Source organism: Megascapheus bottae, chromosome 27 (genome assembly GCF_031878675.1).
Source record: "Megascapheus bottae isolate mThoBot1 chromosome 27, mThoBot2.hap1, whole genome shotgun sequence".
In the NCBI taxonomy this organism is placed as follows: Eukaryota; Metazoa; Chordata; class Mammalia; order Rodentia; family Geomyidae; genus Megascapheus; species Megascapheus bottae.
This window is the reverse complement of record NC_143535.1, coordinates 18,632-133,258: the sequence shown is the minus strand read 5'-3', so window position 1 is coordinate 133,258 and position 114,627 is coordinate 18,632. Positions and strand designations below refer to the sequence as shown.

Here is a 114,627-nt window from a genome sequence, read left to right as displayed (position 1 = left end):
GGACGGCCGGGCTCGCCGGGGGCAGGCACTGGGCACTGGGGTGGGTGGGTCACCGCGGCGGGAGATTAAGATATATGATAATGTATTATACATTATGTATATATGAACGAAGGATCGGCCGTGGGGCTGGGCACCGGCCCCGAGCTCAAGGCGAGCATCTAGCACTTGCACCACAGCACCACTTCTGGGATTTTTGAGCGGTTAATTTGGAGACAAGCTGGCTTCAGACTGTGATCCTCAGATCTCGGCCTCCCGAGTGAACTACCAGCACCTGGCTTAAGTTAGGAGATGTTCAAGTGCAAGTTCCCCAGTGCTGTCCAAAGTATGAACCAATGGGGGTAAAATTAAATTCTTCCTGTCTCATCTCCAGATCTCAGAATGCGTAATGGGAGCCTCCACACAGGTCGACTCACACAGGTCGACTCCAGCATGCTGGCATTTCCCACAGGCCCACTGGGGTCCTGGCTGTGTTGCTGTTGGCTTCCAGAAGCATGGGACACACCAGAACTTAACCCACTAGAAGCAGAGGATGATGCATCTGATAAAGGTTGAAAACAACATGTATAGAGGCACAGATATACAACGATAGGTTACAAAAAATCCAAGTGCTGAAAGAAATATATTTCTAGCAAAGCTATAGACCCACAAAAAGAAGCATACACTGCCACGTATACACAGTGTGCTTTCTTTAAAGGAAAAGGGGGAGGCGTATAATACATTTTACAGTCAATATTTTTTCTTTTACTGTTTTCATACTCATAAAATGGTGGCACCCAAACCTGATTTGGTAAGCCCTTGTTTATGCCCTCATGGATGATAAGTCCTCCTTTATCTGTATTTTCTCTTTCTGGGTGGCAGTTAACTCAGTCAGCTGCAGTCCAGAAATACTGAATGGAACATTCTAAGACAAAAAAAAAAAAAAAATCCCTAAGCTTTGCAGGCTTTTGTGAACAGTGTGACAGGCTCTGGCCTGTTTGCACGCCTTTGTCCAGGGTGTGTGTTCATAACAGACTACCCACCCATTCGTGTGATCAGTACAGAATATCCCAAGACAGAGCTGTGTGCCTACTTCACTTCTACCACAGTATCTTGTGATCATTATTTTATTTATCATTTTTATTGGCTTTGTTCTACTGAAGAGACTTTATTATATTCCCACACTATATCCCCACACACGTACACCATATTCCAACCAATTTCACTCACTCTGTCACACTCTTTGTTATCCTTCTCCTAAAAAGTAGCACTCCCAACAGGTTTCCTTGTTCTGTTTCCATTGTTTACTCAATTCACAGTGCCTATTTTGTAAGTTCAACTTTGCCATATGTATGTATTGGAAAGAAGATAGTACCTGTTTGGCAATGAAGTTCAGGCCATGTTGGGACATATCCATCCTACATAAAGTAGCACCACTGTATTATCATCAGGCAAAAATATTTTTCCCAAGCTTTTCTTTCAATATTCTGTTTTACAAAGACAATAGTTGTTCAGCCCTCTGTACTCCCCAGCTTGCTTCCAAAGATAAAATCATGTTCTTGAATAGGGTTTTTCACGTAGTGCATGCCTCCTCTGGAGATTCTGACATATTCCCTGTGCTCACTGTGCCAGCAGTTGACAGGGACATAATTCAGGGGGCATTAAGAGTGCCCTTGGTGCTGGGTGTGCATCAGCGCTGTGAAAAGAGGGGTGAACCCTTGCCAGAACCAGTGGACGAAGAACGGAACAGTTTTTTTGTTTTTTTTGTTTTTTTTTTTTGCCAGTCCTGGGCTTGAGCTCAGGGCCTGAGCACTGTCCTTGGACTTTCTCAAGGCTAGAGCTCTACCACTTGAGCCTCAGCACCACTTCCAGCTTTTTTCTATGTATGTGGTACCGAGGAATCGAACCCGGGTCTTCATGCATGCTAGGCAAGCACTTTAACCACTAGGCCAAACTCCCAGTCCCCGGAACAGTTTTTTTTTTTTGTTTTTTTTTTTTAAGGCAAGATATCCTGTAGTTCTGGAAATAGCAGGTGCCTATGGATAAAAAACAGCCCCTAAGAAGAAATAAATGTTACATACATAATTAAATGGATCATTAGAAACTTCTCCAAGGATTCTGCTTCAATTATGAAGAAAATCCCAGTAATTATTGAGCATCCCAATTGGGAACCTAGTTCATTTGCTAGGTTTTGGATCTGAAGCCTGTTTTTCTGGTTATTTCCCGTTTCACACCCAGTGACACACCAGTCTCTTCTTGTCTCATTGCTTTCTCCTGAGTTTTATTACCTAATAGGAACTAAACATATCATTTGATCTATGTTTGATAAAAAAAGGGGGTTAGACATTGGTGGCTCACACCTGTTATCCTAGCTACTCAGGAGGCTAAGATCTGAGGATTTGGGTTTGTAGCCAAACTAGGCAGGAAATGTCCCTAAGACTCTTATCTCCAATTAATCACCAAAAGCCAAAAATCGAGCTATGGCTCAAAGGGCTAGGACACTAGCACTAGCTAAACATGAGACAAAAGAGCTATGAATATGAAACACCTGGCATGTGCTAACTTCAAAAGATCATCTTTCTGATTACTTCAGAAAGATACTGAAAAGTTAGTTAATTCAGAATTTTATTTTTATTTATTTTGCCAGGATTTCAGGGCTTGAGCACTATCTCTGAACTTCTTTTTGCTCAAGGCTAGTGGTCTACCAAATGAGCCACAATACCACTTCCAGCTTTTTTTGTTTATGTGGTGCTGAGAAATCAAACCCAGGGTTTTATGCGTGCTAGGCAAGCACTACCACTAAGATACATTCCCAGCTCAATTCAGAGTTTCTTGATCTTGGGCACAAACTGACACTGTGGCTGAGAATGTTTTGTTGCAATTGCTCTGTGCATTCTAGGATAGCCTCTACCCATTAGATACTAGTAGCAACCACTCCCTTTACCCTCACTTATAAAAGCAAAACTTATCTCTAGACATTGCCAAATCTTTAGTCCCTTAATTTGAAAACAACTGAATTGGCTTCAAGAAAAGACACTCCCAAACTCCTAACTATATTGACCATTCCACTGAGCTGTTGTTGACTGATTCCATTTGTTTACTGACAGAAAATAATCTGTATCAGTGAGTCCCAGTCTTCTATCCATATATCATCAACATGTCCAGGATGGCAGTTGGTGCTGTATTATCCAAAGAATGAACCCTACTTTATTTCCAGCATTGACACAGACTTTTTTTTTAATTTTAAAACTAGAAACAAACTTGAGTTACTAAAACCACATCAATGTAAAAGCCTCTATTAAAAACAAGGTGTGAGTTTGGCCTAGTGGTAGAGTGCTTGCCTAGCATGCACAAAGACCCAAGTTCGATTCTTCAGTACCACATACATAGAAAAAGCTGGAAGTGGTTCAAGTGGTAGAACTGTAGCCTTGAGAAAGCCCAAGAACAGTGTTCAGGCCCTGAGTTTAAGCCCCCCGGGACTGGCAAAAACAAAACAACAAAAAGCAACCAAGGGGGCCGGGAGTTTGGCCTAGTGGTAGAGTGCTGGGTTCAATTCCTTGGTACCACATACATAGCAAAAAGCCAGAAGTGGTGCTGAGGCTCAAGTGGTAGAGCTCTAGCCTTGAGAAAAGTCCAAGGACAGTGCTCAGGCCCTGAACTCAGGCCTCACGAATGGCAAAAAAAAAAAAAAAAAAAAGCAACCAAGGCCTTTGTAGTGTATGCCTATGACCTCAGGACAGGAAGGTTTAACCACAGGAGGAGGAAGGAAGGAACTGAGCTGTAGCCAAAGCAAAGTTTCCCATGAATGTGAGGGTCTCCAAGGAAGCAAAGGGAGTTTGGTCCCTGCAAAGACCCTGTACTGGGCAACTAAGGATCCAGGAAGAGGGAATAAAATAGCCTGGACTTGTGGGAAGGAAGCCATACTTAACTGTGATGAGGGAAGTAGGAAAAAGCAAGCAAGAGGAAAGCAGCAGAAGGGGAATAATACACAGAAGGAGAGTGTTAGTCTAAGAGCAGTAATCATGAGCATTTGTTTGTGGTTGATGGCCATAGACAGCAAACCTTTGGAGATGGAAGCAAAGAAGCTCTGGCAGGCTAATAAGTGAACATCAGTTTGTTTTTCCTTCCCACAATCCTAGGCGTTCCTGAAGCATTATTCCAGACCAGGCTCTACTCGTACAGTTCCCTTCTCTATCCTTGAGAATGTGAAGTTTCCACAGAAGATTTACTGTTACAAAGTGATCTGAAAGCGGCTACCAGGCCTACTCTTCCTAGTAGCCCTTTTGTATGTGTGGGATGGGGTGTGTGTGGGAGAGGTAATGTGGTTTGATTGTACTTTTCATAGCTCTGAAAAGACTGAGAATAATACTGCTAACCAGATAGTCAATAATATTACCAAAGCTAGACTTGAGGGGACAAGGAAGAGAGAATTAGAGAAAAATAAACATACAGACAAATTTAAAATTAAAATAACCATGTGTGCTAGGGTGACAAAGCAATGTGTTTCAGCAGGGAGCAAGTAGTAAGAGACAGCAAAAACATCTCTGAACATCTGTTTCCCCCATTGTGCCAGGAACATTTTTTTTTTAAATCCTTCTTTATAACATGGCCTGTTCTGTTCTGACAAAAGACCTTGGGAAAGTAAGCACAGTTATGTTTGTCTCTTTATATTCTAATATCTGGTAGAAAGAGGAAGGTTAGAGAGCAAGAGGAGGAAGGAGGGGGAGAGTGAGCTAAGGAAACAGAGACAAATGGGGAAGGAGAGAGACAAGGGGAGAGAAAGGGGACACGGGCATGAGTGAAAGACCAAACAGACAAAAATCAACTTCATGTGCCCACTGTAGGTTCCCTGGAAACAATGAGTCCATCTTCCAGAGTCACATCCAGCAAGAATGTGACCCAGAAACCATACTGGAAATGGGATCATGGAAATGACCAAGATTCCTGGTACTTAACAGTTAGTAAAATATCACTATTGCTGTAGAATCATACTTATGGATAGTGATTAAGAATGAGTAGCCACTATCTTTGGCAGGAAAAAAAACGCCTCTGTGTGTGTGTGTGTGTGTGTGTGTGTGTGTGTGTTTATTTTATCTCAGAATTCCATGTCCTCTCTGCTCTATTTTCTGTTGTTTCAACCAAAATAGATAACCATAAATTTATTGTCCTTATCCTCTTTCTTACTCCATTCTTTTTCCCACCTAGGAAACTTCACCTTTTGGGCAAGGCCTAACAGCCCTGTAGCAAATCTGAGGACATCATGGTGATCCATTGTACATGCTAATCAGAGTCCCAGTTGCTTTCCATCATACTTCCAGATTATGTCAGATTTCTATCACTCTACTCCAACATATGCTCTGCTAAAATTTGGTTTCCTACAAAAGTGGTTCAGGAGCCAGGAGTGATGGCTGGCACTTGTAATCCTAGCACTTAGGAGGTAGGAGTAGGAAGACCACAAATTCTAGGCCAGCCAGGTCTACAACCTATCAGGAATCAAGGTCAAAAAGAAAAAAAAAGGGTCAGCACACACCATCAGGAACCATGAGAAATGTCATGTTCTGTCTAAGCCTTGCTGCTATACAGAGCAGCAATCCAGTGAAGTAAGCTAAGAAGTGTTTGTGTGAACGCTGCTATGGACTCCATTGTGGACCTTTGAAGCATACTGAATACTAGAATAAAATAAAATCCACACAGATCTGAAAACAACTACCCATTAATTAATTAACAGACATGTCCTAAACAGCCCCTTATTCAAAGTTCTCTGCTACATACTATCAATCCCCTAAATCCATAGAGAACTGGCTGTACAACCACTTCTAGGGTTACCAAAATCCATACATTTCCTGCATTCTTATTTGCATATAACCTATGCACAAACCTCCCAAACTTTATGTCTTGATTACTTAAACCTAATGCAATGCAAATGGCATGTTACTATTATATAGTTACACAGCATTATTTAGGGAATAATGACTAAAGTATGTACATTTTCAATGCAAGCAGTTCTTTAAAAAAAGATTGAATCAGCAGATGTAGAAACCATAGGTACAGGTACATTGTATTTTGCAAATATTATTTTATTCTTCCCACAACAGAAGAGTAACTTGTGTTTTCCTCCCTGCAGGAAGCAGATTGACTGTAGAGATATGTTCATTCTGAATTTCTAAGTAACTGTGTGACACTGGGAAAATAATTTAATTGCTCTGAGCTTCTTTTTTCTCCCTCATAAAATGAAAATCACTTCGTCTACTTCACAGAGTTGTTCAGAAGATGAAATGGATTGATATACTCTGAAAGATCAGTCGTTGGAGAGGCCTCGATGCCCACATGTGGGCAACTGCAACAAGGCTGAAATCTTCTGTGATTGTTTTGTTGGAGCCTGGAGGCTGAACCACACCCTGTGGTAGGGTGAGGTTTCCTGTGAGGGGAATAGAATTTTCCACCCCAGTCATCCAGAGAAAAAGTGAAAATGGATTGAGAACTCTCTCCCTTTCAGCTCTGTCTGGGGCCCGCAGAAAGATGACAGGGCAGCTAGGCTTCCAAAGGTGAGCTGGGAGGTGGACTATCAGTGGAGGGCAGGCCAGTTCAGAGCTAGGCAGACGGCCCAGCGGGTCCTGTGCTCCTGGGTGAGTCTCTGTGCTCCTGGGTGAATCAGTGCAGTGAGCTGTCAGAAGATAGCTGCCCTCATTTCTTCAGTTAGCAGAGGACAGGACACCCAGGAAACAGGCTCTTGGCCTGTCAGCACCAAGCTTCCAGGTTATAGTGTGAGCAGAGAGAGCAGCAACAATGGTTAATGTCACGCATGCAGCACTGTATTCTGCATGGTGTTCACTGGCTCACTAAGCCACACTTGCTAGGAAGCCAGAACAGCCAAGACTGACTGTGCGCAGATGGGCATGCCAAGGGTCAGACATGAAGTGGCCAATAGCCTGAAAAAAGCCTTCACCTCTTAGTAACACGGGCAAGTGAGTACTTTGTAATTATTATATTTAGAAATAGTAATGGGGTAATAGGACTTAAATCCCAAACTGGTTAGCTAGCATGCCGTTTACTGTCTAAAGTGATATGCATTTGATCCACCAGGTTTGCTCACAGTGTCTAAATCTTGACACAGTGAGTATCACAGAGAGTCATGAGAGGACGTGAGGAACAATATTATTTGACACATATAATATGTGTGTAATTATACATATATATGTATATGTATGTTTATATATATATAGAGAGAGAGAGAGAGAGAGAGAAAGAGAGAGAAAGAGAGAGCACCATGCTGAGGGTGTCAGAGTATCTGCCTAGAGATAGGAAGCTATTTAATCGTAGTTACTATATTCAATAATTTTTCAACACCAGGGTCTAACTAACGTCAGTGTCTCCTTTGTATCAGCACTATCAGGAAATGGACAGTCTGTTCAAAGAGAGTAACTGATCAGCGTCATGAAGTGTGATGGGTATAGTTGAGGGGAAACAAGAACAACAAATAGTACCACTACATCCCTGTCATGGCAGGGTGGAAACATGACTAGATTTAGAAATGACCCAGAAAATTGGCAAGTGAATGCATTGTGTAAAAGTCCCCCAATGTCTTGGGGGCACTTGCTGGAACAAAAAAGGTAGAGGTAGGGAAAATTCTTGCTGTCTTACGGGGCTAAAGCCTTTGCGTTTCAAAATGCCAGATTCAGATCCACGTCCAGACTGAAGGTTACAGCACTAACATCTTGCCAGGTATAGTGAAACATAGCCATAATCCCAGCTATACAGAGGAAGAAGAGGAGGAACTGTAATCCAAGGCTGGCCCAGGCAAAACTGAAACCCTACCTGAAAAATAAGTAAAACAGGCTGGAAGTGTATCCCAGCTGATAGAACAGTTGTCTAGCAAAGATATGACCTAAATGGAAATCACAGTATCACCCATGAAGAATGATTTAGGGATGGTTTTTAGGGTGCCAAGTCATCCTCTCCTTCAGTTATTCTGATAACAGATTTCTTTCTAACCCCAACCAATTTCTAGCTTGTTTGGAGCAAAGTATGGCTGTCAGGCTAAACCCCACAGCAATGAAATATAAACGAAAGACTGGAAATGTGGCTTAGTGGTAAAGTGCTTACCTTGCATGCATAAAGCCCTGTGTTGGATTCCTTGGTACCAGAAACAGAAAAACTGGAAGTTGTTCTGTGGCTCAAGAGGTAGAGCACTAGCCTTGAGCAATAGAAGCTCAGGGACAGTGCCCAGGCCCTGAGATTAAGTCCAAGGACAGGTATATATGAGAAATAGAATATAAGCTTTAGGTTGTGATTATTTTCTTCCTATAAATTGGAATATGAATATAACAGTATATCAAAAAAGCTGCTTAAGACCACTGCGTTGACACTACACCAAAAACATCCCCCTCTCAACTTTGGACACAGGGCTGGGGAATTGAACCCAGGACTTGTGAATGCTAGGCAAGCACTCTACCACTAGTTCATACTCCCAGCCTGACAATTCCATTCTTTAAGCAAGAGAACTAAGTCTTTCAAATGAGTAACAACCATTAAATAGAATTCCAACTCCATTTTTAGGATTTCTGCAATGTGATACAATAAGAAACATATCGTTGGGCCAGGAGTTTAGCCTAGCTTAGTTTTGAGTGCTTGCCTAGAATGCAGGAAGACCTGGGTTTGATTCCTCGTTACCACATACATAGAAAAAAGTCATAAATGGTGCTGTTGCTCAAGTGGTAGAGCTCTAGCCTTGAGAAAGCCCAAGGACAGTGCCTTTCTGAGTGATAGAAATGATGGCAGCAATTTTTGTTAGGAGTTTCTGGAGCCAAGCTAACTACTATGATACTAGGAAGCTGAGATCTGAGGATCGGGGTTGAAGCCAGCCTGGGCAGCAAAGTCAGTGAGACTGTTGTCTCCAATGAATCATTAGAAAACTAAAAGTGGAACTGTGGCTCAAAGTGGTAGAGTACTAGTCTTGAGTAGAAAAGCTCAGGGACAATGCCCAGGCTCTGAGTTCAAACTCCATGACCAACAAAAACAAAATAAGAGTATTTGAGTTGTTGCTGACTTTGGCATAGAGCTGCTAAAACCTTTGGAATTTCCTGAGTAAGGAAGGTGACAGGAGTGCTTTTTTAAAAAAATTCATAGCCATTTCTTTCCCCATATCTGAATTTATGCTAATGAGAAGACTAGTGGCTGAAGGACCCTGTTTAGATTCAGAATTGGGGCTGGTTTCCAGCAGAACCAGCATGAGCCTTTGGAAACTTCAGCTCATGCAACTCTATTTTTTTCATATTTTTTTATTGTAATTGATAGAAGGGTTACATGATATTTGCCAGATAGAAGGTACATTAATTCACATACATTGATACCCTTTCACATGTCTTGGTCCCCATTTCCCTCCCCCCACCCTCACCCCTCATCTTGTTTTCCCCCCTTCCCTATCCAATTTCAAATAACCAAATACAAATATATCCAATATATCAGGTAACAAAGTGAGATACTGTAACAATATGAGATAACCAAGGGACAGCAAAAGAGATGAGAGATAACATAGTACCTTAAGGACAACAATCACTCATTATATGGCTTTTGTTTCTATACCCTAGAGGTCCTTTCATTTAGTATCATACTATATGGCCTTATGTATCAAGGTTTTGCTCTATTGCAAAACTCTGCTAGGAGGGCCCAAGGTTTCTACTGATTATGACAAATGAGGGAAACCATTGAGCCTAAGTTCCTTTGAGTCTGGCTTACTTCACTTAATATGTTTTTTTCTAAGTCTTTCCATTTCCTAACAAATGGGGCAATGTCATTCTTTCTGGCAGCAGCATAGAATTCCATTGTGTACAAATACCACATCTTGTTGATCCATTAATCAACTGAGGGACATCTAGGTTGGTTCCATATCTTTGCTATGGTAAATAGTGCTGCAATGAGCATTGTTGTGCTAGTGGATTTAGTATGTCCTTGTTTCTGGATGATTGGGTAAATGACAAGTAGTGGAATTGCTGGGTCATAGGGGAGCTCTATGTTTAGTCTTTTGAAGAACTGCCACACTGCTTTCCATAGTGGTTGAACAAGTTTGCACTCCCACCAACAGTGTAGTAATGATCCCTCCTGACCACAAACCCTCCAGCATCTGTTGTTATTAGTTTTCTTGATCCTGGCCATTCTAACTGGAGTGAGGTGGAATCTTAGAGTTGTTTTGATTTGCATTTCTTTTAAGGAAATTAAAACAGAACTGAGGAAATGGAAAAACCTCCCATGCTCCTGGATTGGAAGAATCAACATTGTGAAAATGGCAATCTTGCCAAGGGCTATCTGCAAATTCAACGCAATACCCATCAACATCCCAATGTCATTCTTTAAAGAAATAGAAGAGGCAATCCAAAATTTCCTATGGAATAATAAAAGACCCCGTATAGCAAAAACACTTCTTAGCAGAAAGAACAGCGCAGGAGAAATTTCAATACCAAACTTTAGACTCTATTACAGAGCTGTAATTATCATGCAACTCTTTAGATAAGAGTCTCAGGCATTTTTCTGCCCAGAATGGTTTGAAACCGTGATCTTTAGATCTCAGCCGCCCAAGTAGCCAGAAGTACAGATGTGAGCCTGTGATTTCATTTATTTTATTTTTTAAAGTTGTGTACAAGACAGCTCAACATGTCGACTCACGAGCACAGTGCACCTTGACCATGTTGTCACTTCCACCATTCTCTCCCACTATCCGTCCCAATCACACCCCTCCCCTCACAACTGTGCTCCATTTTCACATGTGTACAAGAGTATTACGGCTGCACTCATGCCGTCCCTCTCTCCATGACCAGCCCTGTCCATCCTCTTAAACACTAACCTCTCAGACAAGATGAGTTTTATTCTGTTCTAGGAAATACTTTGTCTCACAAGAAAAATATTTTGTTTCACACCAAAAAAAGATAAAAGAGAGCAGAGAGAGAGGAAAAGAAAGAGGGAGGGAGAGAGGGAGGGAAGGAGGGAGGGATTAGAGTGCATTTTGCTCTCACTTTCTCCATTATGTGAGGACAGGTAGCAGGTTATCATCCACAACCCAGGGAAAGGTTCCTTAATAGAATCAGTTGGCACTGGACATAAGATTTCCCACTCTCCTGGATTGTGAGCAGTGACTGTGGGTTAAGTCATACACTTCACAGTATTTTGTTATACTATTTTGAGCTTGTGAAAAATGTGGTATTAGAGAATTTGAAGGAGTATATGTGGCTCATATCTTTCTAATGAATTACACTGTGTTGGATGGTAACCTGACATTTCTCCTACCCAGATACAGCTGCAAGATGTATGTATGACCAACAGCCCTGGTGGTGCACTCATCAACACCCTATTCTTAGTTGGTAACCAGAGCTGTGGCCATTTGTCTCCCAGGCTTCAGTGGATCACCTCTCTCAGATAGCAGCACTTAATCCTTGCCTGTAGTTTCCTTGCACCCTTGCCAGCGTGGGATGTCAGAGGTGCCGTCTCAACAAGCACTTTCAGAATTTCCCTCTGCCTCTTCATGTCTGTTGCCCTTTCCTGGCTTTTATCCCCCTCCCCAGCTCAAGAGCTGGCACACAGCCATGGACTCCTGAATGCATGGTACTCTCACCCATTCTTTCCTTTATCTTCTTCTAGAGATGCCTATGCTGGCTAACATCTCTTCTTCCCAAAGTCTCCCTGCTGTTCATTCCAATTGCCCAAGTCACTTTCTGAAGCATAGCTGCTAGAAATTTTAGTAATAGTAATAGTAAAAACACTCCTAACCATTAAGCACCTATTGCTATTTCCTGAGTTTTTTTTTTTATACTGGCTCGGATTTCTCTGGGTTCATTACAGATGGCTCATCTAACTCTTCCTGCTATAACCTGACAGAGCATTACCAAAAGTCCTTATTGCACATGGAACATCAGTCTCGGCATGTTCCATGTCTTGTCCACAGCCCACCGCTGGGACGTGGTGGATGCGGGGTAAAGACCAGCCCCAGCCTTCACCACAATGTTCATAGTGGCGATGTTCCATGTCTTGTCCACAGCCCACCGCTGGGATGTGGTGGATGCGGGGTAAAGACCAGCCCCAGCCTTCACCACAATGTTCACAGTACCTCCCACACACCACTTCACCTCTCACGCAGGGCAACCAAGGAAAGTTCAGTTCTCAACAGCAGTCCCTGTTGTAAGCAAATGTGCTGAAACACTAGCACACTAGCTTTCTTGTATTGTTTTGATGATTATCTAGACCTGTGTGGTTTTTCACAAGACTATGTGAGAGAAGGAAGGGCTAACTCTACCATCCCTATTTCATATAGTAGAGAAACTGCCCTTCAGAGAGAGAAAGGACTGGATGCAAGCCCAGGACCCTTAAAAACTTTTCCTTTTCTTTACTCATTAATGCGTACATGGGCATTGAGCTGACTGGATGGATATACTGCTATGGTTCCCAGCTTACCTCTGCCTTGTACCTTAGCTGAAGGTATGCCAAGGATGTTAGGCTAGAAGGGTGGATAAGATGTGACTTTGTCCTGTGGAAACAACGTTCTGACAGGACAGACAATCATCTGGAATCCACTGGAAAAGTACTGTCTGATGGATCTTGAGCGTTCTGGGTGCTGGTGGCTCACACCTGTCATCCTAGAATCTCAATTTGAAGATAGTCTTATCTCTAGTTAACTACTAAAAAACGGCAAGCTCACAAGACAATATGTTGGAAATGAACTTTACCAATTGGGAGGGGCTGGGGGAGGGAAAGTGGAAAAAAACTTGGGAAGGGGTAACAATATTCGAGAAAAAATGTACTTACCACCTTATGAATATATCTGTAAGCCCTCTCTACACCACCCTGACAATTAAAAAAAAAAAAAAACCAAACTGGAAGTGGACCTGTGGTTCAAAATGGTAGAGTGTTAACCCTGAGCAAAAATTGTTCATCAAGAGTGACCAGGCCCTGAGTTCAAGCTCCATGACCGACCCCCATTCCCCCCCCCCCACAAAGAAAAAGAGTTGTGAGAAACGCAACGGGAGGAGGAAAAGTCTGCCTGGGAACGTGTCATAGAGGGGGAGGGAGATTTTAATGGGCACACTTAGAGATGAAAAGCCTGGGTTACTAAGAGTTCTGCCAAAGACCTCATAATTTTTAAAATTTTCATTAGGTTTCATAAGAATAAGCTTGTTGTCACAGCTCCTCAGAGTGGTGACATGTGCTGTTTATTGAGGTACTGAATACATTCATACCAATGAAGCCCACATCCGCATCATAAATATCCTGTCCAGTTGGATACGCCAGTTTGCGAGTTACTGAAACTTTTCATTCTACAAAAGTGGTAAGAATTTCTTGGAAAATAAGAATACCTGGATAATCACTGCAACTCTCAAACATCAGCCATTCCAGATAGAGGAGGTCTTTTTCTGTCTAGCATTGCATACCTTTCGACTGATGAAAAGGGGCATTTTTTCCTCAGTGCATACTTCGTTTTCTTTTTCAAACAGGTATAACATTCTTGTAAATGCGTCTGAATTTGATGTCTTGAATTGAGACAGCCATTCTATTTTGTATTTGGATTATTTTGAACTCTAATGTTGAAACAAATAGGAACAAAGATTAACAAGACTGCATCTAGATAAAAAGGGTTTGCAAGGGTTCCCAAGGAGGCTTCACGTGGTGAAGCCAGCCACCATTGCTGCTTTTTTATCTACAGATCCGTGATGTTTCCCTTGGCCAATAGTTCTCTAAGCCATGTCCAAGTTTGAAGCATTCAGCAAACAATGGGAAGGCAGAGCCATCAGAAAAGGGCACCTGATTTCAATGACAAATATGGCAATGTTATATTAGCTGGTAGAGTCACTTTCTGTCACGCTGCACGGACTTAGAGAGCAACATAGGTTGGAATGGAGCCTGTCCCCTGTTGGCCGAGTCATGCCAAAGGAATGGAGAGGTCACTAATCCTGACAGCTGGTGTAATACTGAGTATTCCAAAACCAACTCACAAGTGATGCTAGAAAAAAAAGCCCTAGGTACTTAATTAAAATGTGACATATTGAAGGAATAAAATATATTTGAAACCTTCAAGAAAGATAATGGGTTTTACGTAACAAAGACATAGTCATGAGGCTCAAAAGACAGTCTACAGAATGAGAGGAAACTCTTTGCCAGTCATACATCTAAAGAGGACATAACCAGAATATAAAGATAGCTCAAAAACTAAACTCCAAGAGAATTAGTAAACCAATTATAAATGGACAAATGAACTGTGATGACACTTCTCAAAAAGAGTACAAATGGCCAAAATAATATATGAAGAGATGCTCAATGTCTCTAGCTATAAAGAAATACAAATCAGAATGGCCATCACTAAGAATAAGAACAACAAATTCTGGATAGTGTGATGATAAGGAGAAAAAGGAACCATTAGGACACTGCTGGTGGGAATGTAAACCGGTGAAGCTACTATGGGAATCAGTATGAGTTTCCTCAGAAGAACAAACCAAAAAACCTTTGGATAAAACTGTCCACAGCACTCTTGGACATTTATCTGAAGGGTGGTATGCCAGGATACAGTAGAGGCAGCTGCACACCTGCATTCATTACAGCACTTTTTACAATAGCCAAGCCCAGACGCCCTACAATTCAATGCATCAAAACCCACCACCAAACTTAGAAATTAAGAATATTGCTGTTTCGTGGGCTGACTAGTCTAAGTCGAGCAGCTCTCATTAAGATTCTTTCCTGGAGACATTTTTTTTTCTTTCCCTCCCTCGCTCCCTCCCTGCCTCTCTTCCTCCTTCCCTTCCTCCTCTCTCTCTCTTCCCCCATTTCATGCTCATTTTCTTTCATTTCATGCTTGTATACACAAGCACTTCTTCCGAACACACAGCAACACAGCCCTTGTTTACAGGATATCCCTGCATGTCAGGACAAGGCTCCTGGGCCCCTTTGTGTCTTGTTACTTGTTACATGCCTAAGAAAGAAGGAAAGCATTCAAGTCAGGTAAAACCAAACCAAGGCTATCCAGAGAGCTTCTGATTTTCTGCACACCAGCTGTTATATCAAGACTCTATAAGGTCGATCCAAACCCCAAACCAGTCATTATGGGGCCAGGGGTTATATAGATGGTGGTAGCTTGAAGAAGACCACTGCCAACTGACTCACCAACAAGTTCGTTCACACAACTACTAGAACAGGAACCCAAACCAAGCCTAGATTCCATTTCCATGGCCAGTTTTGAAGCTCACAGATGAGTTCACCCAGCCAGAGTCTGTCACCTCAGCAGGTAGAGCAGCTCTCGAGCTACCAACCATTCTTCTCATTGGACCCTACATCTTTGATCTCTCTCCAGATATACTCAGGGTTCTCTCTAGTGCCCCCTAAATTAAACACCCCTGCATGGGCATCCATTAAGTAAAAGCTTACTTACCCGAGAGAAAATCCTGAGGACCAGCGGAAAAAGACACTAAGTGCTCACAGAAATGACAGGCAAATTCGCCTGTTTCAAAACAAGAAAGGTGACCTCATCCCGGGGGCCACGGAGTTTAAAAAGAGCACCAAGTGCTCTTTGGCGCAGCCAACTCTGCTTTGTCAATGATGCCTCCATCCAAATCATGCAGCTGTTGCCCAGACATGCTCAGCCTTAAGAAGGTGAATCGCTGGAATCTGACTCCCTTGGTTGTTTCCAGAGCTCACCAGGTCCTAAAGCACTAATCACCTGAACTGGCAGCAAGGAGATGAGAACCTCACTCCTATTTCCTTGAGTTGTATCATCCCCAAGACTCAAACTCTGAAAATATCCCTCTAGGGAAAGAACAAGGTATTTAGAGTTCTGAGAAGCAAAAATATTTCAGAAGGGAGCAAAGAGGGAGACGCAGCAAAGCTGTTCCATTTGGGAGGAAGAGCTGCCAGAAGCTGGGAACCCTCAGAACTAGTGGATTTTTAAGTGCACAGAAGTAACAAATGGGTGACAGTCTGCATTTTGCAAAGGGAAAACTGTTCATTTAAGAACGAGTGAATCGTTTGAGAAAAGAAAGCATGACATGCTTTCCAACAAAGGAGATTGATTTTTAAAAATTATTTATTGATTGATGGATTTTTGTCAGTCGTGGGGCTTGAACTCAGGGCCTGAGCACTGTCCCTGAGCTTCTTTTGCTCAAGCTTCTTTTGTAAAATGGTTCCTGACCTTTTTGCGCTCAAAGCTAGTGCTCTACCACTCTAATTCACAGCATCATTTCTGGTTTTCTGGTCTTTAATCGGAGATAAATCTTAGATTTTCTTGCCTGGGCTGGCTTCAAACTGTGACCCACAAATCTGAGCCTCCTGATTAGCTAGGATTACAGCTGATTTTTGTTTTCTTTTTACTGATAAAGTATTACTTACTCAATTTGGGATCATTGATGATTCTAATATATCAGCTCAAAAATGTGTCTACTTTTTTTTTTTTTGTCAGTCCTGGGCCTGAGCATTGTCCCTGAGCACTGTCCCTGAGCTTCTTTTGCTCAAGGTGATTACTCTACTTTTTTTTTTTTTTTTTTTGCCTGGGCTTGAGCTCAGGGCCTGAGCACTGACCTTGGACTTTCTCAACACCAGAGCTCTACCACTTGAGCCTCAGCACCACTTGCTGGTTTTTTCTATGTATGTGGTACTGAGGAATTGAACCCGGGTCTTTGTGCATGCAAGGCAAGCACTCTACCACTAGGCCAACCTCCTGGCCCGAGTGCTCTACTTTTTGAGCTACAACAACACTTCCTGCTTTTTTGAGTAATTTTTTAGAGATAAGAGTCTTACAGAGTTTCCTGCCCAGGCTGGCTTACAACTGAGATCCTCTGATCTCAGCTTCCTGAGTAGCTAGGATTAAAAGTGTGAACCACTGGTGCCCAGAAAAATATTTCCATTAAAAAATTTTTTTTGCCAGTCCTGGGATTGAACTCAGGACTTGGACACTGCCCTTAAGCTTCTTTTTGGGCTAGCACTCAACTACTTGAGCCACAATGCCACTTCTGGCTTTTCCTGTGTATGTGGTACTGATGAATTGAGCCCAGGGCTTCATGCATGCTAGGCAAGCACTCTACCACTAAGCCACATTCCCAGCTCAAATGTGTCTACTTTTGACCAGTAAAGTTTTAGAGAAGAGGTCTCCAAGGGCTTTTTCCCCCCTGTACGTTAAAGGTTGAGAAATCCATTTGGATTTCTTACACGAGAGATTCAATGCCATGGCAAACTACTCAGTGGGCCAGATTCCTCCTCCACATGCCAAGTCTTTAGACTGAACTTAGAGAAAAAATTTTAGGGTGGCCTTGAGTAAAACAAAAACACAGCAAAATAAAACGCAGTGGAAGTGCCCAGGCTCTGGGTTCAGGCCCTGAGGATGGGAACACACATGATCTGGCTGGGCACCACATAAAGAAATGTCAGCAAGGTGACCTGTCTTGGGAGGTGGATCACAGGGCTCAGTCTTGTAGCCAGCTGACCTTTCTCCCAGAGTTCTGCTTCAAGAGTACGCAGGTGACTTTAGGTCACTGGACATGTATTAAATTTCTTGCTGAGCTATTTTGAGGCCCTGAGATCTTCTTGTGTCAAGATTTATTCCAAAAACAGGTTGACAATAAGGTATCTGTCTCTGTTCAGAAAATACATTAGAAAGGATGTTTAGAACTTGGGTATTTAGGAATGTCGAAGTGGCTAACAGAAAGAAATTGGTAAGACTTCTGTTGGGAGTGTAAATGGTGATCAAAATAGTAGAGGGGAGAATGTCATCAAATGTAAGGTCTTGGATGGCAGAAGTTCCCTTTGTACAGCTCACCGTGGCGTTCTCTACAAGGAGGGAGGGGAGAGCCCATGGGCAGAGTGCAAGCATGGCAGACAATCCCTTTCCATCTCACTTCAAGAATAGATATGCTGAAAATGTGTGAAGTCACCATCTTGTAGCCCCCCTCTTTGTGGGAATGCTGCTTTAATTCTGTCCTTGGTTTGAGAATTGTAAGACCCCACCTTTAATGGTCGTAGCTTTTGTGGAAATGCACCGTTGCTGACCAGATGTTTTTCCTGTCTGGTGTAGAACCATGGTGAACTGGGGCATAGTCTTCTATGGCCACCATACCTCTGCTTGCCCAGGGGAACTGTCCAGCTCTAAGCATGCAGCATGGTTCTTGAGTAAGCTACGTAATAACTCCCCAGGAAGACTGTGAAATATCTATTCTTATGGCCCTCTCCAGACAATGTACTTAGAGCCTCTTGATGAGAAACACTTGAGCAATGGTACTTTATTTTTTAAATAGCTACCCAAATAATCATTAGGGTATGATCCCAGGTGATTTGAGGGGTTAGATTTAAGATCCATTTAATGGGTCTCAAGTAAAATTGAAATTCACCCTTATGCTTCTCCTGGGACAGCCTAGAGGAAAGTGCCAAGAATTTATCTTATATATGCTAAGGTTTGAATCTCTGCTTTTGCTTTATGGCTATGACATTTGGTAGGTTGCTGAACATTTCTGATCTTCCATTTAGTAATCATAAAAGTAGCAAAACTATAGAGGCTACCAATGGCATACCACATGTAAGGGAACAGACATGCAGCAAAACTCCAATAAAAATCAGAGATCCCTTCCCTCTCTGCAATCCCCCTTTGCCACTTCCTTACATTGCAATAATATCCATGGAGAGCTGGCATGGTTCTGACCTGTTTCCCTTGACTGACAGTGTTCACAATATCAGCCTGGATTTGCAGTCCTCACTCCTGGGTCCAGCTTCTGAATTTGATCTGGCTCTTCTTTCTGGACCTACTTTCCATCCCCTGTTTCTGTTTCTCAGCACTATGTTCCAAGGAGATCATTTTCTAAAAGTAGCTGGCTCCCGTGCTGTTGCTGCTCCAACTGCGTTTCAGCATGGGGAGCGAGTATTGCTAAGTTTAGATTTGTCCAGGATTCAAGGCAAGGCCAGGCAAATCCAACTTACCTCCCCAGTCTCTTGGAGCTGGAATCTGCAGAAGATTGGGAGTTGTTGATTCAGAGATGTGTGTCTACATCATCATGTCAGCCTCCTTACATGGAAATTTATAGTTATAATCATGTTATTATTTCCAGTCCTGGAATCAAACTCTGGGCCTGTGTGATGTTTCCGAGCTTCTTTTTTTGCCCAAATCTAGTGCTCTACCACTTGAACCACTTAACAGCTTTTTCCGAGTAGTTTATTGGCAATAAGAGTCTCATAGAATTTCCTGCCCAGGCTGGCTTCTGAGATGTCAGAGCTCAATCTCCTGAGTAGCTAGGATTGCAGGCATGAGCCACTGCCACCCAGCCTTATATGGAAATTTAATGCATAAAATCATTTACTCTGCTGGATGCCAGTGGCTCAGGACTATATCCCTAGCTACCCTGGACACTGAGATCTGAGAATCTCATTTTAGAGCCAGTCCCACAGACAAATCCAAAAGACTTTATCTTCAAGCAAAATGCTGGAAGTGGAGATATGGTTCTAGTGGTATAGCACCAGCTGTGAGAGAAAAGACCAAGTGAGAGATTGAGGCCCTGAGTTCAGAGCCTACAGAAGATGGACTGGGACACCAGAAGGGCATGGACAGTTGGGACCTAGAGAAGGGGGTCAGGGTTTTGGAAGAGGAAGATGGTACTCGCCCAGAGAACAGTGGTCAGGATAGGCTCCTGCGGTAGAGAAGAATGTCTCTGTGATGAGTGCCAAAGATCATGGAACCCTTAGAATACGACCTAGCTGGGAATAGACTGGAGCCCCGAAAAAGAAAATCTTTTAAAACTGGCCTACCGCTGAATCTTTTAGTTGCTGTAATGGAGGCCTACTTCTGGGAAGAAATGAGCAGTCTCACTAAAGCATTCATAATCAATTTTTTGATTAATCAGATTACAATTTATTCTTGAAATCTAATTGTCTGCCCACCCACCTGCTGTCAGTAACCTGTCTTAGTGTTTAGTCAATTGTTTAATAAGAATCATCCTTCCATTTAGCAGCTTCCCTTTTCCTGTGTGACATCCCTAACCAAACGTGGATCTGGGGACTGGCTTATATACACTTTATCATTTGCAAGAAGATTGTAACAAAACATTGAAATGCACTTACCACTGCATTCTCATTTTTTAAAAGTATTATTTTTTATTCTAAAGATGATGTGCAGAGGGGTTACAGTTAGATAAGCTAGGTAACAAGAGCATTTCTTTTTAAATAATACCTCTTCCTTTGTTTTCTCCCAGTTTTTCCTTCTAAGCACCCCCACAAGTTGTCTGGCTCATTTTCAACATAGTGTCTAGTGAGTACCACTGCTGCATTTATTTGTTCACTCTTTGTCTCACCATTTCTGTGCACCACTTTTCCTCCCCCAAACAGATAAACTTACATATCAGAAAAGGTAGAGAAAACAAAAGCAACAAATGAGAAAAACAAAAACAAAATAACGAATAGCCCCATTTCCATTCTAAGAGTTCATTTTGATGAACAGCATTTTATCTGATCCTCTCCAGAAAATATCCTCCTTTGGTCTCACTGCACCACCACATTTTCTGTGCTGCTCCCGATGTCAGTGGCCAGTGGACAAGGGCGCCTTCCTCACATTTTCTGTAAGCATACAGCCTTGGAAATAAAGAAAGGCCAAGATAGGTTGGTATGTTGTGTTGGAGTCCTAATGCTACCACCTCAGAATGTGACCTTATTTGCCAATAGGTTCTCTAGAGAGCTAATCAAGTTAAAATCTGGGTATAAGTGTAGGTAATCAGTAATGTAACTGATGTCCCAATAAGCAGGGGAAGCCTGGAGGCAGATACAGGACTGGCACACAAAAAAAGTGATTAAGTCAGGAGGGTTCTTCCCTCATCAGTGAATTCATGCCATCATTTAAGGAGTGTGTTCATGATGAAAGACTCGCTCCACTGACATGGTGGCACATACCCGTGATCTCAGCTTCCAAGGATGTAGAGATCAGGAGGATTAAAGTTTGAGGTCAATCCTGGACAAAAAATTAGTAAGATTCCCCCATCTCAACGCGCAAGCTAGGTATGTTGGTTCACATCTGTTATCCCAGCTATGAGAGAGGCTTAGGTAGGAGGATCGAGGTCTGAATCTGATCTGAGGCAGGAATGTAAACCTTTATCTAAAAACTAACTAACAGTCACAAGGGCTGGAGGCTCAGATGGTAGAGGTCTTCCCTGGCAAGCACAAGGCTCTGAGTTCTAGGGAGGTACATTCAGCCTCCTCCTCTTCTCCCTCCCTCTCAGTGTGTTTCCTGAACTCATAGAAGCAGTGCAGCCAGAGGCGTTGGGTGCATTCACTGCCCCAGTCTGGTTGCGCTCTGTGTCCTCCAGAGTGGTCCTTCTCATTGTGAACACCAGTGAAAACAGGCCGACGGGATCAACAGGGACACTGTGAGGTGTTAACCAAGATGCTTTTCCCTTACTCTTTTTAGCAAGTAGCTCCAGGCTGACATGAGAGCAGAAGTCACCTTTGCATTTTTGCCCTCTCTCTCATTTGTGAGGTGGCTCACACATTTTCCTAGAAGGGCATGATGCCCTTCTCTAAAAAAAAAAAAAAGTGTTTCTCAGTTTGGGTCTGGTGAAGTAAATTGTGCAGAAATAGTTACATTGACATGGAGATACAAGGCAAAAATGCATAGAATTTGAAATTGTGAGGAAAATCTTTTACAAATGTCAGTTTGGAGACTAGACGATTTTTAAGTGAAGTCCAACACAACAGTTTCCAATTGCACCAAAGTCACAGACAAGCAGCATAGCTGGTGAGGAGACAGATTCACGCCAGCCATATCATGCTTACCTGTAGCCCAGCTTTGTCACAACCAGAAGCAAACTATCTCCCTTCTTCTCTAACTCCCTAGTGTATGCTGTTGAATTTGTTCCATAGTGAATGCTTACCGTGACTCAGGCTTTATTGTTCATGCAATATTTTATCACCTTAAAATCTACTTAGAAATTCTCTTTAGATGAAAACCTTTAAGAGAAATTAAGAAGAAACAATAGACCTGGCACTGGTGGCTCATACTTGTAGTCCTAGCGACTCAGGATCTGAGATCTGAGATTTGAGGTTCTCAGTTCAAAGCCAGAGATGCTAATCTCTAATTAATCATGAGAAAATTAGCAGTGGTACTATGGTTCAAAAGTGGTATTGTAGGCTGGGAGCGTGGCCTAGTGGTGAAGTGTTTGCCTAGCGTGCACAAAGACCTGGGTTCAATTCCTCAGTCCCACATACATAGAAAAAAGCCAGAAGTGGTGCTGAGGCTCAAGTGGTAGAGCTCTAGCTTTGAGAAAGTCCAAGGACAGTGCTCAGGCCCTGAGTTCAAGCACAGGACTGGCAAAAAAAATGGTATTGTACTAGTCTTGAGTGAAAGAGCTCAGAGACAGGGCCCAGGCCCTGAGTTCAAGCCCCATGACCACCACTACCAACCAACCAACCAACCGACAAGCAAAAAATAACAACAGTTCCCCACACTCACTAAAGAAATGAGTACTTATTTTTGATTATTTGGTGATAAGGAAACTGCTCTGAATCTTATAACTAGCAAATGGATAGGTAATGGATAAGTCACAAATGAGTAATCTGAATACAGTGTATACAGTTAAGATTTTTTAGAAAAGTTGCTTTAATTTCAACAGAAAGCCACTTTTTGAATTGGCTTATTCGAGAGTGGTATGGCTCATAAAGATGTTCTCAGAAGCTATGGAATTGATCTGTCCAGATCCCCTACCTCAGTGGTTAAGTGGGCTTTGCTCTAAGGGAAATGGACCATTTCTTAGCTTCTTCCCCTTTGAGCCCCATTCTATGGAGTTGAAAGATGTGCTCTGTGGTCATATAGTGCTTTTGCTGAGCGATCAAACCAATGACTGTCAGCAGGAAGGCAGAGATTCTCTCAGAGGTAAACTAGACTGGGGAGAGGCCGATTTGACTTTTCCATTTGCTGTTATCTGAAGGGGTAAGGAAGTCCTTGAAGTGGAGTTTTCATCCCATCTCCATGCCATCAGGGAGAGGTCCCGGGCATTCCATATTGTATTCTTCCCTCCCAGTCAAGCAACCCACTCCATTCTCTAGCTGAAAGATCAGTCAGAGACATTTTTATCAGCACATGCACTCTACTCTTTTGAATTATTTCCTGAAAACTGCCTTGTTTTATTCCCTGAGTCTCATGGCCCAAACTAGCAAATCAATGTGTTAAGATCGCAAGTCTGGATCACAACAGGGCAGCCAGTGAGAAGGGCAGGGGGAGGGGGAGCGGCCCCTTATTTTACAGAGGGTGAGTCGGGGGTCAGTGGCCATCCCAAGGCCACAGCTGATCTCTCCAGAGCCCATCATTCTGCACAAAAGCAGGTCATGCTGCTGGTGCCTCCAGCCCAGGGACAGACAGTGAGCTGGGAGAGACTCAGGGGGCTTCAGGGAGCTGTATATGTGGGAGGGAGCTTGGGGTGAGAGGCAGTGTGCGTGTGTGCATGTGTGTGTGTGTGGGGGGGGTTATTTGGAAAAGAGAAATTCTGAGTCTCCCTCCTTTAGGTGCCTGGGGCTCATTGTAAGAGGTGTCTAGGGCCCTGGGGTGGATCTGTCGGCACACAATTACTTCAATCTCTTCTGGGAGATAGAAGGACAAGGATCTTTGCCTGTAGCTGTCAGGACAGGTCTAGACACCTCCCTGTTACCCTGAAAGAGGAATGTCAGTTATCTTTCAATACTAGGCTAGCAGACCTCTCTTCAAAAAAGCCTCCATAAAGAGGAACCTCCCTGGAAATGGTTACCTCCTTGTTTTCCTTGCCCTTGAAGTCTTTCATATTGCATTGGAGTAGAATCTAATGCAAGTGAGAAAACGGAAGCAAGTTCTCCTTTTCAGATGATTGAAAAGCCTTTGTGCTTTGAGTATTTTTGTTGTATGTCCTTTTGAGAAATGCCTGGTTCTCTCTTTCAGCTCCATGTCCTGTGCCCCAGAGTCCTTTGCAGGGTCAATGTCACTATCAAAACTGTCATCATTTTGGATTAAGCTAAATACCCTGAAGACTGTATCTTTGTGTTCTTAGCTCTCTAACAAATGAAAAGAAGGTAGGAAAGAAAGGAAGGAGTAAAGGCTCCTTGTCATATATTACCTTGGTCTACAAAGAATAGAAATACAGTTTCAAGTCAGAAAAAGCTGGCATTGAATCCAGTTCTGTGCTCATGAACAAGTATTTCCACATTTTTTAGCTTGGTTTCCAGAGTTGCAGAATAGGGGTGTTACCACCTGTCCTGACTGAGTCATCAAGACATTGCAAAGATTTCAGAAGGCAAAGCAAAGAGCAGTGTCTTAATGTAAGGCAGGGACAGTCTTGTAGCTGGAACTTACTTTGTCAGTCACTCATGTCAGGATGGTTGTACTACCAGACCAGACTTCAACATGGTCATTAGAAATACAGAAATGAAGCAGGGCTGGTGGACTTCAGAAAAACAGGCAGATCTGGGGCTTCAGGAAACCAGAAGACGTTTTGAAATGTGTCTCCCACAGTTTTAGCTGTTCTCAAATTCTTGAGCATTTACACAAAGTGTAGTCCAATTTGGGATTTTGGTGGGTAACAGCATTTCTGGGAAGAGAAACCTTTCATGGCTGGGCTACGAAGAAACTGAGACCCATGCCTGTAAGACCCAGCCTGGACCCAATCTCCATATCAGCTACCCTGGTAGGGGAATTTTGATCCATGGATAGTTGAGTGAAAGGTAAAATTATTTTGGAGAATGGACCATTTCACAGAGGTAAAATGTAGAGGGAGGGGAGCTTTGGGAGGGAAAATTTAGTAGCTACAGGATGAAGTAAGGACCCTAGGTACCAAAACAGAGAGTAGGAGAGACAGAAGAGAAAATCATCTGTGTATTTAATGGTTTATTCTGGTAGTTCTTTCAGGCAAAAAGCTGAACTGATCTTCTCCAGACAGGCTTGTTCACAGGCAGTCCTAGTCTGCCCTCTGGTGGGTTAAGAGGGTAAGGAGACATTCTCTTCAGCAGTATTAATAGGTTTGCATCACCTACTCAAAATGTAGCCTTAGACAAGTGGTCTGATTAGGTAGCCTTGCTCTAACTCACCCTATGCTTTGAAGGAAGAAAACCCCAACAGAAGAACAAACACGTAAGAATATGAGAAAAACTCAGGAGGCTGAGATCTGAGGATCATGGTTTGAAGCCAGCCAGGGCAGTAAAGTATGTCAAATTCTCATCTCTATTGACTAAACCACTCAGAAAAAGCTGGAAGTGGAGCTGTTGGCTCAAGTGGTAGAGTGCAAGCTTTGAGCAAAAGCAGCTTAGCGATAGTTCCCAGGCCCAGAGTTCAAGTCCCAGTACTGGCAAAACACAAAACAAAACCCTAAAAAACAAAGACAACAACAAAGTACCTTTGTGTCAAAGCATGGTGTGCAGTGCTCTACCTTACAGAAGAGCTCTGGGGGAAAATTTTTTAAATTCTTGTAGTGATGTTGATGATGACTATGATGATGACGATTATTACAGCAATGGAATCTTGTGGCTCATCACACAGGTTTTGCTGTCCAACAGGAGAACAAATTCCCACTCTGAACATTGAAAACATCATTACCTTTGAACTGTATGACATCTTTAATTTTTATTTTGACCATCTGTAAAATGGTCATTCTTTTTTTTTTTTTTTTTTTTTTGGTGGGTCATGGGGCTTGAACTTGGCCTGGGCGCTGTCCCTGAGCTCTTCAGCTCAAGGCTACCACCCTACCCTTGAGCCAAGACCCAACTTCTAGAGGTTAATTGGAGATAAGAGTCTCAGGTCCTTTTTGTGTCAGGGCTGGCTTTGAACCTTATCCTCAAATCTCAGCCTCCTGAGTAGCTAGGATTACAGATGTGAGCCACTGTGCCACACCTGTCTAAAACATACATTGTGAATATTAGGTACACATGTAAAGTGCTTGGTACTTTTTTTGTGTGTGTGTGCCAGTCCTGTGCTTGAGCTCAGGCCTGAACCCTCTCCTTGGACTTTCTCAAGGCTAGAGCTCTACCACTTGAGCCTCAGCACCACTTCCGGCTTTTTTTTTTAATATGTATATGGTACCGAGGAATTGAACCTGGGTCTTTGTGCATGCTAGGCAAGCACTCTACCACTAGGCCAAACTCCCGGCCTGTACTTTTTAAACTTGATGTTCATGCTCCATTGAAGGTTATCACAGCTCTTACTAGAAAGGACCCAGATAGGATGCATTTCTACCAGATTTGAACAAAACTCTCCAACAAGCAAAGAACGTTTTCTTCTTTTATTAGTGTAATTACACAGCAGGGATTCTTTGTGATATTTCTATGCACGTGTACAATGTGCTTTGATCATGTTTCAGTGTAATGTGGTATGGCTGCTGCACTAGTGCCTCTGGCAAGTGGCTCTTCCTTTTTTTTTTTTTTTTTTTTTTTGCCAGGCCTGGGCTTGAGCTCAGGGCCTGAGCACTGTCCTTGGACTTTCTCAAGGCTAGAGCTCTACCACTTGAGGCTCAGCACCACTTCCGGCTTTTTTCTATGTATGTGGTACCAAGGAATCGAACCCGGGTCTTCATGCATGCTAGGCAAGCACTTTAACCACTAGGCCAAACTCCTGGCCCTCTTCCTTGTCTTATGAAGAGAATGTGCCACTCTCCCCATGCCTCTTTCATGTTACCTTTCTTCTGAATGCAGAATCTTTTGTCAGTTGTGGGGCTTGAACTCTGGCCTGGGCACTGTCCCTGAGCTCTTCAACTCAAGGCTACCATCCTATCCCTTGAGCCACAGTGCCACTTCTGGTTTTCTGTGGTTAACTGGAAATAAGAGTCTCATGGACTTAAGTGCTCAGGCAGAATTTAGTGCCTGGGCTGGCTTTGAACCATGATCCTCAGATCTCAGCCTCCTGAGTCGCTAGGATTACAGGCATGAGACACCATGCCTGGCTCCTCAAGCAGAATTTGACACTGTAGATTTCCCTTCATGAAAATATCATGCATACAGACATGTTCTCATCCTCAGCAGTACAAGGGTTAAGAAGAAAATATGCTACCAAGGGAGAGGAAGACAGTGACCAAGGTAGGAGACATATTATCCAGAGACGAGGGGAAGCCCGTCTCTGGTGACGGGTCAAAGGCAAACACTGACAGCGGACCACCAAAACAAGAGGCGGTGACTGGTGCTTTGGATCAACATGATCGAAGCCATGTTGATACCATGATATGGTGAAGTTCTAATAGGAACTGGGCACATCGAGTACAGATTATTCTTTTTAGACATGTTTCTATCAATAAGAACAAAGAAATGGAATATTAGCTAGATGTATATGAATGACTTATGTTTTAAAATGGAAGAAGTAAGTATTTATAACAACATCGGTAATGGTTTTGGGGAAATGGTGATGCAGAAAAAAGGAAAAAATTACAACAAGGAATCATGGAAAACACCAAGAATGGTTGCTAGTAACTGAAATAAAGGAACATCATAAGAGCAAGTAGGTTGGGTCTTGCTAAAACTAGACAGTGAGGTGTTCACTTAAATGCCAACTTAAAATTTAAGTAAAATAAATATATGTAGTGGTCTACATTTTCTTCTAGTAATTATTTAAACAATTCCAAAGATGGGCTATGATGTCATTTAAGAAAGCCTCTGGGGCTGGGACTGCAGCTCAAGTTGTAGACCCCTTGCCTAGCAAACAGAAGACCTCAGGTTCAGTCCCCTGTCTGTTTAGGGAGGGAGATAAGACCTCACTCATCTACCAGCACCCATGTACACAACAAACAATATTTAACTGTGGGATTATTTTAGGTGATGGTATGGTTTAATTGCATGATACACTAAGAGTTTACTCAAAGGATAAAACTTTAAAATGTTGTACTGGTGCCAAAAAGTGTGTGTGTGTGTGTGGGTCAGGGGTTGGGCACTGTCCCTGAACTTTCTACGACTTGAGTCATACCATGCCTTCACTTCTGGCTTTTTGGCGGTTAGCGATAAAGAATCTCAAGGGGCTGACTTTGAACTACAATTCTCTGCTCTCAGCCTCCTGAGTAGCCACGCAGACAGGTGTGAGCCCAGGGCTTGTTTATGTCTTCATAACTTTTTCAAGTTAAAGCATTTGTACTTTTCCCCCCTCACAAGTTAAAACTAAGCTTGACCCTTATTCCCATGACAGCCTTGATCTGGAAGATTTGTATGAAGTGTATCAACTATTTCTTGCATTTTCAGGAAGTGATGCTAATGGTGACATCATCAGAGGTAGAAGAGACGATCAGCTAGTTCTAAGCTTGGCTCCTTGTGAATGCTTTGTGCCACCAGAAAGGTCAGCTTGTGTGCATACTGGCAGGGTGCTGGGACACTGACCAGACCCTGAGGAAGGAAAAGTAAGAGGATAATTAAGAAAGAACCTTGTTCTTCCAAGCAGTTGTTTTCTTTCCCAGTTTTTTTTTTTCCCAGCTAGATGGGACTCCTGAGCACAATGGGTAAACAGCCTTATTTACCTGCCAGTTGTAATACAGATGACAGAGCTTGAATGTCAGTCTTTGCATGTGGTCAGGCTTCAAGCCATTGTCATCATAGATGACATTATAGTAGGTGGGGCTGACGGTTCCCCGAGAGGCAGTCTGGCTGATCAGATAAAAGTCGTACCTGAAGTTCATAAAATGAAATTAAAGAGATGAGCCCCAACATAAAGAACGCACAACGAATGTTCCCTAAGATGGGTGTTCCAGCATCTCTTACCATTCAGGACGTGTTGCTTCTGAATCCACAACAGTGCCCAGGGGAGGGTTCTGAAGGGCTTGACTCACTTCTGAAAAGAACCGGGGCATGCACTTCTTTCTGACCACCAGCATGGAGAGCCTGGAGGCAAAACATCAGGAGCAGAACAGTAATTCATGTAGTTTTGTAATCTTAAATAGTCGACAAATAAAATTTACTACACAACACTGCAAAACAATGAGAATAAATTATTTCCTTACCTACAGAAATATACAACTTTCAAAATAGATTGTCCTCATTTGTTGCAAAAAATATTATACCAAATCATTTGGCTAATTTATATTATTTAAAGGGTGGGAACAATGGTGGTTAGGACGATGAACTTCCACTGCAAACGTGCGTGTATGTGTGTGTGTGTGTGCACACACGCACGTTTGTTTGCCAGTCCCACGGCTTAAACTTGGGGGCCCTGTGTGCTCTGGGTTTGTCTGCTCATGGCCAGCTCTCTGACACTGGAATCATTCCTGCAATCTTAGCATTTTGCTTCTGTCTAGCATGGAACCACAGTTCTCTAATCTTGGCCTCATAAATAGCTAGGATTACGACCATGACCCACTGGTGCCTGGACCTAATTTTGCACTTTTAGTATCTTTCCTGCCTTTGCCATGTCACATTCCCACCATGGAAAATTCTGTAGTGAAATGCTGAATGTACGAATGCAGTGAGAGGGCAGGTGCTTTGACTTCAAGATGGTCTGACTTCTATCTGTACTTGGATTTCTTTCATGATTTCCACACCTCCCATCACTTTTCAGCACTGTTGCCAACTCAGCAACAGTTCCTATAATCAATCCCCATGCATGATTTGTGCCTTAAATCTGAAACCACAGGGTTCTTTTCCAGGCATATTAGGTATTTTTTTTTATAATATTAAAATAAGCATCATTATTTGCCGGTAGCCCTGAAGACTTTCTGTGAGTCCGTGTTAGCTGCCTGGAAGAATACCTGTCTGCGGCTCCCCCAGGGCTTCTGTTCTCAGTCGTGTGAGGCCATCTCTATAACCCTCCAACCAAAGGAAACCCATAAAACCACACTGGCACAGCACAGAGGCACACTGCACAGAAAGAAACATTTGTGCACTTCGTAATAGTTGCAGGTGAGTGTGTTACCCTTGGTAGTGTCAGAGAAAGAACCACACCTGGTACTTGAACTGGACTCTCTGATGCTGCTCAGCAGCTGTGGGACTTCATATTCAAGAACTGTTTTCAGCTGGCCATCCCCGATGCCATCACGATACACGATTATCCGTGCTGGGAAATCATGGTTGTGCTTGAACCATTTTTTCAGTGCTCCTGCAATAGTTGGTGTAAGTAAAGAATGATGCCAGCTAAAAATAGCATTCCCACACCATATTTCAGTGTTTTGAAAACACCTTGCTATTTCAGAAATAATCAAAGAAATATCTAATTTGGTTTAATATCTAAGTTGGGTAATTCAAAACAGAGAAATATCTAGTTTGTTTTATAGTGAAATTATATAAAAATAGAAGACTTTAGGAACATCTTTGCATCTGTACTTGAGGATCTCTATGATGTGATACATTCTTAAATTTAGCACATGTCTTTAGTCCAATTTTAATATTATGACACAAATTTAAATTTTAATGTATTCCACATACAAGTACCTAAAGCTGGATTACTACTCATTTACATTTTTCTTCTAGTCTTTAACTTCTCTCTGTAGATATAGACTTTGGCAAGTTAGTGCCATTTTTTTCCCAGTAAGAATAAATATGGAAACATAAGAAAATGACGGGGTTTTTTTGCCAGTTCTGGGGCTTGAACTTAGGGCCTGAAGCACTGTCCTTGAGCTTTCTCGAGGTTAGAGCTCTACCACTTGAGCCACAGCACTACTTACCTGAGTCTTCATGCATGGTAGGCAAGCAATCTACCACTAGGCTAAACTCCTGGCCCCAGAAAATGACTTTCCTACCTACTCTCAGTAGAAACTGCCTAAGAGTAGGAATCATATGTTAACTTCTATACACAGAAAGTTTCAGCAGCAACTGCTAAACAAAGTTTACCAGCTTTTGAAATGAGGGGCAAAGTAATAGAATGCAACAATTCTTTTCATGTACATATTATAAATTTTTCTTTACAAGTGTTTATTGTGAAAAATATAGTTTGATAAAAAGAATCATATATTCAAGATCATTATCAACATGCTCACCAAGTTCATTTGAAAAAATTACAACCCCTCTGCCCTGAGGTTTACAGATTGGAAAATACAGACTGGAAGAAAAGTGATCTACACATATTTGAACAGGGCCCTGTTTCTCCTCTGCCACCATCTTTTTGGTATGCCACGTTTGGCCTGGTAGCATTACTATCCTGGAGCCAAAGACTAGTCTCCTGTGTCCAGACTTAACTTAGCTCTGTCATAAGTCTACTGTCTGGGAGGCAGCTTTCTTTTGGCCTTCAAACTGCTTTCCAGAGGCCACCAGTCATCAAAAACTTTCTCCCCTTTCAGATTTTTGCTTATCACAATATCAAATGAAAATGCCTTTGAGAATCAGCATATAAATTTAGGATCCCCAACTACATGATAGTTGATAGGTTTAGTGAGGCTGCTTCTACCTAGCTAGTCTGTTTATTTTTTTAAATTTTTTTTAAATTTTTTTATTGTAATTAATAAAAGGGTTACATGATATTTGCCAGATAGAAGGTGCATTAATTCACATACATTGATACCCTTTCGCATGTCTTGGTACCCATTACCCTCCCCCCCCCTCACCCTAGCTAGTCTGTTTATAAGCATGTGAAATTTGGGTGTGAAGACACAGTCCTTGGAGCCCACCCAGATTGCTGTAATTTTAGTACCAGTCATGAAGACTTTTAAACAATCCACCATATCAGTTGTTGTTTTCTGAAGGATGCAGCGGGAAAACCACCTAAAGCAAGCGAAAGACAAGAATAAAGTTCAACTTCAATATTCCTACTCTAAAAATGTCATAATATTAAACAAATTGATATGAAAAAAATCAGTGTTAATAATCTGATATATGCTATGTGATCACAATTACACTAAAACATCTCAGCCAAGAATCAATTTATTGTTATTTGAAACCATAGTGTTGGCACTGGGGGACAAGTCCTGGCTACTCACCTGTTATATGTTTTGGCTATGAGAACTTAATTTTAATTTCTCCACTGCACCAAAGAGATTGCCAAGATTGCAAAGTACCTACTACTTCCTAGGCTTGTGATAAATATTAAGCTGAATGATACATACAAAATGCTTAGGACAGTATTTGGAATATAGTGAACACTAATAGAGGCTGTTCTATTATTATTATTATTATTCCTATAATTATTATAGTAGTTTAATAGGAACATCTAAATCTTCAAGGATTTATCATGCATAAGCTTCCATTTCTATAGGTGATTCACTTGATTTTAGCTATTAACCTATCTAAATTTAAGAAGTTCTCATGATAAAGCCTTTAATTAAAAGCACTTAGAAAAAAGAATATGACACAATGTATTCTATGGTTTGGGAATAAAATGTCATCTTAAAAGGTTTGTGTCCTGAAAGACTATTCCTTAGTAGGTAAAGCTATCACAGGTGATTGAATTGTGAAAGTACTCACTCTATCAATGAACTAAAACATTGAATTAATAGATGACTGTTATTAGGAGATAGGGCCTAATTTTTAGGAGTGTCACTAGGGGTCACCTATGCTGTCTCTCCTTCTCTCCCCTCCACCCGTGCTTCATGTGTGCATGCACACACATGTATACACATATTCATACATATAAGCACATATGTACACATATAATACACAGACATATACACATGCACACACACATGTACATACATATACATACATACACATAGATAAAAACCTTTTGAAAGCTACCCGTGGATTAGATTGCCTCCATGGAAGTCTGATGGACAGCTTTCAGTACATTGTTGTAGTAAAAAACAAGGCAATGTATACACACACACACACACACACACACACACACACACACATACACACACACACACACACACACACACACACACAAACGATTAGTGGTTCAAGGCTAGCATTCTACTACTTGGAGCCACGGTGCCACTTTCAGTTTTCTGGTGGTTATCTGAAGATAAGAGTCTGATTCTTGGGACAAGAGTTTGGCCTAGTGGTAGAATGCTTGTCTAGCATGCACTCTGTACCACATACAGAAAAAGGTGGAAGTGGTGCTCAAGTGGCAGAGTGCTAGCTTTGAGCAAATTAGCTCAAGGACAGTGCCTAAATGCTGAGTTTAAAGCCTCTGGACTGGCCAAAAAAAATCTGATTCCCTATCCAAGCTGGCTTTGAACCATGATGCAAGGAAACGTATTACACCAATATTGCAAAAAAAAAAAAATTAATACTGCCAGTCCTGGGGTTTGAACTCAAGGCTTTGGGCACTGTCCTTGAGCTTTTGTGTTCAAGGCTAGCACTCTACCACTGGAGCCACAGCTGAACTACAGGAATTTTTGGTAGTTAATTGTAGATAAGAGTCTCACAGACTTTCCTGTCCAGGCTGGCTTCAAACTGAAATCCTCAGATCTTGGCCTCCTATGTAGCAAGGATTACAAGTGTGAGCCACCAGAGTCTGGCAAAAAGTATTTTTATATGTAAGTATTATTTATAATTGTTGTGTTAATGTTTAAATTATGAGTGATATGAATTATACTTGAATACAATTAAAAGTCTAACTGAAGACAGGCATGATAACACATGCTTGTAATCCAAGTACTTGGAAGGCTAAGGCACAGGGTGACAAGGTCAGGCCAGCCTGGGTGAGTTAGTGAGTTCAAGGACAGCCTGATGTACATAGTGAGATGTTTTTCTCAACAAAGGAAAACAAAAGGATCCTATTTAAGACTATGTTAGAGTAATTTGAAAAGTACCTGGTGATTCTGGGGTTAACACTGGCCACAAATCCAACCACCACCATTTCCTTGCTGAGGGCATCTTTACAGATATCAATACCAACCACCATCAGGGCCTTTAACTGAAAAAGTAATTGTGTCATAACTTAATGAAGTATTTACCCAATGTTTAATATTACTTTATTATGATTAATTTCAATATGAATAATGACTTTATGAAGATTAATGGTTAGTATCATTTTATTTTGTGGCAGTAGTAGGACTTGAACTTAGGGCCTTGTGCTTCTGTTTAGCCTCTCCCCTTAAGAGAGTCTAGCACTTTACCATCTAAACCACATCTCCACGTACGGAATTTTTTTTTTGTGGGTCATTGGGCTTGAACTCTGGGCCTGGGGTGCTGTCCCTGAGCTCTCCAGTTTAAGGCTACCACCCTACCCTTTTGAGCCACAGCCCCACTTCCCATTTTCTAGGGATTCATTGGAGATAAGAGTCTCATAGTTTTTAGTGCCCAGACTGGCTTTGAACTGTGATCCTCAGATCTCAGCCTCCTCAGTAGCTAGGATTACAGGCGTGAGTCACTGTGCCCAGCTTCCACTTATGGATTTTTTCTGGTTAGTTGCAGATAAGAGTCTCACAGATTTTATCTGCCCAGGCTCGCTCTGAATTTCAATTCTCAAATCTCAGCCTAAGGAGCTAGGGTTATAGGCAGGAACCACTGCTGCCAGGCTTAATCTGACATTTAAAAAATTATCTCCAGCTACTAGATTTTTTAAGTTAAGGTATGTGTTATAGAGATTAAGATTCATATTGTTAAGGCAGAACCAGAGAGTTAAAGGTGGAGGAAAGAGTATGATACATGCTTTGCTTAAGGGGCTCACTACACACCACTGTAGCCATCAGCTCCTGGAGGGCTGACCATGGGGACACCAGTGGCCAGAGGGTCAGGAAAGTGGTGAATTCACCCTCCCTTATTTCTGGTCTGAAGAGAAATTCCATTTGTATTTCTTCAGATTGTGAAGGAATGACTCTTCACTTACTGATGCAACCAGCATGTGTATTCATATCTCATGTGAAAGAGGTGGGGTGAGGGGAGACTGAGGTGACTGTATTTGTTCTCATGGTCAGCACTGTCCTTGGGCTTTCTCAAGGGTAGAGCTCTACCACTTGAGCCACAGCACCACTTCTGGCTTTTTCTATATATGTGATACTGAGGAATTGAACCTGAGTCGTCATGTATGCTAGGCAAGCACTCTACCACTAGGCCAAACTCCCAGCCCACTAGATTCTTTTTCATGAAAAAAATATATTTCTTTCTTTTTTTATGTTAGCAGCTGAACTGAAAATTCCATAAAAGAGGGGCCATGCTGCACTTTCTTTTGGGGTATCTCTGAAGTGGCTTGTGTAATACCACAACCCTGGGGGGAGCACAACACTCGGGCCAACAAAATACAGTTGGTCCTCCATGTCCATGAGTTTTGCATTTACATGATCTTAGAATTGGAGGAAATCTAGAGATGATTTAAGTATGCAAGAGAATGAGTATAGGTTATGTCCAATACTATATCTGCAGGTGTTGGTATCCTCAGGGGTCCTGCAGCCAAGTTCTCAAGGATATCAGGGGACCCCGCTTTGATTGAAAAGGGGAAGTGTAATGGAGTCTCACTGGAATCTCGACAGCCCACAGTTCTCCTCCGAGCTTGCAGGTCATCTGCATGGCAATCTTGGTGGCAACACTCATCATCATCCCCTGTCTGTGCAAGGTCTTAGTAAGCACACACTGGCTTGGGACTGGGCAGTCAGAGCTCAAATATTTTTTAATGGAATCATAACAGTTCTTTTGATTAGAAGGCAGAATGCACATCACCTAAAAGCACAAAAAGCAATACAAGATAAAATCAATTTACTTATGCCTAGGATGAGTTTCTGGAAGAAAGTGAATCCTTTAAACATTTTTTTTTGCTCCTAAGTTCCCAAGAAGCAAATATTAACATACTCACAGTTCTCTTAAATGGCCTTTAAAGCACTGATAAGTGAATCAAGGCAGAGCCCTTCTTCAGCCAGTCCTAACTACCTCCCTTTCTCTTCCCTTCCTCTTCAGTTTTCTCTTAAATCGATTCTGCTTGTGTTCTCAAATTCTCTTCCCAAATATCTCTTTCTCCTATGGTCAATTGGTTATCCCATGGCTCTACAAGACAGTAGCCTCTTTTTCAGGAAATGCACACCAATTGCTCAAGAGTAACTGCATGTAACTCACCCTCCAATAATTTAGGAACTGATACTAGCACATATGATAATGATAAAAAAATATGGTTACCTGAGAAAGGTTTATGCAAGTTCTGTGTATATTCTCACAATGTTTCTACAAGATTTATTTCATTTAAGTAAAATATACTCATAGTAAGAATCCTATTCATCTATATAACAACTTATAGAAATTTTTTAGTGTGTATGACTAAAAGAGAACTAGATGGCTATACTGTTTTGCATGAGATATGAACAAGCATGTTGGGAGTTGGGCTCAGTGAACTGGGAAGGCTAAAGAGAAAATAAAACATTCAGGAAAACCAATGTGGTATCTGGGTAGGTAGAGGTCTAGTAAGAAGAGTAGAAAAATCTAAAATGTATAAGAACTTGGAGTACAGGGGTTGGAGGCATGGCTCAGTTGGTAGCAAATAAGCCAATGAGCAAAAGTGTCAGATACAGGGGCTGGGAGTGTGACCTAGTGGTAGAGTGCTTTACCTAACATTCACAAAGCCCCACTTACACAGAAAAAGCCAGAAGTGGTGCTTTGGCTCAAGTGGTAGAGCACTAGCCTTGAGAATGCCCAAGGACAGTGCCCCAGACCCTGAGTTCAAGTCCCAGGGCTGGGCAAAAAAAAGTGTCAGATACAGAGTTCAAGTCACCGTCTTTTTTTTTTTTTTTGTCAGTCATGGGACTTGAACTCTAGGCCTGAGCACTGTGCCTAAGCTTTTCAGCTCAAGGCTAACGCTCTACTACTTTGAGCCATAGCACCACTTTCAGTTTTCTAGTAGTTAACTGAAGACAAGAGTCTCATGGACTTTCATGCCCAGGCTGGCTTTGAGCTGCTATCCCGAGATCTTGGCTTTCTGAGTAGCTAGGATTACAGGTGTGAGCCATCTGTACCTGGATAAGTCCTGGTCTTGAACAGCAAAGTAAACAAAAAACAGAAAGCTGGAGTACGGTATAATCATACATTGGCTCCAGTTTGTTACACATGCATGTAGTTGGTACAAACAAATACATGTTCACACAGACAACTTTGGGAGATGAGGCGCCTGCAAGTGTCCACCATGGTGGTACAGTGCCCGAGGAAATGGCTTTCACAGAAGATGAAGAGGGCAGAATCTCAGAGGAGCCACGGGCACCCTGACGCTTCTGAGAAGGAACATGTCAATGTAAGTAAAAGATGACTCTCAGTAACAACACAGGTTTTACAGAAGACTAACAGTAAATACTGAAAACTGGTGGGGCTAAGAAAATAAAACATTGACTAAGAGCAGTACTTCCTTAAGCATTTTAGGAAATTCATAGTAATTTGCAAACCTACCATAGAACAGAATGTTCAAAAACATTTAAATTGCACATCAAAAATCCAAAATATATCATTTACTTACCAACTGAACATTAGGGTCGACATGTTGCTGAATAGCTCTAAGGAATGCAGCTGGATTTTCTTGTATGTTTATGCTATAATATAAAGTTCTTTCTTAATAGCACATAATCATGGTGTTAGAAATCATGCAAATGAATTAGCCAAAGATTAGTAATTTTAGGGAGAAAGTCACTAAGGAAATAAGAAAAAAAATTTTTTTGGGGGGGGTCACGGGGCTTGAACTTGGCCTGGGCACTGTCCCTGAACTCTTCAGCTCAAGGCTATTACCCTGCCCTTGAGCCAAGCCACACTTCCTGTTTTCTAGAAGTTAATTGGAGATAAGAGTCTCAGGTCCTTTTATGCCCAGGCTGGCTTTAAACCTTGATCTTCAGATCTCAGCTTCCTGAGTAGCTAGGATTATAGACATGAGCCACCGCGCCTGGCTGAAAATCTTTTGAATCTAAAATTGTTCTTCCTACTGAAAGATAGGCAATCAAGATTTAGTAACCATTTTTATAATCATGACATTGTTTTGAGGATAATGACATTTTTTCTACTGAACAGAATGCCTCCAATTAATGTTTGTATTGTTCAAAACTGAGTTGAAAGTGAACTTTTGAAATTTAGAAGCTCAGAGATCAAATTCTAAAGCAGGGTGCACAATAAAGCAGGATTATCATTTCTCTCATACTAACTCTGTAAGACAATTATAAAATGAAAATTTCAGAAATCATAATGTTAATGAAGCCAAGGTATTCAACTGTGTTCCTGCATAATTCAAGAAAAGGGGTGGTTTGTTTTGATTTGATTTTTTAAGCACAGTGGCAACTTGTTTTAGAGCCTGGACTAGGAGACCTTCACCAGTCAACCAGTCAGCAGGAATTTATCAGTCATGTTGGGGTTAAAAGCTACAAAAAGAACTTTCATATTACCACATGTAAAGAACGTGTCACTCTTCCAATTAGGAATTTCATACCTTCACAATAACAAAGAAAAAGAAGTAATCATAATTGTACAAGTCTATGAAGTTCAATATAATGAGCCAATTTTGAGTAAATATGTATTTCCCTTATTAAGTTAAATGTCTTTCTTGGTCTCAGCAGTTGAGAATTTAGAATATAGTAACGACTCAATAGATGTTCAAAAAATAAACAGGTGGCTTTATTAAAAACTATATAATTAACCTTATGTAGCAGAATCAACAAAAGTTATTTGAGGGAGGGAAAGAGGGAAGGGAGAGAGGGAGCAATGGAGGGAGGGAGGAGGAGGGAGGAAGAGGGAGTGGGGGAAAGAGAGAAGGAGTGGGGGAGGAGAAGAGGGAGAGGGAGAAGGAGAGGGAAAGAGCGGGTGTGTGCGAGAGTGTGAGAGCATGTGCATTCTTGTCCTAGGGCTTCAACTCAGAGACTGGGAATTGTCCCTGAGCTTTTTTGCTCAAAGCCTGTGGTCTACCACTTTGAGCTACAGCTCCACTTTCAGTTTTCCGGCGGCTAATTGGAGATCAAAGTCTCATAGACTTTCCTGTCTGAGCTGGCTTTGAACTGTGATTTTGAACTCAGATCTCAGCCTCCTGAGTAGCTACCATTGTCAGCATGAGCCATCAGCACCAGCTTTTACTTCATTTTTGTTTGTTATTATAAAGCTGATGTACAGAGGAGTTACTATTTCACAAATCTAGTTTAGAATTATTTCTAGAATTAAATTTTGAAACATCTTAAGATTGATCAAGTAACTAATAAAATACAACATTTATTTTTTTAGTATCCTGCTTACTGTTGAAATTCATTGATAATTGATAAGGACAAAAATAAAAAATGGTGCGCCAGGAGCATGGCCTAGTGGTAGAGTGCTTGCCTAGCATGCACGAAGCCCTGGGTTCCATTCCTCAATACCACATACACAGAAAAAGGCAGAAGGGGTGCTGTGGCTCAAGGGTAGAGCTCCAGCCTTAAGAAAGTTCAAGGACAGTGGTCAGGCCCTAAGTTCAAGCCCTGGTACTGGCAAAAAAAAGTAAAGGTGGCAAAATATGGGCTTACTAAGAACTTATACCCAACTAAGCTGGGTTCCAGTGGCTCATTCCTATAAGCCTAGCTGCTTAGGAAGCTGAGATCTGAGGATCACTATTTAAAGCCAAACAAGGCAGGAAATAATGATTCCAAGCCAGCTTAGGTAGGCAGATCCATGAGACTCTTATCTCCTTAACAACTCATAAGCCAGAAATGGAGGTGTGACTAAAGTGGGAGAACGCCAGCCTTAAGAGGAAAAAGCAAAAGGATAGATCCTAAACCCTGAGTTCAAGTCCCAGTATTGGCAAAAAAAGAAAGATTTATTATATCCAAACTGATACTGAAAAGATTTTGAGATAATAAGACTTTCCTAAGGAGCACTATCAAAATAAAGGTTTCAAAGAGCAAGATGAACTATAGTCTATCTTTACAAAATAATGTTATCAAATCTGTCTTCTTTATTTTGTCAGTTGTAGGGCTTGAACTCTGGGCCTGAGCTTTGTCCTTGAGCTCTTCAGCCCAAGGCTACCACTCTACCACTTGAGCCATAGTACCACTTCTGGTTTTCTGGTGGTTAACTGGAGATGAGACTCTCATGGTCTTTAGCGCCCGGACTGGCTTTGAACCACGATCCTGAGATCTCAGCCTCCTGAGTCGCTAGGATTATAGGTGCAAGCCACCATGCCCAGCTAAATCTCTGTTCTTGTAATGAATTTCTTGATACTTTGGATTAGAAAATGTTACTAAAATGGGAAGCTTTTGCAGATAATGCCCTTCTAATCAAATCCAATTAATATTGAAAATATTTAGTATATTCTCACATTTTAGGGTAGCCCACATTAAATCCTATGGAACTTCCAACTCTTTTCAAACAGCTCAGAAAACTCTGGATCACATTCTCAGTTCTGTTACTACATAAAATCAACCATTTATTCAAAGACTGTGCACTCAACATCTTGTAGGTTCGTATGTCCTTGGACCAATCAGCAGCAGACACAGGCTGACACTGAGAAAATAAAGATCATAAAAGAATTGGACAGATTTATTCAGATAGCAATTAAATAGAGACAACATGACATGGCTATTACAATAGAATAACCTGAGACAATATTTTTCTTTTAGAAAAAGGTTAATTCTTGGTTTTTACAGCAAACATGAAGACTAATCCCTGATCATGATCCTAATGAGGCCTATATTTTAGTACTTAACAAGCTTTTGGAAATTATTTTTCCCCTCAGCTTTTCCAATAAAGATAATTTGGATAGATTATGAAAAATCTCCACATACCAACATAAAACATCTGACATTCAGTCACATTAAGAGTTGTGTCTGAAGCTGGGCTCAGTGAGCTACTCAGGAGGCTGAGATCTGAGGATCTCAGCTCAAAGCCAGCCTGGATACTAAAGACTGTGAGACGCTTATCTCCAATTATTCACTAGAAAATGGGAAGTGGCGCTGTGGTTCCAGGGGTAGGGCAGAAGCCTTGAGCTGAAGAGCTCAGGGACAGTGGCCAGGCCCATAATTTAAGCCCCATGACCCACACACACACACACAAAAAGAGTTGTGTCCTAAAGACGAGATCTTTTTTTAAGTGAAATGAAATACAACTGGCCTTAAAGGATAAAAGTGAAGAATGTAATTTTTGCATGAAATAGGTTTGTTTTCCAACTGAAACCCAGAAGTGATAACAATTTGTTTCTTCAGCTTAACTATGCCTCTTTTAAGTAGTCTCTGGAGTGAATTTCTTCACTTTATGCCAAATGACTATCATTTTATTTTGAAGGATTAACCGACACAGTAACTGATAACCAACTCTAGTAATAGGAAGCATAATCTATTAAACTTATCCTTCACCAGGAAATAAAATTTTCCCAAGTAGCTGCTGGCTGGTTGGCTGGCTGGCTGCCTGCCTGCCTGCCTGGCTTGCTTGCTTGCTTCCTTCCTTCCTTAAATGGCAGGCAATAATAGATAGGTCTTTTTAAAGATTAGAATGGTTAAATATATCACTTTCTAAGAAACTAAACTGTGTCTAGTAGGTGCTGGTAAATCCAGTCAATTAAGTTTATACCGAAAAGGAAATCATTGGGGACTTTAAGTCTTAGGAAAAAAGGGAGAGCAGGCATATGGCCATGGAGAAACCTAACAAATATTACAAGCCTCCTCTCACTCTGGCTAATAATCAAACTTACATGTATTTTTGAATAAAAATAAAATCACAGCACTTACTATGTGGTCTCGCATTAATATTTTTTCTGAAGGTACAATCCGGCCTGTCAGAGATACTTGGTTTCCAAAATTTAGTCCCCAGGTCTCTAGCTCAATTCGAGCAACTTTGTTTCTGTTGGCAGATTTAAAACCATTATAGCACTTACTTCCTTTAACTTTGTTTTAACCACTAGAGATACATTATTGAATTATTCAGGGGCTAATTTTATGTCTTTAGTAGTACTAGCTCCTATTTCTTGTCATTTATTTTCCAGCTAAAAGGAACTGCAAAACAGTTGTACCTGTTGGAGTTATGCAGGGATGGGAACCGGTCCATTGTAAGCATTGATTGGAAAAAATAGCTTTTGAGCTAGGAAGGCCTAACCTTAATAACATGGGACCTTGAACCACTATTAACATTTCAGAGCCTTGGTTTTCTTATCAGTAAAATGTGAAATGTAATAAAAGTACTAAAATAAATGTAATAAAAGTGACTATTTCATGGACTTGATTTGAAGAGGTCAATACCTAAGAAGCGTGTATCACACTGTCTGACACACGTTGTGAGTATAATAGGTGTGACATAGTATCCCTAGTAAGAAGTTATTACCAGGAAGATACCCCGGAGAGTGTAGATGGAGGATGAGGAAGGAGGGAACATAAGGATTTAAGTTTGAGAAGATTTGCAGGCTTGAGAGTGAAGAATATGATGAAGAGATTAGTACTAGCAACTTTGAATCTGTAACTTAATTAGCTTCATCAGAGTTTAGTGTCGTGGCTTATGACAGCGAGTGATCTCTACTGAGCTATAGCTCCTTGCGAGCAACGGCTACACGGATCCTGTCTCCTGTTCTCTGCACATTCCCCAGCATGCCACAGGCATGCACTCACAGGACACAGACAAGCTCTACACTTCCTTGATATTCTGGTAAAGGTCCATGTCTTCCTTAAGGAGGCTAAACTTCACCACTGTCACTCCACAATTTCCCACCATGTCCACCTACTGACATGATCTCTTAACCCTTTGGACGAATAATGTTCTTCAGGAGTACCTGCCAAGGAGATGATCATCACCAGCCAGGGAATGAGGGGAGATAAACGGCACTAGTGAGATTTGGCAGGTGGATGAATCCGGAGGACTAATCTATAGATTCATGTAGGAAGAACTCACCAGAATCTTCTTTTGGCTAGGCATAACTCAAGGGGATGTCCAAAATAAATGTCAAAAGTGTATCAATAGGGCCAGGAGTTTGGCCTAGTGGTTAAAGTTCTTGCCTAGCATGCATGAAGACCCGGGTTTGATTCCTTGGTACCACATACTTAGAAAAAGCCAGAAGTGGTGCTGAGGCTCAAGTGGTAGAGCTCTAGCCTTGAGAAAAATCTAAGGACAGTGCTCAGGCCCTGAGCTCAAGCCCAGGACTGGCAAAAAAAAAAAGTGTATCAATAGAATGGAACCTCCAAATTCACTAGGATGATGATAATAGAGATGCACATTCATAATATATAAATACTTAAGAAAAACCTTTAAATGAAAAATACGCAAAGCATATGCCATTTTCCCAAAACATTTGCAAATGCATGTCACCTTATACGCATTCTCCACTGAGAGCTGGGTACCACTGTGTGCAATCTGTCATCCTGGCTATGTGGAATGAAAGGCTGGGACTGGGGCAAGATGGAAGCTCCAAGCTAGATCAAGCAGTAAACTCTGCAAGGTTCCTTTCTCAAGGGGAGAAGCTCCTGGGGGTCTCCCTTCTCAGGGGGAGAAGCTGGTGTGTGTGTGTGGGGGTGAACATCGACCACCTCACCAGCAACAGGAAGCCTGGAGTATGTGGAATGCAGACCAGGTGCATGCCCAGATAGGAAGCAAGACTCTATTTCATAAATAACCAGCATACATGCATCTTTCTTTGGGAGGCTAAGTGGGGGCAGAAGTGAAGGGACAAGGGGTGAACAAATGTAGCAGTGGTACTCAATAGACACTACGCTGAAAATAAAATACACAACTTGTGTGTGGGGATGGAGGAAAAAATCAGAAGACAGCAAGGAAAGGGGCAATACTGTTAAAAAAAAGAAATATAATCTTCACCTGACTTATGAAACTGTATCCCCTCTGCACATCACTTTTATAATAATAAGAAATAAAACAAAAAATGACTAACACAGTAAAGGACTGGAGGCATGGCTCAGCAGAGTGTCTTGTCTATCCAACCTGAGACCTTCCATTTAAGCCTTAGTACCACCAAATTAAAAAAACAATTTTTTTTTTGCCAGTCCTGGGGCTTGTATTCAGGGTCTGAGCACTGTCCTTGGGTTTTCTCAAGGCTAGAGCTCTACCGCTTAAGACATAGCACCACTACCAGCTTTTTTCTATATAAGTGGTATAAAGGAATCAAATCTGGGTCTTCATGTATGCTAGGAAAGCACTCTACTACTAGGCCAAACTGCCGGTCCCAGTACCACAAATTTTTTTTAAAAAATTGTTTCTATTACACATTTAAAAAATAACAAGTGAAGCCAGGAGTTTGGCCTAGTGGTAGAGTGCTTGCCTAGCATGCACGAAGACCCGGGTTCAATTCCTTGGTACCACATACATAGAAAAAAGCCGGAAGTGGTGCTGAGGCTGAAGTGATAGAGTTCTAGCCTTGAGAAAATACAAGGACAGAGCTCAGGCCCTGAGCTCAAGCCCAGGACTGGCAAAAAATAAAAAATAAATAAAAATAACAAGTAATATAAGCATGTTATTTGACCTAATATATGTATTAATACCTATTAATACCTAAAATATTGTCAGTTGAAGATGTTATTACATCCCAAGTGTCAAGATCTAATGTACTGAAGAGGAAAACTTAGCTGCCCAGCGGGAGCAGGATTCAAAGCCTACAGCACAAGTTCCTGTTACTGCTCTTCAGCCTGAGACTGCTCAGCATCTGGGCTGACCCTCTAGACTCTACACATCCATGTCAGGAGCCATCAAGAGGAGACATTTTCATCAAGTGACACACGTAAGACGATGAAGTACCTCTGGATGTTGTCAGCAAGCCTGGCCAAGTGCCGCTGCCTGTCCAAAGGACTGAGCCTCGTTTCTGCAGCCACAGCCTTCATCAGGTGAAAATCAGAGGTTGCCTGGGCAGTCAGGCCTGTGAAATACAGCACACAAAAATTAAGGTTCAATCTGTAATAATATATCCAGTGAAAAACAGTAATATATTGCTCTCTATACTCCCACAATTCAAAAAACTGCTGTGTGATGATAGCTTATGCCTGTAAATCCTAGTGATTCAGGAGGCTGAGATTTGAGGATGAAGGTTCAAAGCTAGCTGGGGCAGGAAAAGTCCTCCATGAGACTCTAATGTCCAACTACCCACCAGAAAACTGGATGTGGAGCTATGGTTCTAAGTGGTAGAGCAACAGCCTTGAGCAAGAGAGCTAAGGGACAGCACCTACGCCCTGAGTTCAAGCCCTCCAACCAATAGAAATAAAACTAAATAAAACTGCAAAAAGCAGATTCATTTCAGAAAATTATTTAGAGGCCTATTTTGTACCAAAGTAACAAGTGGGATACATAGGGTAGAGTCAATAGATTTTAAACAGCACTATATCCTTTCACTTATCTTTACTATTGAGCATATTACTTTAAAAGGCCATTCTCCAGGGGCCAGGAGTTGGGCCTAGTGGAAGAGTGCTTGCCTAGCATGCACGAAGACCTGGGTTCCATTCCTTGGTACCACATAAATAGAAAAAAGCTGGAAATGGTGCTATAGCTCAAATGTTAGAGCTCTAGCCTTGTGAAAACCCAAGGACAGTGCGTAGGCCCTGAGTGCAAGCCCCAGGACTGGCAAAAAAAAAAAAAAAAAGTCATTCTCCATGAGTTAATTAGTGCCCTGGCACTCAGCTACCATAAATTTGTGCCTACTGCTAAGGTTCATGAGCCTGTGGTCTAAAACCTATTAAAGTTTTAAAACATAAACATTACCTGTTAGAAAGCAAAGCTCAGGTATCAGGTGGACAATCTGAGGTTCAGTGTTGTCATTTCTCTTGCTTTTTAACAGACTAACAAGCACTGGCTGATTTAGGTCAGATAAAGTAATATCATATTGCTATAAAATGCAAGATTAATGAGGGAAAAGTTAATAAGGAAACACTGCATGAAGAGAATCTTTAGTTATAAGAAAGAAGCAAATCCCAAAGTGTATATGTAAACAAGCCTTTTTTGTGGAAGAAAAAATATCCCTCAGTTTCCTAAACTTTATAACTTTCCTTTAAGGACTCATTCTTTTAAATATAATGGTCAGCTTTATTATTTTAATTATTTTTATAATGTGATACAGTGTGTAAGAAGCCGTTCTCATGCTTCTCCAGCTGATTCAGCTACATGGAGTCCAGTGACTTCCCCTGCAGCTGACTCAATGCCAGTGTCTAGAGCTTTCATGGGAGCGGAAGACCATCAGTAAATGTCTCTGGGATATCTTATATGTGCAAGGAATTGTGCTAACTGTGGGTATCCAGAAATAAAGGGCTTACACTATATTTTAGAGAGATCAGACCACTGGTATCCCACTTAAGATGATCTAATGAGCCCTGGGAAGACAGCCATAGAGCTTCCCTGAGAACTGATTGCTGAGCTAAATAGTGAAGAATATTTAATTTTGTCTGGCTTTAAACAGTAGGGGGAAAGAGGAAGGCATTTTTGTGTGTGAAAATACACAGAAGAGAAACACAGAATTCAAGAGATGAGGCTTAAAGGCACAGGGTGACCAAAAGATAAAGGATTTTGAAAGGCCTTCAAGGAACTGTTAGTTCATGCCTATATCCTAGCTGCTCTGGATCATAGTCTGAAGCCAGCCCAGGCAGAAAAGTCTGTGAGATTCTTCTCTCCAATTTTGTGGCTTACGTGGTAGAACATTAACCTTCAGCAAAAAAACCTCAGGGACAGTGCCCAGACCTTGAGTTCAAGTCCCATTGCAGACAAAAGAAAAAGAAAAAAGGAAAGGTTTGCACAGTTTATATTTGACTACTAAAGCAATAAAAAGTCACGGGCTGTCTTAAGCTTATAAGTGACATATCAGAAGAAAAGTGAGAATACCAGCAAGAAGCAAGAAGCAGGCAGCTGAGTGTGGATCTCAGCTATACCAGGGACAGTGGGGCTGGAGAGGGGACAATATAAAATGTCTTGGAAGGCAGACCCAGTCTGGCAACCTGGGTAACTTTTTGCACTGAAAAGAAATATGGAAAGTTCTCTAAGCTAAGAGGAAAGAAAATAAACACATTTGTACCTGCTTGTAATAATCCACATAAGAGATTTCAGAGCCATCTCGCCTCTGAAAGGTATGCACAGGCTTCACCGACCAGTCGATGTCATCAATGCGGTAGGTTTTGTTATTGTATCTGGTAAATACAGGAAACTTAAAACAAAAAGCTTTCCAAATCTCTCAAACAACTGTTTCACCACTCTTGTAACTCAAAGTTTTAGACAAATTCCAGAATGCCAGAAATTATGAGACAGTAACGTAAGATAGTCACTTTTTATTTTTAGCATGGTCAATTCTTACTAACAAGTTACTAAGAGTATTACTGTTTTGGTATACAAGATCTCATATTTCAACAAGTCCAATGAGAAACTTGGTAGAATACAATACGTATTTCTCATTGATAATCTAATTTCTATCAAATCATGGTTAAGTGTTCAACTGAGGAAGCTTTACTTTAAAATTTCCAGCTGCTCTGATGTCATCCAAATTGTTTTGAAACCAGGAATTCTTTCTGATAAAAAAAAAAAACCAATTAGGATGGGTTGGGAGTTTGGCCTAGTGATAGAATGTTTGCCTAGCATCATGAAGACCCGGGTTCGATTCCTCAGTACCACATACATAGAAAAAGCCAGAAGTAGCTGAGTGTGGTGGCTCATGCCTGTAATCCTAGCTACTCAGGAGGCTGAGATCTGAGGATTACAGTTCAAAGCCAGCCCGGGCACTAAAGTCCATGAGATTCTTATTACCAATTAACCATCAGCTGAAGAGCTCAGGGACAACACCCAAACCCAAAGTTCAAATCCCATGACTGACGAAAGAGAGAGAGAGAGAGAGAGAGAGAGAGAGAGAGAGAGAGAGAGAGAGAGAGAGAGAGAGAGAGAGAGAGAGAGAGAGAGAGAGAGCGCGCCAAAGGTGGCAGTGTGGCTCAAGCGGTAGAGTGCTAGCCTTGAGAAAGTTCCAGAACAATACTTAGGCCCTGAGTTTGAGCCCTGGTACTGGCAAAAATAAAAATACCAAGTAGTCTAACCAACTGCACAATTCTGCCATTTTGTTTAATTAATGTGGGACAGGTTGCCTAAGACCACTCTGGGTATCCTTCCCCACTCAGATCTGTGCAGCCTAGAATAGCCTGACATGTGCCCAGCCAGCAGAAATCGCCAAGGCAAATTTCACCAGCGAGCTAGGTACCCTGAAAGGTGGTTTCTTGAAAGAGTATGGTATGCTACCCATCAAGATCTTGATAGAAGTGCAGAGGGGAGGCCATCCTGGTTCAGGTGGTATGGTATTCAACTAGTCCTACCCCTCTCCTACAGGACCCAGACAATAACCCTAAATGGAAAGACCAGCATGTCCCTTAAAAGATTCCTCCTTGGGTGAGCAAAAGTACATGCTTATATGGGCAGGGATTGGAGGGGGAATGTGGTGGGGGGGGTGGGAAGCAAAGAAAGGAATGACAATGTCCAAAAAAAAGAAATGCACTCATTACCTGACTTATGAAATGGTAGTCATGTACTACACTTTAATAACAATTTTTTACAAAGTAAAAAGTATGCTGATACTCAAGAGGCTGAGATCTGAGGATCATGGTTTGAAAGCAGCCTGGGCAGAAAAGTCTGAGAATCTTATCTCCAATAAACTATCTGGAAAAAGCCAAAAGTGGTGCTGTGGCTCAAGTGATAGAGTGTTCACTTTGAGTGAAAGAGGCTCAGGACAGCACCCAGACCCTGAGTTCAAGCCTCAGAACCAGAAAAAGAGGTATATGCTTAGCTTTTTTTGAATTCAGGAAGTCATTTAACCTACCAATTTTTAATTCAGTTCAATGTGCATGGAGGGAAAATTATATGTAGCTCAGTGTAGAGATTTACCAATAAGTGAAATGTGCTCTTGAGCTAAAAGACCTTAAATAGAAAAGGTGAGTTATGGATCTCCTGTTCAGTACTGCAACATAATAAATGCAATATAATGGCCATCAAAAGTTGGCTAAAAGCAAAGTGCTTATGGGAGCTGGCAGGTGAGAAACAGACTTCATCTGTGGAGGCGAAGTTTTAAAGTACAGAACTTGAGGAAAGGAATCCAGGCAGAAGCACTAAAGTAACAAAGTTCTGGTTGCTGAGGATCACAATAGAAGAGGAGGATCCTAAAAGTAATACTATGGGACCATGTCAGCGTGGGACAGCCTGAACTTCAGGTATCAGAGACAGCCTCATCCGCACAGGCAACCAAACTTACGTTTAGCCAATGCTCCAATGAAATTCCTATTCACAGAGACCTAAAGTAATTCATTCTAAGGAAAACATTTATGTCGCGGGTGTTTACCTTGTAAGGACAATAAGCCCTAGAAGCTGCTTCTCACACATCTGGGTGAAGTCAGATACGCCGGTGTTGTAATAGAGGTTAGTCATAAACTCCAGAACCGTTTCGTTCCGGAGGATTTTATAACTTACATCAGCACTAAACAGAAGCCTGCTTTCAAAATGTGACACAGAAATGGCAAACCCAGGCCAAATGGATAATCTTTAAAAACATAAATTAAAACAAGAAAAAATTCATATTTAAAATGTTATATCAGGAAAACAATAGAGATGCTTTTATATGTATGTGTGTCATGTATGGGGCTTTAACTCAGGGCTTCGGTGCTATTCCTGAACTCTTTTGTTCAAGGCTAGCCATCTGCCACTTAGAGCCACAGCTCCACTTCCAGTTTTCTGGTGTTAAGAAGATAAGAGTCTCATAGACTTTTCCTGTCCAGGCTGTCGTTGAACCGTTGATCCTCCAATCTCAGTCTACTGCTTAGCCAGTGCCTGATAAAACAGAGATTTTTTTTCCTAACAAGACAATTTTATTTTTTTATTGAATAATTTATTAACCTTGATTTTTACATTGTATTTCAAATGACGTATTTAACAAGCAAGGGTTCAAGAAGGGAATCTCTACATACAATCACTGGCACTTAGTTTTTAGAACATAATCAAAATTAGGCTAAGGGTTTGTATATCATAGACACATATTAATTTATGAAATAAAACATTATGTCTATAGAGTCATAGGTTTTTATGACTATGTAGTTCTGTTTATATTTCCAATACCATGTCCATAGTATTGAGTCCTCGCTCTTGTACTGTTTGGATCTAATAGCCACATAAAGCAGAGATTTCTTAAGTGGTGATTTTTCACTCTGTTCTCTACAGATAACTTTTTTCTTTAATGTGATTTCTTCAAGTTGCTGACTAAAATCTATTTTCTGTTGGAGTGTCTGGCATATATTTAGGGCAAAATCTATTTCTGTAAGGCAAGTTTCTCACTTGGTACTACTGACATTTTAGACCAGATAATCTTTGTTAGGAGCTGTTCCTTGCACTTTATGGTAGTGAACAGCACATTTATTCATTCATTCTCCCCCCCCCCCTCTTTGTGGGTCATGGTGCTTGAACTCAGCCTGGGTGTTGTCCCTGAGCTCTTCAGCTCAAAGCTACCTCCCTATCCTTGAGCCAAGCCCCACTTTCTATTTTCTATAGGTTAACTGGAGATAAGAGCCTCAGGTTCTTTTGTGCGGGGCTGCTTGAACCTCTATCCTCAGGTCTCAGCCTCCTGAGTAGCTAGAATTACAGGTGTGAGCCACTGCACCCAGCTAGCATTCCTTGTTTCTACCCACTGGGTTTCAGTGGCATACTCCCTGCAGTGAGAACCAAAAATGTCTCTGTACAGTGCAATTGTTGGGGGGTGAAGAGAGGAGAGCAGCATGCAGAAAGGCAAAGATGCTGTAGGAACGAAGTGTTTGTAAAACCATTGGTCACACATACACACATGTGGTTTGGCAAAGTGCACCCCTTCCAAGCTGAAGGCAATGGGCAGATTTAATCATGAGATTAAGACACACAAGTGAAAGTGATAGTAGTGACTCATGCCTTTAATTGTAGCTACTCAGGAAACTGAGATCTGAGGACTGCTACTCTAAACTAGTCTGGGCAGAAAAGTCTGTGAGATACTCATCACTAAAAGCTCAAACTGGAGATGTGGCTCAGTGGTAGAGTGCTAGCCTGGAGTGAAAAAGCCAAAAGAGGACTTGAGGCCCTGAATAATTTAACTTGCAGATCTATGCTTCCTTTCTATACAGACTGAAAAAATCTTGAATAAGAAGTTACAGCCAGGTGCCAGTAGTTCACACCTGTAATCCTAGCTACTCAGGAAGCTGAGATCTGAGAATCGTGGTTCAAGCCAGCCTGGGAATGAAAGTCCATGAGACTCTTAGCGCCAATCAACCACCAGAAAACGAGAAGTAGCACTGTGGCTGAAAGTGGTACAGCACTAGCTCAGAGTTCAAGCCCCACGACTGACAAAAAATAAAAAGAAAAAAAACAAAAAGAAATTACAGAAATGACATGAACAAATAGACAAATTTTTTTTAAACAAATAATTCTAGTTTGTCCTTTGAGGACTTAGCTTGTTGTGATACTAGGCCAATCTGCAGGGCAAGCATATGCAGCTCAACATCCCATGGATATCCCTATCCACTCTGACTTTCAAACATTTATGCACTTTGATCATGTATCTGCTTTTGGTAGGCTGGGTGCTTATCTTTACCTTGATCACAAAATTCTAGGGACCGCCAAGCACTGGTTGCTCCCACCTACATCCCTAGCTGCTTCAGAGACTGACATGTGAGGATTGTATTTTGAAGCCAATGGAGTAGACAAATCTGAGGGTTATCTCCAATTAATTAGCAAAAAAAACTGGAACTGGTAGTATGGCCTGAGTGGCAGATTACAAGCATAACAGAAAAAAACAAAGTGACAGTAAGGCCTTGAGTTAAAGCCCCAGTGCCAACATATAAATTGACACAAATATACATAAACACATATTTACATTTATTTTATTTATGTGATATATATGAGAATAGAGAATATCCACATCTTTTATACACATAAGATAAAATATATGTGCGTTTGCATGCATATATATGTGCTGTTTTCTTTTTTTTCTAGAGAGCTACATAGCAACCAGTTTAATGCAATGGAGAACAATAGAGAACAACCATATGTTATACATATATAATATATATTAAATATCCATTATATGTGTGTATGTATATATTTTTTTCTAGAGAGCTATGTACCAACCAGTTTAGGGTAACAGAGATTAATAGAGAACAATCATATGTTGTTCACACACACACAATCTATTGAACATACATTTTGTGTGTGTGTGTGTGTGTGTGTGTGTGCCTGTGTGTGTGTTTCTGGAGAGCTATGTACTGAGTTTAAGGCAGGGTCGCCCATTTTCCCTGCAGCATTAACTCCCAGTTTGAGATAAATATTATACAAATAGTCAAAATAATTTTTTCCTTTACTAAGGTAGCTGTTGAATTTCTGTCTGACCTCTATTTACCCAATGATGTCATGTCAACCACTTTGGATGTTCTAACTGCAGTAAGACCACAGAAAACCAGGTATGTGTTACAAAATAGCACAGCTTGTCTTTTTTATTTCATTGTTATATTCAGAAATTCAGTTTCTGAATTCCTTCTAGAATTTATAATGTCCTTGTACAGAACAATATAAAAAAGGGTTCAAATTTCACTCTATAATTCAACAATATAATTTAAAATATTCAACAACTATAACAGTCCATTACATGCTAAATTACAAAGATTCTCACAGGAGGAAAAAATGTTATATTGCATTATAAATTATCCTGTTCACATTTCAACCATTTTAGAGGAACAGAAAAATATAAACTTACTTGTGCTGGGGAATTTCCATTGCCTCTGAAGGGCTGTAGAAGTTCCGTCCAATTTGATACATGGACAACTTTTTTAATATCCTGCAAGGGTATTTTTTGAATCTTTGGTAAATATTAGTCAATAAAGCATATTTTTAAATTTGTACTCAAGTTGAACATAAAATACTTACAGAATTCTCCCACTAGAATGAATATCCATCTATATGTGGATTGTCAGTTCATATTTAAGAATGACATAATGAAGTTATTTTTCTCCAACTGAGCTTAACTTCAATGACAAATGTGTGGTCATTAGAAACTACAACTGTGGTTACTGTAACGTTTTAGTTAGCTGGAAAGGTTGAGGGTGACCCACCTCTTATCTTATTTTGAGAAGACGCAAGCATTTCTGATAAAGCTGCTCGAGCTGCCCAGGGGTCTCACATCAATGTGGTGGCCCCTTCACCACTGGTCCCATTGCCACCAGCACACAGAGGAAATCAGATCACAAAAAGGAGGCAACTGCATGGAGGGAGGGCGGCTATAGGATGTCTTGAGTCCAAGTCAGAACACAAGTATTCTACTTCTGTCATGTCGGCTACCAATATCACAGGTCAAGTCTCATTTTCCTTCCCTTCCTTTCCCTTCCCTTCCCTCCCTCCCTTCCTTCCTTTCTTCCTTCATAGTGTGGCTTGAACTCAGGGCCAGGGCACCCTCCCTGGCACTCTACTTTTTGAGCCACATAACCACCTCCTGCTTTTTGCTGGTTAACTGCAGATAAGACTCTCATGGACTCTTCTGCCTAGGTTGGATTCAAGCTGCAATCCTCTTCTCTCAGCTTTCTGAAGAATTAGGATTACAGGTGTCAGCCACTAGCCTGAATGCCTCCCTATTTATAAAGTGGGATTTATATAACAAGTACCTTCCTCAGAGTTGTCATGCAAGCATGTTCTATGATAAAACAGTTGAAAATGCTTTGCCACTTACAAAGATGCTTTGCCGGGCATCTTACAAATGTCAACTGATTTAAAATAATCCCCCCTTAGAGGGGCAGGTGCCAGGCTTACTTCTCAAAAGATAAATGTCAGATATGATCAAAAGAGATTGAATGCAATTTAGAATTAGAATTAGGAAAAAGTGCACCTGTATGTAGTGTTTCATTATGTGAGTCTACTACTTACTAAGAGCTAACCCTTCCCTGAGTTTGTCCTCTCAGGAGGCTGTACTGGGCAGGTGGGTGATAGGCTACGGTTTCTGAGCAGCTCACAGGGATGGCTCATGCCAGCAGTCTGCAGAACTGCACAGATGCTTTAGAGTCTGCTTCTCACCTGGGAAGCATTCAATTTCCAGGCCCCACTCATAGTATTCTGTCTGTTTGATCTGGCGAGGCGCTACAGAATCTGTCCTTGATCAAATCCTACCCCAAATGATTCTGGAACAAATGATCCTTACATCAGCCTGCATAACAGTGAATAATTTAGTTCCTTCCTTCGACCCCAGGTGTACATGTGACCAAGGGAAGGGGGTGAGGGTGTTGCCAGGACAGAAGGCAGATGGTGATTCCCTTTTATGTTCCAATCATCCAGCTAGGAGAAAAATAAACCCTTCCGTTGATTAAGCCAAACACAGTGAACTTAAGTCTAGGGGTCAGGATGTAATGGCATACTGGAAATGAAGAAAAGTAAAAGGGAACACTCCTTCTACAATGCCATGGCAATAGCCCTTGAATGCTTTGTCTCAGGTCTGATAATACTGCACAAGGATGATATGTGCTGATGAAAAGCTGTGACAGAATTTTTCAAACGATTGTCAAGTACATAAAAGTAGGTAAAAAAAACTTAATGGTGACATTGTTGCTGGATCACAGCCCACAAATTGTGAAGTTAAAAAGGTACATAGTAAGCTGGGTGCCAGTAATCCTAGCTACTCAGGAGGCTGAGATCTGAGGATCATGGTTCAAAGCCAGCCCAGGCAGAAAAGTTCCTGTGGGGCTTTTATCTCTAATTAAATATTCAAAAACTGGAAGTGGATCTGTGGCTCAAAGTGGTAGGGCATTAGCCTTTAGTAAAAATTGCTCAGGGACAGCATTCAGGCCCTGTGTTCAAGCCCCATGTCTGGCCTCCCCGCTCCCTCCCCACAAAAAAGGTACAAAGGTACATAGTAGACAAACAGATGGCACAAGACCAGCACAGGTTTACTCAGGAAAAAAACCCAGACAAGAGGAGGGAGTAAGGCACCAATATTTTTTCTTTCTTTCTTTTTTTCTGTTGGTCATGGGAGTAGAACTCTGGGCCCGGGCCCTGTCTCTGAGCTCTTCAGCACCACTTTCAGTTTTCTGGTGATTAATTGGAGCTAAGAGTCCTGAGGACTTCAGTGTCTGGGCTGCCTTTGAACCGTGATCCTTAGATCTCAGCCTCCAGAGTAGCTAGGGTTACAGGTATCAGCCACCAGTGCCCAGCCAGGCAACAGTATTTCTAACGCAAAGCATGGGATCTGGAGCTCATGATAAGGACCTGGGCATTCAGACTTAACATAGACATCCAAACATTTTAATTCCAGGCTCCATGCTGAGAGGTATCATTAGTCCAAATTAAATTTACATTTAAAGTGCCTTACTTTTTGAAGATGATATTGAAGAACTGGATGCACACAGGAGAGCTTGAGGCCAGTTCACATGTTAGAGTAACAGTCATCTTTACAGTCTCATCTCTGTGAGTTTTACTTGACAGTTCTGTGACCTGGGAAAATAGAAATTTAAAATGCACTTTGCTGGTCATCATCAAACATGTACAATGAAGATATCATAAACCCACCAGTACATGAGTGAAAACAAAACTGCAGATGATTCTACATAATTAATGATTTAATGCTTATATTATGTTGGGAGAGGTTTTATTTTCTTGGTGTCTCACACACCACACACCCCTCCACACACACATAAAATGTATCTCTATTCTCTAACTCAATGAGAGAAAATTAAAGCAAGATTCATAACTAAAAGGTTTGGTACAAAGAAAATTCCAGAACCTGGATTGTAACCATTTTGGTGGGCAAGAAAATGACATATCACAAATTACTTTAAGAGTCTGATAAAGATTAAGGGACACTCTCTCAAGAAAGCTTCACTATCTGACTTTATTACCTGGTATATTGTATATACATTTATTCATTAGAAATAAGGAGGGGAAGGGGGAAAACAAGATGATTGGGAAGTGTTGGGGGAGGGAAATGGGCAAAACATGAGAATGGGTATCAATGTGCAAGAAGTAATGCACCTACTACCTGATGACTGTAATTGTAACCCCTCTATACATTATCCCAAAAATAAAATTAAAAAATAAAGAAAAAAGAAAAAAAGAAAGTTTCACATATGTATATACTGTAAGAGTACACAATGCACCCATTTCCAGGACTGTTTGCATACCCAGAAGTCTCTCAGTGGACTGCACTGTCGATGCCAAGTTTGTGAATTACAAAGGGCATACTTTTAAAAGCTTACTCATAAAACAGAAAAGCAGATAATGGAATAAATTAAAAGCTCTGAAGCCACAATTAAATGGTGTTTTTCAAGGTCTTGCCCATTTATGGAAAGGTTTAAAAAATGATGCCTATTTTTAGGACACTTGTAGCTCTTACTTTTAAAGTGCTAGAATACTGGAAGCTTCATCATATAATCAAGTACTGATTTAAAAAAAAAAAAAAACCTAGGAAGTGTTTGAGCTTTCTAGCCAGGAACAGAAAAAAGTAAAAAGTTAAATAATCTAATTTTCATGAGAAAAAATCCTATCTTTAAATATTTTTTGGTCAGTACTGGGGCTTGAACTCAGGGCCTGGGCACTGTCCCCCAGCGCTTGAACTCAGGGCCTGGGCACTGTCCCCCAGCGCTTGAACTCAGGGCCTGGGCACTGTCCCCCAGCGCTTGAACTCAGGGCCTGGGCACTGTCCCCCAGCGCTTGAACTCAGGGCCTGGGCACTGTCCCCAGCGCTTGAACTCAGGGCCTGGGTACTGTCCCCAGCGCTTGAACTCAGGGCCTGGGTACTCTCCCCAGCGCTTGCATTCAAGGCTAGCACTGCCACTTGGATCTGCACCACTTCCTGTTTTCTTACAGTTTATTGGAGATAAAGAGTCTCACCGACTTTCCTGCCCGGGATGACTTTGAACCGATCCTCAGACCTCAGCCTCCTGACTAGCCAGGATTAGAAGCATGTTCTGTGGGTACCTGGCCTTATCTTTTATATACATATGTCTAAGCATACATCTGCATGCATATACATACACACATATAGAATGAAAATTAACCACAGTCTACCTTTTTTTCTAGCTTTTGTGAGAGAAAAAGGATAACACCATCAAATGCTTTTGCTTTGTTGGCAAGTTCACTGTGATTATAAAGCAAAGCAATCCTCAGTCTTCTAGATTCAATATCTGGACTGTATGTCACATGGTACTGGTATAGCTGCCAGTCTTGGGGTAAATCTAAATTGAAGAGATTTGTAACCAGCTTCACAGGTAATCCACTCAAACCTTAGGAAACAAACAAAAATAACAATACTTTTTCACTAAAAATCTACGCCACGTTAATATTAAGCATATTTAAAATTTTAATTTACATTTATGCAATAGTTGCTTTAAAGCAAGCAGTTTTAGTCAGCAGTGTAAGTTAATGTCTAAAACCTGAAGCCTTGTCATACCATTGTAAATTAAAGTGTTATTATTTGTGAAGTAAGGCAACGGAGAAACAGAGAAGCGGCAGCTAACATTCTTAACTATGGGAGAAGTAATGGACCCAGGCTCCTCCCAAGCCTGCTTCCAGCTCATTGCAGTAACATTCTCATACTCTGCTATAAAATCATGTTGTTCTCAGACTACAAAGAAACAGACAGGTTCTTAATAGCGTAACACCCCAACCTCTGGGAAATCCTCAATAATCAAAAGGTAACCAAATGGGGCCAGGAGTTTGGCTTAGTAGTAGAGTGCTTTCCCAGCACGCATGAAGACTTGGATTCGATTCCTCAGCGCCACATGCATAGAAAAAATCTGGAAGTGGTGCTGTAGCTCAAGTGACAGACCACTAGCCTTGAGAAAAAAAAGTCCAAGGACAGTGCTCAGGCCCTGAGTTCAAGCCCCAGGACTAGCAAAAAAAAAAAAAAAAAAAAAAACTAACCAAACTTCTGAAAGTTCTGAAAGGTTCCCACAGTGATTAGATCATTCTGCAACTAGTTAAGGAGACCCTGAGATATGAAGGGTACTGAGGAAGGATTTGTATCTTTTCTGTGTACAGGTCAATAGGGTCTGGTGCTTCTATTTTCTGTAGGGAGACCATATGAGTATTTAGAAGTTCTTGCCTCCTACAGAAATTTTTATTTACAACTTAAAAGTGCATAGGATAAAATCAGAGATAACCATGGCATAGTAAGTACCCAGGATGACATATGCTCCATTCTATCCCTGGACAAAATCCAGGAGAATAATCATTAAGGAGTTTCTTTTTATCTCGTCTCTCCTCATGAGGACACACACACAGTCTGTATCATAGAATGTATAATTCCTACACTCTGACTTACAGAAAAGAATGACATCAAATAGGCATGACTTTTGTTTTCTCTGGAGGGAGTGGAAGCATGAGACTTCAAAGTGGTGTTGTGTTTACCTCAGTGTTTCCTCTCTGTATATATCTGTTAGGAGCCAGAAGTTCTAGTGCTATTTCAGTTAAAGGAAAGATCTCTTTTGTTCTTTCAGATCCTGAGGAAATGGCAACATAGTAGCTCAGATACATGGACAAAGGGAAGTCAACCTAGAAAATGTCAGAATTGATGAGATCTTTTAAGGTCTTCTCCATCAGTGGGTATAGATAGCCAAGTCCCATCTGTGCCACAGTTAGGAAAAGACAAATACAGCAGAATGGATCAAAATGCCTGGCATATGGTAAGGTAAGGACTATGTCACAAAACATTTTCTTTTCTGTGTGTGCATGTGTGTGTGTGTGTGTGTGTGTGTGTGTGTGTGCATGCAGTAGTTTGCTAGATGATGACTTAACATCTAAAGTGTCTAGATAGTGCTTCACATACAGCAAAACATTCTGTAAGTATATGAACTTACCTATTTTAGATTTAGGAATGGAAATTTCTTAAGCCAGATTGGGTACCATTAAAAAATAAGTATTAGCTGGGCATGGTGGCTCACGCCTGTAATCCTAGCTACTCAGAAGGCTGACCTCTGAGGATCGTGGTTCAAAGCCAGCCCAGGCACTAAAGTCTGTGAGACTCATCTCCAAGTTACCACTGGAAAATGGGGAGTGAGGCTGTGGCTCAAGTGGTAGGATGATAAGCCTTGAGCTCCTTGAGCTGAAGAGTTCAGGGACTGACCCAAGCCCAGAGTTCAAGCCCCATGACTGAAAAAAAAAAGTACTATGAATACCGCATACTGCATACCTGTTTTACAGTCTTTCACATGTGCCAATTTCTCTCTGATACAGATACCCAGATCCATGAAGTCTCGTCTCAGTTTCACACTTTTCTCTGCAACAGTACTTTCAGCACTACTCAAAGGCATACCTTCTTTATCTAAAATAAGGACACAGTAATAACTTACATATCATTCTAATGATATAAGCTATTATTAATCAATAATGAATCTACAAGCTCAGATGCAGATGTTTGTGAATTTTAAAACATTATTGACTATACAACAGGTTTTCACCTAAGAATTAGACTGTGAAGAAAATACAGAATATTTTGGTTAGACATAAAATATGTTCTTGTTTTATTCTTAAAATAGTTTTATTATTTTAAGTAGTTATACAAAAGGATTTCAAATCAAAATGTCAGTTTACAAGTATCATGTATTTTGATCAATGTCACCCTTTCCATCATTTTCCCTATCTGGCCCAATCCCACCCATGCCTATTTCATTATATTTTAAACTTTTACTTTGTGGTCAAGGAGAGAAATCTATCTTCCCATGTCTACATAACTTCCTGTTTTCATTCTTGACAGCAATGCTGGAAATCTGTGCCAATGTCTGCACAGGGTTTTTTTTGTTTGTTTTCCCCAGTGAAAAGAAAAGGAACTACCCAGAATACGTGTAATTAAAATTATTTCTTTCTTCCTTTGTGTGTGTGTGTGTGTGTGTGTGTGTGTGTGTGTGTGTGTGTGTGTGTTGTGGGGTTTGGACTCAGGGCCCAGGTGTTGTCCCTGAGCTTTTGTGCTCAAGGTGAGTACTCTACCACTTGAAGCTACAAACAATTCCATTTCCAGGTTTGTGGTGGTTACTTGGAGATAGAAGACGCCTCTCAGACTTTCCTGCTTATGCTGGCTTTGAAATGCAATCCTCCGACCTCAGCCTCTTGGGTAGCTATGCTTACAGATGTGAGCCACCAGCACCCAGCTTAAAATTTATTTCAAAATGAATGAATGTTGGGGGTGTGTCTTTGACGCTTTGAAGACAATAAAATGACAAAAATCAAAGCATATTACTTCAAAATAATAAGAGCAATGGATATCTGGAATTCTGATGTGGATTGTTTTATAGTATAGATATTATATGCAACTCCCCCAAGTTGTCGCTTGAATCTGCTCTGACCGCTGACCTTATCTTTCTCATTGGAGCCTGTAACAAAATCTAATTTTAAAAAATCTATCAAAATACTACTTTCAATAGAATGCTATCCTACTAATTCTATTCCATTTTCAAATTATATTAACCTCAGTACACTGTCCAATTTCGAAAGATGTTGGTTACTTCCTAAAATTTCAAGTTATTGTGGGATGGTAAATAGTAAGGACTGAGGGAAAAGGACAATTTTTCTTTCTTTCTTTCTTTCTTTCTTTCTTTCTTTCTTTCTTTCTTTCTTTCTTTCTTTTTGCCAGTCTTGGGCTTGAGCTCAGGGCCTGGGCACTGTCCTTAGACTTTCTCAAGGCTAGAGTTTCACCACTTGAGCCTCAGCACCACTTCTGGCTTTTTTCTATGTATGTGGTACCAAGGAATCGAACCCGGGTCTTCGTGTATGCTAGGCAAGCAATCTACCACTAGACTGAATTCCTGGCCCCGAATTTATCATTTAATGTGAATAGATTTTCAGTTGTGCAAAGGATGGATTTAATAGTTAAAATGGTAATTATATGCAAATACATTATACAAACAAACACATTAAACAAATACATTAAACAAACACATTGAATCTATCTTTCAAAAGGATTTTCATCACTTGGTATTCATAAGAACGTACAGCTAACATGGAAAAAACTGTCTAGAAAATGGAATGATGTCAGAATGGTACAGGGTCTCTCTGGTGTACTCCCATTCATTGTGTGAGTCCAGATTACCCAAGGGTGTGCAAGTGGGGCTGAAGAATTTCCTGCCAGGAATAGAAGGGGTGCATAAGTGGGAACTGAGAATCTTCCACAAGGCATAGAAAAGCCAACCATGAGAAAAGTGAGAGCTCCAGACTCTTCGTTTGGGAGGTTCTATGTGACTAGAGTTTTTATATTTATTAGAAATCAAAAGCTTGATTTGGTGTCCAGAACAGGGGAACTAACAGGTTTCACCTGAGGTCATGGGATGAACTATGTCCCCACAACATGCACATGCAGAAATCCTAATCCATGGTACTTCAGAATGCTACTCTTATTTGGAGACAGGGCCTTCAAAAAGTAAGTTAAAGTTACGTTACTACTAATTAGGTGACTAATAATCTGTCTGATGTCATATGAGGAGGAATTAGAACATAGAAATGTTCAGATGAAACATGTGATCCACAGAGACACAAACCAGTTATAAGCCACAGAGAGAGGCCTCAAAAGAAATTAACCCTGCTAACACCTTGATCTCAGATTTAATACTTCCAGAATGATAGAAAATAAATTTCTATTATTTGAGCCACATAGTCTCTGCTATCTTGCAGAAGCCTATAAGGAATGTATTGGACATGCCAACTCTTATTGTGACCATGGTACTTGAAGTGGCATGTTGACAAGAATCCCAACACCTCATCAGGGTTGCAGGGAAGAGAGCTACCATCAAACAGGGTTGTGTGTCCCAAGGGAAGAGGGAAGAGGAAAAAGAAGTCCACAGTGGCATTTTGCCATGCCTCTACCATCCCAGCAGGTGACAACATTGCATTTGGATGTCATAGATTTCTAGTGGTTTTATTTTCTCTCTCAAATTTCTTCACTACATAGAAAGAATCAGAAAACTGGCTTCCTCAAGACAGTGAATTGCCACTCACTAAACATTAGCAGCAGACTCCATGTTAGGGAACTACTGTACATGACTACAGGCATCTCTTACACAAAAAGATGCTTGAGAAGCAAGCCTGCATCTCTAAAGTTGGGTGAAGTCACTCTTGCTCCATTCAAGTTGAACAAAGTCTCAGTAGTGCTTACATTGCTGTGAAGTCCTATCCGTTCCCAGGAAGCTGCTGCTTGAGGCCACTTCATCGTCACTAGGATCAACAGATGTGGTCTATAAAAAGGGAAATCATTTTGTTCAGATATGAGTGACAAATAAAAACATTATCACAAGACCAGATCAATCAGTATCATGTCCTGAGCCATTAGATAACGATGAACTAGGAAAAGAAAATACCAATAGGCAAAACTCTTGAGAGACGAGGAAACCTTGCCCATTATAGACAAAAGGAAGAACTACAGTTATTCCCATTTAGTAAACTGCGTTTAGTACTATCAAGTAAATACAAAGCTAGACCCAAGTGTAGGGATGTGGTCTTTGTATTCAGAAAATCCATCAGACTAAAAGGGCACAAGTGTGCATGGACTTCATGTCTACATGGCCATGAAAATAAACCGAACCCAGACAGGGACTCTGGACACAGGTCTGGAAGATGACTTGCTCTGAATAAAGTGGGCCAATGTGTTTAAAAATGGGTGGTGAGAGAACCATTAATATTTTCTCTCTTCATGGGAAGAGCTTGTCTTTTTTTTTTTTCCAGAAATCACTACAGTTGGGGTCCAGAATGTGACCTAGTGGTAGAGTGTTTGCTTAGCATGTATGAAGCCCTGGGTTCAATTCCTCGGTACCACACACACAGAAAAAGCCGGACATGGTGTTGTGACTTAAGGGGTAGAGCTCCATCCTTGGGAAAGCTCAAGGATACTGCCCAGGCCCTGAGTTCAAATTCCAGGACTGGCCAAAAAATAAAAAAAAAAATACTACAATTTGGCCAGCTGCAAAAATGAGTGAAGTCAAGGGAAGACCACTTCCAAGAAAATAAAAGCACAATGGCCGTAAACTACTCAACTGAGTATACTGCAAAATGTAGTTGAAATGTTACTTGTAGGTCCAGGCAGTCTAGTCGTCTAAGAGCCCGGCACAGTGGTTAATCAAGCATCAGTCGCTGAATCTAAACCACATCGGTTAGAGATTATTCACTTTATGTACCAATTAGGCAAGACTACATTGTATTATTTTACGGGCTATATAATGGTATGCATACGGTCAATTTTCTCCCCCAAAATGTACGGCCAAGTTAAAACTCAAAGTAGAAAGCCATGATGTCCCTTTCCCCGGCAGTCTCCACTGCTGATGGGCCTACACTCCTATCTTACTCAGGTGAGATTCCTTGAAAGAAAAAGGTGAGAAACTTCAGGAGACTCAAAGGTGGGAGAAAGTGCTGTCTCTCTTCCGGGAGGAGATGCACAGAGAACCAGGCAGGAGCGGAGGGGGTGCCACGCAGCACCCTACTTACCGGTGATGAAGCTGGGGGGCGCCCCGCGTTGGTGGGGCTTCGGGGGGAGTCTCGTGCCCTCCAGTCGGCCCTCCCAGCCATGTTCCCAGGAGCCCAGAGATTTGCTGGCGCTGTGAAGTCTCACTCTGGCTGCAGAGGAGCTGGGGCTGAGACTGAGGGGGGCGGGGGCGGTGCTCAGCCTCACCTGGCTGGAAATGGGGGGGCGGTGGGGGGTGGGCAGTGCGGGGGCGGGAGCTGAGGCCCAGAGCACAGGATCAGGGGGCGGGACCCGTGGCTTTCTGTTGTTTTGTGCCCGTTCTGGGACTTGACGCAAAGCCTATGTGCTGTCCCTTTTTCTTCCCCCCTTCAAGATGAATACCCACGCTTGAGTCACAGCTCCTCTCGTTGTGCATAGATACTGTGTTTCAAGCTGCAACAGAAGTTTCTTCTCTCAAGTGGTACGCTTAAAGGATACATTTAAAGCCGTTCCCTCTCTTCCTTGCCCTACATCTTTTGTCCTTTAACTTTCTTCTGCTTTTCTCACCTTCTCTTCTCTTTGTACTTGTTGACCCCAATGACTTTTCCTTTTCATTATTTTTCTTTTTCACTCCCCATCACCATTTGCTACACATTTTATAATGCACTTTTCTCTTAACTCCATTATTTAATCTTTTCTTGCTAGTCCTGTTTTCACCCTTAGCTGGTCATTGTAATTTTCCTAAGTCCATATTTAAATAGATATGTATCTCTCCCTCCCCTCCCTCTCTGTGTTTTAGGAGAGCAGCTAAGAAAAAAAAAAAAGGAATTTTCAGTGTTAATTCCAACTTCACATTTCCCATTTTCAACAATTTCAGCATCCTCTCTCTGTAAAGAAGAAGATTTACCTATTCTGTTTTCTGCCCGTTATCTTGTTCACAACCTTTATCCCATCTTTTTTTTTAAATTGCATTATTTGGACAGGTGTGTGGATCAAATTATGGATTGCCTAACGAGAATTAGGCCTTGAGCTCAAGCCCCAGAACTACAAAAACAAGACCACCACCATAACAAAAAGGAAATTATTTGATTTGGTAGAAACTGGAAACTGTACATAGGAAGTGACTGCAACACTTGTGTTTGAGGAGATGAATCATCAGGTTATTGTGATAAAAGGCCAGACAAAGGAGAGCAAGAGGACAAGCTGAATGGACCTGGCACAAACTCAGAAAAAGCCAAGCTACCACAGTTCAGTTATCGAGAACCAGGAAACTCACAGAAACTGCCCAACCAACAGAGGCAAGCCCTGAGTGAATACATTAACCTAAGGAGGTACATTCTATAATTTCAAGATTGGTCCTACAGAAGTGCCAACCACACCCGAAATGTAAGGATTACTGTACTGCAATGCAGACAAGCATGGGGACCTGCTGTTTCACCTTAAAAACACTTAATTGTAGGCACTAGTGATGTTTCCATTTCACAGGACCCATACATGTAAGAAATGACAAAACAAAAACTGCCACTATTCGATGTCGTGTAATTTACTGTTCTCCCTTTGTGTGATTCCACAGAGCAGTGCAATCATTTTCACTGCTCTGCACAGGTAAGGCCAGCATATCTGAAGGACTCATGTTCCAGTTTAAATTTCAGGTCAGCAAAGACAGAACTAATTTTAGGACATTGTGGCTTCCTTCTGTTTGTAAATACAGGCTGGTTAGTCAGGAAAAGGGACAAAATATTGTTCACGTTTTATTTTCATAACTGCAACATCAATTTTCTTAAATCCAGGTTATAGGAAAATATAAAGACAGAAGAAAGTAGGTGATGATTTTTCACATTGTAAAGGTTTCTTCACAGGGTTCCATTAAATACTGAACTCTCTTAGGGCACTGAATTTAGGCTTTGATGTAAAATGCAGCTTTTCAGGAATATGTTTTTGGCTTAAAGTGAGGTACACCATATATTCTTCACTTTCTTCCAAGGACAATGTTTCCATTCATAGGGTGGAGGAACAAAAGAGCATTTGTTCCGGATGTCAGTGGCTTCCTGTGGCTTCTGGGATGGCCCCTCCTCACCTTTCCTAGGATCAGAGGTTTTGAGGAATTCAACCAAGGAAAAAGCAAACACAAAAACCTAACCTACTTCTGGACAGTCAGTCCACTATGTTATACTAGTCCTCTTTCTAAAACCATTTGTTAGCTTCTCTCAGGTCCAAGTAAGAGGAGTGAGAGATGGAGGCTGCACAGACCACAAATAAGGCACAAATGTGGCAGAGGAAACCGTGTTAAGAAACTACCCCTCCCCTTAAAGACTTTGGATAGCTGAGCCATCTCACACCTGCCCCAGGCTGAAGAAGGGCCCACGTCTTGTTCACCCAGAAAGACTTGGGGTAGCTGAGCCATCTCACACCTGCCCCAGGCTGAAGAAGGGCCCACTTCTCCTTCACCCAGAAAGACTTGGGGTAGCTGAGCCATCTCACACCTGCCCCAGGCGGAAGAAGGGCCCACTTCTCCTTCACCCAGAAAGACTTGGGGTAGCTGAGCCATCTCACACCTGCCCCAGGCTGAAGAAGGGCCCACATCTCCTTCACCCAGAAAGACTTGGGGTAGCTGAGCCATCTCACACCTGCCCCAGGCTGAAGAAGGGCCCACTTCTTCACCCAGAAAGACTTAGAGTAGCTGAGCCATCTCACACCTGCCCCAGGCTGAAGAAGGGCCCACTTCTCCTTCACCCAGAAAGACTTGGGGTAGCTGAGCCATCTCACACCTGCCCCAGGCTGAAGAAGGGCCCACATCTCCTTCACCCAGAAAGACTTGGGGTAGCTGAGCCATCTCACACCTGCCCCAGGCTGAAGAAGGGCCCACTTCTCCTTCACCCAGAAAGACTTGGGGTAGCTGAGCCATCTCACACCTGCCCCAGGCTGAAGAGGCCCACTTCTTCTCCACCCAGCCTAGCTCTAAGTAGCACTCCTTGGCCAGTCTCCTTCATCCCACCTCGCTGAGTCCCAGGGCCGGTCCCCCGGGGAGAGGTCAGCGCTCAAACCAGCCCGCCAAGTTGCGGATGACCTTGGGGCGGTCCCCGGCGGCCTGCACGGCCTGGCAGGCCCGGCACCACGGCTCGTCCCAGAAGGAGGTGAGGTGCACGGCGAAGCGCCGGCGCCAGTGGAAGTAGCGGCGGTAGACGGCCAGGTTGCGGTCGAGGAAGAGCAGGTAGTTGGCCAGGGCGGCGGCGCTGGGGAAGTCGTCCACGTGGATGAAGGCGCCGCGCGGCACGAAGCGCTCGTAGTTGGCGCGGTCCGGGCCGAGCACCACGGGCACGGCGCCGGCCAGCAGCGCGTTGCGCCAGAGCTTCTCGGTGATGTAGTCCCGGTGCTGCGAGTTCTCGAACGCCAGGTAGAACTTGTAGCGCGCCACCAGGTGCAGCAGCCCGCTGCCGGGCACCGGCCGCCCGGGCCCGGCGCGCCCGAACACGTCGATGGGCACCAGCGGGCTCAGCTGGCGGTAGAGGCGGACGCGGGCCTGGCTCTCGTCCCAGTGGCTCACCACCCAGGCCGCCAGCCTGCGCTTGCGGGCCAGCGACGGCAGGGGCCCGGGCGGCGGGTCCGCGGGGCCGGCGCGGGGGGAGAGGCGGCCGTAGGGCACGAAGACGTCCGAGTCGGTCCGGTAGGACAGTGTCCAGTTGAAGAGGCCGCCGCCCAGGCCGCGCAGCCCCGGGGAGTGCGAGGGCGACTCGAAGTTCATCCACACCCAGCGCTGGCCCGGGGGCCGGGGGCGCCAGGCCGCCAGCGCCGCCAGCGCCGCCGCCTCCTCCCCCCCGGGGCCGTCGGGGCCCGCGGCGCCGACCTGCACCAGGTCGCGGTGGTGGAAGAGCACCGCCTGCGCCTCGCCGTAGGCCGCGCGGTCGGTGAGGAGGCGGCAGCCGCCGAGGCCGAACCGCAGCCCGCAGTCGGGGGGCGGCCGCCCGGCCCCGCCGCGCCCTCGGAAGGGCTCCCACCACAGCAGCACGCCGACCGGCGGCCGCGGGGCCGGGGACGCCCAGGGCGGCGGCGGCAGCTGCGCCCAGCAGGCTAGGGCGACCAGCGCGGTGCACAGCAGCCCGGCCGCCGCCCAGACGCCCCGGAGCCCCGGGCCGGTCCTCCGCCCGCGCCGCCCGGCCCTCGGCGCAGCCATGGAGCGCGCGGGCTCGGGCGCGGCCGGCGGGGAGCGGGGAAAGCGGCGCTCATGCTGCTCCCGCCGCCTAGAGACCCCGAGGGCAGGGACGGAGGGGGCGGGCCGGGCATCCGCAGCCCGCGCGCCCCGCCCGCCTCCCCCAGCCCGGGGCGGGGCCGAGCGGAAGGGGGGCCACCCGGTGAGTCCCAAGGTGCTCCGCCGGCCCCGGCTGGCGGCCGTGTCCCGAGGGCGCCCGGCTGGCTCGCAGCCCATCCTCCCAGACCCGGGGCTCCGGGCAGCGCCCCAAGGCCCCTCGCCCGCCACTCCGGACCCGTTTCCTCCCGGGCGCGCGCGCGCACGCACAGCACGCGCTCTCATTCACACGCGCACACACACGCACGCGCTCTCATTCACACGCGCGCACACGCACGCGCGCTCTCTCTCGCACACGCGCACACGCACGCGCGCTCTCTCTCGCACACACGCGCGCAGTGTCCACTCACACGCGCACACGCGCGCACAGCGTCTACTCACTCTCACACGCACACACACGTGCTCTCTCTCACACTCACGCGCACGCACACCCGCACACCCAGTCTGGATCTGGTGCTTGGGTCTTCACCCACCGCGGGCCGAGCGCTGGCGGGTCGAGGGATCTGGAGACGCCGCCCCCCAGCTCCCCTGCCCCCAAGCCGTGCCACGTGGCAGCCGGAACCGGCCGCAGACCCAGGCGCTCTGTGGCCAGGCGGAGCCCCTTCTCCAGTCTGAGCAACAAATTCCGACTCCTTCTCAGAGGTCCTGCCAGTGCTCCTCAACAGTGTGTGCGCGGGGGGTAGGGTAACACAGGTAGAGGTGCGACCACGGGTGCGTAGGGACAGTGACCTGGCCCCAGAGGGCCCCTCCTGCCAGCCTGGGCTTACAGGCATTGTGCATTTAGCTCTGGGGTGGTCATAAACCCGTTCCCTTTGCCCAAAGACAGTGCGAGAGGGAAGTAATGCCATCTAAGCCCTCTCCCCCAAAGACTGCAGGCTGACAGTAGCCCTTGTGCCACGCAACTGAGAACTCACAAACCAAAGCTAAAGATAAGGCCCTTGAGGCCTTTGTCTTCTGGGACTGCTTATTCAGTGAGATAAATGAATGAAAATCGCTATTCACTGAACACTTAGGCAATTTAAATTCTGCACTCGGAAAAATTAGGCAAAGTCCTTGGGACTGCTTTGTGCCGAATAAGGTAAATATTATTGCACCCAAGGGCTAAGCTGTGTCCAAGTAAAGGTGTGTCACACTGGCCTCAAGTTGATGGATGATGCAACCATCCGGTCTCTACATCTACCGCGATAGGAGAACTTTTCCCTCTTTAAAGCAAGACTGAACATTTATGTTTCTTAGCTGAGCTGATCTTAGGAGAGGGGGCAGTTTGAGAAAATGTAGTGTAATATAGGCTATAAGATGTTAGGAGAGAAACATCTGGCACAGGACCATCCTGCCTAGTATTTGATGTTATTGGTATGGAAAATAAACTTGGATTTTTCCATTTGAATTTGTCTTGTTTTCAAAGTTTCTAATAGATATATAAAATGTATACATATGTATGGAGTGCTATATATGATATTTTGAAACATATGCATTCAGTAATGATCCAGTCAAGGTAAATATCATTCAACATCGCTTCTTCTCCCTTAAAAAATACTGACATTGCTCACTTTGGCAGCACATTTACTAAACTTAGGACAATACAAAGAAGATTAGCATGGCCCCTGTGCAAGGATGAAGCGTTCCATATATACACAGTTCATTATCTACTACCTGGATTTATTAAGAGCCTTTTGTAAAATCATAATTCAAGAGCATAAAAGCTACTCTGACAGTGGCCTTTGCCTACCAGCTCTCAGCAGCAGTTTAAGGCCTCCATGGATGGAGACTATCAGACACGTGGCCTTTGCCCACCAACATGCTAGTATTTACCCCAACAAACTACAATCTCCTATATTGCTTCTAGGACCTTTTAATTTAATTAACTATTTTTTGCCAGTCCTGGGGCTTGAACTCAAGGCGTGGGCACTGTCCTTTAGCTTTTTTTGCTCAAGGCTAGCACTCTACTGTTAGGTCTACCCTAATCTGTATGCCAATCTGCATGTGGATTCCCCCCACCTCCACTCCCCTGTTTTCTTGCAGGAAATCTCTGCTAGCATTTGCATCTCAGACACATTAGGATCCGTTACCACCCCTTTCTCTGAGGTCACATCCTGCCTCCCCCCCAGGTTCCTTTGGACTGTGGAAGGTTCCCAGACTCTGAGGTCACATCCTCATCCACTGTGGCCACAGCCTCCACCACCTCACTTAACCCCTACTCTGCCCAGTGTTGGCAGTTCAACCTTGTGTAAGGCCAAAGGCTGGCAGGTCAGAATAAACTTTCCCTTTCTGCCTGAAGATGGTGGTGGCTTCCTTAACACAATTAAATCCTAACATGTGCCACTCGAGCCACAGTGCCCCTTCCAAATTTTTCTGTTCATGTGGTACTGAGAAATCACACCCAGGGCTTCATGCATGCTAGGCAAGCACTCTATCACTAAATCACATTCGCAGCGTAAGCCTTTCAATTTGAAGAATGGAAATGTAATTTTGTATTTCATGGTAGAAATTTTGTGAATTTCCCTCTCTTTTAATGAAAAGAAAGGCCACAAAGGCACAGGTAACTTGTTTTAACCAAAAGAAGAGAAGAATGTGATGGCTTTCATTTTCATTCCAGTCAAAAATATTGATACACATTCTTCTCCTGCCTGTACCTGGAGTAGGATCAACCCTATTTAAATGTTATGGAATAAAAATAGGGAAAAAGCAGGTGCTCATAGGAAAAACATGATACTAAAAAAGGAGCATGTTCATCACCTACCTCTTTATAAGAAATTATCACTATGCTTAAAATGAAGAGGCTTGACTAAAGTAATTGTAGATCACCTTAGGAACATTCCATGACCCATTCTAATTTGGTAACAGTACATAATTGATACATGTATTTAAGGCTACTCACTTTTCACAAAACATTGCATAAGAACTGACTGGTTTTTTACTGCAAGCCTGAAGACCATACTAAGGACAAGTATAAGAAAGGCTTTGAGAGGGGCCGGGAGTTTGGCCTAGTGGTTAAAGTGCTTGCCTAGCATGCATGAAGACCCGGGTTCGATTCCTCGGTACCACATACATAGAAAAAAGCCGGAAGTGGTGCTGAGGCTCAAGTGGTAGAGCTCTAGCCTTGAGAAAGTCCAAGGACAGTGCTCAGGCCCTGAGCTCAAGCCCAGGACTGGCAAAAAAAAAAAAAAAGAAAGGCTTTGAGATTCTAAGTTGCTGAAGTCATATAGAAGAAAGCTCCACAACTGAAAGCTTAGTGTACCAAGGTGAGCTTTCAATTCACAAAATGCCAAAGGTGACCCATTCAGTTAAAATATTTTGTATATTACAGAATGCTGTGGAAGCAAAAAACCTGGCCAGTGTGGCTCCTAAAATTTAAACTCATACCTCATTCCTTCCCGGGAAAGAGTTCATTTGGTAGTAAGTCTACCATAGCTCATTGTCGCCCTATCCTAGTGTCACTTACAAGAGAGATTTATTACTTCCTATGGCAACCCCAGAATACGTTCTGATAGCTTCATCATCCAGCCATAATAAATCTCTGTCTGCTCCAGCTTTCTGAGAGCCAGGCTTCCCATAAAAGGGTTATTTTTGGTTTAATCTGAGGTTTCTATGATAGAACATTGATCTGCTAAGTTGAATCTGTAGTTTGCAGTCCCTCCCACTATTGAATACATGCTGGCAAGATGACATTGAGCAGATATGGCTGGAAAGGCAAATAGTTTGCTTTCTCAGTCATATTTTTTAACAGCATAATGAACAACTAGCTACAGAATGGACAGTTTGTTACAAGTTGTTAGGAAGTATATAAAATATCAGCAGTCCACAATGCATTCTGTATGTCCTGCTAAATCACTGATAGAAAAATAAACCTAAAATGAAGTTCTTTTCTGTTTATTCAAGTGAATAATTTACTGACCTGAAAATAAATTGTTATGCATGTTAGAATATGGAGAACCAAAAAGGAATGGGCCAGACTGGATCGTCAACAGGCTAGGACTGTTTATTGTCAGTAAGGGGCACAAGCCTTCCCACTGGTTTGGAGGTTGTGTGAGGGACTGGGTTTGGGAAGCTGAGCTATGGTCTGTTAGGGGCTAAGGGCGGTGGTGTCCTCGGCCAGGGCCAGGGTGGAATGCTCAGTGTAGGGTGATGGGGACTTTTGGCCAGTCCTAGGTCTGACTAACCTGCCCGAGGTCAGGCATGTGGTCAAGCCTGTTCGTTGGCCAGGGGGAATACAGCAGGAGTCAATCATTCAGTGAATAGTTAATATAAGAACTTATGTTTACTTTAGGGCTTATACTTCGTGGACTCAAGTTCCTGTACATTCAGTTCTGGGAGGAAACTGACCAAACCGGTAATGCAAGAATTTTGTGTGTTCAAGGAAATATACATAGTAAAAGATCAGGTAAAGTAAGAAGTATTTGTGTGGTGCTAGTGGCTCACACTTATAATTCTAGCTACTCGGGGAATTGAATGGGTCCCAGAAGCTTTCCTGTGCTCCATCTCTCAAGTGATAGTTGAAGAAATTTTGGTAAGGATTGCCAATAGAAGATTTAAGTAATAACCCTAAAGGGGCGGAGAAACTTTCTTCAAGGGCCATGTGAATATATGCAGCATATTTTGTGACATTTGAGTATTTGTAGCATGTTTTGGGCCATACAAAATGAACAATTTACAGAGATAGCTGCGGGCAGTTAAGGCGAAGTATGTATATCTACCCATTCTCTACCAAATAGTTTAGGATACTTCCTCATTCATTGTCTTACCAAAGATATTTACTTTTATGTATTGTAGCATGACTCTTTTACCATTATCAAGCTTGTAAAGCTATTTCTACAGTGTTTCCTAGTCATACAATATAAAGAATTGTTCTGTGTTGACATTTGCAAAGCAACATTTCTGTCAGCTCTTATTTGGACTTACAAAACTGCAAAAGCTCTACTATTTGCCAGCTCTATGCCAGCTTTGTGGATGTAACTGAACAAACACACAACTCGCAATCTTTGGAAGTCAAGATAGCTAACAGTTACCCCACCCATTTAAATTACAGTTAAGGATCCCTGTGACTCCAAGGTCCAGAGTTGAAATCAGAAGCTGTTTGTGTTCCTTCTTTTGAAGGAAACCCTCCTCACTTTGCCCTTAACTACCTTTTCCTTGATTGCCTTACCACTTCCTCCTTTGTCACTTTTGTATTGATCTAGAACAGAAAGCTTGTGTGTGTGTGTTGGGGGGGGGGGGCTGTGGTGGTGGTTGTTTTCTTCAAACATTGTGCTAAGGCTGGTGCTGAATTCCTAGGCTCAAATAACCCTCCTACTTCATCTTCCTGAGTAGCTGGGATTACAGGTCTGTACCATGACCACCATGACAGTTCTTTTAGGTACCTATCTTCACACTGTTCTTATCTACCTCTACCACTTGTTAGACAAGATTTGTCAGGTTGTCCATAAAAGACTGGAAGCACATTTTAGTTGGGGGAAATGGGTTAACATGGCTTGTTCACGTTCTCTGTTTTAGTCTTAGAAATGAAGTGTGGAATTGTAAATCAGAAGGAAGCTCTTTAGCCCACACATGTGCACTCCAAGCAAGAACTATAATTAAAGAAGATAAAACTAGCTGTCTTACTAATGAAACTTGTGGTTGTAAAACTAAACAGGGAAATGACCAGTCAACAAGTCTTGACTATGCAGAGATGTATTTCCATATCTATACATTTCAGTGAGTTAGGGGATGTGTTAAGGTGAATCAGGGGACAGAGATCTTTAAAAATAAGAATATAAATTGTCTTTTTTTTTAATGCTTATCTGATACAACTGAAAGGAAATAGTTTTCCAAGTTTCTTCCTCCTCCTCCTCCCCCTCCTCCTCCCCTCCCCTCTTTCTCCTTCTCCTTCTCCTCCTCCTCTTGGTGTGTTCACAGATGCATTTACCACAACTCTTTGGCAAAAGTAGAACTTGGTGTGTAAGATGCTGCCAATCTATCTAGTGCCTGCAGTTAATATCACTGTCAGGAACTGAGACTATCAGAGGACTCTATAAAATTAAGAATAAATGAGAGCAAGTTACAAATATCATTGAAATAAATAGCAATTGGTTTTATTTCAGGCCTCAGAAAATGCTTGTAGTGTATTAAATTATTAACAGTGAAAATGACTATTGGTTTAAGAGCTATACATTTTGTTGTGGTTGTACTTGGGTTTGTTAGGCAGCCACTTAACCACTTGAATCATTCCCCCAGTTCCATACATATATTTTGGTGGTACTAGATTTAAACTCGGGGCCTTATGCTTGCTAGGCTCTCCCAGTTGATCTGCACCTCCAGTCTCTTAAATTACTAAATATTTTCACAGTTTTAAAGAAGTAACCTTGTAATTCTGGTTGCAAAGTTTAAGTAGCAAAAGAAAATAGTTACATCTTATTACATAGTATTTTAAAAAATTGTCTTCTCTAGGTGGTTTGATTATTCACTATTGAAAATAATGGTGGCATGAATAACCTCATACATTTATTCACTTTGGAAAACAGACATTGGGACAATGAAGAACAACATTTAACTATAAAAACAACTAGGAGCCAGAATGGAATAAGAACAGAAGCCTTAGCAAGGAAGCTGCGTAATGTGGTCTGTCCTTGTTAGCACAGAGAGGCTGGTCAGTAAGAGGCAGTGATTCAGACCAGCCTGTCCAGACAGCAAGTCTGAAAGTAAATGAGGAGAGCTTGTTGAATAAACAAGACTAGAGGCAAAAATAGAGTGGAACGGAGAGGAAAACTCCTTAGTATGTTTATAAAGTCATAGTGGAACTCAAGTAGGAACAGAACATTATTTCTAATGGATGAAGTCTACATTCTTCATCCATTCACACTTTTTTGAGGAAAATACATGTGAAAGATTTGATAAAAAAAAATTGGTGGCATAAGATTTTATGCTTGGAGGAATAGTAAATTCTTTACCCTAAGTGTAGACAGTTTGGGTATTATATTCCTAATAATTCTGAGATTTAATTCCTCAGTTTTAGTCATTGGATTGTAACACTGTTTTTGAAGTAGCAGTGATGGTCCATAAACATGTTGATGGTTGGAACTGGCCTACATGTAGGATTTCAGTGTGAATGTCATGGAATTGGTATATTAATGTGGATTAACAGTATGGCTTTTTTGGGGGGTGGTCAATCATGGGACTTGGACTTAGGACCTAGGCATTGTCCCTGAGCTCTTTTGCTCGAGGCTAGCACTCTATCACTTTGAACCACAGTGCCACTTCTGGTGGCTAATTGGAGATCAGAGTCTCACAGGTGGGGGTGGGGAGGGGGGTCCCTGCCAGGACTGGCTTTGAACTTCAACCCTCAGATCTCAGCTTCCCTCCACACTCAGATCTCAACTAGGATTATAAGAATTATAAGTATGAGCCACTGGTGCTCACAACAGTATGGATCCTGACTCAAGAAATTACTGTTTCATACCACAATTTTTTTTTTTGAGACAGGCTATGCCCACTCAACAAATCTTTATTGACTAGACTTATATAAAAAAAAAAACCCCATAAGAGTAAAAATAAACTAGCAAGGAATTTGAGAAGGGTAGGCTGGAGGAAATTCTAGGATGAATGTAACCTAGATTAGAAAGACAAAGACAGGTATATAAGTCAGAATGCCATGAGAGAACTTTTCAAGTGTAGGAGAGCAACGTAAGTAAATCATAGTGGGTATATATAAAATGAAATCCTGGAAAAATCAGAATATCAGAAAAACCCCAGAATTTTAAATGAATAAATTTAGTTCAACTCTATGAAGAATGTTATATAATTATTTAACATATAAACCAAACTAGACATTGATACCTCATGGCTGTATGGCTGTAATTCTAGCTAAAATCAGAAGGCTAAAAGCTGAGAATCCTAACTGGAAGCCAGCTTTGGTAGGAAGGTCAGTGAAATTCTTATCTCCAAATAACCAGTAAGCAGCTGGGAGAAGAGTTGTGACTCAAGTGGTAGATCATCAGTCTTGAGTAAAAAAGCTCTGAGACATCTCCCAGGCCTTAGTTCAGGCCCCAGTACCAATACAAAAAGTCTTTTGCCGACATCGCCCCATTTGTAAGGAAATGGAAAGACTTAAAAAAATCATATTAAGTGAAGTAAGCCAGACTCAGTGGTTTCCCTCATTTGTCAAAATCAGTAGAAACCTTGGGCTCTCCTAGCAGAGATTTACAATAGAACAAAACCTAGATACATAAGACCATATAGGATAACGCTAAATGAAAGGACCTCCAGGATATAGAAACAAAAGCCTTATAATGAGTGATTATGGTCCTTAATGTACTAAGCTATCTCTCATCTCTTTTGCTGTCCCTTGGTTACCTCATATTGTTCACCTGGTTATCTGATATATTGTATATATGCGTATTTGGTTATTTGAAGTCGGATAGGGAAGGGAGGAAGACAAGATGAGGGGTGGGGGTGGGGGGAGGGAAGTGGGCACTAAGACATGAGAAAGGGTATCAATATATGTGAAATAATGCATCTTATATCTGGTGAATATAATGTAACCCTTCTATTAATTACAATAAAATATATGAAAAAAGTCTTTTGAAAGCTAAAAAATGAGAAAAATAATATGATAACTAACATGAATTCACCAACTTACTTAACCTGGGTTGTTTTCTGCATACAGGTTCCCTTAAAATGTTAAGATCAAAACAAGTGACTTTTAGGATACAGAGGTTAGTTAACTCAGTGCAATTCTTTACTAAAGTTCCTTATAGTTTCAGGATTTAAGATCTGTATTTTATCCTGTATCAATGCATAAACAACACCTTCTAGCTGCTGTGGTATTTTAAATATAGAACCCACTAAGCTGGAGCAGCACCTCGGCCCTGAGTTTGAGCTTCAGTGTCCTTGTGCACACACATGCAAAAATACACATGTACACACATGCATACACACAGAACATGATAAATGAATGGGGGAAGTTATATAATACTGCATTAAAATGAAAGTAAGTGTATATACTGTAAGTTTGATTTCCAACAGGTAAAGTAAAATATATGCATGGAAAAAATAATAATAAGTCACTGTGTTCTCAGGGGTCATGCCTGGGAGTTGAATCTTTTTCTTCTGGTCTTGGGGTTGGACTGAGGGCCTACATGCTGTACCTGAGTCTCTTTGTGCTCAAAGCTAGCACTCTTCCACTTGAGTCACAGTACCAATAATGGCTTTTTTTTTTTTTGAGTCATTTATTGGAGATAAGAATTTCATGGGGATGTTTCTGCCCAGGCTGGCTTTGAACCATGATCCTCAGATCTCAGCTTCTTGATTAGGATTAACAGGCATGAGCTACTGGTACCTAGAAGACTTACTTTCTTTCTTTCTTTCTATCACAGTTTTTCTATATGGCATATGAATTATTTTGAATATGAGTTGACTTTTTTCCTTCTCAACCAAGAATCATCTTTAAATATACCAATGTTTGTTCACCCCCACAACACTTTCTGGCTCCTTAAACTTATTCTAGATAAATGATGAGCTCTACTAAATATAAAAATGGCATAAATATGATTTCACCCATGTTATTAAAATCATTATGTTTTTTTAAAGTTGGTTAGCACCTATAGTATAATAAAAGGGTTGAGGTATGTAATGTTTACTTTAAAATAAAGACTCAGTAAGCATAGTCTTTGTTTCATAATTGTTTTACATATTTAATAGAATGAGCTGAATTAGAAGTCCAATGAATCCCAACCATGAAACCTAAAAAGAAGCAGGATGTTTTTCATTGTTTTCAGGTACTTAGCAAACTACAGTCTTTCATTAACTTGGATTAATTTAGAGATATTAGAACATAATGTTTTTTGCACATCTTAAATTGAGAGACATGGTTAGGTTTCTTCCTTGTTCTTCAGACATGAGGAATAAATAGCTCCTTCTCAATGGAAAATTGTATTCAGTTTATCCTAGGGTGAAAAAAAGAATATGTGAACAAATAAGAAAATATTTTGCTTTTGGGACATACCTTTAATCTCAATCTCATTTTAATCTAAAATTTACTTAATCTCTCCTGTGGGATGGAATTCTATATAGTGAAGTGCAGTCTTCAAACCAGCAGCATCAGCAGTACTTGGGCACTAGTATGAACACAGACCCTCAGATCCCACCTTAGGCGTTAAAAACCAGAGGCTGAATTTTAAGAAGATATCCACATGATTTATAGATGCCTTCAAACTTTGTCGTGGGTAGATGACCTTTGGTTTTCTGTTTAGTTCAGTGGCAAAGAATAAGAAGGAAATGATAAATGTAAATGAAATTGTTAAAATGATGGTGGCAGAGGATACTTGGTAGTTCCAGCCAAAACATACTCTAGAACTACAACTGGATGATCATGGCTTTACATGTACACCCTGAGTTATATTATATGCATTAGAAAACTAGAAGAGCCCTATGATGATAATATTTGTTGAAGTAAAAAATAAAGCACAAGTGAATAGGAAAAAAGTTTTGATTAAAGTATCTAACTGAAGCATTCCTGAAAATACTGTGACCCACAGTAAATGTCTCTTTAAAATGTTAGTTCTAACATGTCTGTATACAACTTTTCATTATTCACACATTGAAGGCAGCAGATTTATTGCTTCCCCCCCAACAATGTTTGTATAATTAGTATCCCAAAGCATACACTTTTTACCCTACAAAACAATGGGTATATTGTTCAGCCTTGCTATGCCTTAGGTTCTGTTCTTGTAAAATTCATATGATTGTTTTAACGAATACATAGAAAAATATGTATTATATATGTTAATAATCTAGAATAAGAAATACTAGATAGTGTTCCCCATTATGATTCATATCCTGGTTAAGAACGCCCATTCTTGGCTTTTGTAAGCTTTTTTCTGTTCACTCAAGATCACCCACCAGTTGCGAGTTGATTTTCAGGACTTGTGCACACATCTGCACGACTCTAGATTATCTGGTTATTATGCTTCATGTCAAGATCTCCTCCTTCCTCACATCCTGCTACAAATGTTCTTGAAAAAATTTCTCCCTGCTTGGCACTGGTGGCTCACTGTTGTAATTTTTGCTACTTAGGATGCTGAGATCTGAGGATCAAGGCTCAAAGCCAGCCTGTGCACAAGTCTGTGAGACTTTGATCTTCAATTAATCACCAGAAAACCAGAAGTGGTGCTATGGCTCAAAGTGGTAGAGTGGTAGCTTTGAGCTGACGAGCTCAGGGACAACTCCCGGGCCCAGAGTTCAAGCCCCACAACCAACAACAACAACAAAATTTCTCTATGACAATGTAAAATGAACAGTGCTTTGTTCCAGAGTTTATGTTTGTTGAGGAATGATACATCCCCAGAATGGTGGCCTCTCACTCAAAATAAAATGAAACCAAGGGAGCCAAGCAAAGTACTTGTCTCTTCTTCCTTAATTCCTTCATCTCCCTTTGCTTACCTTCACGGGTAACATAGATCATCCATCTAGAACAAGGGACAGTGCAGGATTCTTCCCCTCAAAGGTTAACTATGTGCTAGAAAATCTTTTGTGGATAAGAAATAAAGGAAAAAGTCTGTATAAATCTGGGTATGACTTCTACTTTATTCATCGGGTACACTGGTTAGCTCAACTGTCACCATTTGACTTCCACAGCGATTTAATGTGGCTAACCCCAAAATAACCTAGGTAAAATGAATCCAAAGCATGTTGAATTTTGGTTGAGGTTTTAAAACAGAACATATACCACTGGTTTTTAAATTTCTGCAGTAATTTCAGGGCCTCCATTGAAATCAACAGCATAATGTCTTACTTCTCAGCCCTCCATGCCTTGAATAGTACTTGGCTTGTGGCAACAAAGTGTTTCTGCTTGGCAGTCCTTGCTTCAAGCCTCCCACAGGGAGATTCCTTTTAATGCTCCAAATCCCTTCCAGGGCCACTGTCAATATTTTCAAAAGAACGATGTTGTTATTAATATATTCTGGTTTTAGTACAAAGTAGTTCTAAGGTAGTGATTTTTTTTTCAGATTACTTGGGCAGGCATTTGTCTTAATCAAACCACTCAAAGTCTTCATGCATTTCATTGCATGCATTCAGTTATTCCCATTCAATCAAACAGTAACAATGCTCCTACATAAAATTCATTAAGCCAACTGATTCAAGAATCCTCTGAAAGCCAGAAACTAGAAGCTATTTAACCTCTCAATGAAGGAAGGAATAGCAACTCCTGAGGTCCTATATTTAAAATACCACAGCAGTTAGAAAGCATTGTTTTACAAGGATACAGGATAAAGTATAGATCTTGAATGCTGAAAATATAATTATAATAACTTGCATTGAGTTAACATCCATAGCCTAAAAGTCATTTGTTTTAATCTTTCAAGTCAGTCAACATTTTAAGAACTATAGAAAACTACAACCTAAGTTAAGTAGGTTGTTGAATTCAGGTTAATTATTGTTGTTTTTCTAGATTGTTATTATTTTTATTATTTTAACTCGCAAAAGCATTTTGTGTTAGCATTGGGGCTTGAACTCAGGGCCTGAATGCTGTCCTTTACCTTTTTTTTTTTTGGTCAGTTTTGGGGCTCGAACTCTGGGCCTGGGCGCTGTCCCTGAGCTCTTCAACTCAAGGCTAGTGTTCTACCACTTGAGCCACAGCACCACTTCCGGTTTTCTGATGGTTAATTGGAAATAAGATTCTCACGGACTTTCATGCCCCGGCCGGCTTTGAACCTTGATCCTCAGATCTCAGCCTCCTGAGTAAGTAGGAGTATAGGCACGAGCCACTGGCACCTGGCTGTCCCTTAGCTTTTCATAGGGCTGGAGCTCTATCACTGGAGCTGCAGCTCCATTTCTCAATTTTTGGCGATTACTTGGAAGTAAAAGCTTCATGGGTTTTCTATTAGCCTGGGCTGGTGACTTTGAACATTGATCCTTAAATTTCTGCCTCTTGAGTAGCTAGAATTACAGATGTGAGCCACTGGTGCTGGCTTTAGCTTGCACATTTTATTTTATTTTATGTTGCCAGTTCTGGGCTTGAGCTCAGGGCCTCAGCACTGTCCTTGGTATTTCTCAAGACTAGAGCTCTACCACTTGAGCCTCAGCACCACCTTCGGCTTTTTTCTATGTATGTGGTACAGAGGAATCGAACCCAGGTCCTCGTGCATGCTAGGCAAGCACTCTACCAGTTGGCCAAACTCCTGGCCCTAGCTTGCACATTTTAATGACAACTATCATAGATCAGGGGTGTACATTGGCATTGGTAATGACACCTTATACCTCTGCCCTAGTGAAATGTCATACTATTTATTTAATGACTAAGAACATAGTCTCTAGTTCAGACCAAAGTAGGAGTTCATTACTACTTCCATTTTGGGCAAGTGTGTGTTTGGGAAATTGTTGAGTTTCCTTCTTTTTAAATTGAGATCATAAATCTCTGTGTGTGTGTGTGTGTGTGTGTGTGTGTGTGTGTGTGTAAGGAAAACTCTTCAATCTCCTTCAATCAAAATCTTACAAAGTTGAACCTATTCTTTACATCCAACTTAAATTTTGCCCTGTCACTCAAGCCATTTTTATTTTCTGTTCTGTTTAGATAGAAAAGAGCTATTCCTCAGCCTCGAGCAATAGACTGTCCACAAACATTTATTAAACACATCCTGCACACCACACTCTACAGGAGACCAGAGGGGGAAAAACCACAGATTTGTTTCACACTATGGAAAGATCTAGTAGAGCTGAAAATCTGCAAGCAGTTACCATAGGGTAACTGTACTAGTCAAATTTAGTCACTGTACTAGTCAAATTTAGTCATAGCCAAATAGAGAAAATACTTGAACATAAATGCCAGCACTAAGAAATTCATTAAAAACTGTAAAGCCAATATAGTTATGCATGATATTTATTGCTAGAAAACCCAGTGAGGTTGCTGGTACAAAGCAGCACTACTTTTTATAGAAGACTGAAGAAAAAGCAGCATATTTCCATTGTGACACCTGCTTCTTTGCAGAGAAACGGAACTCCTTCATGTTGAGCCAGAAATCTCTATCTCTGTCCTCTTATTCCTCCAACCCCTTCTCCTCTAAAACCTTTTTAGGTATGTTTTCTATATATAGAAGTTACAAAACCGGCTGGGCACAGTGGCTCATGTCTGTAATCCTAGTTATTCAGGAAGCTGAGATCTGAGGATCTTGGTTTAAAGCCAGCCTGGACACTAAAGACCATGAGACTCTTATCTCCAATTAACCTTCAGAAAAGCGGAAGTGGTCCTGTGGCTCAAGGGTAAGATGGGACAACACCCAGGCCCAGGGATAGGGTGGCGGCCAGAGTCCAGAGTCCAAGCCCCACAACTGACATTAAAAAAGAAAAAAAATGACAAAACCATAATCTGTGCCAAATCAATGGAACTTAGCCTGGTTTCACAGCAAAGGCAAACTTAAAATTTAAACGTATTTTTATTTCTTTAAAAGCTGTCTGTGGACTTCAGTAATGAACATAAGACCTTGAAAAGCTAGTTTAGAGCCACATGTTCTATGCTTCCCTGTGTAAACATGTTCAGAGAGGACCAGGACAAACAAAATCTAAGTAATTTTAAGTTGTGTATGGTGACTCCTAAGCTCTAAAATTATCTTGACAGTATCAGTTGGTGTCTAGTAAATTTTTTTGCATATTCAGGTGTACAAAGCATCACTAAACAAAATAGCAAAAGCAAATAACACCGGGCACTGGTGGCTCACACCTGTAATCCTAGCTACTCAGGAGGCTGAGATCTGAGGATCAAGGCTCAAAGCCAGCCTGAGCACAAAAGGACCTGAGACTCTTCCCTCCAATTAACCACCTGAAAATTGCAAGTGGCACTGTGGCTCAATGTGGTAGAATGCTAGCCTTAAGCTGAAGAGCTCAGGGATAGTGCCTGGGTCCAGAGTTTGAGCCCCATGACTGACAAAAAATTAAAAAAAAATAGAAATTCAAATAAAACTAACATAGCAACATCTTGTATTTTCTAAATTAGTATTAAATAAATTAGTCTAAAATTAGGTTTGTAGTTCTTAAGATATATACAGACCCTAATGGATTTATTAGTATACTTTTAACATTCATTGCCAAAGAAAGTGTTGTATAAAGGGAAAGAAGCATGCTTCATTAATCAAATTTATGACTACTATAACCAGAATTTATAGTAGCCTGAAAAAACAGACACTATTTCAATATATTCAGAGATAGAAGGACATCACTGCTTTTACTGGATATGTTTGGGTGAAGGTATTAAAGAAGGTAAGGTATTCGATTTTCATAAAAGTGGTCTAGAAAGAAGTACAGACTTTCACTGAGACAGCTGCATCTTCTCAGAAAAACTGAGCTCCCTCACCTCTACTGTGTTCATTTCAGGAGGCAGCAAAATAACTAAGTGAAGCCTGGATGCCAGTACCTTACACCTGTATCCTAGCTGCTCAGGGGGTTAAAATTTGAGGAAAGAGATTCAAAGCCAGCCCTGGTAGACAAATTTGACAGCATCAGCCTTTACTGAAAAAAGCTAAACAAGAGTGACAGGCCCTCTTTGGTTAATCTCATATTGTTATAGTATCTGACTTTGTTATCTGGTATATATATATATATATATATATATATATATATATATATATATATATATATATTTGTTTATTTGAAATAGGAAGGGAAAAAGATGAGGGGAAGGGGTGGGGGAGGGAAGTGGGGACAAAAACATGAGAAGGGGTATCAATGTGTGAGAAATAATATACACCTTCTGTCTGGGGAATATAAATGTAACCCCTCTATACATTAAAATAAAAATTTTAAAAAGTGACAGGCCCTGAGTTCATCCCCAGTACCAGTACAAACACACACAACACACACACACACACACACACACAAAGACAATGTGTAGATATTGACAACCACAGTCCAAGGGATCTACTAGAGGAACTGTTGCTTAGTCTTCAATAAGCCTGAATGTGTAGGCAATGGTGCAGTAGAAGGTAAAAAAAAATGTTTCATATGCTGAAATTCAACAGGATTAACAAATGGATGGAGTCTATATAGAGTGTGAGGATTTGCCTTTTAAGAGTTTCCCCTAATCTAATATGTGAAAGGCATGCTATTTCTTGATATGGAGAAGGACTGTGGAAGAGCGATGTTTGGGAACAGAATTAGAGCTGTTTTGGGAATGTTAACTATGTGATGTCTATCAGATATCTAAGTGGAAAGCCAAGTAGGCTTTAGGAGCTTGAAAAAAGCAGAGACAGGAGATAACACATTTTGGAGCCATTATCACAATACAGATGGATCTGGCCACCTAAGGAATTTAGACAGAGTAAAGGGCCTGACTGAATCCTCCACATTTTAGAGGCTAGGAGGAGAGAGGGTCTTCCAAGAGCATGTAGAAAAGGTGGTTGAAAGAGGTAGGAAATGAAAACCAGGATAAAGTAGCATGGTTACCTAGAGGTCAACTTGGGGGAGTATTTTTCAGAGTATTGTGTTCAAGGCTACAGAGATGTGAATATGATAGAAGAAATCACTGATTTTGACTTTCAAGAACAAAGTTATTTGTAATCTGGAAAAGAACTGTTTTCCTGAACTCAAGGACATAAAAGATGAATTGCAATAGATGAAGGAAGAAATGGATCATAAAGAGGCGAAGTCAACGATTCAAGTATACTTAAGAGTCAACGTCTATAAATAGCTGCTATAGGAGCTACTCAAGTCTCTCCAAGTTTGATGCACAATACTGTGTATGTAATATAGAGTGTCTTCTAGGAAGAAGTATTATAGCTGCTATCAGGCATTCCAAAGAGGAGTGTGTTAGCAAAAACCTGTCACAGCGAAAGGTTGAACTAGAAGGTCCAATAGCTTCTAGTACTCTAAGACAAGCTGAAAGAAAGTTGTACTATCTTTGTGTACAGGGTTTGTGTATGCGGTTTATAGCCTGAAAGAGGAAAAGAGAAGTTTATATTTCATTTTTTTTCCCCATTAAGATAGCTATTTCAAAGGATCTGTTTTCAGCATTGAGAGTTTTCTAGGCTAAAATAATGTTTGAGTGCCCTCTGGTGGATATTATAAAAATCCACATTTGAAAAAGATTGCTTAGAAAAATGATGCATTTCCTGCTCAGGCTGTTTCACAATCAAATGTATTAGCTAAGAAACATACAACACATCACATGAGTAAGATACAACACATAATTTTTTAAAAACTAGGCAAAATAGTATATGTAGACTTGGTTTCATGACAGAAATTTAGTAGCTCATTCTTCCTTTACTCATAGGGAGAAAATAGACTACAACTTTCCCTGTGGTTCAAGTGGTAGAGTGCCTTGAGCTGAAGAGCTCAGGGTCAGCGCCCAGGCCCAGAGTTCAAGCCCCATGATGACTGACCTTAAAAAAGAAAAAAAAAAATAAAAAGACACAAAAGGTGTTTTGCTGGCTGGGCATACAAATATATTATGCTTTGAACTCAGGACTTCATGTTTGTTAGGTAGGCATTCTATTTTTTAAGCCTCTTTCTTTCTTTTTCTAATAGGGTGTCATATTTTTGCCAGGTCTAGACCTCAATCCTCTAATTTATGCCTTCCATGTAGCTGGTATGACAGGTACATGCTGCCATTCCCAACTTATCAGCTGAAATGTGGTCTTGCTAAATTTTGCCCAAGCTGCTTCCTGAATAATTGCAATTACAGGTATGAGCCCATGCAGCAGGCTAAACTTGCTAGGCATTACACAGAACATTATGATGTAGTTCATTTTTCTTTGACTGCAATTGCTTATTTAGACACATGCAAAACAATTATGGAATACAGAATTTCTTAATAATTCATTTTTTATTTTGATAATTATGGTTTTTATTTTTTTGTTCAGTGGTGTGGCTTGAACTCAGGGTCTGGTTTGCTATCGCTGAGCTCTTTTCCTCAAGGATAGCACTTTACCACTTTGAGCCATAGCTCCATTTCTGGTTTTTGAGTGGTCAATTGTAGATAAGAGTTTCACTGGCATTTTTCTGCCCCGGCTTGCTTCAAACCATGATCATTAGATCTCAGTCTCCTGAGTAGTTATGATTACATGCGCAAGTCATGGATACCTGATATAGTTTTTTAATACATAATCACTCTATGTCCAAATAGACAATTCTAAATTTATTTCACAAATAAGCTTAATTTGTCATTGAGATTACCTGCAGGTGGATTTTTAATGTGGCACTCATCTCTCTTAATATAAAGTTCTTCTTCCAGTACTTCTTTAATTCTCTTATGTGGCTCACAATATAAAAATTTCTTCCCTGTAAAAGCATTAACAAAATAGGTTTCTCATTTCTCCCTAATCCTCTGGTCATTATACTTACTTGAATGTGTTTTGAAGATGTGAATGAAGGTTACATTGCAGAATGACAGACTTAGGACTCAAAAGGCTGCTTCAATACATATAAGAAAGTGTGAAAATCTATAGGATAGTATTGATATAGATTCAATAGCTTGTACTTAGTATCAACCATATCAAAACCTAAACAGGGGAAAATAAACTAAGGATGTCACAAACTGTGTTTGTCTTCTGGCTTAATATAATTCAACGAAACAGTTTTACTATCAAGTATTCCTATCAAGAGTTTATAGTCCCACCACATATATAATCAGATCATACCTAAAATACTGTGTTAAATGATTTAACTGAGTAATGTTAGAGAAGTTACATTAGACAGTGAGAGCACTACAAATGAAATTAAAGGTTGAATTTGTTCTGTATTGAATTTGGGGGTGCTCAAATAGTCATGCTTGTATGAGAAAAGTCCACAGTTCATGAATGTTAGAGCAGACATCTGTGCACAGGGAGTAGATGATGAAGACTTTTACAATGAATAGACATATGTGAAAATTGATACTTAGTCTACATAGCTGAGCCATAAAAGGAGGATCTTTGGGAAGCAGAGGCAAAAATCTTTGTATTCTTTTCTTCTGAGTCTATGCTACTGAACACTTGCATTTCTGTATTAATTCATTACTCCTTTCCTTGCAACTTTCCCAGTGTTTGACATGGGGCAAACCTCAATATATGAGTCATAAAATATACATTTTACTTTTGGATGAGTTATTTCAGTTCAAGACTAACGAACCTCTAGACAGTAGCATTTTAGGGCAAAAGCTGCAGGATAGAATTTTAGGCAAGAGCAAGGACTCATTATCTACAAGATTTTAATTGCTTTGAGGCTTGTACATGTGGTATGGTAATCACACTGGGGCTAAAGCTGCAGAGGAAAGAGGCACCTTTCATCAAGAGGCATTGATTCTGAGTGATGAGTTCTGAGGTGGGGGAAGGGTGTCCTTGTTGGGAAGTGGGGGCTCTCCTGGGGTACAAATACTGAGAGCTTCTGCCAAGTGCTCCCTCCTGGGGCTGCCCAGGGCAGAGGGAGCCTTCCAACTCCTAGGTACCTCCCCAGAGAGACAATCAAGGAGGCACTGTGAAGAGCTGGAAATTTCTTATGTCCTTTTTGGCTCTATTATTTTCCTGCTCAGATGTATGGCGTGCAAGAGGCTATGAAATATCTGTAAATTTATGAAGCAACTGTGACCTGGCTAGGGTTTGAGTTATAACCAAGTCAGATTTACCTAGTATTAAACTAAATAAATTTTAAAATAATATTGTTTGTGTGTTTGTCAGGTTTGGGATAAAACAGCAGTGGGTTCAAAGGTGGCCAACAATAAAGAGATGTGATAATTTATGGCAGTTTGAGATGGGAGTTAAGTGTTTTTAAGTTTTTCAGCACTTCTTTTCCTCTGGTGTTTACACCAATTTACTGATCAGTAAAATTGGTAAATTTGAAAAATGATCCACCTGTTTCTGTGTGCACGTTTATTCATTCACGTACACACATACGCATCTGTATATTTGTGTGTGTGAATATACACAAATGTGAGCTTGTGGGCATACATTAATGCCAACACTTCTACCTTTATCAATACAGCAGCCCCATATCCCGCTCTTGTCCAAACCTAGCTAGGCTTTCAGTAGACCCTCCCCTACATCTCCAATCCCTCCCACGAAAATCTCCCGCAGTCTGTGGCAGACGGCTCGACTCACACGGCTTGTGGGGTTCCTGGGAGCCGTTGGACTCCCCACATGTCCAGCATTCCAGCCCTGCAGGTTGCCTACACTGCTCTCTGTGGCTGCCCGCTTCAGGTACTGTCACAGCTTCGGTCATTACTGTGGCCTCTTGAAGCCTCATGCTGCTTGGGTTTTTGGGAGCCTTAGGACAACAGGCCTTCTCAGCTCTGCAGGCAGCCAGGGAACTTGATGCACCTCTCGTTGCCATAGCGACGAGAAAGCTCTTCACCTAGCAGCTCTGGGAACTTCCCCAAGGTCCCAGGTGGGACGTCCTTCTAGCCAAAGATGCTGCAGTTAAGGACTGTTATTGGTCAAGGTCACTTCCCATTCATCTTTAGTTTGGGTGAAAGACGTCCCATTAACCTTTAGTTTGTTTCTTATGTTTCTGACAGGCATTACATGAGGAGCAGCATGGATTTTTTTTTTTTTTTTTTTGCCAGTCCTGGGCTTGAGCTCAGGGCCTGAGCACTGTCCTTGGACTTTCTCAAGGCTAGAGCTCTACCACTTGAGCCTCAGCACCACTTCCGGCTTTTTTCTATGTATGTGGTACCAAGGAATTGAACCTGGGTCTTAGTGCATGCTAGGCAAGCACTTTAACCACTAGGCCAAACTCCCAGCCCCGAAGCATGGAATTTTATATGGGATAGAAAATCTAATTAACAAATTTATGGTCCATGAATAATATATATTTTTATCTGTGGATATGTGGCATACACATTTAAAATGTAGGTATGTCATCAAATACAAAGACATCTACTGAACCTTTACAGCCATTTGCTTTTAATAATTCACGTCTTCAAAGTCTACATACATGGACTACATGAAATAGTACTAAAAAAAAAGGATTACTGTGTGTGTTTTTGTGCATCATGGGGCTTGAAGTGGCCTGGGTGCTGTCCCTGAACTCTTCAGCTCAAGGCTACCACCCTACCCTTGGGCCTGAACTTTGTCCTCAGCTTTTCAGCACAAGACTACCGCACTACCCTTGAGTCAAGCCCCACTTCCCAGTTTTCTAGATGTTAACTGGAGATAAGAGTCTCAGGCCCTTATGTGCCAGGGCTGGCTTTGAACCTTGATCCTCAGATCTCAGCTTCCTGAGATTATAGGCGCGAGCCATTTCGCCCATCTTGGTTTTAATTATAAACTGGTGGCTGGTCTATCTTCCTGTTTCCCCACTTTGTTCTAGTTAATATGTCAGCTTCATTGCAATTTTATTTAGAAATGAAATAAAAACTGAAGAAAATCAGGATGTGTGGCTGTCATCTCCACCAATACACTGAAATCAGAATTATCTAAAGAATTAACTCATCAGCTGGGCACTGGTGGCTCACACCTACAATCTTAGCTACTCAGGAGACTCAGGAGGCTGAGATCTGAGGATTGTGGTTCAGCCAGACCACTCACTTAAGTGTCCAAGACACTCTTTTTTTTTTTGCAGTCCTGGGGCTGGAATTCTTAGTCTACCACTAGACCAAACTCCTGTCCTCACCAGCATTTTTGAGTGCTAAGGCCTAAAAACAAGGAGCCACGTATCAATATATATATATTTTAAAATCAGAAATATGGAGGCTTCTTTGGGTGTAAAGTTAAATGCAAAGCTTACTTAAAATCATGGATGCAGGGCCAGGAGTTTGGTCTAGTAGTAGAGTGCTTGCCTAGCATGCAGGAAGACCCTGGATTGATTCCGTGGTACCATATACACAGAAAAAACTGGAAGTGGTGCTGTGGCTCAAGTGGTAGCCTTGAGAAAGCCCAAGGACAGTTCTCAGGCCCTGAGTTCAAGTCCAGGACTGGCAAAAAAAAAAAAACCAACAAGAAACCGTGAATGCAGTCCATGAAGCAACCTTATTCAAGCAATCTCATTGAATAGATAGGGTCCTATTCTACCCTCATTTGTTTTCCAGTAGTATCTGTCATTTGTATCTCTTCTTTGTGCCAAGTTAAACAGAAAGCAGTATTTCGTATTTTGATAATTTTTTTTGCATCAGAGATATTGATATTGATTCTCTGAAACTGAAGCATATCCTAGCAACAGATCACAAAATAAATCAAGTTCTCCTAAGTTCTTGAGATTGTTTGTCACAATTATTCAGTTCTTTTATTATTGTTTAGCTTTTGGTTTTTGAAATAATAGCTTGTCCTAACAAAAAGAAACCATCACTCTGATTTAGTCTACCATGATTGACTCATATGGGTTGGCTCAAGAGACAAACTGAAATTGACATTTAAAATGCATATTGAAGAAAGGTTTACCTTTCCTTGCAGTGTTAGTTTCAGTGCTGAGAGGATAGGCATAGACCTTTTGGGAATAGTCACAGAGTGGCCAAATAGACAATGGAAAACTGCATCAAAAAGCTAGGATGAGTAGGCATTGAATAAATGTGCAGCAGGGATAAATATGCTCAACAAAGTTATACACAGTTACAAAAAAATTCATGTCTTTTTTGTGTAAAAACATTTATTTTTCTTGAATATTTTTACTATACTTATACATTAGTCTACTTTCTAAGCAACTTAGAGTTCCCTTGTAACAACCACTCTCTCACTGACAAGTCCTTATGCCTTGTCATTTTGCCTTTGCAAGAGTTTGAGTAAATGAGAATTCTGGAAAACTAACCTTTCTTGAAACTCTAGTCTATGAGCAATGTTTAACCTAGCATGAACTGGTAGTTAAGACCAGTTGGAAAGCTATTATCTCCTAGACCAAGGTATAGTGGTATAGTTGTTTGTATGTCTAAATGGTCATATTAACTTACTGTAAGAGTAAGAACCATGGAGGTTGACCAGGACTGTTTACAAGACTGAATGGATTATATTAAGGAAAATACACTATCACATTCATGGATTAAACTCACATTCATGGATTAAACACCCACTGAAATGCTTTCCTGAAAATGTTCTAAAAACCCAACATTCAGGTCTTTTTCTTTTTTAAACTTGTGAACATTCAAATTACTAATATTTAGCTTTTCTGAAAGCTAATTGGCTATGATAATATAAAGAAGATAGATAACTGCATAAGTACCTTTAAATTTTAAAGTCTGAATTATTTTGTCTGATATAAATATATGCCAATACACTAAATATTCAAAGACCTAATATACAGAATATATTAAAATAGGCTTTTTTTTCCAGATCAGCATCAGAAATATCTTCAGGTTTTGTATTATTCATTTCAACAGATAAGTTAAAATTCTTTTTCTTTTCTTTTTTTTTTTTTTTTGGCCATTCCTGGGGCTTGAACTCAGGGCCTGAGCACTGTCATTGGGCTTTCTCAAGTGGTAGTGTTCTACCACTTGAGTACCACTTCTGGCTTTGTCTGTGTATGTAGTACCGAGGAATGGAACCCAGAGCTTCATGCATACTAGGCAGGAACTCTACCCCTAGGCCACACCCCTGACCCCTTAAAATTATTTTGAATTAAAAAAAATCACAAACTCTGCACAAATCATTGAAGATGTATCCAACAACTCTGAATACATTTTGACATCAGAATCAGGCAATTCATTTGGACGAATACTAAGAGAACCCATGAATTTTTAACAGTATGACATGGATGTCTATTCGTCTTGTGAAAATATTTTGTACCTGACACAAAGAATGTACTGGCATTTTTGAAATTTAAGAAAATTATCAGAACGCTTAAGATTTAGGAGAAGAATTTGTACAGCCTTCCACAACTTCAAAGAGGTAGTGATAAATACTGGTCCTTCTGGCAATATCAAATGCAGTTTCTTCCAAGTTGTTCTTCAGACTTGGTTTGATATAGCGGTTCATCAGAAGGAGTTCCAGAGTATCTTTGCTATCTCTATTCCCAGCAGCAAGATGCAGGGGGGTCAAGAGGCCTTTTGTTTGGGCATTGATATCTGCATCATGCTGAAGTAAGAAAGAAGCCACTCTGGTATTATTCCACTTACAAGCGCTGTGCAGGGGTGTCCAGCCATCCACAGTTACTGCATGAACATCTGCCCCTTGAGCCACCAACTCATGGACAATATCTAAGTGTCCACTGTAGGCTGCCCGATGAAGAGGGGTATACTCATCGTCATCCCTAGTGTTCACGTGAGTGGCCTTTTCGGAAAGTAGTCTACGTACTGTAGTAAGCTGAGAATGAAAGATACAGAATGAAAGATATACATATATACACACATACATGAAAATTAAACTGTCCTGCGTCTTTAAATTCATGTAAAAACAAACCAAACCCCTGAAATTTGTTAGCAGATGAATTTAAAATAAAAACATTTAAGATTTCTATATTTGAAGAGGGAAAATAATAATGGAAATGTGTTATACTGTTATTTTTGAATATGATTATCTAAATATCAATCTATATATTTATTTATGGTTCATGTAAGGCCAATTTTCCAAAGCTTTGGCCAGTGAGAAACAGTACAGATTATAACCATATTTAATAATTTGCACATTTCATCTGTAAAAAAGACTGATTCATGTTTTATGCAAAGATTATTATACCAATATACATGGCATATAAAAGTTATAAAAGTGAAACTTCTCTTAAGAGAAGAATAAAATGAGGATGAGAAGAAAATTCAGTGCTCATTTTCTTTTAAACACAACTTAGGAAACATGTTATCATTGGCAGAGTGTTTGCCTAGCATGCATGAAGACCTGGGTTCAATTCCTCAGTACCATATACAGAGAAAAAAGCCGGAAGTGGTTCTGTGGCTGAAGTGGTAGAGCTGTAGCCTTGAGAAAGCCCAAGGATGGTACTCAGGCCCTGAGTTCAAGCTCCAGGACAGGCAAAACAAAAAAGAAAGAAAGAAAGAAAGTTGTTATCATTTGGCTCAAGTGGTAGAGTGATAGCCTTGAGCTGAGGAGCTCAGAGAGAGGACTCAGGCCCAGAGTTCAAGCCCCATGACTGACCAAAAAAAAAAAAAAGAAACATTTTATAACAAAGTGGTTTTTAGTTTGGTCTATAAACCTCTATGTATTTTAGGGGACATTAAAGACATACAAAATGTAAAAGTGCTTTTATTTTCCTTGTAGGGATATGTGAAGACTAAATAAAATAACATAGAAGGCATCTGGTATACCTGGTACTTGGTGTTGACATCCTACCTCCCCCACACCCAGCCCTGGGACTTGAACTCAGGACTCAGGCTCTGTGCTCAAGGCGAGTGTTCCACCACTTGAGCCACAGCAGCTCTTTTGGCTTTTTCTCTTTATATGGTGCTGCGGAATTGAACTCTGGGCTTCATGTATTGCTAAGCAAGCACATTGCTTCATTTGACTCTCATTAACTTGTATAGACAGGCAAATACTGTGATGGCAACTTTAAAGGCAAGGCACTAGAGGTTCAGAAATTATGTAAGCCTAAATATATGGCACAAAAGGAGGTTGGGGAAAAGATATTCCAGCTACAAACCCAATGGTTTTCCTACTATGTAATGGTCCTTGCTTTAAAAGAAAAAGTTTTTACCCGATTATTTTCGGCAGCCCAAAGAAGCAATTTGCTTGGATCCTTCTCCATTTTTTTTTCTTGCAATTGATACCACTCTTCACTTTTTTCATCTTGTTCTTCATCTTCATCAGAATTGCCTAACCAGAGACTTTGAGTACCAGTGGGAATGAGGTGCCCATGTGTTTTCAACAGTTCAAGCTGGTTAAAATGGTCAGAAAAATCCTGTGAATTTTCTACATCTATTTTTTCACCATGATTTATTTTCTCTTTTTCCATTTTTACAATTCTAAATAAAAAAACATTTTATATGCGAAGGTAGATTTCTGGAGATGAATTACGTATGCTTTATTTTGTTCATCAATATCTGAAAACACAAACAAAAAAATATTTTAGCCAAATGGTAATACAGGCTTAATCTTCAGAGTATATAACAGTCTTGCACATACAGAATATTTAAGTTCTGGTGGTTTTGTCAAGATAGTCATACCGGAATCTATGGAGGTAAGTATGTCTGATCCTTGTGGTCCAACTCTTTTGCCAGCTCTTTATTTTTTCACTGTTAATGGTTTAGATATGATGGTTTTATGTTGAAAGCGATAAATGTTTGAAAGTATAACAATAAGTAGAGGTACATTCACTATTTTTTTTTTTTTTTTTTTTTTTTGCCAGTCATGGGCTTGAGCTCAGGGCCTGAGCACTGTCCTTGGACTTTTTCAAGGGTAGAGCTCTATCACTTGAGCCTCAGCACCATTTCTGGCTTTTTTTTTATGTATGTGGTACCGAGGAATCAAACCCAGGTTTTTATGCATGCTAGGCAAGCACTCTACTACTAGGTCAAACTCCTGGCCCAGTTTTTATGATTTATTAGGTTCATTTTTTAGGATTGTGAAAAGTAAGATATTCCTTAGAAGTATGTCTGCCCTAATCTCTCATTAATGCAAATGTCTGTATCATAACAACTATAATATTCCATTTCTACTTTATAATTTCATAGTGGGGAAAATTCACCACTTTGACAAGTAATACTATGTATTGACAAACATCATTCTTTGTTGTTTTGTTTTGAAATGGTTTTGGCTTTTACTCCCTCCTTTACTCAACAAATATGAACATAATACTTGGGCACTCATAGATAAATTAACAATGCCTTGAAGCAGTTAATAGGGGTGACTGCAAAGACATGATAAATACTATGATTGGATGAAGGATGAACCAAGGTTATACAGAAGGGTCATATTTCACCCATTTCTAAGGAATTAAGGAAGGCTTCCTGAAGGAAGTGTTGTTTGTTTTCATAGGCTGCTATATTACTTTATAAACCAGTATCCACATAATTTAAGTCATTCTAATAATACTGTTTCTCGGTTTCTTAACTTTATGTGTTGAAATTTTTTTTTTGTCATTTGTGGGGCTTGAACTCGGCTTGGGTGCTGTTCCTGAGCATCCTTTTGGTCAGGGTAGCGCTCTAACACTTTAGTCACAGCATCACTTGCAGTTTCTGAGTGGTTAAATGGAGATGAGATCTGAGTCTCACCGGGACTTTTCTGCCTAAAATGGCTTTGAATTTTTTATTCTCCTTATTCCACATCCCAAATAACAGATTACGACATACTCCACCACTCCTGGCATAATGCTACAGATATTTCTTAGTACCTGTTGTGTACAGGTAACAGATAAATATAAATGGTGCCTATCGTTAAGCATCTTAACGTTAATCTTTTAAACACAAAATTAATGGTTAAACAAGACAAAATATAGTACTATTTAAAAGACAAAGCAAAGAGATCTAACTGGAAGCATCAAGAAAGAATGAGAGATGGTTTTTTTTTTTTTTACCAGTCTTGAGGCTTGAACTCAGGGCCTGAGCACTTTCCTTGGGCTTTTCTCAAGTCTAGGGCTCTACAAACTGAGCCACAGTACCAGTTCCATGCTTTTTCTATGAATGTGGAACTGAGGAATCGAACCCGGGTCTTTGTGCATGCTAGGCAAGCACTGTACCAGGAGCCCAAACTCCCGGACCACTTTTGCTTTTATTATCACACAGTTTCCCGAAATGATCAGACATCAATAAACACGTAAGAGATATTAACGAGCAATGTGAGGCTCGCTTGCAATTCTGTAAGACATGGTAACATTAGAGCACAAATGCACTCCCTCCAACATGCCTTTCCTTGATATAAATTCTGGATGTAATCTTCCAGACACGATAGCAAAAACCAAACCAAGAACACAGCTGTCACGATTCTCGCTGACGATGTTCCATCTGGGAGTGACAGTGCACGGTCTACTCTGTGCCCCATTTCACAGGCGGGGGCGCCGAGCTCCGGATGGGTAAACAGGGCTGGACGAAGGGGAGCGGGGCCTCCCGACTCGGGTCGACAGCACGCACAGGGCGCTCACCCGGAGCGACGCCGGGCGAGGGAGGGAGTGTAACCGCGGGGGGGGGGGGGTGAGCATGCTGGACGGGGCGCGGACGCACTACCTTACTTTCGACACCACCCTCACAATACAGAAGGTCCGAGCGTGTGACCGGCGGGCGTGTGACCGGCGGGGCCCCGCGGGCGCCGGCGAGCGCTCACCGGCCCCGGAGCCGCGGCCTTCCGAGGAGCTCGCAGCGAAGCAGACGAGTGCGTCCTACCCGGGCCCGTGGACGGGGCCCGACCTCCGGCGCTCGTCGGGGGTCCGCGGACCGACGCTCCCGGGAAGCCAGGTCCGGGACGGCCTGGGCGTCCGCCGCGGAGACTCTCCGGCCCGCGCTGCGGACTCGTTTCCGGGTTCGTCCCCGCGCGGCCCACGATTGGCTCCGCACTCGCCGCCCACGTGCGTGCAGGCACGTGGGGCTTACGCATCGACCCAGTATCGCGAGAGGCGGTGCCGCCTGGGCCCGCCCTCTCGAAGGCCCGCCCTCCCGAGCGCGCCCTCCCCGCCGCCCGGCCGTCAGCCGTCAGCGTGGCGCTGCGGGAGTCGCCTCTGCTTCGCCTCTGCGCCGGCGCCCGGCGGGGAGGGGGACGCTGGGTGGAGCCGGCGGTGGCTCGGGCTCCCGGGCCGCCCCTGACCCCGGGAGCAGCTCGAGTCCCTTCTGTGCGCGGCCCAGACACGTCTGCTCGTGCGAGAGTCTGCGCTGCCACGGTTTAGTTGTCTAACCGCCCCCAGGAGCGGGAAAAGAGGACGTGGACTAGCCGGGGACACTGGAGCGGTGGTTCCCCGAGACCCGAGCCGAGGGACCTCGTCTGCTGAACAGTCTGTGAAGTAGGTCCAGCCTCCTAGGAAACACCTGCGTGATACTCGCTTTGGGAGTGTGGACTGTCCTGAGCGTTGGTACAGGTTTGAAACAGGAACCCGAGGGCACTCGGAGGGGAACCTGGCCCTGACGAGCCCTGCTCACCTGCTGAGACCTAGTCCTGCAGGTGATTGTGATGGTGCAGCCACCGGGAGGCGGGAGGCAGGCCGGAACAGTAATTCCAGAGGGCTTTGAAAGGCGGAGACCACAGGTTTACAGCAACACAGCAATCAGCCATTAGAGTGAGATAAGGTAGGGGTTGGGGACACTTCAGGGCAGTGGAAGCTACCGGGAGTTTCCCACCCCAGTAGTCTTAATTAGCTGTCTGAGGGTAGTTTAATGGCTTTATAAAACAGATGCCATCCCTTGAATTTACTAAGTTCTGGTTAATTTTAACACAGACAGGTCAGTTCCTGGGACTTAATGGCACCACAATTCTGTTTCTTTAATTTATGTGCACTTTTGGGTCACTCACAGTTTACATAAACAACAAGACAGTTGCTGCTTCAGAATGGGGGCACTTTTTTAGCTCCTCACTGTCAATTGTGGTCACCTTGAAAGAAAACTTACTTAAAAAATTAGAAAGCACCTTGTCTAAACATTTGCTAGTATTTATGCTTAATATTGGGAGTGCTTGAAAATCCGTGTTTATTAGCATTGTATGGTAATAACTAAAATAGTATGAAGGTATAGATTCCATTCGCAGTTCTTTGTTTTTATGTCCTGGTTCTGGGGATTGAACCTAGGGTCTCACATACTCAGCATGTAAGCTACTACTGACCTCACATCCCCAGACAATCTCTTCTGGGTTGCTTGGACTTCAACTCATGATCCTCCTGCCTCAATCTTCTATAAATAATATAATGGACATATAGATATATAATAGAATATATGTAATAGAAATAAAAAGACTGTGGAAGTTAGGTGTTCAAAAAGAGCCTTAGCTTTTTTTCCCCCCAGTCCCGTACTTGAGTTCAGGGCCTGAGCACTGCACTGTCCTTGGGCTTTCTCAAGGCTAGAGCTCTACCACTTGAGCCTCAGCACCACTTCTGGCTTTTCCTGTGTATGTGGTACCGAGGACTCGAGCCCAGGTCTTTGTGCATGCTAGGCAAGCACTCTACCACTAGGCCAAACTCCTGGACCCTGGACAACTTTTTTTTTTTTTAAATAACCTTTAGTGCTGGATAAGTGGGACTGCATTAAACTGCAGAGCTTTTGTATGGCAAAGGACATAGCTAGTAAATTAATTAGGAAGCCTACAGAGTGGAAGATCTTCACCAACCAAACAACGGACAAAGGCCTCATATCTAAAACATATCAACAACTCAAAAAATTGAATCACTCCCAAACTAATCTCCAAAGTAACAACCATCCCATTAAAAAATGGGCCAAAGACTTAAAGAGAATCTTCTCCGAAGAAGAAACAAAAATGGCCTATAGACACATGAAGAAATGCTCAACATCTCTGGTCATAAAAGAAATTCAAATCAAAACAACTCTAGGATTCCACCTCACTCCAGTTAGAATGGCCAGGATCAGGAAAACGAATAATAACAGATGCTGGAGGGGATGTGGCCAGGAGGGATCACTACTACACTGTTGGTGGGAGTGCAAACTGGTTCAACCACTATAGAAAGCAGTAGGGCAGTGCCTCAAAAGGCTAAACATAGAACTCCCTATGACCCAGCAATTCCACTACTTGGCATTTACCCAACCATCCAGAAACAAGGGCATACTAAATCCACTAGCACAACAATGTTCATTGCAGCACTATTCACCATAGCAAAGAGATGGAACCAACCTAGATGTCCCTCAGTTGATGAGTGGATCAACAAGTTGTGGTATTTGTACACAATGGAATTCTATGCTGCTGTCAGAGAGAATGACATCGCCCCATTTGTTAGGAAATGGAAAGACTTAGAAAAAATCATATTAAGTGAAGTAAGCCAGACTCAAAGGAACTTAGGCTCAATGGTTTCCCTCATTTGTCATAATCAGTAGAAACCTTGGGCTCTCGTAGCAGAGATCTGCAATAGAGCAAAACCTTGATACATAAGGCCATATAGTATGAAGCTAATTGAAAGGACCTCCAGGATATTGAAACAAAAGCCATACAATGAATGATTGTTGCCCTTAATGTTATCTCTCATCTCCTTTGCTGTCCCTTGGGTATCTCATATTGTTAAAGTACCTCACTCTGTTGTCTGATATATTGAATTTATTTGTATTTGATTATTTGAAATTTGATAGGGAAGGGGGGGGTTGGAGGAGGGTAAAAGGTACCAAGACATGTGAAATGGTATCAATGTATGTGAATTAATGCACCTTCTATATGGCAAATATCATGTAACTCTTTTATTAATTACAATAAAAAATGAAAAAAAAATAACCTTTAGTTTGGTCTTTGGTCAAAACTAGTTGAAGTCTTGGGGCTTGTGGAGGGGGCGGCAAAGTGAGGAAGTGAGCAGCCTAGCGGAAACGCTGGACTGGATTGAGTTGGTTCTGCCCAGAATGAACTAGATCAGAGAGAGGCTCTTTATCTCCAATAATCACTAAAAATCTAAAATGGAGCTCAAGTGGTAGAACACTAGCCTTGAACAAACATAGCCCACAAAGTGTACCTAGGTCCTGAGTTCAAGCCCCAGGACTAGCACAAAAAAATTTTTGTTTTCATTGTGTAGGTCTATTGATACACATTTTTTGTTGTTGTTGTTGGTCATGGGACTTGAACTCTGTGCCTGGTTGCTGTCTTTGAGCTCATCAGCTCAAGGCTATCGCCCTACCCCTTGATCCATAGCCACTTCTGGTTTTCTAGTGATTAATTGGGCTGGCTTTGAACCACAGTCCTCAGATCTCAGCCTCCTGAGTGCAGGCATGAGCCATTGCACCTGGCTTGATACACATTAGGTACACAAAAGTATTTTAGTTTCTTTTTGGTGAATTCCAGTGGTATTGTGTTCCAGGGTCTCTCACAAGCTAGGCAAGTGCCTCAGTTCTTAGCCTTGGCCCTTTATACCCAGCCATTGATTTTCACAATTTCCAGCCTTTGATGCATGTTGTCTTCCTGTGACTGGAGGCACAGTGTCAGGGCAAAATGTGGAGAGACTGGAAGCTTGGCATTGTAAATACAGGTTCAGTGGATATAGCCAAACATGGTCTAGATGGACTACATCAAAACTTGTTCTGGTGAATTTGGGGGCCGAGTAACACCATGTCTAATAACTTTCTGCTGAGGCTTGTAGTAGGGATAAAACACGTGAACCTCTTTTTCCTGTCCATCTTTTATATGATAGGCTCCCTCACCCAATATAAGGAGGAGGGATTTAGGGAATAAAGAGAGAGAGAGAGATCTTCCTGCCTTGATGAAGCTGCGTGGCGTCTCTGTTCCTGCTCCGGGGTAAGAAGGCTGAGTGTGGGAGGACAGTGGGCCCCTTCCTCTCACAGCTTGGCCTGGTCGGGGTGTGTTTTTCCCCATCCTCTACTAGTAGAGAGGGACCGAGGACGAAGGACCCCGACAGGTGAACTCATGCCTTATTCAGCCTCTGGCCTCTCTCCAAGTGTGCATCAGATTTCCATCTATATATTCATGTCCATCCTGGGGCCTGGAGAAGGGGGTGAAGGAATGTGTGAGGAAGGGCAGCCTCTCCCTTCCTGCTTGGTGAGTTGGTGCTTATCAGAACAACTTTGGTGACCCTGGTCCCCTACCTGGGTCTGAGTCTTCATTGTGCTTTCAGTTCTGCTTTTGGTCATGTCCTCCTTAGTGCCTGTAGGTTGGGGACTGAGGGAATGTGGGAAAAGTTTTGTTTTTATTACATAGGTCATGTACACATTTTGTTCAACATACCAATGTATTTAAATTTCTTTTGGTGAATTTAAATTTTATTGTGTTTCAGGGCCACTTATAACTTAGGCAAGCACCCCAACACTGAGCCTCACCCCTTTATGTCTAGTAATCTAATCAGTTCCTTTAGATTGATGTTATAGGTCAGTTTTTTAGTACAGAGCTTCTGTGTGACTATTTCTGTTTTTCCTTCCTCTGGCAGCTATGCAGGATGGCACTTATCTGTGGAGCAGTTCCAGCATTTCCACTCTTTGTATAGTGTTGATTTCTTCTAACTGTAAGTACTTTGAGGGAAAAATGTGCAGGATATCATAAAAAAATATGGAGTCCATGTGGCCAGGAGTTTGGCATAGTGGTAAGAGTGCTTGCCTAGCATGTACGAAGACCTGGGTTCTCTTCCTAGGTACCATATACATACAAAAAAGCCAGAAGTGGTGCTGTGGCTCAACTTTTAGAGCTCCAGACTTGAGAAAAAAAGCCCAAGGACAGTGCTCAGGCTCTTTCCTGTGTTTTCCTGCTTGTCAAGTTTTTGGCAACATAGGCCCATCTTAAGCCTGTATACTTAGCTCTGAGTCTTCACTGAGCTTTCAGCAATGTCCTGTATAGGGCATGGTGGTTAGGGAGTATGGGGATGTGTGACAGATGTTTATGTTTTCAGTATCTACATCTTACATACATTTTATCAGGCATTCCAAGGTATTTTGGTTTGCTTGGGTGAATTCCAGTGGTATTATGTTCAGAGCTCTCCATAGGCTAGGGCAGCACCTCAACACTAAGCCCTCCATCTTATGCCTCAAAAGTCTAAGGAGTGGAGTTTTGCCAAGTTTCTAATAAGAATCTTTGGAGGGAAGCAGAAGGCATATCCTAGCCCTTTCCCTTCCCTGTCAGACCTACCAGGTCTTGTTTAACCCGGTTTTGGATGCCTAGCCTTTGTTGTGTGTTAACTTCCTCTGTCTGAGTGCACTCTGAGGAGAAAATGTTATCAAGTGTCAGAAGACAACTAGAGAGGGGCTAGGAGCATAGCCTAATGGTAGAGTGCTTGCCTAGCATGCACAAAGCCCTGGGTTCAGTTGTTTGGTACCACATACACAGAAAAGCCAGAAGTGGTGTTGTAGCTCAAATGGTAGAGCACTAACCTTGACAAAGCCCAAGGACAGTTCCTGGGCCTTGAGTTCAAGTCCCAGGACTGGAAAAAAAGGAGGAAGAGGCCAGGAGTTTGGCCTAGTGGTAGAGTGTTTGCCTAGCATGCACGAAGACCCAGGTTCAATTCCTCGGTACCACATACATGGAAATAAGCCAGAAGTGGTGCTGAGGCTCAAGTGGTAGAGCCTTTGGCCTTGAGAAAGTGCAAGGACAGTGCTCAGGCCCTGAGCTTAAGCCCAGGACTGGCAAAAAAAGGAGGAAGAGGAGGAGGAAAGAAAAAGAAAGAAGGGGAAGAAGAAGGAGGAGGAAGAGGAAAAAGAATGAAGAAGAAGAAAGAAGTAGGAAGGAAGAAGAAAGAAGAATGAAGAAGAAAGGAAGGAAGAAGAAAGAAGGAACAGGAGGAGGGAGGAGGAGGAGGAAGAAGAGGAGGAAGAGGAAGAAGATGATGACAGAGTCTTCATGTTTTGAATTTTGAGCATAGAATCTGGGTTTTTAGGATTAGGGTTATGGTGGGTTAGGGTTAGACTGGGTTAGGGTTAGAGTTAGAGGGTTAGCATTAGGGTTAGAGGGTTTGGGTTTGGTTATGGTTAGGTGTGGGGTAGGGTTAGGGTTAGAGTGGGTTAGGGTTAGAGGGTTAGGGTTATGGGTTAGTGTTAGGGTAGGGGGTTAGGGTTAGTGTTAGGGTTAGGTTAGGGGTAGGGTCAGTGTTAGGGTGGTCAGGGGTAGGGTTAGGGGTAGTGTTAGGGGTAGCGTATGGTTAGAGTTAGGGTAGGGTTGGGTTAGGGTTTAAGGTTTAGGGTTGGTTTAAGGGTTAGCGTGTTAGGGTTAGGGGTTAGAGTTAGGGTTATGCTTAACTGTTAGGGGTTAGCGTTTTCATATTGGGGTTTTAGGGATGGGATAGCGGTAGCAGTAGGTTAGGGGTAGGGTTAGGGTTAGTGGTTAATAGTCGGATCAGAGTCAGGATCAGCCTCAGCACCACTTCCAGCTTTTTTCTATGTATGTGGAATTGAACCTTTGTGCATGCTAGGCAAGCCCTCTACCACTAGGCTCTCCACTTCTGTTTTTTTTGGGGGGGGTTTCATTGGAGATAAGCGTTTTATTGACATTCTTGCCTGTGCTGGCTTTGAACTGTGACCCTCAGCCTCCTGAGTAGCTAGGATGACAGGCTACTTTTCCTCATTTATAAGAATGGAAGATTTAGGAAGGGTGGGGCTAAGTTTGTTCGGTACTTTGGGGCCAGTGTGTAGAGTTGGGATGAGCGTACACCTTCAGCACCCTCTTCTGTGGTGGATGTGTACCCAGTCTCATCATTCAGCTGTACTCTCTGGGCCTCTTGCAGAGAGATTAGTTTCACTTCCCTTCCTTTGATCTCCTGCCTTTCTCGAGGTCCTTTGCAGCCAGCCCAAACCTTTCTGTTGCCCCTCTGAGGTGCAGGCCAGTCCACTTGCCCACGTTTGCCTGTTTTCTGCTGATCGATTCTGCCTGCTGGCATTCTTACTTTAGCTAAAGTCCTCTAGTTTGAGCTTTGTAAGAGGAACAGTGGTTTACAACTACATTAAAAATATTCATTGGACATTTTAATGTGCACGTGAATTTATTTTAAGGAATCTGGTTTAATATTTCAATAATTTTGTACAATGTAGATGATCAGGTCAGGGTAACTGGCATTTCCATCACCTCAAGTATTGTTCTATTGCACTGGAAACATTAGCTGTTTTGAAATATGCCACTTACTGTGCTATCGAATGTTAGAAGCTATTGTACCTAGCAGTGCCTTTTCCTCACTAATAATCACTCCTCACCCTCTATGCTTTCCAGTCTCTGGTAACCTGTGTTCTGTCCTTCGAAGACATTAATTTAATTTTATATTTTTATTAAAGAATTTATTAACCTTGATTTTTACATATTTCAAATGACATATTTAACAAGTATTCAAGAAGGGAATCTCTATATACAATCACTGGCACTTAGATTTTAGAACATAATTAAAATTAGACTAAGGGTTTGTATGTCATAGATACATATTAATCTATGTAATACAACATTATGTCTATAGAGTCATAGGCTTTTATGCCTATGTAGCTGTGTTTATATTTCCAATACCATGTCCATAGCATTGGGTATGCAAATATTGAGTCCTTGCTCTTGTACTGTTTGGATCTAATAGCCACATATTAAGCTTTTCACATTTTTATGTCTTCCTCTGATAGGCACCAAAGCCCTTTCCACAGGAATTTTGAGATCACCTGCATTCTCCCCTTTTTTCTTTCTTTTTTTGCATTCTTCCTCTTTTCAATGGCTCATCTTTGAGAGCAGCTGAGCTTATGGCTGGGAGATTGGTTGCTAGTGTGTCAGGTTTGCTAATAGCCCCTAAAGTTGTTTTTGGCTTTTCATCACTTGACTAGAAATGTTGCAGCAGGTGAACCTTCCTCACTCAGAGCTGTCCTGTTTGTTTTTTCCTTCCTCTCCCTCCTTTCCTTCCTTTCTTTTTCTTTTTCTTTCTTTCTTTCTTTTTTTTTTTTGGTGGGATACGGGGCTTGAACTCGGCCTGGGCGCTGTCCCTGAGCTCTTCAGCTCAAGGCTACCGCCCTACCCTTGAGCCACCGCCTCCTTCCCATTTTGTAGAGGTTAATTGGAGATAAGAGTCTCACTATTTTTAGTGCCCAGGCTGGCTTTGAATCTTGATCTTCAGATCTCAGCCTCCTGAGTAGTGAGGATGACAGGTGTGAGCCACTATGCCCGGCATTCTTCCTCCCCATTTCTGTGGTGGGGACTCTTCCACTGGAGTTTGACACAGAGCCCCAAGGACCCATGAATCCCTCAGATAAGCATTCAGTAATTTTTTTTGCCAGTCCTGGGTCTTGAACTCAGGGCCTGGGCACTGTTCTTGGGCTTTCTCAAGGCTAGAGCTCTACCACTTGAGCCACAGCACCACTTCTAACCTTTTCTGTATATGTGATACCGAGGAATTGAACCCGGGACTTCATGCATGCAAAGCAAGCACTTACCGCTAAGCCAAACTCCCGACCCTAATGTTAGCTTTTTAAATTTCCTCTTTCTGTAAATGCTTGCACTACTACTTCTTTTCAGTTAATAATACTTTTTTTGGTGACATCTGTTTTTTTCCCAATAGGCTATTCAAACTTACCTTATCAGTTATCATTCCAAAGTTTCATGCTTGATATCTTCTCTCCTAATTATTTAAAGGTTCCCTAGTGAATTCTTTGTATCTCAGAGAGAATTTCACATTTCAGGGCCTTAGTAGACTCTAGAAAAACATCTTAATTTTGATGAATGCTTTATTTTTCTTTTGGCATTATTTTCTTGCTCCTTTATAGACCCAGTTGGTTTACACAACATTGGAGAGACTTGTTGTCTTATCGCCCTGATTCAGGTATTCATTATGAACATGGATTTCACAAAGATATTGAAGAGGTAAGAATTTTATTCATGGTGATAAGATTGTGGATTAGTTTTTTTTTTCATAGTGACCTGACAGAATAGGGAAATACTTTCCTGTGTATTCTGGCTACAAATTAGCATCACTTAAGGGCGTGTGTGTGTATGTGTGTGTGTGTGTGTGTCTGTGTGTGTGTGTGTGTGTGTGTGTGTCTGTGTGTGTGTCTGTGTGTGTGTCTCTCTGGGGGCTTGAACTCAGAGCCTGGGTGCTGCCCTTGAGTGTTTTTTGTGCTCAAGGGTCCTGCTCTATTTAGCTTTCTTGATAGTTAATTGGTGCTAAGAATCTCACAGACTTTCTTGCCTGGGATTGACTGTGAACCACGATTCTCAGGTCTCAGCCTCTCAAGAAGCTGGGATGACAGCTGTGAGCCCCTGGGACCTGGCAGGAGTGTTTAAGAAATGTACAAATTCTTGGTGTCATCTTCAGTTATCTATGTTCAGGTGGCCTGGGTTGGGTCTGGACATTTGCTCCTTTCCTTTCTCTTCCCCTCTCCCTTCCCTCCTTTCCTACTGCCTCAGTCTGCCAAGGCAGACATACCTTCTATGCCTAGCTGCTGGTACTTTAGAAACAATTGGTTGGGGATTTTAACCTACAGATTTAATTTTCAGCACTGGTTTGATAAAAGGGAGTTGGGACTAGAGCAATACTGCAGAAAGTCATTGGATCAGTGTGTGTATGCATAGACAAATTTCAGCAGTCTTTCTCTTTGGCCCTGACCTATCTCCTTTTCTGCACTTAATAAAGAAGTGAGGGATGTCCATAAGTAAATGAACCACTGCCCAAATACATTGTTATTCTTTTCTGTTGTCTTTTCTCTCCAGAACCTAACTTTGCTTTGTCAGCCTGTGTGCTTCAGGCTGGACTTTCTGCTGCTTGCTATATATGTAGGCCCAGAATCTTCTGAAAAAGATTATTTTTCTGGAATTTAAGGCCTTTGAAAGTTCTAGTCACACTGTGCACATGGCCTAGTGGTAGAGTGTTTGCCTAGCACGCGTGAAGTCCTGGGTTCCATACACAGAAAAAGCTGGAAGTGGTACTGTGGCTCAAGTGGTAGAGAGCTAGCCTTTAGAAAGCCCAAGGACAATGCCCAGGGCCTGAGTTCAAGATCCAGGACTGGAAAAAGAAAAAAAACCTCCAAGTCATTGTAAAGAACTGGATATTCAAGACAAATATTAATAAATAATGAGTTAATTTATTTTCTTCTCATTTTAACCTTTTTTTCCCCCCTGGGTCATAGGGCTTGAACTCAGCCTCGGTGTTATCTCAGAGCTCAGCTCAAGGCTACCGCTCCCTTGAGTCTCAGGTCCTTTTGTGCCCGGACTGGCTTTGAACTTTGATCCTCAGATCTCAGCCTCCTGAATAGCTAGTATTAGAGGCGTGAGCCACGTGCCCAGCCATTTTTTTTTATTAGTGTATTTTCATTGTACAAAAAGGTGTCATTATGGCATTACCATACTTAATATACTTTGGTCAGATTTACCTCTTTTATTCCTTTTCTTATGCCCTCCCTCATTTTAAACAATAGCAGGCTTCCTTACTCTCTTTTCATACATGCACAGGAACCAGTTTGCCTGGACTTGCCCTCCTTCACACTGTCCCTGCCCCCCTCTGCTTGTTCCCACTCTGCTGGTCCTGTTTTGCACTTGAGTGCACAGTTTATCCACCCCTCTGTTCTACCCTTGAGCACATGTGTTACCCTTCACTGTAATGTGACTATGGAGCTGGGGGGTTCTCTGCACAGCCCTTATGGGTACCTAAGGTACCCCATCCTCTGTCAGATGTAATTCATGAGGGGGACATAGCCTGGAGCTGAAAATTTTTTCCAAGTGATGTAATGCTCACCTCACAAGGAGAATGGTGGGGGTGCAGAGGCTCCTGGCTGTTCTTACTTAACAGGATAGCGGTGCCCAAAGGAGCAGAAGAGCGAGAGAGAAGTGTCCTATTCCAGCTGTTTTTACTGCTAGAGAAGATGCAGGACAGCCGGCAGAGAGCAGTGCGACCCGTGGAGCTTGCATACTGTCTCCAGAAATACAATGTGCCATGTAAGATACTCCTCTAAGCAGCGGCGCCTGTCTGCTTATCTAAAGAGGGTGGAAGCCAGAGAGAAATTGTGGGAGATAGAGGAATGGTAAGGGAAGAAGAAGAGAGGGAGGGAGTGAGGGAGAGGAGGGAGGAGGGGCAGCTGAGGGAAGGGGAGATGGAGGAGGAGAGAAGGTTCAGATGGGCAGTATTCTCTGATGCCATTGAGAATGATCAATTCTCATTGCTCATTCTATCATCAGTTCAGCTCAGTCCTCCTCTACTTCACTGTGATTCTAATCCTTTGTGTGTGACTTGACTTTTTTGAAGTGTCATGTCTTTTCATACCTGCTGTGTTCCTATGTTAAGATTTGCTCAGCTGTGTGCCTGTGGCTCATGCCTGCAATCCTACCTACTCAGGAGGCTGAGATCTGAGGATCACAGATCAAAGCCAGCCCAGGCAAAAAAGTCCCAGTGAGACACTTATCTCCAATAAACTACTCAGAAGAAGCTATAAGAGGTACTGTGGCCTTGAGAACAAAGGCTTAAAGACAGTGAAGGTCCAGGCCCTGAGTTCAAGAAAAAAAGATGTACTCATTTAAACTCAATTTGTAGTTTGGGATTTGGGTTGTATGAAAAATTTCCATTGAAAATTTGTATTCTGACAGATAATCCATTTTTTTTGCCAGTCCTGGGCTTGAACTCAGGGCCTGGGCACTGTCCTTGGACTTTCTCAAGACGAGAGCTCTAGCTCTACCACTTGAGCCTCAGCACCACTTCCAGCTTTTTCTGTGTATGTGGTACCAAGGAATTGAATCCAGGTCTTTGTGTATGCTAGGCAAGCACTCTACCACTAGACCAAACTCCCGGCCCTGATAATCCATTTTTTACACTGGCTTAGGGATATAACTTAGTACTAACAATCTCATTGATTCAATAACTTACCAAATATTTACAATAAGTAAAGTTCAGTTGGTATGTGAGAACTGATGTTCTTATATAATACAGTAGGAGACTGGAAGAATAAAAGTTGGCTGGGTGCCAGTGGCTCATGCATGTAATTCTAGGTACTCAGGAGGCTGAGATCTGAGGATCGCTATTCAGAGCCAGTCCAGGCATGAAAGTCCATGGGACTCTTACTTCCAATTAACCACCAGAAAACTGGAAGTGGGAGCTGTGGCTCAAGTGGTAGAGCACTAGCTTTGAGCTGGAGAGCTCAGGGACAGTGCCCAGGCCCAGAGTTCAAGTCCCATGCCTCTCTCTCACACACACACATTCACAAAATAAGTAAAGAATTGCTAGGGCAAGGAAAGCTAGGGATAAAGAAAGAAGGAAAAAAAGACGGTGGAGTAAATGTATAGTAGAATGCTTTGTAAGTGTAAGACAGGTAAAGTGAAAAGAAAAACTACAGAGAATGACAATTTTAAAAAGGGATAAAGGGTAAAACATTAAAAAGAAAGTCAGACACCTGTGGCTCACGCCTGTAATCCTAGCTACTTGGGAGGTTGAGATGTTAGGATCACCGTTTGAAATCAGCCAGGTAAGAGAGTCCATGAGATTCTTAGCTTCAATTAACTACCTAAAAGAGCCTGGAAATGGGGCTCTAGCTGTAGTTGTAGAGTACTAGCCTTGAGCCAAAACCTCAGGGCCAGTGCCCAGGCCCTGAGATCAGCCTGCAGAACCAGTATTTAAAAAAAATTTTTTTTCTTAGAATGAATGCATGTTGGCTCTATCAGAAAGATTTTAGATGCGGTGTTGTGGTCTCTGGGTCCTTTCGGGGTTCTGGCGCGACTAAGCGTGCCCCGGGTGCAGTGTCCTGTGGTCAGGGAGCAAGGGCAGCTGCTGGGGTGAGGTGTGACTGGCCCTGTGCAGTAGACATCCCCAGAGGTGATCTGTCCTCCTGGAACTCAGTGTGACCATCCTGGCCCTGCCAGGAAGCTGCTGGTGCTGCTGGTGGTGTCTGAGAACACAGTTGGCGTGTCAGAACGTGCTCTGCTTCTTCTGGATCCTGCAGTTGACCCAGTTCCTGCTCTGGCTATTCTGTGGCAGGCTTTTCCCTTTCCATCTAGGCTGCCAGTTTAACAGATCCTTTAGAGCATGTAGAGTGGATGGGTTGCAGACTTTGAGCCCTGTTCCATTCTGGTGTCATAAGTTTAAGAGGAACTGTCCAATTCAGTACCAAGAATACTGAGCGGCTCATAGGTAGTACATACTGACCTTTGGCAGAGTTGGGGAAAGAGAGTAAAAGTCAAGTGGTGAGTGTTGGTGCAGCCAGGGCGTCCGGTTCTGGGACATCTCCAGCGCCCTCACTACTGTGCTGTTACTTCTTTCTAACCAGTGTTTGTCCAGCATGACGCCGCTCAGCTTTACCTCACGTTCTGGAACCCAATTAAGGATCAAATACCTGATGTGGACTTGGTAAGCGCCTGAAGCTGGAGGAGTCAGAGGACCCGTAGAAGTCTCTCACCATTGTTTATGCCACGTGCAGAGAGGGTTCCCAGAAACCCGGTGTTCTTCCCCCACCCACTGCACCCTTATGTGCAGGGCAACCAGCGTGAGGGGCTAGGCAGTCTAACAGGTCCAGCTCTGGACACCAGCCTAACCTGTCCTTGGCTCCTTCTTCCAGGTGGAGAAGCTGCAGGCCCTGTACACGATGCAGGTCAAGGATTCCTTGGTTTGCCTCAGCTGTACCAGAGAGAGCAGTAGGACCAGCTGTATGCCAACCCTCCCTCTTCCCCTGTATGACATGGACTGAAAACCTCTGAAAATGCTGGTGAGAGACCTGGTGAATCCGCTTTGCCAGTGCCCTGTTGTTTGCGTCATTTCCCTTTGATATTAAAAATAATTCTGTTTCACTTGCATAGCTCTAGAGGGTCAATTTCATTGGTCAGAAAAAGTTCTCTCTCCTATTTCTACTTTTCTTACACTGTTCTACTAACAAGGGCCCCTCCCGTTTTTTTTCCCCCAATTCATGGAAGATCCTGGCACATGTAGCAGTAGTAGTGGGGGCTATTTAGAAGAGTGCAGGGTAGGGCCCGGGAGTTTGGCCTAGCGGTTAAAGTGCTTGCCTAGCATGCACAAAGACCGGGGTTCGATTCCTCGGTATCCCACATACACAACCAAGCCGGAAGTGGCAGAGACGAGACACAACCAAGCCGGAAGTGGCAGAGACGAGACTGCAACAAGCGACAGAGAGCGAAAGCAAGCAAGCGGAGCCCAACCGAGTGGTGGCCGGAGCGAGCGGGGCCGGAGCGAGCAGGGCCGGAGCGTGCGGGAGCGAGCCGAGCCAGAGCCAGTGGGGCCGGAGCGAGCGGGGCCGGAGCGAGCGGGGCCGGAGCGAGCGGGGCCGGAGCGAGAGGGGCCAGAAAGAGAAGGGGGGCCAAAAAAAAAAAGACAGTAAAAGAAGAGTGCAGGGTAAAGTGGAAGCAAAGCTTGAACCCTCACCTTTGGGGGTGGGCTGCTTTCTTGATGGAAAGGGTCCGCTGACATTGCCTGTCCCTGTTCCCCTCCAACGGGCAGGAAGACGCTCTGTGCTACTTTTTCCACCCTAGAGAGTTAGCTAACAAAAGCAAGTGATTCTGTGATAACTGTGGATGAAGACACGTGGAAACCAGGTACTCATACCTCAGATTCAAAAGCTTCCACTGTGGGTTTCCTGGCCAAGGCTTCCCAGACACCTTCAGTACTCTTCATGATGTGTGGTGGGGTGGGGTCCGGGTGGGGCTGGTGCCAGGATCCCTGGGCTTCCCATGCAGCTTCACCGAGAGCTGAAGGGCAGGGAGAGTGCGGGGCCAGGTGGTAGTGGTGGGGCGTGTGGGGGTTTTCTCTCCAGTTTTAGACGAACTCCCTACAACAGACGCCTGCTCCTAGGGTTTCAAGGGCCTGTGTGCAGCCCTGGGAAGCTCATGGCTTTTGCCTGAGATCTGCAGTGCTGTGACAGTCAAGTGTCACTTGAGTCTCGGAGGAGCTGAACAGAGTCACCAACGGGAGCCTTTAGCCCTGCAGTGTGTCTCCTACACTCCTCTTCCAGGGGAGAAGAGTAAACCACCAGCCTTGGCATTTCACAGTGATTTTTGCTTTTTCAGGTCTTGAAGATGATGCATTTTCCCCAAACTTTGGCCGTTTACCTTATGCGATTCTCCATTAGAAATTCACAGACTGAAAAAATCTGCCACTCATTGCATTTCCCTCAGAGCTTGGATCTCAGTCATGTTCTCCTGACTGAGCAACAAGACCTCAGTGAGGCCATGGAACAGGTGAGGTATTCCCACCTTTCTGGATCCATCTCACCAGACAGGACTTCCTTCAGGGTCAGCTGCTGTAACCCCTCAGCTGTTAGATAGCATCTACTCAAGAATTCTCCAGTTCCAGGTTCTTACCAGTCAAGGCCAGTGATTGGGTCTCTTGCTGGCTTCCACTGTGGGGTGAGGTGAGCAGCTGTGCTGGCTGCACACTGGCTGAGGAAGGGCAGCGTCTCATGCAGTGAGGTCTGCCTCCTCTGAGCACCGCTCTCATCTAGAATGGATGCTGTTTGCTGGCTAGGCCAGGGGAGTACCGAGGAAGACAGGTGGTCCTCAGGTTGTTGTGAGTCACAGGAGCAAAGGTGTATTTCAGGCAGAGTATTTATTTTACCAAGTATAGTGGCACTGCCTATAGTCTTTGCAGTGGGGAGACACAGGCCAGAGGATCATTGGTTCAAGGCCAGCTTGGGTTACATGGTAAGACCTTGTCTCACAAGAGCAGAAAGAAAGGGGCCAGAAGTGTGGTCTAGTGGTGGAGTGCTGGTCTATTATGCATGAAGACCCTGGTTTGATTCCTAGGTTCCACCTCCAGAGAAAAGACTGGAAGTGATGCTCTGGCTCAAGTGGTAAAGCTCTAGCCTTGAGAAAACCCAAGGACAAGTGCCCAGGCCCTGAGTTCAAACCCCAGGACTGGCAAAAAAAGAAGAGACCAAGATGAAACAAAGGCTCCAGAATCCCCTCCCTAAACCCTTCCCCAAACCAAACCACACCAAACCAAAAAAAAACTTCCCTTTGGATAACTGGCCGGCCAGTGTTATCCACCCTTCTTTTCTTGGGGGTTAAAACAGGTCTTTTCTTGGGGGGTTTCCACTTTCCTCAGAGGACAAAGATTGACCAATCCCTACTTACTGTATGCATGTATGCAATATAAAGCAAGACATTATAGTTCTGGATTATAATGTTTCCTTTTAAATAGCTATGAGATTCTCCAGGCTAAGGACTTTTCTCTAGTACCTTTGAAGTACCAGTGCCTAGCACAGAGCAGTAACAAATGCATGGCAAAACATGCTTCCCAAGACTAGGGCTGGGGAAGGCGGGATAAATCACTGAGAGCCTTGTCTTCTTCCAGCCTGAAGGGCAGTAGGAATACTTTGCTGTGATTGCCCATGTCGGGATGGCCAACTTTGGTCACTATTGTGCTTATATCCAGAATGCAGTGGATGGAAAATGGTTCTGCTTCAACGACTCCAATGTTGGCTGGGTGAGACTTATCATCCACATGTTCTCTTGTTTTGAATTAGCCATCACTAGTAAATCCTCAGCAGAGTTGAAGACACAGTATGGCCTTCTATTTTGTGTGTAGGAGCTGGGGAGTTCTGTGGTTCAAAGATGTTTCTCTGTCTAGATTTATTGCTTTTTTCTAGTCCTGGGGCTTGAACTCAGGGCCTGGGTGCTATCCCCAATCCTCTTTGTGTTCAAGGTTAGCACTATAGCACTTGAGCCACAGTGCCATTTCCAGCTTCTTCTGAGTAGTGTGTTGGAGTCCCACTGACTTTCCTGCTTGGGTTGGCTTTGAACCACAGCCTCCTGAGTAGCTAGGATTACAGGCCTGAGCCACCAGTGCCCAGCTGGTTTATTGCTTTCTAAGAGTCTGTTTGCTTCAGTGTTTAGGTTTCTGGCCCTGTGGGTCCAGTGCCTTGATGTTTTATGCTCTGTAGGAAATGTGTGAAACCAGAAATTAGAAAGATGCACGATAAAACTTTGGGGGAATAGTGTAAAAGTTTAAAGATGAGTGAGGACATTACAGAGGGCATTGTTATACAGGGCATCGTGTCACCAGCTATCATCACAGTGGGCAGATTACAGAGCCCTGTATTCCCTGAATACTTCGTAGCTACCAGCTAGGAGCTGCTGTCATCTCTGTGTTCTTCCAGGTGTCCTGGGAAGACATCCAGTGCACGTAATCACTATTGCTGGTAAGAGAAGCACATGCGTGACAGGGTGTGTTGGGTTCTCAGAGCTTTATGAAAGTTGCATGGATGAATTATTGCCTTTATTCTGAGCATTCCCTAGTTACTAAACCATTCTGTCCATCTTTCAACACTTATCCCATTACACCATACTTCTCTGAGAATGAAGGCTTCAGCAGTGCTCAGGTAGAAGTATCTTCTGTAACTATGCCCGTGTGGTTTCTGACCTCTTATTACCTGATCCTAATTCAACCTCTGAGCAAACGCCTCCTTGTGCTTTCATAATCATGGTCTTGTCTACTGTGCAAAGCCTTTACTGTTGCACTCAAGCAGATTGGTAGGAAATCTTACTTGCTTTCATTGCTTCTTGAGCATGCCTCCTTTATTACTTCCACATTTTTTTTTATTATATGACTCCCCCTGCATTAGACCATGTACTCTTTTTTTTTTGAATTTTTGGTGCTTGTTCTGAGGTTTGAAGTCCAGTCCTGGGCATTGTCCCTGAGCTTTTTTGCTCATGCTAGCTCTCTACCACACGTCCTGCTTTTGAGTGGGTAATTGGAGATAAGGGCATTAAAGACTTTCCTGCTCTGCTGGATTTGAACATAAATCCTTAGATCTAAGCTTCCTGAATAACTAGGATTACAAGTATGAGCCATGGTGCCTAGCAGACCAGGGGACAGGACCACTCTTCTCATCTTTCCCAGTCTGGCCTAGCGGCATGCACTCAGTAAGCATCAAAACATACTTTTAATGGCTATGGAGGTGAAACTAGAGAGAAAAGCTGAAGAAAGTTAAGGCGGAGAGGTTTTATGTGTGCCCATAGTGGAACTGGAGGTGGTACTGGAGGGCATACTGAGCCACACAAGGAGGCTTGATTAATTCAAAGTTAATGGATTAGGTTGTGTTTATGTTTGATGCTGTCCTCTAACTCACTTTTCCTGTTTTTCTTTCATTTATCCTGAGCACTTCTCTTAGGTACCTGTTCTTAGCCAATTTTGGCTCATTGACTCCTCTGTGATTTAGAACAGGGGTTAGCACACTTTACATGACCATGGCTAGAGAGAAAGATCCTCGGAGTTTGTGGGGCACAGTTTTTGTAGCTGTTACTCCCTTTGGCTTTGTAACACATCGGATGCCATAGGCAGTACAGGAATGAGTGAATGAATATAATTGGCTGCGTTCCAATAAAAGTTGTTTTCCAAAAACAGGGTTGGAGTTGGCTTATACTCCCACTCTCATAATTTGCCTGTCCCTGATTTATTATTTTATGTGATTTATGTATTTATTTGTTTATTTTTGCCACTTTAGGGTCTTGGACTTAGGGCCTGGGCACTGTCCTTGCACTTTTTCAAGGCTGGTGCTCTACCACTTGAGCCACAGCGCCACTTCCAGCTTTTTCTGTGTATGTGGTACTGAGGAATGAACCCAGGGCTTTATGCATGCTAGGGAAGCACTCTGCCACTAGGCCACACTCCAGGCCCCTTATTTTATCTTATTTATTTAATTTGCTGGTCATGGGTCTTGAACGCAGGGCCTGGGTGCTATCCCTGAGCTTCTTTGTACTCAAGACTAGAGTGCTACCACTTGAACCACAGTGCTACTTCTGGCTTTTTCTGAGTACACTATTGCAGATTAGAGTCTCACACATTTTTCTGTCCAGGCTGTGATCCTCAGGTGTGAGCCATCTAGCGGCTGGCTGTGATTTGTGCTAACAAGAGCGTAGAAGTGACTTTTCTAAGTTACTGTTTTCTCTCCCTTGATGAGATGGGTGGTAGGTGATTGGATGAAGACTTGTTCCGCTAGCCTGGAAGCTTGCTGACCCTCGTTCCTGCTGTCCTTTCGCCGCATATGTTTAATTTTACTATGCTCATAAATCATAGGCGGGAA

The 114,627-nt window shown here is 42.3% G+C and overlaps 5 protein-coding genes, 1 non-coding gene and 1 pseudogene across 12 annotated transcripts; 3 read left to right on the top strand and 4 right to left on the bottom strand.

Annotated features, from left to right (window-relative positions):
* The first annotated feature begins 13,667 nt into the window (after positions 1–13,667).
* LOC150045378 (cytochrome c oxidase subunit 7B, mitochondrial pseudogene) lies at positions 13,668–13,905 on the top strand (annotated as a pseudogene).
* A 13,915-nt stretch (positions 13,906–27,820) lies between these two features.
* Positions 27,821–63,126, bottom strand: Piwil4 (piwi like RNA-mediated gene silencing 4). The gene is made up of 20 exons (XM_090319770.1): positions 63,046–63,126; positions 61,724–61,802; positions 58,772–58,903; positions 56,650–56,864; positions 54,956–55,077; positions 52,361–52,441; positions 48,938–49,135; positions 46,646–46,757; positions 45,346–45,469; positions 44,392–44,509; positions 41,391–41,502; positions 39,986–40,170; positions 37,184–37,256; positions 35,212–35,412; positions 33,567–33,670; positions 31,505–31,575; positions 29,824–29,977; positions 28,648–28,767; positions 28,407–28,554; positions 27,821–28,275 (listed from the first exon to the last, which is right to left on the bottom strand). Exons 1-20 carry the CDS (start codon positions 63,124–63,126, stop codon positions 28,159–28,161), a joined length of 2,547 nt encoding a protein of 848 aa, XP_090175896.1. The 3' UTR covers positions 27,821–28,158.
* A 1,561-nt stretch (positions 63,127–64,687) lies between these two features.
* On the bottom strand, positions 64,688–67,424 carry Fut4 (fucosyltransferase 4). The gene has a single exon (XM_090319301.1). It carries the CDS (start codon positions 67,422–67,424, stop codon positions 66,033–66,035), a length of 1,392 nt encoding a protein of 463 aa, XP_090175427.1. The 3' UTR covers positions 64,688–66,032.
* Positions 67,425–68,846: 1,422 nt separating this feature from the next.
* Positions 68,847–68,953, top strand: LOC150045375 (U6 spliceosomal RNA). Its single transcript, XR_016532889.1, has one exon. It is a non-coding gene; the product is annotated as a U6 spliceosomal RNA (small nuclear RNA).
* Positions 68,954–76,944: 7,991 nt separating this feature from the next.
* Positions 76,945–87,708, bottom strand: C27H11orf97 (chromosome 27 C11orf97 homolog). Of its 2 annotated transcripts, XM_090319769.1 has the most exons (4): positions 87,335–87,706; positions 85,437–85,541; positions 79,069–79,194; positions 76,945–77,221 (listed from the first exon to the last, which is right to left on the bottom strand). In XM_090319769.1, exons 1-4 carry the CDS (start codon positions 87,564–87,566, stop codon positions 77,217–77,219), a joined length of 468 nt encoding a protein of 155 aa, XP_090175895.1. In that variant the 5' UTR covers positions 87,567–87,706; the 3' UTR covers positions 76,945–77,216. The 2 variants fall into 2 exon arrangements, with proteins under 2 accessions (XP_090175895.1, XP_090175894.1); XM_090319768.1 differs by lacking the exon at positions 76,945–77,221 and having other exon boundaries at positions 78,848–79,194; positions 87,335–87,708.
* A 1,713-nt stretch (positions 87,709–89,421) lies between these two features.
* Ankrd49 (ankyrin repeat domain 49) lies at positions 89,422–95,574 on the bottom strand. Of its 3 annotated transcripts, none has more exons than XM_090319195.1 (3): positions 95,363–95,574; positions 92,802–93,147; positions 89,422–91,462 (listed from the first exon to the last, which is right to left on the bottom strand). In XM_090319195.1, the coding sequence occupies exons 2-3, from the start codon at positions 93,057–93,059 to the stop codon at positions 91,001–91,003; spliced, it is 720 nt and encodes a 239-aa protein (XP_090175321.1). In that variant the 5' UTR covers positions 93,060–93,147; positions 95,363–95,574; the 3' UTR covers positions 89,422–91,000. The 3 variants fall into 3 exon arrangements, with proteins under 3 accessions (XP_090175321.1, XP_090175322.1, XP_090175324.1); XM_090319196.1 differs by lacking the exon at positions 95,363–95,574 and adding an exon at positions 95,271–95,320; XM_090319198.1 differs by lacking the exon at positions 95,363–95,574 and adding an exon at positions 95,266–95,300.
* Positions 95,575–95,727: 153 nt separating this feature from the next.
* LOC150045372 (ubl carboxyl-terminal hydrolase 18-like) lies at positions 95,728–112,956 on the top strand. Of its 4 annotated transcripts, none has more exons than XM_090319191.1 (10): positions 95,728–96,190; positions 100,107–100,181; positions 104,386–104,482; positions 106,404–106,549; positions 108,865–108,944; positions 109,153–109,299; positions 110,078–110,140; positions 110,612–110,782; positions 111,897–112,028; positions 112,702–112,956. In XM_090319191.1, the coding sequence occupies exons 2-6, from the start codon at positions 100,109–100,111 to the stop codon at positions 109,279–109,281; spliced, it is 525 nt and encodes a 174-aa protein (XP_090175317.1). In that variant the 5' UTR covers positions 95,728–96,190; positions 100,107–100,108; the 3' UTR covers positions 109,282–109,299; positions 110,078–110,140; positions 110,612–110,782; positions 111,897–112,028; positions 112,702–112,956. The 4 variants fall into 4 exon arrangements, with proteins under 4 accessions (XP_090175317.1, XP_090175318.1, XP_090175319.1 ...); XM_090319193.1 differs by lacking the exon at positions 95,728–96,190 and adding an exon at positions 96,228–96,315; XM_090319192.1 differs by lacking the exon at positions 110,078–110,140.
* The last annotated feature ends 1,671 nt before the right edge of the window (positions 112,957–114,627 follow it).

What these genes read in the sequence shown, in the direction of transcription:
- Piwil4 (XM_090319770.1), bottom strand. Translation starts at nt 63,126, where the DNA reads ATGGCTGGGAGGGCCGACTGGAGGGCACGAGACTCCCCCCGAAGCCCC. An exon ending in ATGGAAATTCCCCAGCACAA is followed by an intron (nt 49,136 to 52,360) that starts GTAAGTTTATAT and finishes ATGTTTTTAAAG; the next exon opens with ATTATCCATTTGGCCTGGGT. An exon ending in TTTAAAAGTCTTCATGACTG is followed by an intron (nt 29,978 to 31,504) that starts GTACTAAAATTA and finishes CAACTATTGCAG; the next exon opens with GAGCACTGAAAAAATGGTTC.
- Ankrd49 (XM_090319195.1), bottom strand. Translation starts at nt 93,059, where the DNA reads ATGGAAAAAGAGAAAATAAATCATGGTGAAAAAATAGATGTAGAAAAT. An exon ending in GGGCTGCCGAAAATAATCGG is followed by an intron (nt 91,463 to 92,801) that starts GTAAAAACTTTT and finishes TTTCATTCTCAG; the next exon opens with CTTACTACAGTACGTAGACT.
- LOC150045372 (XM_090319192.1), top strand. Translation starts at nt 100,109, where the DNA reads ATGCAGGATGGCACTTATCTGTGGAGCAGTTCCAGCATTTCCACTCTT. An exon ending in AGTGTTGATTTCTTCTAACT is followed by an intron (nt 100,182 to 104,385) that starts GTAAGTACTTTG and finishes GCTCCTTTATAG; the next exon opens with ACCCAGTTGGTTTACACAAC. An exon ending in TTCACAAAGATATTGAAGAG is followed by an intron (nt 104,483 to 106,403) that starts GTAAGAATTTTA and finishes CTTACTTAACAG; the next exon opens with GATAGCGGTGCCCAAAGGAG.
- Fut4 (XM_090319301.1), bottom strand. Translation starts at nt 67,424, where the DNA reads ATGGGCTGCGAGCCAGCCGGGCGCCCTCGGGACACGGCCGCCAGCCGG.
- C27H11orf97 (XM_090319768.1), bottom strand. Translation starts at nt 87,566, where the DNA reads ATGGCAACGAGAGGTGCATCAAGTTCCCTGGCTGCCTGCAGAGCTGAG. An exon ending in CCAGGAACCCCACAAGCCGT is followed by an intron (nt 85,542 to 87,334) that starts GTGAGTCGAGCC and finishes ATGCTTTTACAG; the next exon opens with GGAAGAAATTTTTATATTGT. An exon ending in CATTAAAAATCCACCTGCAG is followed by an intron (nt 79,195 to 85,436) that starts GTAATCTCAATG and finishes AAATATTGACAG; the next exon opens with TGGCCCTGGAAGGGATTTGG.